Source organism: Acomys russatus, chromosome 10 (assembly GCF_903995435.1).
Source record: "Acomys russatus chromosome 10, mAcoRus1.1, whole genome shotgun sequence".
NCBI lineage: Eukaryota > Metazoa > Chordata > Mammalia > Rodentia > Muridae > Acomys > Acomys russatus.
Genome location: NC_067146.1, coordinates 27,499,174 through 27,643,352, shown reverse-complemented (window position 1 = coordinate 27,643,352; position 144,179 = coordinate 27,499,174). Strand labels below are relative to the sequence as shown.

At 38.0% G+C, this 144,179-nt stretch overlaps 2 protein-coding genes across 2 annotated transcripts; one reads left to right on the top strand and one right to left on the bottom strand.

Moving 5' to 3' along the window:
- Positions 1-393: 393 nt before the first annotated feature.
- Positions 394-16,448, top strand: Tmem106b (transmembrane protein 106B). Its single transcript, XM_051151922.1, has 9 exons — positions 394-505; positions 840-944; positions 2,475-2,696; positions 5,590-5,653; positions 9,840-9,999; positions 13,543-13,683; positions 13,931-13,980; positions 14,869-14,922; positions 15,324-16,448. Exons 3-9 carry the CDS (start codon positions 2,477-2,479, stop codon positions 15,460-15,462), a joined length of 828 nt encoding a protein of 275 aa, XP_051007879.1. The 5' UTR covers positions 394-505; positions 840-944; positions 2,475-2,476; the 3' UTR covers positions 15,463-16,448.
- A 55,933-nt stretch (positions 16,449-72,381) lies between these two features.
- Vwde (von Willebrand factor D and EGF domains) lies at positions 72,382-138,531 on the bottom strand. The gene is made up of 30 exons (XM_051151571.1): positions 138,462-138,531; positions 132,471-132,655; positions 128,816-129,047; positions 124,251-124,316; positions 121,075-121,340; positions 120,208-120,297; positions 119,313-119,457; positions 116,708-116,922; positions 116,182-116,255; positions 113,952-114,225; positions 111,342-111,550; positions 110,219-111,168; positions 108,556-108,692; positions 99,934-100,089; positions 99,720-99,824; positions 98,155-98,269; positions 92,613-92,863; positions 91,416-91,635; positions 89,349-89,486; positions 86,101-86,664; positions 85,525-85,620; positions 85,346-85,441; positions 83,649-83,744; positions 82,969-83,064; positions 81,670-81,765; positions 78,888-78,983; positions 78,710-78,805; positions 77,143-77,238; positions 74,201-74,304; positions 72,382-72,709 (listed from the first exon to the last, which is right to left on the bottom strand). Exons 1-30 carry the CDS (start codon positions 138,529-138,531, stop codon positions 72,695-72,697), a joined length of 5,349 nt encoding a protein of 1,782 aa, XP_051007528.1. The 3' UTR covers positions 72,382-72,694.
- Positions 138,532-144,179: the final 5,648 nt, after the last annotated feature.

Here is a 144,179-nt window from a genome sequence, read left to right as displayed (position 1 = left end):
GCCTGCGCCAGCACAGCCCAGCTCTTACCACCAGGCAAGAAGTTGGCTGCCAGTCGAGCATTGGGGACAAGGCCGCTGAAAACTGCGACGGTGCACATTTTCCTCCTTCACAAAAGGAATCAGCCTGCTGGCGGGGAAAAGGAAACCGATTATTCGTAAGCCGTGCGCAATTAGCACTCTTTCTAAACTTTCAAGAGCAGAGGGGCAGCAGGTGACAAAACCAGGAGAACCCACATCCGCAAGCACTTCTTTTCAGGGAGCCAAGCCTGGGGATGGGCGCATGCGTAATGCCTCCCTGCCGCCCGGCTCCGCCTTGCCAGGGCGGGCTGCGCATGCGCACGCGCAGGCTTCCGAAGGCCCTGGCTCAGCTGATGCGGTTGTCGTCCTGCCCCTCCCCCGCCGCGCGCTGCGCCCCGCCCCGGGACCCGGGAACTCCGTGACCCCGCGCTGCGGCCCGCCGGCGCCGGCCGCAGCATCCCGAGACCGCGCAGTGCTCCGGGTGCGGGTGAGCGACCCGGGCCGCGGGGACCGGGTGCGGGGCTGTCACCGCGGGCCCCGGCCTCCCGCCTGGTTCGGCTTGGGCGGCTCCAGGGGCCTTTGCACAGAGCGGCCGAGTGGCTCCGGGGTTGTCGGATTCTAGTTGCAAGGTGCCTCGGAGGCTAATTTCTTCTGGGGGTCGGGGGCACGGGGTGGGGTGCGATGGGTTGTTTGCTTGTGGTGGGATTTGAAAGGCGCTAGTTTCCGCCCCTCTCAAGCCCTTCGGAACTAACCCCGGGTCTGCACAAAAAGATGTGACACATCTCAGTTGGATCTAGTGCTGTATTTATCTTTTTCCCCAGTTTCCAGACCATCCGAGAACCGTGTTGAATTAACAAGGCCGCGGCATAAACATTGAGCCCAGGGAGGAGACAAAGGGGAGCTAGCACTCCTTTTAAAAACCTCAAGTAAGTCTCCAAAACGACAGTGGTCACACTTGTCAGTAGACTCAAGAAGAGCTAGGCAAGAAGGCCAGGATTCAAGTAACTGCTTAATCTGGTGCGGGCCTAAACTGGCCTTCATCAAGATGTGCCCAGGTTGCTGTGGATCTGAGTAAGACAGCCGGCTAAGACCAGAGCTACTTAGCTTTGTCTCCAGCCTAAGGGTTCCCATCGGTGGGACACAGTTTAAACCTGCGCTTTGACACCTTGTGTTGCCTGTCTAAGAAAGCTAAAAGGGTATCCCCATGCCTTCTGCCAAGGACAACACCCAGGATTTTGCATAGCTCTGAAGGTCACAGTGTGAGAGAACAGTGATGACTCAAATTCACCCCTGGGCACCTGTGGCTGGCATGTGTTGGTTTGGCTCTGAGTTGCTGTCATTGAGCCAAATTAAGGTACTGCGTGTTTGTAAGTCACAATCATTAACATTTTTGAGCTTAGGTAGGCAATGTGTACATAAAATTTTTTAAAGTATTTTTTATTCTTTTTTTTTTTTTTACCCTTTAACTTTGTTACCACTCGTTTTTTTTCCTTAAATAAAATAATTTAAAAGTATCTATGATTGCCTTGTTCATATTTATAAGCTGATAGAAATATATAATTAACCGTAGGAAGACTGGAATTGCACCATTTAAAATTCTTGTTTGCCGTTTCTATTGCTTTTTTCTTAGAATATCAGCATGTTGTATCATGTGACTTTTCATGTTCTTTTCAGTCATGAAATTGTAGGGTTTAATTGGCAATGTTACTTACTGCATGACCTACCTGAAGGGCTTATTTCTCTATGACTCCTAGCACTAACTATTCTTACTTGGTTTTTAAGTTTCTGTTATTTAAGTGGTTACCCTAAATTTTGACATTAATATACTAAATTGTGCCACATTGTCTGGTAAGTTTTGTTTAGTATTTTTGAATACTTGTTTCCTAATAAAGAAAAATGTGGATGGGTTTGAAAAAGCAAACTAACAAAAACTTCTGTTTCACTCTTTGCGGTAAATACTTGTTGCAAATGTTTGAAGCAGGAATTCTAAGGGTAGAACTCAAAGGAGTATCAATTTTAAATGAGGGAAATGTGTCCCTTTGAAATTAGCTGGTGATATGCATATCTGCTGTAATAAGCCAACGGTCAGTTTCACCTGTACTACCAACTGATTTATAGTTAAAATATGTTTTTCTACAAAAGACTGAGAGCATGTTTCTTTTCCGAGAACGCTAAGAAGGCCTAGAGTCTGTCTACACTGTGGACTCCTGCCAGATGTTACTTACCATTTTGAACCTTGTTCTCATTAAAAGTCTGACAGGATTTTATTTCATAATTTGTCAGAAAAGCACTTCTGGGTCCTAGCAAATGGCTCCCTAGTGTCAGACATTATTTTGATTGAATGTAATTTTAATCCTACAAGTATTTTGCACTTGCTTAACCCTGTAAATAGCCTATAGAGTCTGAGAGTATTTTGTTCCTGTGGTACTTACTGTCAGATTTTTCCTTTTCATTAGACATGGGAAAGTCTCTTTCTCATTTACCTTTGCTTTCAAATAAAGAAGATGGTTATGATGGGGTCACATCGTCAGACAATATGAGGAATGGATTGGTTAGCAGTGAAGTACATAATGAAGATGGAAGAAATGGAGATGTCTCTCAGTTTCCGTATGTGGAATTTACTGGAAGAGATAGCGTCACTTGCCCCACTTGCCAAGGAACGGGAAGAATTCCTAGGGGTATGTGTTACGCATCAATTGTCCTCTTGAAGAATTCCAGATATTTGCTCAAATAATGTAACAGCTATACTCTTAAAAATCCTATTTTCAAAGATCCAAAGTTCAAACTTACTAATTTTGTTTAGTCAAAAAGATTCAAAAGCAACCAATTAGTAAGGTTCATAAAGCAGTAATAGAAATGTCCTCGGTGCATCAGAAGCCACATCACAGTCATCTTGATATGTTGGATGATAGTAGGTACATAAACAATAAGTTGTTTATGCCCCAGTTAGATATTTCAAAAAGGAAATCCGTGGTGTATGAAGAAGAGCCAAGTAGGAAAAAATGAGCTTGTGATTTGTCATGGGAAAGACAGAAAAAAAAAAAAATAACCCTCTCCATGTTATTTATAGGGTGTTTGAGTTGCACTCATAGAAGGGAAAAACAGTAGGCATGGTGGTGCACGCCTTTAATCCCAGCACTCGGGAGGCAGAGGCAGCTGGATTTCTCTGAGTTCGAGGCCAGCCTGGTCTACCAAGTGAGTCTAGGACAGCCAAGGCTGTTAGACAGAGAAATCCTGTCTCAAAAAACAAAACCACGAAAACAACTAAAAAAGGAAAAAATAATAAATGTTTGTTGTACTGGTTCTCTACTTGGTAAAGTAAAAGTCAGTAGGTAGCCCCGGAGAGACCGAAAGAAGGAGAAAGTGATTGCATGAGGAATTCCAGCATCTCTGAAAAGCGCCTTGCATTAAGTGGGGTTATAGCATAGGCTACTTAATGGTGGCTTTATCTTTCTGGGGATTGTAGCTGCTTAAGGATAGAAGAAGTGTTATAGTTGAAGAAATTAATACACCAGTGTGGTAGGATAAGAGTTCTATTGTAGTACTAGAGTAGATGGTCAAAGATCAAAGATTTTTTTTTTCCTATCCAACAATTTAAAAAATGAAGTAACTACTAAAATAGGCATAACGCATTTTGAGTACATGTCAGAAGTAAGATACGGGACTCAGTTTCAGACATGTTTAAGGATGTTGGTTTGACATCAGAATGAGTTTTTAATAGGCAGTTACAAAGGTCTGAATTCAAGAGCATATTTTAGCCAACATCATTTATGTATGATGACACTTCAGGTGGAACTAGATAGGAACATTGTGCGTAGCAATTTCAATAGAATAAAAAGAAGTGACTTTGGCATGAACTCTGGGACAGTGCAGCATTTGAGAAACAGTAGCCAAAGAAGGGGCAGCTACATAGGGAGGAGGTCATCTCTATCTGGTGTCCTAAGTAGAGAAAATACACTGAGAAGGGAAGGGAGAGCCATTGTTAATGCCAACAACAGGTGAGGTTGTCTGGGGACTGAGGGCTGCCCGTTGGTTTGTAATGTGAAGCGCACTGAGACTCTTTAAATGAGTAGCTTGGGTAGTTGGAAGAGCCTGTGTAGACAGTGTCATAGTGAAACCAATATTTTCTTGATAAAAACATACTAAACGGTGTGGGGGTGGATAACGTAGCATCTTATGGGGAGAGATGGGTTCTGTGAGTTTTGGGCTAGGACAAGAGAGAGAGAGGAGATGTGATCTCTTAAGGTGGAGTAAATACCAGGTGTGTGCATGCTTATAAAAGTGATTCATAGCGAACATACAGGTAACACAGGAGATGGGATAGTTATTGGAGCAGTGTCCTTCAGTAGGAGCAGAGAAACGCTGGCTAGTACATAAATGTAGAAGGGTGACCCTGCAGCGGATACAGGGAGCTTCTCAAGTAGGAACATGGAAGCAGGTGGGTGAGTAGACACTGTTCAACGCTTGAGGCAGAAGAGTCTGTGAAATAGAAGGCCTACCGAGCTGTTACAGATATTAACCAAATGTAGAAGCACTGGACCTATGATAAGTGCTCTAGATCACTTGAATCATGGCCAAATAGCACTTGGAAAAGCATCCCCTGGTCCCAAAGGACGAAGATACTCCACAGTGAAACTCTGGGAGAAAAACTATAGATTATTTCCATGAACCTATTTTGGGTCTAAGAAAGATGACAAGATAACAGAAAAGCCCATGGGAAGCAGGCTGGTGAGTAAAGACAAGGATTTGGTTTTGCTTGATTCTTGGGTCCAAAAGCAGAATGCAGTGAGTGTGGCCCTGATTCACTTCCCCCTCACCATACAGGAAAGGAATGTGGAGCACTTGTTCATTTTCTGTTTGTTTGTTTGTTTGATGCTGTGAGTCACATGAACTTTTCTCTTTCTTCCCTCTGTTTTCTGTCCTTTAACTCAACTTAGAACACCTTAAAGTTTTATGAAGGTTCTTCTAGGGGTATTCTCTCCATGTGCCACATTATGAGCCAAGAATGAGGATAAAGGAGGCAACAGTGAGAGTCTGGAGAGAGTTGAGCTTTGAAATTGTGGTTTTAGAGAGTGTGGCTAAGGAGACATGGAGTGATTGCCTCTTGTGGAGTCACTTGACTTTAGTGCCTACAGCAGATGAGAACAGTGAGCCTTTGAAAGCTTGAGATTTAGAACAGTAGTTTTGGTTCAGCTGTTGAGGATCCAGGAATGGGAAGCAGGATTGTATTCTTCTTCCCCGAATCAAATCAGTCTTTATGGAAAACAGTGGGGTTGAGAGAAGCTGGGATAAGATCCCCTGAAAGCCAGGGATTTTCAGGTGTTTTGGTTTTTGGTTTTGTAATCAGTGGATCGAGGGATAGTAGAGCCCTCGTTATTTCCATTATTTTTGGTTAATATGAAAAATCAGTATATTCTCTACAACTGAATAATTTCGAAGACATAAGTTACAGTTTACTAAAGGACTAAGAGAAGTGTTCTGGTCTTTTGAAACCAGGTTTTGCTAGAGCAACACTATATTTTTTAATAATTCATGGTAATAAAATTTTAATCCTACAACTTTCACTTTTAGGGCAAGAAAACCAACTGGTGGCATTGATTCCATATAGTGATCAGCGGTTACGGCCAAGAAGAACGTAAGTGATTATAAGATTTCTTCTTTTGTTGTTGTTTGTATGTTTTTCCTTCCTGACTTTATATGAGTTATTACTCTAGTAAAAGCATTTAAGAAGAAAAGTGTCGCTAGTTCTTAAGTTATGCCATCATGTGCCTTCTGTGTTTAAACAATAACAACAACAAAAGATTCCTGATTGGCAGAAGGATTTGAATACGCCATGACCCCTATACCTTCAGAAGTGTGTAAAAAGAGTTGTAAAGTGGCATTAGCTCTCACATGTGCACAGGCCGTTCACCAGCGAGAGGGGATGCTCTGTAATCACTAACTCCACAATGGTAACGACTGTTCAAGGCTTAGGGACCACAGGGACCTGCGCATGCTTAGCAGATGCATGGACATGAAGGGAAACACAGGGAGGCGGGAGTGACCCTCCGAGTACTGATGTAGAAAGAAATGCCCCACCCCATAGAAGCCTACACTCAGCACGCCTAGCAAGTATTTTTGAGACTAACTCGTAATGACAAGAACAGAGACTGCAGAAAATTCAATGTGGCCTTGAGATAGGCCAAAGGGGGCTGAATACTCATGTGGGTCAAACCAACCCTGGATCATCCTGTTACTCAATGCAGAATCATTTTCTTTTTGAAAATACAAAGACCTCTTAATTAAACATTGGCACTAAGAATGTACAGGAAGGTTGAAGCGCATGAACTCAATAAAACACTAAAAAATGAAACAAGCAAACAAAAAGCAGAAACTTAAACGTATGTAAACTTTAAATGACAGAAGGTACAAACAGTGGCTTAAGTCAGACACTGAAAAGTTCAGAAATGAGACAACTAATGGGAAGATATGAAAAATGAGCTTACAGACACCTTCAAAAATCCAGAACAGTACTTTTCCTGTAGAATTGGAAGTGCAAAGTACAAGTAAGATACTGGAAAATGGAGAGAAATGGAATAACAAAAAGCATGTAAAACACAGACTGTCTTAGTCAGTGTTCTGTTGCTTTAAAGAGACACCATGGCCGTGGCAACTCTTATGAAAGGAAATATTGCCTTGTGCTGGCTTACCATTTCAGAGCTGTAGTCCATTATCATCATGCCAGGGAGCATGGCAGTACACAGGCAGGCACAGTGCTACAGAAGCAGCACATCTGGAACCGCAGACAACAGGCGGACACATTGGTCCTAGCTTGGGCTTTTTGAAACCTCAAAGCCCACTCTCAGTGACATGCTTCCCCAACAAGGCCACACCCACTCCCACAAAGCCACACCTCCTAATCCTTCTGAAGTAGTATCAGGCCCTGATGACTAAGTATTCAAATATATGAGCATATATTATTCAAGCCACCATAGATACATAATGAAAAGTTTTGAGTAAAATGACAGAAAATAAAGAAAACTGAATGTGTATATAATTGCAACCCCTGCAGAAGCAAATGTGAGGCATGGGATCAAGTCCTGAATGTTCAGTTGAGGGACACATGGCTAGAGCAAAGGTCTCGCTCTGTGTGCCAGAAAGAGACATACTCATCCTCAGAGACACTATGGTGAAAACCCTGGACTTTGGAGGTTTAAAGAAGAAAAGCCCTTTGAACATTAGGCAAAAGGTGCAGTCAATAAATAAGGGATAGAAGAGCAAATTGGCTAATTTCTTCTTGGCCACAGGGCTTCAAATAAACTGTTGAATAAAATATTTAGCAATCATGGAATAAAAATCAACCAACCAATGTGTAAACTTATTGTGGCCATTATTATTATTATTATTATTATTATTATTATTATTATTATTATTATTATTAGCCTTTTATTTTAAATGCATAGAGAGGTAAAATGGTGAAGAGTTGGGCCAGGTTTATAATCCCAGAGTAGGAAAACTTTTCAATAGCTGTGATTTTGAACCCCAGTGATAGAAAAACACATTTGATTCAGTGTAGAAATAAAATAAAAATGATAAATACAAAGTAATGTCTGCATGTCATATCATATGCAGAAGACTGAGCTCCTTCTGTTTAGAGCACCAAAGTTTGTTTGTTTTTTAAAAAATTTTATTAATTTATTCATATTACATCTCGATTGTTAGCCCTTCCCCTGTTTCCTCCCATTCTTACCTCCCTCCCACTTCCCCCCTTCTCCCCTCCCCTATGTCTGTGATTGAGGGAGACCTCCTCCCCCTATATATGCTCTTAGAATATCGAGTCTCTTCTTGGTAACTTGCTATCCTTCCTCTGAGTGCCGCCAGGTCTCCCCATCCAGGGGACGTGGTCAGAAAAGGGGCACCAGAGTTCCTGTGAGAGTCAGATCTCACTCTCCACTCAGCAGTGGAGAATATCCTGTTCGTCGGCTAGGTCCTGGTAGGGGTTCGAAGCTTCCTGCCTATATTCTCCTTGACTGGTGCCTTAGTTTGAGGAGGACCCCAGGACCCAGATCTGCCTGTTATAAAGTTCTTCTTGTAGGTTTCCAGGACCAAAAAGGCAGCTACCGAAAGGGAGGTAAAAACCGAAGCTGTGGAAAGTACCTCAAAAAACAACATGTAAATGACCTTTAAATGTAGGGAAATACACTCTGATCTTGTTCCTTAAAGAAATACAAATTCATTGTTTACAGAAGTATCATTGCTATCAGATTGGCAAAAGCTAAGAATTTTGGCAGCATGCTTTCTTGGCACTAGTGAGTGAAAATAAGCATTCTCATTTCTTACTTGAATGAGCATTTTATATTTTCTATCAAACCACTTTAGGATTCAGAAAGTTTGAAAAATTTATACTAAATTTTGACTAATTTATACTAAAGATGGTTGTCAAATATAGGAAGAGCAGGCAGGCAGGATGGCATCTTCCCAGCACCAGGAAGTGTAAGCGGGAAGATCAGAAGTTCAAGGCCATCCTCGGCGGTATATCAAGGACAGGGTCTCTGGGCTGTTTAAGATCCTGCCTCATGTAACACAAAGGAGGTGTGTGTGTGTGTGTGTGTGTGTGTGTGTGTGTGTGTGTGTGTGTGTACACATACATAGTGAGTAATTAAAACAACCCAATAAACTATAAGAGATCAAACAAAGTTAAGATGTTTGATCATTGTTGTTTTCTTTTGTGTCTATGGTGTTTTGTGCCTATGGATATGTTGTAGGCATGGAAAATATAAGCTTGTTTATTATTATTTGGGGATCATTACTATCGAGATTAAAGAAATTCCACAGTGAAGGAGTAAGAATTGGCTGGTTCGCTCCACCAAGCATCATGGACTCAGTGGTCGCACTTTGATAAAATTTTGTTCATTTGCTTGATTTCTTTTTAAAAAGCTGTTTTTCTTTTCTTAGGGAGCTAAAGTACCTAGAAAAGTTATTAGGAAGTTTTTAGCAGATGTTATGAGATGTATGTGGTTAACTTAATTGAGGCATAGGAAATTTGGGGGAGGAGAGACCAGGCAAAATGATGGATCACAAGGAAAGTGAAAGGAATACGAGACTTAAAATGAAGTTGGCTCCTAGTAGATGCTGTTTATTGAAGTGACCAAGAAATCTGAAACCATAGTTTTGAGTGTAACATTGAAGGAAACTACTCATTTCATAGACATTACATGGATAACAAAGACGTGTAGGTTATTTATTTATTTTTCCCTTATACATTCCTAACATTACCACTTTCCTCAGGAAAACACTGCACAGTAACTGACATCTTCAGCTCTAAGTTGATCAGTGCAACAGTATTCTTAGACCTGAGTACATGAGAGCTTTGGGAGGGAGGCTGGAAAGGACTGGCAAGAATGAGGCTAGGGAGCCATGCATTTATGTTAAGTGACGAGCTTCCGGTTCTGTCATGACAGGAAGTGAGACTACACTGCAAACCTGCTTCAGTGAATCCAGGTAGAGGCCTGAGTTCTGCAGGGGCCCTAAGCTTGGTTGTAATTATGAATCAGGATTGAAAAAGTCAGTTCAGTAAATAAACCATAATAAGTCTGAAATCTCATTTTCCAAACACGGCCATTCATTTTCTAAGGAGATTATTTTAACCCTTATAGGACCAATTTTACCTAATAGTTTTAGAATGAAAATTTGATAAAATTATATATGTTTTCTTGCTGGTATGATCTGTGCTTCCCCCCCACCCCCCCACCCCCAAAAAAATCAAATGAAAATCCTCCCTGAAGTGTTGCTCTGTGTAGTTTTGGATCACGCATATGTAAGCACTCTGTTTTCCTTTTCAGAAAGCTGTACGTGATGGCATCTGTGTTTGTCTGCCTGCTCCTCTCTGGATTGGCTGTGTTTTTTCTTTTCCCTCGAACTATTGATGTGAAGTATATTGGTGTAAAATCAGCCTATGTCAGTTACGATTTAGAGAAACGAACCATATATTTAAATATCACGGTAAGTGCTCACGTGTGCTGATGGCCCTGACTCCATCTTTGTGCTGTTCAGAGAATGCTTTCTCATGAACCCTGCTTCCATTCTGGTTCTGCCAAAAATGGTAAGTAACATCTCAGGGCAGTTGAGTATATTGAAAATCATTTAACATTTGGGTATGTCTTTTATAGGAAGAACAGCTTCTGGCAATGGGAAAAAAATATAGTCAATTTACTTTTGAATATTTAACTCTGAGCAGTTAACAAAGTATTAACAGTCGATTCAGTGGGTGTTAGGAATACAGTACTTTTTGCTCTCTCACCTTTTATGAAAGAAAAATTCTGTCAGTGTTAACAGACTTTTATTTATTCTGTGTAAAGTTGAAGTTGAAGTTTTAAGTTAAAACATGTGAAAATGAACTGTGGGTTTACCAAAAATGTACTTTTGAAAAAGGATTATATAGCCTTCCAACTTAAAAAACTTCACAAATCTTCTATCTACATTTACACATTAGATTTGCTTTAAAAGAGCTTGGTTTCCCAGCCACAGCATTGGAAGGGGGAAGTCTATAATCACTGTGCCATCCCAGTGACTCATGGCTGCAAGTCCAGGGTATGCTGCGGTCTGTTAGAAGAATTCTCATGAGTATTTCATTTCCTTTTAAATACCAGTGTATTTAAATGACTATGTTTTAAATGATTAAGCAAGGATCTTCACAGTTTTAAATATTTTCTCATAACCAAGGAATACAGAACTTTGGGTCATAAATAGGATTTCTGTTGAGTTGAACAGTAAGCTCACTAGAAGACACTGAAGTAAAAGGCTCATAGGGTCATAGGTCAAAAGCTGAAGGTACCAGGTTTGTATTACTCCTGCCCCTTCAAATAACTGGTGTGTGTTAGTACTTGCAAGTGCTAATACAGACTGTCAGTTTGACTGGATCTAGAACCATCTAGATCCCTCGGGTGTCACTGAGGGACTGTTGATCTTAGTTTGAGGAGGAATGACCCACCTCAACGGTTGTGGCTAATTTGCCAATGTGGCTTAATAATGTTTATTCATTGACCATAATTATTATTTCTAGAATATTTTGTAACCCGCTAGCAATCAATCAAGACACAGACACCTGTTATATTTTAAAATAGTCTTAATTAACCTGGGGCTGGGCAGATACTAATCCCCTAAACTACTTCCCATAGTGGGGCAGGTATGAACTACCTGTCCCAATCTCATGCCATCTGGTTTAATAAGTTCTATCAAGCTACCTCCCATCCATAATCCCATATACCTGCTAATTTTCATCATCTGGGCCAAGTCTCCATCCACACTGGCCATGTGCTTCTCCTCCACCTAACCCATGACCGAGCATCCTTCTTCTCCCTTCTCCTCTGGTATCTATCCCTCCCAAGATTCTGTCTCCCCCAGCCCTGGAACCTTGGCCACGCCTATCCCATTTGCCCTGCCCAGGTGTGATGGCCTTTTATTGGTCAAACAGGTTAGGCTCTTAGGCAAGGTGCAGGTGAGGCACAAAGACAACAAGCAGTAATTAGCATCAAAACACATCAGGCCAACCTCCAACACTCACCTGTGGGCAGTCCCATCTTATGGGTTAAAATCTCGAACTGAACCAAAAGGAGAAAGCAGGGTAAGCAGCAGCATTCGTTAGTCTGTGGTTATTAATTGAGGATATACAGCAGGACAGCTGCTGCCTCAAGCGTCTGCCATCATGCCTCTTCCTCCACTGTATTTCTTCAAACTATAAGCAGAAGCAAGCCCTTCTTCAGTTGCTTTTTATCAGATATTTGGTCATAGCAATGTACAAAATAACTAATACTTCCATTTATAATAGCTAAGGATGTATAGGGATTCCTTGGACCAACTCAAACCAAAAACAAACACAGTGTCTTCTGCCCCATGGCTTCTGTGATCCCAACTTGTAAAATCTCTCTCCAGCACCACACAGGCAATTGTGCAGAAGAAGTCAGCTGAGTGCCCTCTAAATTCATTCACTCCTGACACTGGCCAACTGCCAGAAGGCTTCAGACCTCATAAGTTAGAGGTTCAGCCCCAACAGCCTGATCCCCACGTCAGATGTCAGTTTTAGATTCAGACCCCCAAAACCTCTGGTAGACTATCATTTGAGGGGTCTCATAGCCTGCTCCTTACATTTGCTTAATTTCTCTGAACAACTCATAGGTCTCAAGGGCTACAGGCAGATGACAAGATGAATAAAAGGCAGTGGGCAGTGGCTTCTGCCCTCGTGGAATCGAGGTGTACCATACCCCCAGTACAAGTGTTATCTGTGTGGAAATTGCCTGATCTCTTTTTCAACTTTTAGGAAGCATTAGCTGCATCAGCATGATTGAAGGATAGCCAACTGTCCATGGCCAAAAACCATAACCTAATGTAAATGAGGTGGGAGTTGTCAGCCAGGAACCAACATGTATCTTATTTCAGCGTTCCACTCACTGGCACTGTGCTACTGAAATACCTACCTGTTTACTGCTAGACACCCAAAAACTCCTATAATACATAATGATTTTGACTCTACTGTGAAAACTTACAACAATATGTGCATGCAATTGCTAACAATGTATATACATCAGCCTACAAATAGACCTTGCTATGCGTAATCAAGCAATCTCACATGCTTATGTCTGATAGATACACACGCTCATGCACATTTCAGCTGAGATCATACTACATTTTGCTACATGAAACACTTTTTCATTGACTATTTTCCAAAGTAATTTGATATAATAGTTGTGAAGGTAAAACATATAAACCAAAGTTGGCCATCCTAGCATCTGCTTGTAATGCTGTGACCGGGGTGGTTAGAGCAAAAGCTTGAAACCAAACGACCAGGTTGAGCTGCAAACTTGGATCTAACCTTTTTTTCTCTGTGCCTCAGTCTGGTATAAACTTCTACAGGCCAGGTAAGATGCCAGTTTCTTTTAGTAGGCTCGTAATGCCACTCATTTGGTACTATTCTTGCCTGTTATGCACAAAGATCTGACTTAGTCCGCATTGCCACACGAAACCAGGCTTTGCGGTGCGTGCCTGTAATGGAGCCTGTAGAGCTGGAGGCAGGAAGAGAAATGCAAGCTCATCCTTAGTTACCTAGTAAATTCAAAGCCTGCGGGACTACATGAGATCCTGTCCAAAAAAAAAAAAAAAAAATGGTTTACCTCTAAAATTTTTTTAAAGTACTATGTTGTTGGTAGAGACATGTATATAATATATAAAAATTTAAATCAAAATTTAAAATTATGTATAGTCCAACTTTTGCTAAAACTATAAAATATATGTTCTAACATTTACCATTTACTTTTTTCTATTTTTATATAATATATTTTCTGGGTCTGGTTCTCAAAATTTTGAATTATATATTTATTATGCACATAGTTCTCTGTAAATGTTCTTTGACATTTTTGTTAATATTCTTCTTTTCCGAATAAATGAGGCATAGTCACAAGTAAAGTCATTTGATTTATAATTTTGAGTTCACATTTGTGTGCCCATTTTAGGCTAATGTATATTTCCTGCCTCCTTTTTTTTTTTTTACAGAACACACTAAATATAACAAACAATAACTATTATTCTGTTGAAGTTGAAAACATCACTGCTCAAGTTCAGTTTTCAAAGACAGTTATTGGGAAGGCACGCTTAAACAACATAACTAACATTGGCCCGCTTGACATGAAGCAGGTAAGGCCTCTCAGGAGGCAGTGGAGTGAGCTGCATGGCTCCTCACCCTGTGCGTTACACAATAGAACACGCTGGGGAATGCCCACAAGGACATGGCTTGGAAATGTGTCCCGTAAGAGTATGAGCCAAGTTCATCAAAGGAAAGATTTCTAACTTGAAAAGTTTGACATATAATTCTCATGTTTGGTATTTGGGTCCTAGCCTCTGTTGATACGTTTTCCTTGCTGTCTTTTGCTTTTGCTTTCAGATTGACTATACAGTACCCACAGTTATTGCAGAGGAAATGAGTTACATGTAGTAAGTTTTGACCTTCTGTGTTCTTAATTTTTATATCCTTATCAATTAAAATGACCACATTTTGCAATGTTTGTTCTGTTCGCTAAACTTGTTTTTCTTTTTCACACTCTACAGCATAGATAACAAATATATGTTATTCTATATATATTTATATACAATTTATTTTTATTTCCAGGATTTTGTATATGCATACATACATATTATATATACGTACATACATATATATGTAACTTTTAGTTTTAATTATCTTAGGTACTGTATATTCATGGTGCTTTAATATAGGAGTACTAAAATTTTTAATGTATAATAATACTCTCCTATGGACTTGTAGTTCTGATGAATTTTTAAGTGTGTGTATGTGTGTGTGTGTGTGCGCGCGCGCGTGTGTGCGTGCGTGCGTGCGCTGCATTTGTGAGGGTATGCACACCCATGCTGTGTTTGTGGAGGGCTGGGTTGAGGTTGAGTGTCTTCCTCTGTCAGTCTCTACCTTATTCTCTAACACAAGCTCTGAGACTAAAACTCAGGAGTTCATTTATTTGGTGAGGCTCGCTGGCAAGCAGGCCCCCACACTCTCAGTACTGGGTTAACAAGTACATCCTGTTGTGCCTGGCTTTCTGCCTGAGTGTGTGGTATCCAAACTCAAGCCCTCAGGCTTACATAGCAAGTGTTTTACCCACTAAGCCCTCTCCTCAGCTCTACTTACATGTTCCTAATAGTGTCTTATTACAGACTGAGATGAGGAAGATTATTGAGGCCAACATATGGGGAGTCTATCTCAAAGGAAAAAACAAAATAAAACAAAAATCAGTATGCATTGTTTATTAGGTTTAGCAGAGTTTTATGGACAGTGTAATAACATTGCTCTTTCTATTTTAATTTCTTCAATAGTGATTTCTGTACACTGACCTCCATCAAAGTGCACAACATAGTACTCATGATGCAGTAAGTATGGCCATGTTTGCAAAGAATCATGTGATTCTTTTTAAGCATGTAATAAACTATTTTAATTATATTTGATATATATTTTTATTTCTAAAATATGTATTTATAAATATATATTTCTTTTATTTATACATACTGTATAAACAGATAATTATTGGGTAGAGTTTGCCAGGTTAGCGTTTTTTGGGTCTGTTTGAGAAATATTTGCTAAAAATCCCATGTCTATAATGTTGTCATCTTAATGCTATGTTCAGTAAATGATAATTATAATTTACGGTAATTTTTGAACATTAATTTATGAGATGCAAGTTCATATTCAGTTGATATTATCCTCAAATAACCCTCTTGGGATAATTTTTACATATAACTTAGAAAATTCTTTCTATCTATTACATTTTTAGAGTCACTGTAACAACAACATACTTTGGACACTCTGAACAAATATCTCAGGAGAGATACCAGTATGTCGACTGTGGAAGGAACACGACTTACCAGTTGGCCCAGTCTGAGTATCTAAACGTCCTGCAGCCACAACAGTAAACTCTAAAGGAGATGTAATTAGAGCCGATGACACATCTGAGACATCTTCACAACTGTCAGTGAGGAGGTACTGCCTAGAAGGACGTCTTTAATTGAGCATATCTAAAGTTTACACTTGGACATTGAGGCTTCAGCTAACAGAATCTGGTCCTTATACAGTTACTGGACTTTCGTTCCACACTGACGATTTGCTCCTACCAAGAGCTTTTACTAGATCGTAAGTTAACTGATTGGCTTTCTTCTCACCTTTGTTCCCTGGGTAAAATATTGAGACTTCCTCTAAATACAATAAAGGATTATATAAAAGCGATAGATTTAATCTACATCTCTTGATAATATAGTTTAGACTTGAACATAATTTGAAAAATAACTTCTGAAGATTTTTATAAGAAATTATTGAAAACCTGTTGTTCATGGAGGACTTTTAAAAACTGATTTGTTTTATAAATTTCCCATTCTTATATGGTAGTCTTTTAACTATATGGTAGCATAGCTATTAGGTAAAAGTTTTTAGCCTTTAATTTGTTGAAATTCTACTCATTTGCATGTTTTTGTCTTACTTCTAGCTAATGGTTGCATAATATTTACCAACCATAACAGTCTGCCAAATTCTGTTCTTCACTTTGTAAGAACCTCTCAGTAAGTGTTTCATGTATAGCTTTTGAAAATTCTGTGTGATCTCCAAATATATTCCTTTAATGTACAATATTGTAAATAAACTGCATGGCTTTTACACATCTTTGATAAAGTGAAATGAGGTGGTACAGATTAAAGAGTAAAGTAAGTTGTTCACTAAAAAAACAAAGGAGGAAAGTGAAGTTCAGAAGCCTGTAAGCATCAGTAGGTCCCAGCTATATGTGGACTCTGGCATGTAGCAGATGCATAAGAAAACATTTTGATGTTTTTCATGTTGATTTTCACATTCAGAATTATATAGACACTTTTCACGGTGATTAGGTATCACCAAATTTATGAGTGTTTTAGGGGAAGAAAATTATTTCTAATAAAAATTATTCAATAAATCCTTTCACTGATCACTGGTGGCTACACCAAAATAAAAGATATAATTTGCTTTAAATTTATAAATTGTAATCATCATGTATCATAACTGATTTAATGATTCTAGCAGTTACGTTAAGTATTCCTTTTTTTATTAAATTTTTTCTGACATTGATTTCAAGTATTATGGATGCATTCACCTTGTTAGTTTAAATTTCCCGTGTCATTTTCCATAAAGTGCACTCAGCAAATTCTAAGAACCTCTTAAACTAACCATAGGAGCTAAGTATGACCCCAGCTAACTTCATTTTGTTTCATATATCAGAAATTGGGTTTTCCTTTTCCCATACCTTAGTTCTGAGGTGTTATTTATCAATCTGGTTCTCAAGTATAAAACATAAATTCTAATGGCTTAATTCTGTCTTTTAAGTATTTGCCTATCTTCCTTAGCACTTATCTCATATTCCCCATGTGGATGAACATTTTAAACATCCATTTTTTGTATCTAGCATTCCTCGGGCATTGCTACTCGCGCTGCTCGGGCATTAACTGCCCTTTCTGTCATACCCAGATCATCCTTCACAGTCATTCTCTTTCTGGTCAAGCTGGTCTTTGGTTGAATTTTTCTTTTTCTGTTCTTGCTGGTCATCTTCCCCCACACACAACAGCACCCTCCCCCTTGGTTAATAAAACTCAAAACAAAACAAAAAGAAAACCCATACTTTGGAAAAGCTGAACAGTAGGCATAAAAACATTTGAAAGCATGAATGAGCAATTAGTTTTTCTTAGGTCAGTGCCAAGTCTGGCCTATGGGATGGAGAAAGGATAGGTATTAATATATTTTTATGAGGACCTTCAAAGCTTAGCCAGGACATGATGAAGACATCACAGTGCTGCTCCACTCTCTCAGAAGTAAGTTCTATTCCATGCTAATCCAACACTGCCCCAGCCTCTGTTGCTCTTCTTTCTGCTTTGCTTACGTGATGTCTCAGCAGGACACTGAGAAAATTTGCTTTAAAATTACATATTAGTAAATACCTTAATTGTGACCAGAACTAGGTCCTCTGTCTCTCATATCTGTGCCCTATCATTTAAAATATCCATCAGAAAGCTAGGGTAACTCAGGTTAATATGATTAAAAGTTAGAAGTGGCCACTAACATGGTTCAGTGGCTAAGGGTGATTGCCACCAAGCCTGAGTTCAGTCTCTGCATCCCAAACTAGAAGGAGAAAACTGACATTGTTCTCTGACTTGCACAAATACACGCACACACACGTTCACACACACGTACATGTAAAAAATAGAATAAAAGTTCTTGAAGTTAATAGGGATGGAGTAAAATTTTGGTAACTTTGAACTGCCATCTGAAATATTTCTAAAGCTAAATTGAACAATGTTGAATACTATAGAGCCAAGTCCGGGGCTTAATTTTTTGTGTTCATGTTTAAAACTTATTGATCATTCCAATAAAAATAAAACTGACATTTTCAGTGTGAATTATTTATAAATGAAATTATTACATTTGAGATTTGAAGTACAGTGTGAAAATATTAAACATGAGATAAACTCCTTGAAGTTTCTTAAAAGACCATCTTGCCTGAGGTGACATTTAACAGACCATAATTTTATTTGTGCTCAGTTTTCTTTTGACTCCTGTTTACTTGGGCATAATGAAGTAGTTATTTTCTCTTAAAGTTTTTTACAAGAATAAAACATAACCCACTTTAGATCTTGTAATTGGCCCTTAGAAAATGGCAGTGCAGTGTAAAAGAAGGTAAAAGATAGCATCAAAAATATAAGTAACATATTAAGAGGCTTGAAACTTGGCCCTAATGGGTCTTTTTTGGGTTTTGGCCTACTGTGGGATATTTTTTGATATTGTGTTGGCAAGTCCATTGCTGGCTTTTTTCCATTTTTTTTTTTTTTTAAGTGTTTAAATCAACAAGGCTTTATACAATGCTTCTTATTGTAGAAGATAGTTTCGTTCATATATTTTAAAAAATAGGAACATTTTTAGATTTTCAAATAGACTATCTGTCCTCTTTGATAACTAATATAAGCTAAACTTAGAGTCATTGATTTATAGTCAAAGGTGAACCATGATGCCATCAGGCAAGAATTGGAGATCACTAACATGCAACAGTTGCTTGCCTCAAAATACATGTTAGAGTGGTCAGCTTTATTCCTCTCACTTTTTGTGAAATTAGATTTTAAATGATATATTTATCTTTTAACTTTTTAAAGAAAATTAGTACCAATCTGAGATAGTTGAATGAAAACATTATTTCTTAAAAGTTTTATTTTTGGATAAAACAAATATTATTTGTGATATCATTGGGTCAAAAATTTAACTTCTATATCCCAGACCTATTTACATCTGAATCTTCATTCACAGCTTCTGGTTGCTATTACATTGTCTGTTTTAGCTTGCTTAGAGAGCAGGTTTCCCGGAGGAGTTTTGAAGCTTGTCTTTACTTGTCCAACAGTAATGGAATTACTATGGGAACAGAAATGGAATTCCCATGTTTTAAGCTGTGAATGCAGTTCCTTTTGTAGTTCTTTTTACACGTTTAACACAGACTGTAAGTTGAAGACAGTGTCATTGGTGTTTGACCCTCAAACCAGTGCATAGGTGAGGAGCTATTCATAGTTAAGTCTAACTATTCTAGAAGGAAGTTGTTGCCTTCTGTTTAATTACATTAATTGAAATGTGTTTAAGAGAAATATTTTCAGGATATTTTGTATGCTTTGAAACACAAAAGAATAGTATTGTGCCAATGGCCAAAGGTAATATTACTACCATGTAGATGATAACAGTTCAAATTGCCCCACTTTACCCAGAGTTTTAGAAACTAGAAGTCTGGGTGGTACTGCATCAGCCGTATTGGGTGATCTCAAGTGCTGTACATGCTGTTCATCTTGTAATCGTCCAGCGTGAGGCTGTACCAGATGCAGAATTTTATCACACAGAGGCTGGCCTTAGACACAAAGTACTAGCCAGCCATGTCTTGTGTTTTATCTTATAATTTCCTTTAGAGCTAAACTAAGGCAAGTTGGGAAATGATTGAGATGCTCACTGATTCCGTGAATTAATTTGAATTGTGGAATAGAGAATGTAAAATATGTTCTGTGTCCTTGCTCTTTAGTGGCCTCCATTAATTTTACTATTCATACAGTTCTGAATTATAATTATTGTTGCTTATAATTATAACTTTGTTCGTGTAGGGAAACACAGTTGTGATAGGAACAACAGAATAGAAATACCCCCTACCCCAATGCTATTTTTAAAATTCACTTGTAACTGTTACACTTATACTTGTGTATGACAAAATAAAATTTGTAAAAACATTTTAGCATGAAAAATAAAATTTGTATCAACAAAGTATTTGGATTATGCCCTTGAAATTTAGAAAGTACAGATACTTTAGTCCCCTCTGCTCTGCAGTCCTAGATGAGCCTCATCTTTGGCTTCTCTTTCCTTGATCCACTGGAGCTTCCATTTGTCCTCAAGGTCTACCCATGCTACCCAGGCAGTATCTGCAGTCTTATGTGTGGAATCCCATTCCTGCTATCCCCTTATTTTTTACCGGGGGAAAAAAAATACCCTAGGTCCTTCTTCTGGTGCTGAAACCCTTACTATTTTGGCGGGGGGGGGGGGGCAAGGGGGTTGGTGTTGTTTGTTTGTTTACGTGGACAGTTTCTAAAGTGAGAAGAAGTAACAAAGTGATGAGGCTTTTTATTTGGGAAAATTTCAATTCCCTTGATCTAAGTTTTCATATTTTTGTTAGGATGTAAATTTTAGTTATCAATACAACATATTGCATAGAACCCTAACATGTGATAAGTCATGTCTGCCGTGATTCAGTGAGGATCAGAATGCCAACATCTGCAAACAGCTTTAATGATAAAGAGATGTTTTGATATACCATCATCAGCCAGATTTAAGCTTAAGTATATATTTCCAAATAGCTTTCAAAGTGACAGTGAAAATATTTAGTCTTGGAGGAAATTTTTCAGAAATTTGTACAGTACATTATATTTTTTGGTGATGTCATAATGAAGTCAATATTTGTCTTTTGAGTCTAGCGCTATTACCACTTACTCATCATAACCTTGGGAAAATTTATCTTTATTTCATAAGCCCAAGTACAAGGAATGCAACACATTATTTATAGAGTTTTTAAAAACTTACTCTGAGCACATCAAGTACAAAAAGAACCCTGACCCTAAATGTAAAAGGATGTTTCTCCCAACAAAACAAAATCAACTTTTGTGTTACAGTTATTTTACTCTTTAGAATAAACATAATTGAGCCATGAGTGGGACACTAACAGTCTAAAGTTGATTTTTTTAAAAGGTCACATATAGCCTTTTTCACTCAAAATGCTTATAGAATAAAAACCTTCAAGTATCTGAAATTGGGGCTTGAAATGTAGTGCAGTCATTAAGGAGTGTTTGTTGTGCAGCCGTAAGGACTGGACTCGGAGCTCAGCACAAGCCTGAAATCCTAGCTCTGAGGCACGTGCAAGATCACTTGTGCTTGCTACATTTCAACCGAGCCAAGAAGACATAAGTCAGAGGTTCAGAGAGACCCAGCCGCCAAAGGAACAGATGGAGAGTGTCCTATTGTGATCTCTGCATGTGTATGTAGGCATGCTCACCTGACATACATGTGCATATACTCAGGGACACACACAAAACTTTAAACATCTGAAAGTGTTTAATTGGACACTTACTGGATAATTTTGAGGGGTTTTGTTGTTTTGTGATGGAGATTTCCCGAACTCGAATTACTTGAATATTATTTGTCATAATTTAAAAACATAACCTCCAACCAATACCTCTCAAAATATTATAATAGTGTCTGTTGGGTAAGTTCATATCTAGTTTAAAAATAAGCCTGATCATAAAGGTGCACATCCATTATTCCAGCCCTTAGGAGTCCAAGTCCAGAGGGTCACTAAAGCAAGCTCGGGTGTTTGAAACCTGCCTGGACAACAAAGTGAGGAAACCGCCCTCCCACCCCACCCCCCATCCCCGCATCTCTAAATTTTCAGAAAATGTATGCTTTTAGAACCCTGAGATTGCCTATACTTTTGATGTTTGCTTTTTTTTTTTTAAATAGGACTCATCCCTACATAAAATGCTGTTGGTTTATTTGTCTTTGATTAACACTACCCAGTAATTGTCTCAGAGTTACTAGTGCTGTGTTGAAACATCATGACCAAGGCAACTCTTAGAAAAGAAAAGTAACCCTTGCTTACAATTCAAAGGGTTGGTTCACTACCATTATGGCAGGGAGCACTGGAGCATGAAGGCAGGCATGGTGCTGGAGAAGTGGGTGAGAGTTTTACATCCTGATCTGCACGGGGTAGGCAAAGGCAAGACACAGAGCCTGGAGTAGGCTTTTCAAACCTCGAAGACTTCACCAAAATTTTGAAAAAAATTCAAATGTGGTATCTGTAATGTGATCTGAAGACAGGAGGCCACATTAAAAACATGTGACTCACATTCCTGTGACATGAGTACTAGCCATCCACTCATTTTAATGTAAGAAGAAACCTGGCTGAAAGATTATATTGTGTTCGTATCCTGTAAATTGAGAGTATTTGAATTCTGAAGAAAAAGTTAATGGTTATCCTAAAACACTTGCACTACTTATATCAGGGAAAGTTTCTTCAGTTTACCTGCAAAGCCACACTTACACATTTTTTTTAATAGTGGCACTTTGTCACTTCATAACCTTTGCATTTGAGGTTATAATTTTAACCTATTAATGAAAATGACCCATTGCTTTTGGTGCAGACTAGCTGCATTTTGACTTAAGTCTGCTCCCACCACTGCAAGAGCTATTAAAAGCAAAGGTATTTTGTAAGCAATACTAGAACGTCCACTTTTATGACACAATGATACTCCCTACCACTGACACTTAGAATTGCAAGAACTTAAAAAGGTGTAAAAATCGGTACCAGAATTTTGATCCAATTAAATTTGAGAAACAACTAAACTACAAATCAAAGTATCATGCTACAATAAATAATACAGAAATAAAATATGTGTTCTGTTAAAGCAAGAGTAAAATGTAGATGGGATCTAAAAATACAACTGCCTTAACAAACCAAATTTACAGCATGTTAAAACTAGCCTCAGGGTTGGGAATAGAGCTTGGTGGTTCTGAATTCAAGCCCTCCCACCACAAAAGGTATGGGCTCTAACTTAAATTGAAAATATAAACAAAGTCTCCTGTGGTCATAATTGCAAATAAAGGCTTATTGTAGATAAATGTAAAACCTCAGCCATAGTAAGTAGGCAACTAAGATGATTATGTAACTGTGGACTTTCCAACTAGATAAAATTTTCATCTTGTTTATTGTTTTTGTAGAGCTGAAAATTAAACTTGTGGCTCTGCATGCTGGACAAGCATTCTACTGAGTTTCATCCTTAGCCCTGAATAATTTATTTCCTTTTCTCATTTTTCTACTAGACACCTCTGACCTTTTGTCTTTGGGCCTCTGTTCTGTGTCATATTTCCCAATTCATGAATTCCTTATTACTCAAACTTCAATGTTACTAGATTTTTTTTTTCTAAAAACAACCCAACCTTTTTTTAAAAAGAGGCTGGAGCAGTTTAGCATATAAAAATGAAGTGGCCCACCATGTTTTATCTGGCGGGGGGGGGGGGGGGGCAATGCTATCTGGGGGTGAGCAGTGCCTCACCTCCCCTATTATCCCTGCTTACATTAGTCTTGGGATACATGGAACTTGAGTAGAGACAATGTTTTAAAGGGATACGAGACAAAGAAGATGCCAAGGTATCCAAACACAGTTCTCTAAGCAGTGACTCTCTGTGGATAGGGATGAGTATGTCAGCATCCTGATGACCGTGTGCATTCCACAGTGGTCAGGTATCTCTGAGCATTCCCATTGGCCTGACTTGATATTTTCTGTGAAAACCATAGGTGACAGTATGTGCAGTTCTGTACATTAAGGGGCAGTGATGAAAATCAATTTTTGTATTTGTCTTACTAAAGTTTATATAAACTATGTAGTTATTTCTCATGTTTTATTAGACTAAGTTATACTATTTTTTCCCCTTCAGTCAACTCTGGGTCTTCTATCTCCCTTCTATCATTTCATAGCATCCTAAAGGCAAATATCTTAAAACATATATACCTCCATCAATATCAGTGGTACAGTAACAGATGTCTCTGACAACCATCTGTACGTCAATACGTGGTACACAGGAACACTGACAAGGAACCCAGAAAGACGGCCTCTCTGCAAGTGAACTACATTAAGATTTTTAAGTTCTAAGTTATAGAATCTTCAATATCCTCTACTTCCCAGTTGAAGAAGTGTTTACAGGCATTTTCTCCACAATAAGCGTTTTTATTTACTCTGCCTAGAACTATAGACAAAAATACTGGCATCAAGCTGGCACCCTGAGTTGCTTTACAAACTGCCTGTTTAAAGTTTTATACCATTTACTCTAATAGGATTCCAGTTGAGCTGCAGAAGCATTTAGCCAGGTCAGTTGGCTGTATCCAGAATTAATTGGAACTCAGACTAGAGCAAATAACAGATGTATTCAACTGTAATTACTTTGCAAGGCTAAGTTACTTTGTGGCTTAAAGGGTGGAACATGAAGGCAGCCTATTTCATCTCAGCAACAAGGAGAATAATAACAGAGAGTCCAAGAGAACCTCAGTGCAGTCATCCCTGGATAAACAGTGAATTGTTATGTGAAACCCAATTCTAAAATACAGAAAGCAAAATGATGTCACACATAGAGAAAGTGACCAGTAAGCGGTGTTCATGGACCTGTAGTGGAGAACATCTTTAACTTAACATTCAGAAAGTTATACCTAAACTGAGCATCTTTGTCAGCACTTTATACTAGGATGTTACTGTAATGTCTGTTACCAATACAAGCCTGTGTAACTCATACCACTGTGTCCTATTGCACGGTGACTTCTGCTCACCATAATGCATCACAACTAGAAGCCATCAAAAATTATAAAGTGGGAACTTGGAACAATGGATAACTCAAATAATGCAATTAAAATGGCGATCATCTATCCTAGGATGCCTCTGAAACCATTGCATTGTAAAAACCCCAGTGTCGTTGTTGGAGTTGCAGTATGAAATGTACCCAAGATCTATGTGGTCTCGGTTGTGGCGCTGCTTTGGAAGGTTCTGGAAATTGTGCAAACTGCTGTCTGACTGGAAGGAGTTGATTTTGGAGTTCTGGGGGTTTGATTGGTTGGTTTTGTCCCTGGCCCCTTTCTGCTTTCCTTCATAATTGACACCTACCAGGGTGATGCTCTGTCTAAGCCACGAGGCCAAGTGGCCACAGATCAAAATTCTGGAAATGAAGCCCAAGTAATTCATTCCTCCTCTTAGTTTCTTTTCTTGGGTATCTGGTCATATAGATACAAAGGTAACTAACACAATATACTTTAAAACCCCAAAAAGTAATTAGGAGAAATATAAGCAGTTCCACGTTAAAAAACAATTGTTATTTTTATCAGCAAAATTTTTATAGCGTTTAATGAAAACTGAAATCTCACTTTGACTCAAAGCTGGTCCTAATTTACCCCAGTTCAGACCACGTTTCCTCAACCAAATGATTGAGAGGGGAGGAGGGTTAACCACCCACTAACATTCTTGGTCCACTTCTCTTTCCATTTCCTGGATTGGGAGATGAGAGGATTCAAGACAGAGCAATTAGAGGGAAAGGAGCACATGATTTTATTTGTTTTGCTCTGCTTTGCTTCTTATGGAGGTGAGAGTATATGTAATTCTTCTGAAGCTGGTAGAAATTGGCCATTCATTTTACTTTGGCATCATTTCCTCTGTGAAGTCAGTTAGGGTCCTTGGGAATGCCCCTGGGGACCCATGAACTGTCCTCTTTTCAGTAATTCAATTCCAGAGCCTGTATCCTAGAGTCTCTTTACACCAGTAGGAATCTCACCTGAGAAACTGTACAACAGTAGCCATAACCGTGTGGCCCAGAGGAAGTCTATGGATACTAAAATTCCTAAGTATATATACCCATTAAACAGTGGATATCTTAAGTGAGAGGATGATGTGTACTTTAATCTTTATTGTCTTTCATTGTTTATATTTTCTATGCATATATGTAGTTTTCAAACTTATTATGTTCAAATAATACAAATAAAAAATGTTCCAGAGAAAGCTATTTGAATGTGTTTTGAAAACTGTTAAGAGGTAAGTGTATATCACTCAGTGTAGCATATCTGAGGCTCTGGATTGTGTCTTTAACACTGCGAGACACAAACACACTTGTATAAAATGTTAATTCATATACACATATATGATTTGTTTATGTGATCATGCATACATGTATAATGTATTTATATACATATATAAGATATATGATTTAAATATGTGTGTATAATCATTTAGCACTATCTAGTGTAAGCAACATAGTCACTAAAACTTAGTTTTATAATTGCTCATAATTACAATTGAAACTGCTCCAAATGGCTATGTTGGCAGACTTTATTTTTCATAGAAATATTTAATAAATCATTTAAACAGGCTTCACAGCAATTCAAAGCAATGTAGTACATAGCAGTGTAGTACATAAAACATTTCAGTCATAAAATCTATTTCCTAGTTGAAGATGGTATAATCTTTGCTCTCTATATTAGTACATGATTATCAAAGAGTAGGACCATCAGAGCCACTGGCTTGGCAGCTGATGATTATAGAAAAGCAATTTGATAATGCATGAAATATGCTTGTCAAAGTTAATATGTCATTTATGAATTATATACAAACAAGGTAATATAAGGGCATTATGCTGACACTGTAAAAGTGAGTACAGCTTTTGGATTAACATGAGCTCAAAGAACAGGAGTTAAGGACAAATAAATCACCTGCCCTTTGTGGGCCTGTTTTCTCAAGGCATCAGTCATTTATCTATAGGGACTGTCTTGTGATTCTAATGGCCATGAGTGCCTTGGTGTGGTGCAGATTCTCACCCTCAACAGGGAATGTGTATTAGCAAGGAGATTCTAGGGTTGAAGAATCCTCTAAGCTTTGCATCTCATCCTTAAACAAGCATTAGAATTCTCTTCAGCCTTTACAAAACTCAGACCCTCATAGACTTGAGATTCCACACAGTAACATAGCTCACTGGAAATGAGAAGGTTGAATGGGTCAGGAAGGAATGCGTGATTGCAAAATTTACTTGTTTCATTACCTAAAATTTAAACTAATTAACCTTTCCTGTCTTCTAGCCACATCCAGTGACCCTCTTCAATCACAATCATGAGCCCAATGTAATCAGAGAAAGGGGTTTAACTGTGGTTTCTCAGTGGAAAATGAGAAAAAGAGATACAAAAGTCAAGAAGACACTATAATCATTACACTCAAGCTGTTTTAAGAAAGAGATGATGGCAGAGACTGAGTGCTTGATGATCATTCATAAATAAGAAATGTTGGTACTAGAAATCCCTGTGGGTGGTGTTCAAATTTGATACTAAGATTGTATCACACCAGCAATTGATAATGACAAAATCTACTGTGTGACCCTGGCACTGAGTGGAATTAAGGTAGAAAACAAAATTTGTGAAGAGACAGTTTAAAGAAACATGGAAGTCTGCACTTCATTTGGACTATTCATGTTCTCAGCAGAGACTGGAGTAGGTGTGTGTGTGTGTGTGTGTGTGTGTGTGTGTGTGTGTGTGTTCTTTCACAGTGATAAGAATTAAATCCAAGGCCTTTCTTATGCTAATCAAGGAGTCTACCACTGAACTTCATTTCCAGACCCATGGTATAATATTCAATAAATCACAGCAAATACACCAATAATTTCCATTTCAAGCACCAAGTGCTTTCAATTCCTAAAGCATTTTGCCTCATCTCTGTAGCTTTGTGATGGGAAGAAATAGCATTTCCACTACAAGTTTCCTAAGAGCCAAGCAAGCACTATTTTTGCCATGCTACCTGAAGCAGATGAAGCCTGGTGTCTCACCAGAGACAATCCTAGGAAAAATGAGGTAATTTTAGCAACCAGAATTGTGACTCTCTGATGCAGGATGTTAAAAAAGCCAGTGCTTTCCGCAAGAGTTGTTCCAGACTCCAGGGGAAACTTGCTCTGTCAGAATAATAATAAGCAATAATGGCAAGAGCAAGTGAGGCTCACAGGGGCACTAAGCTTTAATGACTTAATATTTGTGGAACCTTTTGAGCACCTCTGAAGTTATGTAAGCATAAATGAATAAGTAGAGATGTCATATACCATGGTTATTTCTGCATTAAATCTTTCCTGACAATTTTTACTACCTTATAAGATGAGTACTATATGAAAAGTTTTGGGAGAAATAAAATATGAAATAATATGTAGTAGTAGTTTCAGGAGAAATAATTATACTATCATATTAGTGAATGAGAATGAGGTCATTAATTCCCCCTCTAAAAAGTAGTTTCTATGCTGTAAAAACTGATTCTGGAATGAAAAAATTTTTATATAAATATCTGTAAGACCTTGAAAAACCACTTGCTTTATTTTTCTTATGAATGAGACAAGAGGGCTGTCCCCTTTAAAGGCAGTTTTTGCCTTGAGGAAATTTTGTTTTCACTGTTTATTTGATTTCTTGATTTAAATTTTATTTATTTTCCTTATGTGCCCTCCACCGTGCTTCTTCATCCATCTTCCATCGTCAACACTGTCCATAACTGCACAGTCTTATGGTCTCAAGAAGTGCTAGAGTTTACAGAGGGTTGAGGGTTAACTGAAGTGGAGGACTCTTAATCCATATAGCTATGGGAGAAAGATTGTCCATGCTGGGGTGAGAGTTTTTGGTGGTGTTTTGAGCTTGCCAGTGCTCCTGTAGGTAACCCCTTATCCATTCCTTGTGTGTAAGCCTAATAAACTCATATGTTCAACAAGTCGGACTTGTGTGGAATTTTGCTTTAGTCTGCCCATTGGAATGTTATCAGCAGTGAGTAGGTGTTTGCTTGTATCTCTCCAGAAAAATGTCATACAACAGGAGAGGCAGGTGGGAGGACATTGATACAAAGTCTCCCTATAGTCCCAAGGTATGTACAGACCTCCACAGCTGTGTTCTGCCTTTTGAACCATACCATCAGTGCCTAGAATGACAATTATCTATTCCCCAACCCCCAAATTCAATTCCCTCCCCAGCCTCTTGGGGCTCATTCCTGGAGTCTCATGGCTAGCTTGCATGCAAGAGTGGTCTGCATACATAAATCCTAGCAATATTCAAAAAACAGTTATTAGCATAGGTGGCCTCTGATCTTGGCACTGATGATGCCCTGCAGGCACTAGACCGAGGTCTATCTAGGGTGTGGCTCTAAAGGGAAATGAAGAAAGATGAATAAATGTTGAGTGCAGAGATTAGAGGCTGGATGTTAGGAACAAGCAAAAGAAACTTATTCTAAGAACTGCCACTTCCTTTTCAGACTCCATTTACTCATAGGGAGGAACTAAGTTCTAGGTCCCAGGCCCTAGGGGAGCTGGGGACTTCCTGGTAGCTGAACAGCTTCTGTTGTAAGGAAACAGTTGTTGCAATCCAGTCATCTCAAGGACAACTCAGTCTTGCTGATAGGATCAACTAAATTCATGTTCCCAGGCCCAGGAACCTGCTCCTATCCTAACTGATGAAAACTCCCTTATTCAATCCCTTATGTCAAGATATGATCAAACAGTGCTACAGCCCATCCAGCTGCCCCTCGGTTTATGGTTTCATGCTTTAAATATGCTGGACAACATCCCTCCAGCATCTTAGTTCAGCACCCGAGTCTGTGCTGCAGCCATGATCAGTCAGTAACGGCTTGGTTACAATAAGTTTTGTCATCTTCATTGACCTGGTGTTTGAGTTATGTTTAGTTTTAGCCGACTCCTCAGTAGGTCCAGCTTCTGTCAGGACCACATTCAGTTGTAGAACAAAGGAATTGGCAATTGTGAAACAGAGCTTGATTCCCAGAGTCATGGTCATCCACGATGTTGAAGCACACGCCTGTGCTCCTGTTGGATAAAGGGTTCCACATGTGGACAATGTCAGAAGAGACGCACCACAAAGCCACAGGAAAACATTTCTCCTCGCCCCTACATGTAGCTTTGTCCCCACAGCCTTTTGGACAAACCGTGAAATTACTTTTGGTATTGTATTGATTGTTATTGATCCTGTGTTCTTATAAAACTGTATTTGTTCATATGACGATAAAAGGCAAATTATTTTACTTAGTGGTTTGATGGATTATTTGAATCAGACTCACATATAGCACTAAGCTGCTCCAAATCCTCCTGCCTCCATTTCCCAATGAACACCTCAATACCCAGCATGGTGCCTATTTTACATTCTCTTTGACTATTGTAGGCTTGTCTGTTTCTCTAGTAGTGACGATTGAAGCAACAGTCTCCCTCGTGCTACTTTACCACTGAACTGTATCTTAGCCCTCCTTTACCCTTTATTTTGAGACGCCTTCTTACTACATTGCCACGCTGGCTTTGGATTCAAGCGGGCCTTGAATTTGCGATCTTCTTGCATCGGCTCCAACCCCCACCCTCACCCCTGTAGCTCTGATGCCAGTCTGCACCACCAGGCCCAGGACATTGTTTTATGTTCTAAAGGGCTGAACCTGATTATGTAGCAGGCATTCTTAGCTTCTCTTGACGCAGGGTTTGGTAGCAGAGAGGGGAGATTATTCCACACTGTATGTGGAATAATCTGTATGTTATTCTAAAACACATGTTTTAAAGTGTGTCTCACTATCCACTGTGAGCAAAGCACTCATCTATCATAAAGGAAGAGTTATTAAATTTATAATAAGCCTGCCTAGATAACTGCTTATTATGTAGACACTTGTAATGCAGTAAATTAAAAAAATCATTTTGGAACTATATTTTAGGCAATAGTACTTTAGAAAGAACCCTTCATTTTGCATGCACAATGAGATTGTGAATCAGAGCTCCAAATCTTTCGAGTTAGTCTACATCCTTAATGCTTTGGGTTTTTTTCCAATTTAGTCGCTTTTACGCAAAAGCAGAATTTGACTTGTGTAGTGAGAATTTTGGAGTTTGGTTTCTTTTAAAAACCACAGAAAAATTATAAGAATATGTTTTCATTTTAATCTCAGGTGTAGAGATATAGGTCTGCTCTATAGCAGATGATGTTGACTTGCCTTGTGCTCTTGTGCGGTATGATTTTGCCAGCTGCAAATAGTTTCTGTGATTGGGTGACATTTGGTATTCTGGGCACTTTTCAGAGGATATATAAATGCTAGAGCCCCAAGAGATTGGGAGAGGGTATTGTTGGTTGGTCAGTGGTGGTTTGTTGTACATTGCTGCTTGGTTGTTGGTTGCTGTTGGTCATGGTTTCTTAAGTAGTCATGCACAAAGAATAAACAACAAGAAGAAAGTATATATCCTGACAGCAAAGATCAAACTTGTCCCACGGAGCTCAACACCCCTAGTAAAAAGGAAATAGTCTTAACAATAATGTTGCCCCTTTCCTCTGTATTTTTTCTCACATATCTCTTTCCTTTCCTCTTTATTTTTCTCATATATCTAGTGTTAGAGGTGGAAGAAAGAAGAATCCACAAAGTAGCACAATGCCAGCTACAGATGTGCGTGTTGCAAAATTATGCTGCTTCAAAGACTAAATGTATAGTATAATATAATATAGACCTATATACACTATAAATAATTAATTTAACAGATATGAGTGTGCTATTTTGCTGTTATCTCATGGGAAATAATGTTTAAATAATTTACTGATTTATAAGTGAGTTTTCTCTTATTATTTAATAGAAGGGTTTAAAAATATATTCTGACATAGATCTATTTTTGGTACGTGTGCAATGTAAATATTTCCTGTATTTTGACTTCCTACCTTTCCTTCTTTAAACACTTTAATGAGTAGAAATTCTTACTTTAATAAATTTCAACATTTCTATGGTTGCTGCATGCATATATTTTATTGTTTTCTAGAAAAAGCTTGGTGTTTCTTTTCATGATTACAACTCTGCCTAATCTTTAAATAATTTTGTATAGAAAATGAAGGATCTGGGTCTGTATTTTTCAAAAGTATGATTAGTCCAAGTGACTTAGCACCATGGCTGAGAAAGCTGTGATGCTCCCACTAAACTGTGAGCCATCATATATTTGCTATGCCTTTCCATTGCCTTTCCATTTGACTGGTCTCATAAAGATATTTTATGTAATTAACATAACATTTTGACATTAGAATCACATTCATCTGGTAATAACATAAAATCCAACCACTGGAGTTTAACAAATAAGATTAAATCTTAACCCCTAACATTTCCAGAGGCTGGGAGTTTAAGTGAGCTTCTGGGATGCCATGATGAAGCCCACAGTCTGCTCTTCCTTTCTTTACATGTGCCAGGTAAGCATCCATTTCCCAATCTCAGGCTTTCCAACTTCTGACCTGAATGTGGTTGCTCACAACCATGTGGCAGGAAAGATGAAAAATGAAGGAGAAGGAGATGGTATCTCCATGGGGAAAGCAAATATGGTCCAAGAGAACTCTATGGACATCCGGCAACAGCAGTGTAATATCCTATGCCTGGACACACTGCTACATGAATAAAACCAAGGATTTGTGAGAGGGCAACAAGGGTGGAAATTGGGTAGAAACTAACAATACATGTTCAAAAATATATTAACATAGATAGGGACTACTTTTAGCACAAAAAAACCTCAATTAGTTATCAAGAGTTTCATTGCAAAATAACAATGAATTACAATAAAATTAATCATGTATTTTACAAATATATAATGCAAAAGCATAAAGACAAAAAGAGTAAATCTATAAGTACTACTAACAATGATGTAAAATAAATCACTGTGTTATGCTATACAGGTCAAATTTAAATTGTCCTAATAACAGATTACACAAAACCAGCTATCACATGGGTAGGGAAAATACTCAATCTGCGGTGTGGCAAAGGTACACAAATTTGGGATTTGGGATACTGGATAAAACAGAAGTTCTTAAATACAACTGAAATTTAAAGGAACTTAATTGTTATCATTATTTTTCAATCTCCGTTATCATCCTGGAATATGATTTTTTAATTAGAAGTATATTCTGGGTAATGAACAATTAACAAGAGATAATGCCACATATACAAAATTGACTTTTCCTTAATACTACTATTTCCGTGGAAAGCTGTGGTGCAATAAGACAGTAACAGAAAATTGAGGTTAAGCTATTTGTCAGAGAACATCTATTTCTAATTTCAAAGGTTATTAAAATCATTTGAGAAGTTCTCTTTTGCCACGTCCTCTCATTCCACTTCATGGCACTCTCATTGAGCCCACAGGGCCTCGGAGCTTACGCCAAGCCTGTCCCTATGCAGGAACATTTTAGTCTTTTGGCTTATTGCGTAGTCATTAAGAAGACTGATAATTTTTTCTAAAGTAATTTTCACATTTCTGATTAAACCTTCCACTAACTTATTTAAAAAGTTGTGGGGCACATTGCAGATGTCTGATAAAGTAAATTAATTCTAAGTTGAAACCTCATTGCAACAACTATTTTATATTTAATTTCAATTCATTCAATTCATTAATTTAAAAATTCATTAGAATTTTCACTCTAAAGGTAATTTTTTTTTCGTGCGGGTCTCTCTCCAAGGCCAGCCTCAAACTCACAAACTTCCTTCCTGAGCCTCCTAATTGCTAGGAGTGCAGGTATAAACTATCATTTTCCGCAAGAGGTAACATGCACACGCACGCACACACACACACACACACACACACACACACACACTTTTGCTTTATTTCTGTTGTTATGATGGGTACCTTCTGGAGGCCTTGACGTACACCTTCTCTATCTTGCCACAGGTTTTTTGCTTCATTCAGAGAAAATAAAAAGCCTAAACTAGAGAGAAAAAGGAGAATATTGTTAATATGCCCATTCGCTCATTTACATGTTCAGTGCTTAATCTGGTCTTGTCTGTTGCTTGTCCTCAGTCCACCTTCTATATGTAGTTTTCTTCTTCCAGATCTTCAAGGTAGAGCTAGTAAGAATTCACTTTTATTTGGGGATGGGCAGTGTGCATTACTTCTTGATGCTTTTTCTCTAAACCATGTGTATGGATACAAATGCAGTAATTGTCCTCAGATTCACAGCCAGCTTGTAATACACACATGCTCTGTACAAGAACCCTGCATCATGTTCCTCTTCAAGGATGCTTGTTTTTCATGTCTACTCTAATGGCTAAAAACATTCAATTATGCACCAAAGATGCAAAGCTGAAGTTCTTAATTTACAGAAAAACACTTTTTGCCAGATTTTCTTTAATCACAACACACACACACACACAGACACACACACACACACACACACACACACACATAGTCATTATTATAACTACTATTATTACATTCTTTATTTTATGTTTCTTTGTCTGCATATGTGTGTGTGTGTATGGGTCAAAGGACAGCTGTCTGGAGTTGATTCTTTCCCTTTACCACGTGGACGTTAAGAATCAAACTCAGGTCTCAGGCTTGGTGCAAGTGCCTTTAAGATGATCCACCTCACTGACCCCTTTCAGCTATATATTAACACCCTTCTGTTGACAGCATCTTTACTAACAGATAATTTTTTTATAACATAGTCCATATTTTGTCATTTACAGGAAAAAATAGCTGGCTTAGCAAATTCACATAAAACCTTGAAAATTTATTGTTCTTTAATGACTTATAAAGACATTTGTTACTCTAATTTATACATTTATTGATGCCTACTTAAAAATAAAGCAAGCATTTCTCATGTGGTGAATTTTCATATTACTTTACTACTATGATAAATAACATTAAATTTTGTAGTCAACAGCCTGTTAACTTTTGTACTTGCCTATAAAATCTTAGCAGTAATGAAAATATGTAGTGATTACTTTGGAAAATAATCAAGTCGATTAAAATTTATTTAAGACCTTTTAAAATACAAAGTAATTAATATTTTGTTACTCTAAATAGCAATTCAGTTAAGACATGTGCTCCCAAACTTCAAAAAAGTTTTTTTAATGGATCAAAGAACCCTTATCAGTTAATCAAACATGAAAGACATTGTTTTAACACAATTTTAGCTTTCTAGAAAGATTGACTTAGTCTGTACTGCTATAAATTGTGTGGGGGGGGTTGTGTATTTGTGTGTGTATGTGTTATATGTATGCAGGCATGTGTGCCACAGCATCAATGTGAAAGTCAGGGAATGACCTCAGTTTTGGACTTCCTCTTTGTTTCAAACAGGGTCTATTCTGTTCACTGTTGTGTCTGCCATGCTAGCTGGCCTGCAAGATTCTGATGATTTTCCTCTCGCTGTTTTCCTTCTCCTGTTAGGGATGTGATGGGATCACAGGTGCATTTGAGCTACCAAATCTAGCTTGTCACATGGGATCTGGAGATCAAAAGTTAGACTGTCAGGTTTGCATGGTTTATCCACTCAATCATATCCTCAGCCCTGGCTCACTTATAAAGAACAAAATCTATGTTTTCTCGATCCTGGAGGATAAGAGGTAAACATGATGAAGTGAACAGCTTAAGTGTTTGTGGAGGAAACCCTCTACATTTCTAAGAAGCCACACTGAGTGGTGTTCTCATCAGGAGGGAAAAAGAAAATAGACACCATCTCCATTAATCCAGCATTTTAACAGGTGAGACTCCATTCATGGGGACAAATCACTCAGGACATCACATCTCATTCCCCCAAAGTCCTTATTTTTTTATATTTATACATTATTTATACTATATATTTATATTGAGTATTCAGATTCAACTTTAATTTTAGAAAGGAAAGGAACACTTAAATCACTTTAAAGACAGAATTTTAGAGATAAGCAATATACATTCTACATCAGGTAACGTTCAGCCACTTGGATCCAATTTAAAGAGCACTCTGTCTCTTGAAGCTTGAGGGAATCTTCAAAAGCTTTCATATTTCCTTCAATGATTTAAATTCCTGTTAAAAATTCTTCTTTTTTTTTTCATTTTTCGAGACGATATTTTTCTGTGTAGTTTTTAATGTTCTAGACTCACTTTGTAGACTAAGCTGACTTCAAACTCACAGAGCTCTGCCTGCCTCTGCCTCTCTGAGTGCTGGGACTACAGGTGTGTACCACCCAGTCCTGTTTCCTGTTAATAAATTTAACCAATTGGAAGGGGTTAGTTCACATCTTGCTTAGGGTAAACTCAGAAAAAGGATAAATGAGAATGATAGCAAAACAAATTGCAAAATCCTAGAGCTCCATATCCAGCATCTGGGGCTTTTAATGTAATGTCCTGGGGTCCAAAGGGTTTAGTAGAACCACCACTGCAGCTCTAGTGTCTGAAACACAAGTAGAATGTGGGAAGGTTTATTACCTGTAGTAGGGAGAAGTTTCCAAATGTTCTCAGCAAAGAAGAACATAGACATTTTTAAAAGGTTTGTATGCATGTATTGTGTTCATGTATGTGTGTGTGCCATGGATGACAAAGGCATCAGATCCTCAGGAGCTGGAGTAAACAGGTAGCTGTGTGCCCTCCAAGTTGTATGCTGGAAACCAAACTCAGAGTGTCTAACAGAGTAGTCAGTACTGTTAACCACTAAACTTTCTCTAGCGTTTCAAAAACATGGGGGTTTTATTTGAGGAGCCAATACATATTAATTCAGGAAAATATATAGAATCAGCAAACATTTTAACAATATCTGCAGTTTCAAAGTATAGCAAGAAGGAAACACACCACACATCAGTTTCTGGGCCTGTTCATTTTAAGTTTTCCAGACTTTCTCACAAATTTCTAGTTTAACTTCTGATGACCAGCTAGAGACAGATGTGTAGAAAAATTTTAATCCAGCAACCTGGTTGCTCTGGCCAGATATCACATCTAAAGAAAGGCCTTCTGTGGTCCAGTTGGAATGCAGACATGCCCTGGATTATAATATGATATGGCTGGAATACAGACATGTCCTTAGTACACACCTTTACTCTTAAACAATGAAAAAAAAAAAAGATTAGTTTATAGAAGAAAGCAGGCATGTTTGAGGGATATATCTAATTGAGGGGCAGACAAAGTGAGGAGTCAGAAAAAGAGTTGACAAAATACTCAGAGATAGGAGACACACAACTCTCATGAGAACAAGACAGAGAAGGGATTGGAGATTGGTACAGTTCACTTGAGTGCAGTTGCATTCAAATAGTCAGTGCAGTTCTGTTTATGGAGTTCAGAGGCTGTTTTTTGAAGCAGAGTAATTCAGTGAGAATCTAAGAGAAGACAGTTTACATCAGTCAGCTTGGAGAGAAGTTTTGAGCCAGAACAACTGAGTTGAACTAGCCAGTCAGAGTTCAGGAAGAACTGGAAAGGGTGAGCCTAATCAGCAATAAATCTCAGAGACTGAAATTATTCTAAGCCTAGGTTAGCACACTGGAAGGCTGGAAGGGGAAGCTGTCAAGGTCCAGGTTTGCAAGAGATTGGAAGGCTAGAAGCTTCCAGGCCTAGGCCGAGGGATAATTGGATAGAAATGCTCTGGGCTATTCATACAACTTTGGTATGGCTCTTATTCCATCCCTTCCTGTGAGGGGATATAAACAACATTCATATCTGGTGCCCAACGTGGTTGATGAAGGAGAACGCCCACCAGCTTTGCAGGAATCAGAGAACATCTGGAAGAAATGTCAGAAAGCAGGAGACATCTGATAGAAAGCTGCATAGAAGAAATTAAGCTCAGATTATCTCTAGAGGAAGCATCAGTTCTAGAAATCAGTTGGATGCCTAGAGAGACTCAGGAGCCTCAAGCCCGGAGCAAGGAATAGCCCAGGAGCCTCTGGAGGTGTGAGCGGGTGGTGGCATCAGATGTGCTGCTGTGGCAGGGTAGAAGAGCTTGCCCAGTGGTCTGGGTTCAGGAGAGCTGGGGCAGGATAGGAGAGCTTGCCCTAGTGGTCTGGGTGCAGGAAAGCTGGCAGGCTGACTGGCTCAGATACCTCTCACGCCCACATCCAGGACTTTGAATTGACCCACCCTAACATCTAGCCCATCAATGAACTGCTGGAGTGTGTAAAAAATTGGTCCTACAGATCCCAAACTAGAGGATCTCCATGACACAGGGCAACAACAGGATATCTGAGAGGAGTAGCAGTGAGGGTCCAGTATTCATAGTGTAGCAGAAGCCAGTGGCCTCATATTAGACCAATGACTCAGTGCAATGAACATTTGAAAGTAAAGAAACGTGGACAAAAGGTATACTGTGGGACACACTGTGACACACTACAGTTTCCACAACAAAAATTTTTCCTCTGTTGGGAGGGAAATTTCAAGGGTGGAGGATGGGTATAAGGGGAAAAGGTGATGAGTGGAATTGGGGCACATGATGTGAGATACACAAAGGGCCAATAAAAAGGTAAAATAAAAATAGAACACTAGCTTCTCTTCAGAGGAGTTAGAGTCCCAGCATGTACATGGTGACTTAGAACTGTCTGTAACTCGAGTTTTGGATAATCTGACACCCTCTTCTGTTCTCTCCAGGAACCAGGCATGCATATGGTTCATAAGCACACATTCAGGCTAAATATTCTCACATAAAATATAAAATAAAATGTCATACTAAATGGAAAAAATGAAGCATTTCCTCTAAAATTCAGAACAAGTCAAAAGTGTCCACTAATCTCTTACCTGATATTGGGCCAAATCTCTTAGCCAAAATAATAATATATGAAAAATATTTAAAAAGATAAAAATAGAAAATAAAGAAGTAAAATTACCCCCATTCAAAAACTAATGAATTATTTATTTAATAGATGCTAAATCTATAAGTATCTTAGATTTAATGAACACTTCATGTAAGGTTGTAGGGCCCAAAATTAGTACACTAAAATCAATATAATCCACTATACCAATAACAGACTTCCTAAGAATGATGTGGTCCCTAAGCTTTTGCTCCAGCTATCATCACTCTAACATTCTTCAATCATAAGTCCAAATAAATTCTCTTCTATAAGTTGCCTTGGTAATAGTGTTTTTTATCAATAGGAAAGTCAGACACAACACACACACACACACACACACACACACACAATCTCCATCATCATCCTTATCATCAGGGAAATTAAATTTAAAACCAGTTTGAGGTTTCATGTTGTCTAGTCAGAATGGCTAAAATCAAGAAAACAAAAATTAACAAATGCTAATGAGGATATATGCAAACTTGAACCTTCATCTACACCGGGTGAGAGTATAGCCACTATGAAATCATTATGGAGGTGCCTTAAAAAACCTGAAAGGGGATCTCATATGACCCAGCTATAACACTCCTGGATATATACCAAAAAGACTCCATATCCTGTCAGGCGTGCTGGCACATGCTTTTAATCTCAACACTCAAGGAGGCAGAGGCAGGAGCCTGGTCTACAATGTGAGTCCAGGACAGCCAAGGCTACACAGAGAAACCCTCTTTCAAACAAAACAAAACAAAAAAATCCAAAACAAGAAGAACAACAAAAGACCCCATATCCTACCACAGAGATGTTTGTTGTTGGACCAATCATAATAGGAAGAGGATTCATAATAGGAACCACCTAGGTGCACTTCAACAGAAAAATGGATAATGAAAGTTTGTCTTATACCCACAACAAATTTTTATCCAGCTCTAAAGCAAAAAAATGCAAGGAGGATGACGTATATAACTGGAAAGTATTGTATGGGATGACCTAGTCTTAGAAAGACAAAAGTTGCCTGTTTTCTCTCATATATAGAACTTTACTTTTAATGTTTTCATGTATATAAGGGGTTAAGTATAGACTGTGAAACAAGACAGGAGACCATGAAAGGGGGAAAGAAGAGTTGAGTATAGAGGAAATAAGGAAACACACACAAAACTCACAGGAGACATAAAATTGGAAAAAGGTAGAAAGTCAAAGGGGAGAGTCCGAGAAAGATGGACGAGAACAACAAAACAAATTTTGTTTGATACGTATCATAATGAAATCTAATAAGCAAAACAAAATTAATTTAAAAATACTTGAAATCTGGAAAAAACCAAGATTCCCTTTGAAAGCTGATTATATGAGTTCATGTTGTATTTATACTATGGACTACTACTCAATATTTTAAAAGATATGATCTCTCAAGTCAAGATAAGACTTGGAGAAACCTCAATGGATTTTGCTCAAGCAAAGAAGACAGTGAAAAAGCTTGCATTTCAAAAATCCCAGCTACATGATAGTTTTCAAAAGACAAACTAAAGACAGTGAAAACCTTGTGACTGTGGTGTGGGAGAAAGGATAAGTAAGTGAGTTTCAGGGATTTTGGAGAAACGAAACTACCTTATATTACAATGATCTTATGCATGCCATTTTTCACCTGTCAGACACCTGTGTAATACAAAGAAAGACCTTGCTGCAAACCAAAGTCTTTGGTTTGAAATAATGGATAATAATTGTATTAAATATGCCACACCAATAGAAGACATTAGTGATAAAGACATGGGCCAAGAGTGGGGAGTGAAAGTGGACTGTGTACTTGCAACTCCATCATGCACTCTCTACTTCCTTGTTCTGTAAATACTCAAGTACAAAAACAAAAACAAAAACAAAATGAAATTAAGCCTGAGGGCACATACCTATAGGCCCACCTACTAAGGAGACAGGAGTTTTTTGTTTTTTGTTTTTTTGGTTTTTTTTTTTTTTTTTTTTTTTTTCCTTTTCTTTTCTGGCCAACAAATACTTTTTATTCTGATAAAATACACATGACATCAAACTCATCATTTTGTTCATTGTAAAGTACACAGTTCAATGGCCTTACTGTTTTCAGTGCAACCGTCACTACCATTCATCTCCAGGATGTTTTGTGTTTTTTAGCCAAACCTCTCCTTGTTTACTCTGCTGTCCCTTAAAACTCACTACATGTTCTTCCTTTATGGATCTGACTATTTCAGTTACCTTAAATTACATAGATCCACACAGTATGTTTCCTGCCAGTTGAATCATTCCACTGGAATAATGTCCTCGGGCCTGTCCAGATTTTAACATATGCCAGGACTCACAGCTCTTTAAGGCAGGCATTACTTCATTGTGTACTTCAATGTGCATTTTGAACACATACATGCATATTCACATTTTATTTATCCAATCATCTCTCATCGAATTCTTGGCATCCATGTATATTTTGTGTATTTTAATAGTGTTCCTGTGTACATGAGTGCCCAACTACCTATTCTAGTGACTGACTTTTCTTAAAGCTAAACCCAGAAATGGAATTTCTAAGTGATGTCAATTTGTCTATTAATTTGTTGGAAAACCACCAAATTACTTCTCTTCAAGGCGGTGTCATGTCACGATCCTCCCATCAACGTACAGGTTTCCAATTTTTATACTTCTTCCAAAGTCTCATTACTTTTGGTTTTGTGTTGGCATTTTTTACTTTGCTCATTTGTTTGTTTGTTTGTTTATTCATTCATTCACTCACTTTACACCCTGGTCATAGCCCCATGCCTCCTCACCTCCTAGTCCCTTTCCATGGGCCTAATCCCATACATTCTAAGTTCTGAGGAAGTAACACCATCATTAAATTGATGGATTAAAATTACATATTACATCTCAGAGGATAAAGCACAACATTCGGTCACACTGTGATTTATTTCTAGGCTAACATTGTCACTTCTGAGGTCATTCCAAAGTTTTTCGTTTTATTTTTTTAGCCTACCAGCTTTGGACTCTGAGATATATAGTATGACAATTAGATACCTCGTATTGTACTTGCACCCATTAAATGAGCCCTCAATACCAGTTACAGCCCATCCTCTATATAACAGCTATTGGGAAAATCTCACTATTTCCTTTGCCTCAGTCTGGCAGTTACAAATGTATGGATGGCCGGAATTTTCCACTCAAACTCAGAGGAAATTCTCAGCTGAATATAACACACAGCATATGCTAGAGAACTCCCAACCCTCCTTTCATTTGTCTAAATTGAAACAGCTTTACAAGACAAGGTACTTTCCCTTCTACAGAACAAAGGTGAAATACTGAAGACAACATTAAAGTCTTCTAGATGCAACACAAGAGGAATTTACATTAGCAAGCTTTACTGGCTTGTTCTAGTTGTTATTTATCTGCCTTCTCACAAATTGCTTCCCAAGAGACTGTGTGACAGGGTAAGAGTGCAAAGATTCCTCCATCTTGTATTCTTGCTGAGGCTACTTCAGGCTTAACTAGAATCTAATATCCTTGATGGAGAATTCCCATGGAAAATTACCCAACTTTATTCTAAGAACCCACAGCAGGATGTCCTAGCTAACTTAGCTTAGCTTCTGTTAAGCTGCCCGTTTGTAGGGAACCCCTCCAACAGACCACCCTTATCTTGGTTTCTGTTCAAACTGTTTGCTTCTGAGAAGTGCCCCGTGGCTGCCATGCAAGATGCTAGGATATAGTTACTGTCTTTTAAATTTGATCCCAAACACTGTGCTGTGGTTCTAGACAGCTGGAGTAAAGACTTTCAATTGGCTAGGAACTGTGCCTGAGTGATCATCTTGGTTGGCGTCCTGTAACAACTGGTAATCCCTGTCCCTTGTCACTCTCCTGATCATGCCATTCTTTTAGAAAGGGTTACACAAACAGGAATCTAAAGCTACCTTAGGGAGCCACATATTTCCTGAATGTCACCTGCGTACATATGGGATATACGTATTAGTAGGCTGCTTCTGATTAAACTTTTGTTACAGGGTTTCTTTTCGACTAAGAATCTATAGAGGTTGGAGGGGGAAAATCACACTTATTAAACCCTCTGGTGATAACCTCCAAAATAGTTCCCATATCTTTTATTATCCTAGCCTTTTTTCCTTAAAGACATCAATTACTTCTTTCACATGAAATGAAAACTGATCTCTGTCTAGAAACTAAGTAAAGAGTCAGTAATGTATCCACAGTAGCAACTGGTATCAGGCTTTTACCCAGCTGCTCTTGATTTGGGCGTTACATAAATCAAGAGGAAACCTCAGGGACAGCTCCTGAATCTTGCTCCACGGACTCTCACAGGATGTAAGCAGATTTTTCGTTGTCAGCGTATGCGTTTTCTTGCTCAAGCAATTTTTTCTTGCTGCTCTACTTTGTCTATATAGACTGAAATGCTTGGGACTAAATGTTTTCTGTTTTCCAAAACATCCTTCAATGGTTAGTGAGAACTTATTGATAAATTCCACTGCTGTTTCCAGTTCTAAGTAACTTTAAGGTGAAAATACAGCACTGTGAGCCAAGGCTTCAGAAATTGAACAACAATCAATTTCTTGACCACTTTTTGGTTACCCAGAGGGTGCTTCTCAGAATCTCCTTATTATCATTTATCTGTTGTCAAATTTTTATTTTGGGGGACTACATAGAGTAGGAAGAAGTGAAATTTATATTATTGGCAGCCAAAGTAAGAGCCAAATATGGTAGTATATACTTTTAGTGCAGCAGCTAGATAGGAGAATGCAACCCGAAGACTACTTAAGCCTCAGAAATATAGACTTTGCATTTTCATGAGAAAAAATACTGACTATGGAAATTTAAAGTATCAGGTAACAGAATTGAATAGCTCACCAGCTTACTGCCATCTACGCCCCCTCACAATTGTCAAATAAGATAGCACACAGGTAAGAAGTGATGGATAGGTAATGTTGGAAATTGGAATAATATTTTAAAACAAATTTATTAGAATTAATTGCCTTAAGTTCTAAAAAAAAAAAATAGAAAAGATTGTCTTCGGCTGTTCAATTCTCCAGTCAGTTCATAATGGACACCACAAGATATTATAAAGATTTTTTTTTCTATAAATTCACTCTGAGCTATCTTTTTCCTGTCTTGAAGAAAAATACTAACAAACACCAAAGGATGCCCAACTAAGTATAAAAGTCAAGAGGATGCCCATGTACAAGACAAAATAATTAAAAAAAAATGACCATGCTGAAAATTTTGTCTCAAATAGTGTTCTTCATTTCACACTGTCTACCATAAGGAAACAGAATAATTGTTTTCTTTGAAATATAACTTTTGACCCATAAAATTTTGTATATAATCTCTTTGTAATTGTATACCTCTGAACAACTCAGAAACTTGAAATAAAGTTCCAATTTTTTAATGGCTAACATTTTAAATCACAGAGAGTACATGATTCTAGTAGGTTACTTCCATTCTGGTCTCAGAGCTTCTTTAGGACAAAAGTGCGCATACTCTTCAACTATTCAGTGGAACCAAGAGTGATGCCCTGAAAGTTGCTCCTCCTTGGGTAACTGAGAGTCCTACTACGTTGGAGGATCCAGAGGATCCTAGAAACCTACAAGAAGAAAATTATGATATGCAGATTTGGGCCCAGGGGGTCCGGCTCAAACTATGGCACCAGCCAAGGACAATACAGGCCGTAAACTTCAAACCCCTACGCAGATTTAGCCAATAGACAGGACATTCTCCACAGTTGAGTGGAGAGTGGGGTCTGACTTTCACACGTACTCTGGTGCCCCATATTTGACCAAGTCCCCTGAATGGGGAGACCTGGGTGGCACTCAGAGGAAGGATAGCAGGCTACCAAGAAGAGACTTGATACCCTATAAGCATATACAAGGGGAGGAAGTCCCCCTCAGTCACAGTCATAGGGGAGGGAAGTAAGGGGAAAATGGGAGGGAGGGAGGAATGGGAGGATACAAGGGATGGGATAACCATTGAGACGTAATATGAATAAATTAATAGAATAAAATTTAAAAAATAAATAAAATTTGAAAGATATAGTTAAAAAAATAAATAAATACATATACAAAGCAATATTTGAATCCATGAAAGCTAATAGTCATATCACATATTATTTCTTCACTATAAAGTTTACATCTAGATTTTATAGTGTAAGTTTTTTTTATTTTATTTTTTTTTTATTAATTTATTCTTGTTACATCTCAATGTTTATCCCATCCCTTGTATCCTCCCATTCCCCCCCCCCATTTTCCCATTATTCCCCTCCCCTATGACTGTTCCTGAGGGGGATTACGTCCCCCTATATATTCTCATAGGGTATCAAGTCTCTTCTTGGCTACTTGCTGTCCTTCCTCTGAGTGCCACCAGGTCTCCCCCTCCAGGGGACATGGTCAAATGTGAGGCACCAGAGTATGTGAGAAAGTCGTATCACACTCTCCACTCAACTGTGGAGAATATTCTGACCATTGGCTAGATCTGGGAAGGGGTTTAAAGTTTACCTCCTGTATTGTCCTTGGCTGGTGCCTTAGTTTGAGCGGGACCCCTGGGCCCAAATCTGCCTATCATATTGTTCTACTTGTAGATTTCTAGGACCCTCTGGATCCTTTTATTTTGCTGTTCTCCCATGCGTCTCTCATTTAGAGTCCCAATAGGATGCCTTCCCCTCTGTCCCAGTTTCCTGGTAAGTGAAGGCTTTCGTGGGACATGCCCCTTGGGCTAGTATGCAGATATAAGTGAGTATATACCATTTGATTCTTTCTGCTTCTGGGTTAACTCACTCATTATGATCATTTCTAGCTCAATCCATTTATCCACAAATTTCGGGAATTCCTTGTTTTTAATAGCTGAGTAGTATTCCATAGTGTATATGTACCACAGTTTCTTTATCCACTCTTCTACTGAGGGACACTTAGGCTGTTTCCATGTTCTGGCTATTATGAATAAGGCTGCTATGAACATGGTTGAGCAAATTTTCTTGTTGTGTGCTGGAGCATCTTCTGGGTATATTCCAAGGAGTGGGATAGCTGGGTCTTGAGGAAGCCCTATTCCCATTTTTCTGAGATAGCACCAGATAGATTTCCAAAGTGGCTGTACTAGTTTGCATTCCCACCAGCAATGAAGGAGTGTTCCTCTCTCCCCACATCCTCGCCAGCATGTGGTGTCGCTTGAATTTTTGATCTTAGCCATTCTGATGGGTGTAAGATGGAATCTCAGAGTTGTTTTGATTTGCATTTCCCTGATGACTAAGGAGGTTGAGCATTTCTTTAAGTGTTTCTCAGCCATTTGATACTCCTCTGTTGAGAATTCTCTGTTTAGTTCCAAGCCCCATTTCTCAATTGGGTTATTCGGTTTGGTGGTGTTTAATTTCTTGAGTTCTTTATATATTTTGGATATTAGACCTTTGTCAGATGTAGGGTTGGTGAAGATTTTTTCCCAGTCTGTAGGCTGTCGCTTTGTTCTCTTGACAGTGTCTCCTGCCTTACAGAAGCTTCTCAGCCTCATGAGGTCCCATTTATTAATGGTTGACATTAAGGCCTGGGCCGTTGGTGTTCTGTTCAGGAAGTTGTCTCCTGTGCCAATATGTTCCAGGCTCTTTCCCACTTTTTCTTCTAAGTGAGTTAGTGTCTCTGGTTTTATGTTGAGGTCTTTAATCCACTTGGATTTGAGTTTTGTGCAAGGTGACAAATATGGGTCCAGTTTCATTTTTTTACACATAGACCTCCAGTTAGACCAGCACCATTTGTTGAAGATGCTATCCTTTTTCCATTGAATGGATTTGGCTTCTTTGTCAAAAATCAAGTGACCATATGTGTGTGGATTCATATCTAGGTCTTCGATTCGATTCCACTGATCAACCAGCCTGTTGCTGTGCCAGTACCATGCTGTTTTAAGTACTATTGCTTTATAGTACAGTTTGAGATCAGGTATGGAGATTCCTCCGGAGCATCTTTTATTGTACAAGATTGTTTTAGCTATTCTGGGTTTTTTGTTTTTCCATATGAAGTTCAGAATTGAACTTTCAATGTCTTTAAAAAATTGTGTAGTTATTTTGATAGGGATTGCATTGAATCTGTAGATTGCTTTTGGTAGGATGGCCATTTTTACTATGTTAATTCTCCCGATCCATGAGCAAGGAAGATCACGCCATCTTCTCAGGTCATCTTCAATCTCTTTCTTCAGAGTTTTGAAATTTTTTTCATACAAGTCCTTCACTTGCTTAGTTAGGGTAACTCCTAGATATTTTATATTGCTTGTGGCTAATGTGAAGGGTGTGGTTTTCCTAATTTCTTCCTCTGCAAGCTTGTCATTTGTGTATAGGAAGGCTACAGACTTTTTTGAGTTAATTTTGTATCCAGCCAATTTGCTGAAGGTGTTTATCAGCTTTAGGAGTTCTCTGGTGGAGTTTTGAGGGTCACTTATGTACACTATCATATCATCTGCAAAGAGGGATAATTTGACTTCCTCCTTTCCCATTTGGATCCCCTTGATCTCCTTTTGTTGTCTTATTGCTCTGGCTAGAACTTCGAGTACTATATTGAAGAGATATGGAGAGAGTGGGCAGCCTTGCCTTGTTCCCGATTTGAGAGGAATTTCCTTGAGTATCTCACCATTTACTTTGATTTTGGCTATTGGCTTGCTGTATATAGCCTTTATTATGTTGAGGAAAGTGCCTTGTATCCCCGATCTCTCTAAAACTTTAAACATGAATGGGTGTTGAATTTTATCAAATGCTTTCTCTGCATCCAAGGAGATAATCATGTGGTTTTTTATTTTCAGTTTGTTTATATGATGGATTACATTGATGGATTTCCGTATATTAAACCATCCCTGCATGCCTGGAATGAAGCCTACTTGGTCATGATGAATGATATCTTTGATGTGCTCCTGTATTCGTTTTGCAAGTATTTTATTTAGTATTTTTGCATCTATGTTCATAAGAGAAATTGGTCTGAAATTCTCTTTCTTTGTTGAGTCTTTGTGAGGTTTAGGTATCAATGAGACTATGGCCTCATAGAATGAATTTGGTAATTTTCCATCCATTTCTATCTTTTGGAGTAGCTTGAAGAGTATCGGTATTAGCTCGCCCTTAAAGGTCTGGTAGAATTCTGCACTGAAACCATCTGGCCCTGGGCTTTTTTTGGTTGGGAGACCATCGATGATTGCTTCTATTTCTGTCGGGGAAATGGGACTATTTAACTTGTTTATCTGTTCTTCACTCAACTTTGGCAAGTGAACTTGATCAAGAAAATCGTCCATTTCCCTTAGATTTTCAAATTTTGTGGCGTATATGCCTTCAAAGTAGGATCTTATGATTCTTTGAATTTCATCAGTGTCTGTTGTTATGTCTCCCTTTTCATTTCTGATTTTGTTGATTTCAATACTGTCTCTCTGCCTTTTAGTTAGTTTGGCTAATGGTCTGTCTATCTTGTTGATTTTCTCAAAGAACCAGCTTTTGGTTTTGTTGATTCTTTGGACTGTTTTCTTAGTTTCTAATTTGTTAATTTCAGCCCTGAGTTTGATAATTTCCAGGCGTCTACTCCTCTTGGGTGTTTCTGCTTCTTTTTTTTCTAGGGCTTCCAGTTGTGTTGTTAAGATGCTTATGTGCGATGTTTCCAATTTCTTTTTAAAGGCACTTAGTGCTATGAATTTTCCTCTTAGCACTGCTTTCAATGTATCCCACAAATTTGGGTATGTTGTTTCTTCATTTTCATTGAATTTCAGAAACTCCTTGATTTCTTTCTTTATTTCTTCCCTGACCCAGGTGTCATTTAGCAGAGAGTTGTTTAGTTTCCACAAACGTGTAGGCTTTTTGTTATTTCTGTTGTTGTTGAATTGCAGCCTAAGAGCATGGTGATCTGATAGGATACAAGGTATTATTTCAATCCTCTTGTATCTGTTGAGGCTTGCTTTGTGACCTACGATGTGATCAATTTTGGAGAAGGTTCCATGGGGTGCAGAGAAGAAGGTGTATTCTTTCTTGTTTGGGTGAAAGGTTCTATAGATATCTGTTAGATCCATTTGACCCATGGCATTGGTTAATGATGTTATTTCTCGGCTTAGTTTCTGTTTCAATGACTTATCCTTCAGTGAGAGTGGGGTGTTGAAGTCTCCCACTATTATTGTGTGGGGATCGATGTGTGGTTTAAGCTTTTTTAGGAGATCTTTTACATATGTGGGTGCCCTTGTATTGGGAGCATAGATGTTCAGAATTGTGATGTCATCTTGGTTGACTTTACCTTTGATGAGTATGAAGTGTCCTTCCTCATCCCTTTTGATTAATTTTGGTTGAAAGTCTATTTTGTTCGATACTAAAATGGCTACACCTGCTTGCTTCTTGTGACCATTTGCTTGGAATATTTTTTTCCAACCTTTTACCCTGAGGTAATGCCTTTCATTATGTGTGAGATGTGTTTCTTGGATGCAGAAGAATGTTGGGTCTTGTTTATGTACCCATTCGGTTAGTCTGTGTCTTTTTATTGGAGAATTGAGGCCATTGATGTTGAGAGATATTAATGACCAGTGACTGTTAAGAGTCTTAATTTTGATGTTGTTTCCAGTCGAGCGTTTGTGTAGTTGTGTTTTTGCCATGGGATAGTTATCTATTTCCTGGGTAGTTTTGGTTGTAGCTTGACCCTTTGGGATGGAGTTTTCCTTCTAGTACCTTCTGTAAAGCTGGGTTTGTGGATAGGTACTGTTTGAATTTGTTTTTGTCATGGAATATTTTGTTTTCTCCATCAATGGTTATTGATAATTTTGCTGGGTAAAGTAGTCTGGCCTGGCATCTGTGTTCTCTTAGGGTTTGCAGGATCTCTGTCCAGGCCCTTCTGGCTTTTATGGTCTCTGCTGAGAAGTCAGGTGTAATTCTGATAGGTTTACCATTAAATGTTATTTGGCCCTTTTCCCTTGCAGCTTTTAATATTTTTTCTTTGTTCTGCATGTTTTGTGTTTTGATTATTATGTGGCGGGCAGTTTTTCTTTTCTGGTCAATTCTATTTGGTGTTCTGTAGGCCTCTTGTATGTTTATAGGCATCTCTTTCTTTAGATTGGGGAAATTTTCTTCTATGATTTTGTTGAGAATAGTTTCTGGGCCCTGGAGTCTGATGTCTTCTCTTTCTTCAATGCCTATTATCCGCAAATTTCTTCTTTTCATGGTGTCCTTAATTTCTTGGATGTTTTGTGTCAGGAGTTTTCCAGATTTGGCATTTTCTTTAATGGTTGATTCAATATCTGTGATTGTATCTTCTAGCCCTGAGATTCGTTCTTCCATCTCTTGGATTCTGTTAGAAAAGCTCACCTCTGTGTTGCTCGCCTTCTTCTCTGAGGTCTCACGTTCTCGTTTTTCTTCTGTCTGTGTGTTTATCATTGAATCCATTTTCATTTTCAGATCTTGAACTGATTTTTTGATTTCTTTCATCTGATTTTTTGTATATTCCTGAGTTTCTTCCATTGCCTCTTTATAGGTCTTCAGAGCTTGAACCGTTTTAGTTATTTCTTTCATCTGGTTGTTTGCATTTTCCTGCAATTTTTCCAGTTCCACTCTATGTGCTTCTTTTATGTCTCTCACCTGTTTGTCTGCGTCTTCCTGCATTTGATTACGAATTTTATTTGTTTCCTCCATTATCATCCTCATTACTAAGGATTTGAGGTCATTTTCTTGTATTTCCGTTGTATTTGAGTTCTCTGGGTGGTTTTCCTTGGGATAGCTGGAAACTGGAGACGCCATGTTGTTTTGGGGTTTTTTGCGTATGCTTTTTCGTTGTCCTTTAGACATCTTGCCGTCTTTGTTTTTGTTGGGTAGCTTCCAGAGTTGAATGGAGGGTGTCTGATGATAGATTCACTTGTTTTCTTACGATTTCCCTAGGCTGCGAGCTCAAAGCTTCACTGGTGTGGATGTTAGGAGGTTAGCCCTGTTGTTCTGGTCTCTCACAGCCAGTGATCCTCAGTCCCTCTCTGCTGTGGATCCTGCAATTGTTCTGGGTCTCTGAATGAGCGTTGGGTCAGGCCAAGGTATCCACAGCCTTCTGTGTTCCCTGCCAAGTCCAGCCAGGAGCACTGGGACCGAACCACGGGCAGAACTCAGCTAGATTCTCAGGGCCAGAACCGTCTGCCAAGCTCAGCTAGGGATTTTGGGCCCAAAATGCACACAGGGCCCAGCCAGAATTTTTGGGCTGGGACTACGCACCAAGCTCCACTAGGGCCTTTTGGCCCAAAGTGCGTGCTGTGGTCAGTTATTGACTCAGGGCCCGAACTGACCACCAATCTCAGCCAGGAATTCTGGATTCAAACTATACACTGTGTCCAACCAGAGTCTTAGAGCTGGTGGAACCGAGAGCTCTGTCCAGCCTGTGCCACAGCAGGAGAACTGCGGCTGCTCTGAGTTAGCACCAGTGGTGGAACAAGTGCTCCGCCCGGACTGTGTCCCCGCAGGGGAGCTGCCGCTGAGCTGAGGTGGTGCCTAGGATGGAACCGAGCACGTCACCAAGCCTGCGCCACAGCAGGAGAACTGCGGCTGCTCTGAGTTAGCGCCAGTGGTGGAACAAGTGCTCCGCCCGGACTGTGTCCCCGCAGGGGAGCTGCCGCTGAGCTGAGGTGGTGCCTAGGATGGAACCAAGCACGTCACCAAGCCTGCGCCACAGCAGGAGAACTGCGGCTGCTCTGAGTTAGCGCCAGTGGTGGAACAAGTGCTCCGCCCGGACTGTGTCCCCGCAGGGGAGCTGCCGCTGAGCTGAGGTGGTGCCTAGGATGGAACCAAGCACGTCACCAAGCCTGCGCCACAGCAGGAGAACTGCGGCTGCTCTGAGTTAGCGCCAGTGGTGGGACAAGTGCTCCGCCCAGACTGTGTCCCCGCAGGGGAGCTGCCGCTGAGCTGAGGTGGTGCCTAGTGTGGAGCAGCGTGCTCAACTAAGCCTGTGCCACAGCAGGGGAGCTATGGCCACGCTGAGTTAGTGCCTCAGGCAGAAGTGTTTGCTGGGCCGGGCCAATACCCGGGACTCTGGGGCCGAACTGTCCGCCGAGTCCAATCTGGGTCCAAAGGCTCCACGCGACCCAAATCCTGCCCCGAGTCCCCTCTCCCGCAGCAATTCCCACCAGCCACCACACCAATCGCCTCCACCGGAAGGCTATGAGCTGCAAACCTCAGCCGCCTCTACCGCTGCCGCTCCGATCAGAGAAAAACCACGCTCCTCCCGTGTGCAGGGGCACGCAGGTCCTCCGCACCCTGGTCCCTCCGAACCGTGGAGCACTCCCGCTGCCGTGATGTTCGGACCTCGGTGTTCCTGGCTCAGAAATCTGTGCAATTCCCTGAATTGTTCACTGGAGCCTCCAAACGCGGTCCACACTGCTCGCCGCCATCTTGGATCCTCTAGTGTAAGTTTTTATAGTGTGGTTTATAGTATGCTTTAAAACTATATGAGGGTGATGATCACCTTTAATGTCAAGAGATACCTTAGCTCACATATCAATTTATTTTTTAAACCTTATGTAAGTGTAGAATTTCGATAGAATGAAGTGATCTTTGACCCTTTCGTGAATCCACCAGACATTTCTGATGACCATTTAAATGCAAGGTATGAAAGTTTCTGGCAGTTTATGACACATTATAACAACAACAGCAGCTAAAATATGCTTAAGTTCAAGGATGTTAATACTTAAACTGATTCTTGGAGTCAACAAGTTCCAATAAACAAATACACTTGGGCTAGGACTGAAGGCATTCACGGTGGCTTCAGCTACTTCAGTAACTCAGGAAGCATTAAGCTGAGGGGTGGTCTCCAAAGGAAGGACGTTGCCCCTCAGGACATAATCTTGGAGCAGTACAGATTATGGATGCTGGCTGGCTGCCTGGAGAGTCGATGATCCTTTTGCTCTTGCAGAGCTCCTGTATCATCATCCTGCAATAACAGGAATTTGAACATCCTCCTTCTAGCAGCTTCTTGGGCTTACTAGAAGGAGTTTGCTTAAGATGTATTGAGACCTAAATAAAAAAGTTCCAGATGTTGATACCACAGATATTCCTATCATAACTATTCTGAGAAATGTTTTCTACTGTCTTCTAATACATACATTTCACTTGACGATACATTCTGATTTTTTTTTTTTTTTTTTTGCTTATGTCTTGCTTTATTAACATGATTTTCCCACCAAGGGGACAATATATTTGCAATTTTGTGTAATGTACTCACTAATGTATACTCCATAAGAAAAACAATCTCCATATCCTTACTGACAAGAAATTGCCACTATTAAAGGTGATATCATAGTGAGGTACAAGGGTAGGAGGTCTTCTGTGGAAATCAAAATAGAAATGAGGAAGTTCAGCTATTCTGAAGGGGAGAAAGGAGAAGAAAAAAGAAGTAAGAACATTTGCTCTGTTTTTGCAAACAGAGAGAGAGAGAGAGACAGAGAGAGACAGAGAGAGAGAGAGAGAGAGAGAGAGAGAGAGAGAGAGAGAGAGAGAGAGAGAGAGAGAGAGAGAAGAAAGGACAGAAAGCAATGAGAAAGTTGTAGGGACGAGATTTGTGTGTAGTGAAATGTAGACTCAGAGCCTTCAGTGGTAGAGGCTCTAGACATGGTTAAGAGCATGCATAGCTAAGTGAAGCTTAATATTAATTAAGAGTAACATAACTAAATAACAAAAGTTTTGTCCTTTGCAAATCTTATATTATTAGTTTAGTTTTAAAAAAAGAAGAGATAAGGCAATGCAATGTTGGCCTAATGTCATGAGGAAATAAAGGAATGATAACAGAGAAACAATAGCAGCAGCAACTACTATCCCTTCTACCCAGTAACTTGTAGCGAGTGTTTGGTATTGATTTAGACTGTTTATGTGCGTACTCCAAAGACTGAGACAATAATTGACACAAAGACTACTAGCAAGAGTTATGATGAAAAGTCTGAAACTATTCTCTATTTGTTCTGTAAGTCAGAAGATATTTTATGTCAATTAATAGTGTCTATCATAAATTATTAACTTTCCTGATATAATTATAATAATATTCTCATATTTTCAGAAGTAAAAATAAATAAATGGTCAGCCAAGGTAGCTTATGCGTATAATCCAGCCCTTGACTGAGGCAGGAGGATTGCCATGGGTTTTACAGAAAAACCTTCAGTGTTCAATGAAACAAAAGCTAGCCAGTATCTGACTTATATGTCCTATTTACATCAGCAATAGTACAGATCTGCTAGTGAAATGTCCCTTGAAGAAGCCACACTTGTTTGGAAGATTCTGCAAATTTTTTTGGCTAATTAGAACTCCCTTATTGTGTAGATTGGGGTGTTGCAGACTGAGAACCCAGGTTATTTTGGACTATTGGTTAGCTTGTCATTTTAGTTTTTGAAATGGGGGCTCACTTTCTAGCTCAGTACAGCCAAGAACTCACTACATGGGCCAGGCTGGCCAGGAAACTGAGTCGGTCCTTCCACCTCAGCCTTCTGCTTTAAGTGTTGGGATTGCAAGTATGAACAACCACATCTGGTTGGATTATAGTGATATACATTTGTAAGCCATCACTGTATCCGACCCCATGTTCCCTTTGAGCATTAGGTAAAACATTTGCAATGTGTTCATAAATGACCACTAGCTTCCACTAAGCAGAAGTCCAAGGATGTCATCAGATAGCATCTGAAACCTGCGGGAGCTTTCCCTGATTTGCTGTACCATACCAGCACTCCTTTGTGAATGCATTCCTGCTTGAGTGTCTTTTGTTGTGATACAGCAAACATTCATGCAGCCCGTTCCATGGTGGAACGTGTCATTCTGGTTACCTGAATCCAGTCCATGTCATGTTTGATCATGTATGACTCAGAACAAGCTAACTATGTCTTTCTTATTCTTTTCTGTGTGAGAGCCGTGTTTGGTGTTGACACATTCACAATTTTCTAAGAAGTTTCTAAAAAACTTTTTAAGGCTTTAAAACCTAATGGCACAGATGGGGCTGATGCACAAAGAGCTTTGTATGGGAAGTAGAAATTTACCCTGTCAATGTCGGGAACATCTGGGGAGACTCAGTTGGAGACAGAATGCCACCGTCAGCTTATAACACAAGCCAGTGCAAATGGATAGAGGCAAGTCTCAAAAAGGAAACCCATTTTGAGAATAAAAGCATACTAAAAACCTGCAATTTATTCCTAATGGTGCTTCATTTCTCATTTTCTTCATGGCTGTATTCCAGCCGGGGGCAAATACTGACAGAATACTCCTTACTCCCTTCATTTTAGCTGTCCCCTTAACTATGACTCTGGGGCTGGAAAGCACAAACAGAACAATAAATCATACTGAATATAGAGAGGATATGCTGAAAAAGTCCCTTTCCATGCCTCCTTAATAATTAATAAAATGTATCTTGTTTGCTGAACCCAGTAACACATTTTTCAAAGGGTATGCATTTGTCCATGGTTTTCCATGCTTCTCTTTCAGAAAAGCCAACAGTATTATTTCATAAGGTCACACTGATGTTATTTTCCAGTTCATTTGTTTAGAATGAGAATGAGCTGGATTTGGTTTTAGAAGTATTGCTGCTTGCTGTTTGCTTTGCACTCAGGAAACAATGCATGACTCGGTAGACTTGAAGCAAGTCCTACACTATTGGATTAGTCAATAAGGGCTTGAATTTAGGGTTGCTTCCCGGACAAATCAATAACTTTGAAGATAGTTTTCACTCAACTCTGACATGTAGGTCTAGGCATTCTGTAGGTTCTTGGATTTCTTTGGGTCAGATGTTACTTGATTTTCCTATATCTAAAGGCAAAATTGTAACCTACTTAGTTTGAAGATCTTGATTAATTTGTATTCATAATTCTAGAATAGATAATTCTTTAGCACTTGCACAGATCCAAACAGTGCTAAGAAAAAGAGGTCACATTTAGAGAGTAAATGTAAGCAAGGTGTAGTCAGCTTAATCGTCCACACATGAGTGGGTGTTTATTCGGTTGACATCAATCTAAGATTGGCCAAAGTTCATCTCCTATGACTAAAACTCAACTATTTGTACCAGAATTTGCAGTCTGGTGTGTGTCCAAGTAGTCTGTGTACATAGGTACATGGGGCACTTCAATAATACCTACCTTAGGAGACACTGTCAAGAGAACAAAGCAACAGCCTACAGACTAGGAAAAGATCTTCATCAAGCCTACATCTGACAAACGTCTGATATCCAAAATATATAAAGAACTCAAACCAAATAACCCAATTGAGAAATAGGGCTCAGAACTAAATAGAGAATTCTCAACAGAGGAATATTGAATGGCTGAGAAACACTTAAAGAAATGCTCAACCTCCTTAGTCATCAGGGAAATGCAAATCAAAACGACACTGAGATTCCATCTTACACCCATCAGAATGGCTAAGATTAAAAATTCAAGTGACACCACATGCTGGCGAGGATGTGGAGAGAGAGGAACACTCCTTCATTGCAAACTAGTACAGCCACTTTGGAAATCTATCTGACGCTATGTCAGAAAACTGGGACTAGGGCTTCCTCAAGACCCAGCTATTCCACTCCTTGGAATATACCCAGAAGATGCTCCATCACACAAGAACATTTGCTCAACCATGTTCATAGTAGCCTTATTCATAATAGCCAAAACCTGGAAACAGCCTAACTGTCCCTCAGTAGAAGAATGGATAAAGAAACTGTGGTACATTTACACTATGGAATACTACTTAGCTATTAAAAACAAGGAATTCCAGAAACTTGTGGACAAATGGATTGAACTAGAAATGATCATAATGAATGAGTTAACCCAGAAGCAGAAAGAGTCAAATGGTATATACTCACTTATATTGGACACTAGCCCAAGGGGCATGTCCCATGAAAGTCTTCACTTACCAGGAAACTGGGACAGAGGGGAGGATATCCTATTGGGACTCTAGGTGAGAGAAGCATGGGAGAATGGGGAAATAGAAGAATCCAGAGGGTCCTAGAAACCTACAAGAAGAAAATTATGATGAGCAGAGCTGGGCCTAGTGGTTCTGCTCAAACTATGGCACCAGCCAAGGACAATACATGGAGTAAACTTCAAACCCATACCCAGATGTAGCCAATGGACAGGACATTCTCCATAATTGAGTGGGATCTGACTTTCATACGAACTTTGGTGCCCCATATTTGGCCATGTCCCCTGGATGGGGAGGCCTGATGGCACTCAGAGGAAGGATAGCAGGCTACCAAGAAAAGACTTGATACCCTATGAGCATATACAGGGAGAGGAGGTTCCCCCTGAGTCACAGTTATAGGGGAGGGGAGTAAGGAGAAAATGGGAGGGAGGGAGGAATGGGAGGATAGCAGGAATGGCATAAAAATTTAGATGTAATATGAATAAATTAATAAAATATAAAAAATAATACCTGCCTTAACTGCTAGAATCAAGTCTTGCATTTGTTGAAAAATGTAGACAATGTCTTTTATATAAGCCATAAGTGACCTTTAACCTAGCACTAGAACTCTGTATGTAAAAGGTAGATTCTAGGCATAAGGGCATCATTTACTATTTTTTGAATTAATTAATTAATTCTGTTTTTATATTAATTTTTACATATACATTTATATTATTACACATATATACAATAGCATACCTATTGCAAAAAGAACCATGAAACAATCAGGAATTATATTAATGTTACATTCTTAGTGTTTTGGCTATTTGTATTTGACAGCCTTGAAGAAAACATCTTTGCTATCTTGGTGCATCTAAAATTCTGAATGTAAATCAATCTCCATTACATCTTGTCATTATCAACTTAAAACATCTATCTAGACCTAAAATCATCTTAACCCCTGAACAGCTAAGCTTCATTGTAAAACTAAGATATTGCCTCAGGGTGCGGCGGACAGGCAGAGCCAAATCCCATCACCGGGCATAATCCACATTAGCTGCCTCCTGAGAAAGAGTGCAGAGCACCCAAACACATTTACTATTTTATTTCTAGTCTTATGTATTTAAAAGTACAGTCAAGTCAGAAAGAAAGCACCAGTGGGGGCTATCTTACCAAGTTTGGTGTCACAAATTTGCCTGGTACTCTCTTTTCTCTTGTATCAGTAACATTTATAGACCTTTGGTTTGGATTAAGCTTCTGTCCAACAGACAGAAGCAGAGTGGAGCTCCCTGCTGAAGGCCTCTCTACACAGTGATAGCCATTTGTTTGAGTTTCTGAAACTCAAGGTACATGTAAGCATGCGTTTCCATGTGGTCATTCAAAAATTGTGAGATTTCATCTCACCTCAGTGAGAATAGCCAAGATCAACAAAACAACTGAAAACAAGTGCTGGCAAGTGTGGAGGATTTTTAATTCAGAACATAGCTGCTCTGGCAATAGATCAAATCCAAAGATATTCTGGGACTATGTGATCTGGCTGGAATATAGACATGCCTTTAATCCCAGGAGACTGAGGCAAGCAGATTTCTGAGTTCAAGGCCAGCCTGTTATTGAGCAAATTTTAGGTAAAGAAAAGTTTAGGTCATGCCTTTAATCTCAGCACTCAGGAAACAAAGGCCTGCAAATCTCTGAGTATTAGTGATTGCTGTTCAGGCAGTTCAGCTGAGTGAGGGAGTTGAGAGGCAGCGCAGTGGAGTTGAGTTCATGGCAGTTCAGTTCATAGAATTCAGAGGCAGTTTTTACCAGGAGAGTTTTACAGAGACAAGTTGAAGAGAGGACAAGCTAGAGACAGTTAAAGACAGAACAATCCAGAGAATGAAAAGGAACCATAGGATTAGAGCAGATTGCTAGAGTTAGTTTGAGGTCAAGCAGAGCAATTCAATGAGAAGCTGAGAGAAGTGAGATTGAATCAGTCAGCTTGGAGAGGAGTTTGAACCACATCACTAGACTTGAACCAGCCAACCAGAGTTCAGAAAGAACTAGAAAGGGTGAGCTTATTCAGCAGTAAATCTCAGAGTCTGAAAGCATTCTAGGCCTAGTTTAGATTGTGTGGAGGCTAGACACTTCCCAGACTAGGCCTAAGGTAGCAGGCGAATAAAATCTACCTGAACAGGCAAGGTTGTAGAAAAAGAGGTTCCTTCACTCACTACTTGGAGGATGGGTATTGGTATAGATGCTCTGGAAAGCCCACAAAAAAACTAAAAATAAATCTACCATATGACCCAGCTATATCACTCCTTGTCTTATGCCCAAAAGACTCAACATCCTACCCTTACAGAAACTTGTTTAGCCATGTTCATTGCTGTCTTATTAACTATAGCTAGGATGTGGAAACACTTTAAATGCCCTTCAACTGCTGAATGGGATACTATTCAGCTATAAAGAAAATGAAGTCATAAAAATTTCAGGTGACTGGATGGAACTAGAAAAGATTATATTGAGTGAAGTAGCCTAAACCCAGCAAAATAAACATAGTATGCTGTCATCTGTTGTTTCTAGGTCCAAATCCTGAGATATGAACATATAACATTGAGTAACTTCTGCTTCTTTATTCAACTTTACTTATATCTCTATTAATATTGTAGCAGATGCATCTAAAGTAATACAAGATTTGAGAAGGGAGGAATGCATTTTTATTATCATCATCTGTTTTATTTGAGCCAAGTGAACAAAAAAGTTATTTAAAAATTTTTTCCGTCGTCTGTCTACATTATTTCCTTTCTGTAAGCTTTTGATCATATTCTGCAGTTGCTAAACACTTTTCTTTTTCTGTAATCAGTTTCCCCATCTCCACTCAACAATGGTTATTCTGTTTCCAGATGTGGTGCTTCTAAAGAGAATTGCTCTGACTCTCGTTTCAAGTGAAAGGGTTTATTTTTCTTTAACATTTTTGAGGCAATTTCATATGAAATAGTGATGATGGGTATGGTAATAGTCAAGTGAAGCAAAAATGTTTCCTGTTTTCTCATTTATTTAGGAAGTGGTCATGATTCTGCAGAATTTAACCTGGCCTTATTTGAGTTAATGTATGGGCATTGCATTGTGTCTTTCACATGTTAAAAAAATGGACCAAATTTCACAATGAAGTGTGTGTTAACTCTTAAAGCACAAATGCTCTACTATCACAGGTGAAGGATAGGACTTAAGAGCCTGACACTTCTTTTCCTGACCTTGTCTTTGGGGCCTCTGACACCTGCTCTTCCCATCCTAGGGAAGCACAGCTGAGGCACTCTTGGAAATCAGTCTGTAGGGCCCAGGACCAGTATGCACACACGACTGACCTCCCACACAGATGGGCTAAGCAGCACACAACAGGCACAGCCTAAAAAACAGTGAGGAATCTGAAAAATATATGTAAAGAGATTGTCTAGCCAATGTACAGAGTGAGGGATTATGGTGTACTCAGATTCAAGTGGAATGTCTTTATTATACACACACACATACACACACATGCACACGCACGCACACACACACACATACACACACACACACACACACAGAGAGAGAGAGAGAGAGAGAGAGAGAGAGAGAGAGAGAGAGAGAGAGACCTTCCCATGCCTCAGCTAAGGGATCTATGCAGAAGAATAGACTGAAGGTATGAAAGACCTAGAATACTGATACACATGAATTCACAGAGGCTGTGCCAGTCCAAGTTCACACCAGACAAAAATCCCAGTACTGTGAAGTCAGTGAACATAAAGTCCCACCTCTAACCAAGAATATATTTGGAATTGATACCCCTTGGGAAAGGAAAACTCTGTTTTCTCCAATGGAGTGTCACTGGGTATATAAACTCCACTTCAGGTTAAGACTATAACCAGAAGTAGTTGGCCAACACAAAATGGATGCCATGAGGTTTTTACGTGTGTGGTTTTTGTTCATTGGTACTTTATTCATAATAGCCAGAAATGGGAAACAATCTAGATGTCCCTCCACAGAAGAATGGATGAAGAAAATGTGGCAAATTTACAAAAAAGAGCATTACTGAGCTGCTAATACAATGACACAATAAAATTTGCAGGCAAATGGATGGAAGTAGGGAAAAAATCATCCTGAGAGATGTAACCCAGACACAGAAAGACAAATATGGTATGTAATCACATATTTTTGGATATTAGCCATTAAATAAATGATAACCAGGCTGTAATCTATTAATACAGAGAGGTTAGGCATAGATAAGATACTGGGGGAGACACATGTGCCTCCCTGGGAGGGGGAAGTAGAATAGATTTTATGGATGGACTAGAACTGGGGCCAGGGCCAGGAATGAGATTAGGATGACCTGGTGGGAAAGGAAAGCGGAGATTTGGTTGATGGAAGGAATGAATGGAAAGACAGTTAGATTTGAAGAACATTTGAGGGCCAGTGTGGAAACCTTATGCTGGAAAAACTTCCTATTAATATATGGAAGTAATCCTAATAAAGTTTCCAAATAATGAGGGAGATGGAACTGCGATTGGCCAGAACAGGGTTTTATCCAATTGAGTTGTCAGCTGAAAGGATCTCATGGGAATCCCCTAAACACCCAGGCTGTTGCCAAAGATAATAGGTTGTTCTCCACAAACTGACAGCAAGACCCCATTGCTGAAAACAATACACATACAACTCACTAAACAAGGAGAGGTAAAGCTGGTGCCTACATCGAACTTTCACCCCATGTTCTAAGTGCCTATGGTATGGAAAAGTGTGCTACAGGCTACTAAAAGAGGAAAGTAAATACTAATCCAACCACAAAGGCGTTTGATCTACAATCTGTCCTGACACAAAATATGCTAGGGCTATGGATGCACAAATCTTGTTGGAGTAACCCATTCGTGTGTGATTTGACTTCAGTTCCACTCCATGATATTGAATCTATATCTTACACTACTTGGCTTACCAAGAGCCAGAGACTAGATAAGCCAGAAACCTAGGGTAAAACCAAATACCACTGGTCAAAAAACAAAAGTATCAATAAAATGACTCCCAATTGTATTCTGCTACACTCAAAGATCAGTGCCTTATTCAAATTCTAAATAAGATGTATAAATCAGTTTCCTCCCCGTAGATCTCAGAGAACCCATGAAAGAGGAGGCAGAAGAGTAGGATAGACAGAAGGAATGGAGGCCACCAGGCAAATAAGACCCTCTTAAAACATTTGCTCAAAGTCACAGAGACTGAAGCAGCAAGCACAGGGCCTACACAGGTCTGCAACATGCCCTCTGCATATGTACTATAGTTTTCAGTTTAGGACTTTTACGGGCCTTCTGAATGTAAAAATAAGTGGATCTCTGATTTTTTCTCCTTCTCTTGGGTCTCCTTTACTTTTATTTTTATTTTATTTTTATTTTTTGTTGTTATTGCCTTGTATTGTCCAACCTCAATATGATGTGTTTTTTATAGATATTTTTTATTTTAAATTTTTTTTCTTCTTTTACATATACATTTATGTTATTACACATATATACAATAAAGTACCTGCAACAAGAAGAACCACAAAACCATCAGGAATTATATAAATGTTACATTCATAGTGTTTGGCTATTTGTATCTGTCAGCTTTGAAGAAAACATCTTTCCTATCTTGGTACATCTAAAATTTGGAATGTAAATCAATATATATCATATCTTATCAGGTCTCTGATAGGGTTGAAGACCAGACAGTTTAGTGTTACAATTAAACTTCATTGTTTTGCAGTTAAGATGCTTTTAGGTCTAGATAGATGTTTTAAGTCGGTATGATGGTTTTTGTTTTATCTTATTATACTTTTGTTTTGTCCTGTTGTTATCTTGTAGAAGCCTGTTTTAAAGAGATACAGAAAGAAAATGGATACAGATGGGAAAGGAAGTGAGGAACAATTGGGAAGATAGAGGGAGGGAAACTTTTCAGAATACACTGTATGAGAAAAGAACCTATGTTTAAAGGGAGAAGAAAAGGATTGAGTTCCGCTGACCTGCTCCTACTGTGAGCTGATGATTGATCACATGTCATATGATTTGCTGGCCTCTGGGAAGGTCGTTTTATTCCTGCATATTGCACATAGTCAAAATAAACATAATAGTGCATTTTGAGTCTCCTTTTCAAATACAAATGTTTGTCAATTCATATTGACACATTAATGGATCAGTCCTTTTTAAAGCCTTAGAATTTTCAGTGAAAGATGCTCTTCATGCTTAATAGAAAACAGTGGTTATGGTTTTACTTGTGCCCATAAGTTTACTTAAGTATAATCTTTCTTCTTGAAATGTTCAGCTATCACTTTCATTATTTGCTATAAATGGAGCCTTCAAACACTAAAACTAACGCAAACAAAACCTTCATTTTGATACTGAAGCCTGTATATTTTCTAACAATTCTCTGCTCTGATATCAGAAACATAGCTCAGTGATGCCAGTTATGATAGAAATGATAATTTATAATTGATGCCTGTCAGGTTAGCCTCACAGGAAAACCAAGTAACCAACCGATGGGTTTGTAAGGAACTTCTCCTCATTTAAATTGCATAGTTTTCAATTTTAAGACTTTTAGAAATAATGTCTAAAATTTTGAGCATAATTGTAATGGAAGTTTTGGTTTCTTTAAAAACTCAGATATGCTATGAAAACGTGTTTTTGTTTTAAGCCCTCATGTAGGATTTTAGTTTTGGCTTTCGTCTGTCCAATAGCTGATAATTGCTTTTTCACAACCCATTTTATGAGCAGGATAGGGAAGAGTTTGCTTTCTCAGTACCTAGTTTTAACAATAGTGATCCAATAAGGAGATGCCGTTAGAGGGTGCTTCCACAGGGAATGTTAAATAGTCTAACTTTAAGTCAATATTCTGTGCAACAATCACTAAAAATAATTCATAGGAAATTTCCTCAATCTTTTATTTATCATTACATAGATGATATTTTGTTGGCTGATTCTGATTCAGATATTTTAGAAAAAAATGTTTAAAGGAAGACAAAGAATTCTGCCATGCTCCAGGTTACAGATTGCATCAGAAAAGATGCAGAGAGGAGATTCTATTAACTCTTTGGACCACAAAATAAGTAAAAAAAAAAAAAAAAATCACAGAAGGTACAGTCCTTAGAGATCAGTTGCAAACTCTTAATGATTTTCAAAATTAATAGAATATATTAACTAGCTGAGGCCTACAATTGGATTAAGTACTTGTGAGTCAAGTAACTTGTTTCAGACATTACAAGGATACTCAGATTTAAACAGCCCAATATGTCTAACAGCTGAAGGAGAAAAAGAGTTAATTCTGGTAGAACAAAGACTGTAAGATGCATATGTGGATGGAATTGATCCTAAACGTGACTGTGATTTGGTTATTTTGCCTTCAGCCCATTCTCCTACGGGGCTAATTACACAAAGGAAAGACAGCGCTACGGAATTGATTCCTTTAGCACATAAACAAAGTAAAAATTGAAGACATAAATAGAAAAGGTTTCTGAATTAATTATAAAATATAGAGTAAGATTATGCCAATTGTCAGGAACAGACCTGGCTAAAATTGTAGTTCCTCAAACTAATGCTGAGATTATGCCATTATGGGTAATCAATGAAAATTGGCAAAGAGCTTGTAGTAACTACTAGGGAGAAATTAATAACAAATATCCTAAAAGCAAACATATACAGTTTATAAAAACAACTAATTGGATTCGTCCACATATTGCAAAGCAAGCGCCATTTCTTGTGGCATCTACATCCTATACTTATACAAACAAGATGGGAATGGTAGGTTATAAATAAGACAAAATAAGCAAGGTGATCCAAAGTCTATAGACTTCAGTTCAAAAATCAGAGTTGTATGTAATCCTTATGGTATTATTAGATTTTCCTGAATTTCTTAATATATTTACTGAATCTCAATATGCTGAAAGAGTTCCATATAGAAACTGATGAATTTTCTCCCGATAACTCTGTTATTTATGCAGTTGCAACAGGCCATCTGAAATAGAAAACTATCCATCATATATTATTCATATTCTGTCTCATACTGGTTTACCAGGTCCATTGGCACAAGGAAATAAGGAAATTGACCTGTTTACTGATAGAAAATGTGTTAGAAGCCTCAGAACTTCATGAAAAGCATCATGTTAACAGTAAAGGTTTAAAGAAACAAATCTCTATCACTTGGCAACAAGCCAAAGAAATGATTTTTTTTTTTTTAACTCCACTGGACAGAAAAAGATCTAGCTAGCTTTTCTAGCACTTGGCCAATATCCTAATTTCCTAAGGACACTCAAATAATTTTTTACCCCTGAATGCAAGAAATAATTTTAAGAACACCATGTCCCCTTTCCCAAGGGGTGTGGTGGGTGTTGTGGGTCATTTGGTGGGTTATGCCTTGGTTGTGGTAAGGGAGGAAACAAAATAAAGGTTAAAATCAGGGATCGCTTTCTTTCTCCCCTCTATGCTTCTTTTTCTCTTATTTTTCTCTCCTACCTAGTGTTAGGGGAAAAGATGGAAAAATGGGTATAGTAAAAGAATAAAGAGGGGGAATATAGGATTCTATGACAAAAGGTAGATTATTGAATCTATTAGTCTCAAATATTTTGCATTGGTATGGATTATTTGTCTTTTGATAGAAATTTAAGAATGTCTTGTTCAACTGGAGATATAGCTCAGTGGTATCTCTCCTGCCAGGAAACACGGAGCTCAGAATTCAATCCCCTCTCCTTCCTTCTCTATATCAATATGATATAAAAATGTAAGCAAACAAGTTTGGAGAGAGATTGTTGTGTAACTCCCGTTCCATTAGATTGGTTGGATTATTCTGACCTCCTTTTTCATCAGGCATCAAGGTATACATGCTTACACACACGCAAAGCACCAATACCCATAAAATGAAAAAAAAAATTAGGACACAATATACTGTATATAAAGTAGCAAGTGAAGTCTCCTCCAGTTTTTCATTGTCTCACAGACCTATTCTCTTGAGATAAGCAGTTTTAAAAGTTAGCCATCTGTCCTTTTAGATGTTGACTATGATTTTAAAAGGTTGTATGTGCTTCCATTTCCATATATGTGTTTACTTTCATTTTGTGACAGGTTCTCATGTAGCCTAGGCTGATATCAAACTTGTTATGAAGCTAGGAAAACATGGAATTGCCAATCCTCCTGTCTAACTCCACAGGAGCTGGGATTGTGGGATTGTAGATGTGTGCCTTCCCAACTGATTAGACAACATGTTTAAAATTAAAGCTTATTTTCACTATGTCTGGAAACTTTCCCTTTATGGTTAGACATCAACTTAGCTGGCTCTGGGGGCAACTAAGTGATACACCTCTGGGTGGACATGAGAGGGTGTGTCCTGGATAAACTGAGAGGGGAAGACCCTTCCCCAACAAACACAACATCTGATAGCTGTTGGCCAGATAGAAAGGGGCCTGGGAGGAAATTAGTGTTGCCTTTGCTTACTGGCCTTCCTCCTTGCTGACTAGTGTATCTGCTCTGCCACCACTGCTGCTGTTCTCTTTTTGTTTTATATATACATACATACATACATACATACATACATATATATATATATAATTTATTATAATTTATTCACACATTACATCCTAAGTGTTATTCCTTTGCTCTTATCTTCCAGTTCCCCCCTCTTCTGTCCTATTTCCCTCCCCTAGGCCTCCTACCCTACTGTCTGGCCATAGCCTATCAGGTCTCATCAGGATAACCTGCATCCCCTTCATCTGTGTGCCCTCACGGACATCCTGCCAAGGGGCAGTGATCAAATCGTGGACATCAGAGTGCATGTCAGAGGTTCAGTGGCAGTCCACAACAACCTGCCTTGGAGAATCAATTGTCCATTGGCTACATCTGAACTGGGGGGGTGTCTATGTTGTCTCCATGCGTTGTCCTTGGTTGGTGCATCAGTTTGTGAGCGCTCCCCTGTGTCTATATCCACTGGCCTTGATGATCTCCGTGTGGAGCTTCTGAACTCTCCTGGATCTTCCATCCCCTCATTCTTCCCTACAACTCTCAGCACTCTGCCCAGAGTCTGGCTTCAAGTCCAAGCATCTGTCCTGATCCCCCACTGGGTGGAGTCTCATAGAAGACATCTATGTTGGGTTAATATTATGTATAAGTGAGTATAGACCATCCAAGTCTTTCTGGTTCTGGGTTACCTCACTTAGGATAATGGTTTCTAGTTCCATCCATTTGCCTGCAAAGTGCAGGGTTTCCTTGTTTATAATAGCTGAATAGTGTTCCATTGTGTAAATGCACCAGTTTCTTTATCCACTCTTCAGTTGAGGGACATCTGGATTGTTTCCTTTTGGCTGCTAGGAGTAAATCTGGTATGAACATAGTTAAGCAAATGTTCTTGTTGTATGGTGGAGGTCTTTTGGGTATATGCCCAGGAGTGGTATACTGGGTCTTGAGGCTGTACTATTCCCAATTTTCCAAGAAAGTGCCAGACTGATTTCCAATTGGTTGTACAAGTCTCCACTCACACAAGCAATGGAGAAGTGTTCCTACTTCTCCATATCCTCACCAGCAGGTGCTGTCACTTGTGTTTTTTATCTTAGCCATTCTGACAAGTGTAAGATGGAATCTCAGATTTGTTTTGGTTTGCATTTCCCTGATGACTAAGGTCATTGAGCATTTCTTTAAGTGTTTCTCAGCCATTCGATAGCTCAGAAGCTGTACTATAGAGCAACAGTAATGAAACCGGCATGGTACTGGCATAGAAATAGGCTGGTTGATCAATGGAATTAACCAGAGATAAATCCACACATGTATGGACACTTGATTTTTGACAAAGAAGCCAAAACCATACAATATAAAAAAGACAGTATCTTCAACAAATGGTGCTAGTGTAACTGGATGTCTACATGTAGAAAAATGCAAATAGATCCATATTTATTACTCTGCACAAAACTCAAGTCCAAGTGGATCAAAGACCTCAACATAAAAACAGGAACACAAAATCTGTTAGAAGAAAAAGTGAGGAAGAACCTTGAACTCATTGGCACAGGAAAGAACTTTCTGAACAGAACATCAACAGCCCAGGCTCTAAGGTCAGCAATTAATAAATGGGACCTCATGAAACTGAGAAGCTTCTGTAAGGCAAACGGTACTGTCAACAGAACAAAAAGATGGCTTACAGAGTAGGAAAAGATCTTCACCAACCCTACATCTGACAAAGGGCTAGTATCCAAAATATATAAAGAACTCAAGAAATTAAACACCACGAAACCAAATAACTCAATTTAAAAATGGGGTACAGAGCAAAACTGCTGCTGTTCTTTACTGACATTGAAACCCAACTTTTTTTCACTTCCTATATAGGCAAAATTCTCTCCACAAGCCTTCCCAACCTCATGTCAGACGGACGCTCCCAAGCCATGCAGCCTTGTGGCCAGTTTTCCCAGCCTCTCCAGCATGTTAGCCTACCTAGATCATATTGTGTAAACCAGTCTGATAATGAATGCAACATTTATTCATTCTCTTAATTCTGCTAATCTGAAGAAACTCAGATTGATACCAAATCCTTTTCACCTAAAGTAACACAGACCTCTTTGTGTGATCAATGTAGTTTTATGCTAGTCATTATTGTATTAGATGCATTGAAATTCTATTACTGGATATATAATTAGTTAACTATTTTTCCATTTGATGATTATTTAAAATCTTTGACTATTTGCTTGTCTATTTTCACTTTGTGCTATTTTATATTGCATTATTCTGTGTTATTTATAATAATTTATTTTTAAGTTTTATTTTATAATAAAATGGTACAATAAAGGCTGTTGGCAATAAGATTGTCATTATTATAAGAATAATAATTCAGAGAGTATTTGAATAAACATATGTAGAGAGAGTTATATCCCCAACATTTTTTTTAAATTTGTGGTACTGGAGATTGAAGTTGGTGCTTCACACTTTATTAAAGTTTTATTTATTCTGTAAGTGGTAAAGTTTCCCACTGACAGGCCCTTTTTCATAGCACTGAACCTAAAATGGATGTGATCCTAAATTTGTCTGCAATAAAAGATTACAAATCTTGAATTTAATTTTCAGTTGTCAATTCAAGTACTGGTAAATATTAGCCAAAGGCTTTATAATATTATGACAATTTCAACTCAAAAGACAGCTGAATAATGACACAAAATCGATCTCATTAATAGACCAGCACAGAAATTGTGATATGGCAGCCTAACTATCCACACAATAAACATTTCCTCATTTTTCTTTTTAAAGTAATGAGTGGCAGTCACTTTAATTAATCGCAATGTGACTTTTAAGAAGAACTTGGGGCCTAATTAGCTAGAAGTGTACGTGTACATTTTCAGCATGGGGTTTCTGTGGGAAGTTACAAACTGGTTATTCATTTTTGCTTCAAGCATGTTTGTCTTGTTAGCAGTCCCTGAAGGAAGAAACAGAACATCTTCCTAGCAAGTTCTCCCCGTGCTGCTTATAGAGCCTGCCAGAGCTGTGTCTGCACTCACAGGTTTGCAAAGGAGTTCCACAGCGGAGAGGAAAGCCAACGCTTATTCATGTGGAAAGCATGGTGATGTAGAAAACATTTAGAAGCAACTGCAAGACTGGCTCAGTTGAGTAGGACCAAAAATTATTGAAAGATTGCTTGGTATCATTTTCCCTTCGGACCTACATGTGGAAGCTTCTGCAACCTTACTGAGCATCAACATTTACTGCGGCCCATCTTCTGTCTCCTCTGGCCCTGTGATCATGATGCAACCTCATGGCTTTAGAAAACCCCACCCTCCGTGGCCAGAGCCAAGCACACAGAAGATGGACATCCTCCAAACGACCAGTTTAGGCTTCATGTTTGGGTAGTGCAAACTCTCATCTCTTACAGTTATTTTTGTTCTTTTCAGTGAGGAGCTGAAAATGAAACTGTTTCAAAACGTTTGCCTCTGAGCCAGAGCGTTCTCAAAAAGCTGCCTCACATTTGTCTCCTCACTTCAGAGCCTCAGCCTTGAATCCTCCAAGCACACTGTTTACTACCATAAACTGCTCAGACGGCAAAACCATCTATAATAGCCATCTCATCTGTAATGGCAATATTTTGGTTCTATATTGATGCTTCAATATCATGAGATGGGTATCAGATGCAATCCAAAGAAAGAATTAGCCTAGCTCAAGAAAGGTTTTAAGATTTCTCCTCTTGAATGCCTTAGTCGTCAGAAAATTTCAGGCATCAGAGGATCAGCAGGAACACTGACAAGGCACAAGGCAGTTCAAAAATGGAATGCGACATGAGTTACCCCCTCCATTAACTCAGTCAACACAAAGCCAGCTATATGAATTCATCCACATTTCTCAGTCCCCAAGGACCCAACCTTAGTGCATGAAATATGAGGTAACGCGAGAATCTGCTGTTAGCATCCATCAGAGCTGTTGTCCAGGAAACGACCTCAGTTTGAATAACATGAGTGCAGACAGTGAAGGAGCAGTACCTGTATGATCTGAGCTCCCACAAGAACAGAGTAAACTAGACAGTTAGAACAGCTTTGGACCACAAGAGGCAACAGGTATCTCACTGATGGTTTGGTGAGGAGAATTCAATTTGACATCATCACTTTTCATATATTTCACCTATATTTTTTTAACAGTCCATTATTTGTTTTATTTTATTAATGGGAATTGCACTTATTTCTAACATAAATGAAGTGATGAAAGGTAGGTACATGTCTTTGACACCAGCACACGGGAAGATGAAGCAGGAGGCTCGCCTTGAGTTCAACGTCAGCTTGCGGGCTACACTGCAAAAACACTGTCCCAAAAATAAATAAAAGAAGCACAGTGGTGAGAAGGACCTTCAGGCAAACGCTCTGCCTTGTAGGTCTTTTATGGATGTTATACATAGGGCTTGATTATAGTCTTATTTCTCAACGGCATCAGAAAATATACTCTCAGCTACCTAGACCACTGTCTCTTTTAATTGATCAACATTTCCATGTTCACAGAATAAAGGAGAAAATGTATTCTTTCTAACCAAAAAACTGCTCAAGACAAAGTAAACCTCGCATGAAGTGTATCTTTACTTGGTTGCAATATCCTTTTATTGGCACAATGGGAAACTCCCAAGGCAAGTGCCTACAATTAGCAGCCAATCACCTGATGTAATGGAGACTTCCAGGCTTCTAAATGTTTTTCTTATTGAAAGATGTCATGTTTGCATTAAATGTTTCCTATGCTTTAATCAAAGTCCTCTTGCACCAAAGGTGCATAATATGAATTGAGGCTTTAGCACCATCTGCAGGTCAAGTCTGTTAATTTCACCTCCCTGTTGAAACTAAAGAGATTCACCTGAGGAATGACAGACTTGTGTGACTCTCTCTCTCTCTCTCTCTCTCTCTCTCTCTCTCTCTCTCTCTCTCTCTCTCTCTCTCTCTCTCTCTCTCTTTTTCTCCCTCCTTCCCTCCCTCCTACCCTCCCTCTTCCTCTCCCTCTCTTCCTCTCTCTCTCTCTCTCTCTCTTGCTCTCTTTCTCTCTCGCTGTTGCTCTCTTGCCCCATGGGCAAGCTTAGGGTTTAGGTTTTAATATTTTTAAATTAAATAAAGCACATGACGACAAATGGGCTTAAGGCCCGCTAAATCTGCACAAGTCTTACTTGCAGTTCAATTTCACTAAATGCTACCCAGGGAGCTACACAGGAAGCCTCAGGGAATCATCAACTGAACACTTGTCAGCTATGTGGACCAGCTCAGGTCGCACTCAGCACCCAGTTTTCCTCTTTACGTGCCAGCCCTAGTTAGCTTTTGTCCCCTAGTTACCGAGAATTGACTTAAGGATTTGTGCTTACAGGTTCTATCTTGTTTAAGTCAAACATTACTGACTTGGTGCTTTTTAAGAATAAATACTTAAACTTGGCAGAAAACTACCTACAAATAGTAGGTAAAATATAAACCAAATATAGACATCTATGTGCCACTGATGCCCCAGTTTGTTTAGCGTGTATTTTTGCAGTCACATTGTTTGTAACAAGAATAACATGCATATGTCTGGCTTTCTTTTTCTTTCTTAAGTGCTGAGGTTTGAAGCCAGAGCTTCACGAACATAGACCAGTGTTCCCCTCTGAGCCACACTCTTGCACCATGCTTGACCTTCATTTGATGTACAATAACCTCATTTTAACTTTAAAATTACCCAGTATCTCTGTGAAATAAGCAGGTTCACCATTATTTTGCACATGGGTGGATTTGAGAGTATAGGTAGGTGAAGTTCCCTGCACAAAGGGAGGAGTTGGAGCAGGGATCTGAAGCTGAATTGCAACTAAGGTGTGCTTGTCACAGGTCTCAGCTGGGAGTGGCCTCTAAGTGGCCTTCCTGTCAGCTCTGTACCTGTACTGTGCTCTTAGCAATACCTCTTCAGGTGTGAAAAAGTATTCTGCATTTACCGTTGTGTCCCCTTTCCAACTGCTAAGGTTCTTCCCAACAAGGTCCCCTATGAACTTTACATCTTCTTGTTTGTTTGGGATAGTCTCGCCAGGACTGCCAATGAGACCTGGGGTCTGAAGCATCCAGTGGAGCATGAGAAGGCGACCAGTGTTCATGTCCTCAGAAAAGAATGAGTCCCTAGCAGCTGTCTACTGCCATTAGCTAGTCAGGGCTGGAACTCCGGCTGACGTGAACTTGTGTAGCTCGTGTGCAGTTAACTCCAGTTGCTTTGAGTTTATGGTTGTGATGTCAATGTTGTGTCCAGAAGTCAGCATTTCAGAATAGTCCTCCACATCCTACCACCTATGCGTTTGCTCGACAACCTCTGCCTTGCTATTCCCTGGGGCAACTTTTTTTTCCCCATTGGTTTCTATAACTATGATCCAGCACAGTCCAAAGACTCACAGCAGTTTTGTAATACCTGATTCAGAGTAAGCTACTGTGTCTGGGAGTTAGAGCTAGAGTTTGAAGATTCTCAAAGACTGCAACAGCAAGAACAAAGCTTCCAGAGCTTTGGTTCTCAGTCTTTCTGATGCTGCAACCGTTTAATATAGTTCTTTATGTTGTGGTAAACCACCCCCCGCCCCTCACAAACATAAAATTATTTCACTATTTTGTAATTGTAATTTAATGATTGGCTACTTTAATGATTCATAACTTTAAAGTATTGTGATGTAAGCATCTGATATGCAAGATATCTGATGTGCACGTACTGTGAGAAAGTCATTAAGCAAAGGGGTGACCACCCACAGGTTGAGAACCACTTTCTGGGCAGTTCTGAGTTAGTGCTCTAGGCTGAAATGTTCAGTATCAACCTTTCGAGTCTTTCAGAAGCTGCTTTCCTAACCTCTAGATCCCTATCTTCATGCCCAGTTCTTATAGGAGGCCTGACAGTCTCTAATTATGCATTACATGTTGTGTACCTGCAAGACATCAAGTGGCATGTCATTTTGAGTGACCTCTGATACTGGCATAGTCACAGCTGGAACTGAGAAAAACACAAATTTTCAAATACAGTGAACTATCAGGAATATCAGCTTCATACATAAATATCAAACAACAGTTCAAAGTCAAATTCCAATTACTTAGAGTTTTTGCTTTTCTCTAAAACCGACAATGTAGATCATTCCATATTTTACTAGTTTCTTTGGTCTTTATAAAATTTTTATGAAATGTTGAAATAAACTTCAAAATTTATCTTCAATTCTTTCTGAATAAAGTTTCATTTCTAATGATAGAGACTTTTAAATAGTCCATGTTTCTTAATGGCGTTTCATCTGTAATAGAAAGAGACAATCAAGTTTCAATAAGCAGTAGAAACTCTTTGACCTTTATTAGTGATTTTTTTCTTTCTCTCACATGACATACACATATCCCTGTCAGTTCTGTCAGCTGCTACATTCAGCACTGTTTTCATAAAATAGATCTAAACAAGAGCTAATAGGGCCACTTGGGGCTGGAGCTTGTATATGATGTGAACATTACATTAAAATTCTCACTGTCCAATAAAACTGACTTTTATTGCATTTGAGAAGGGCTACATATTTCTCTCAAGCCTCGTTTTCTTTCTTTACCATTCCTTACTTCTCTATTCAATGCAACACACAGTAGCAGACTTACATAGGGCTTGCTCATTAACCAGCTAAACATTGGACAATTTGCTTTCTGAATTTCAAACCATGAATCTATTATGTTCTTGCTAATTCCAGGGTGAGATCACATCTTTTCAAGATAAAAAAAAAAAATGGTACAGGGAGTAAAACATACAGAAATTGACTTTTCACTCAACACAGACTAGTCCAGTTTCAAGCTTCAAGAAGAAAATTTCTTAACATTTTAAGCATTATAATATTTCAGTATATTTAGATCTTCATGACCTCTGGGATGTTTTGTTTTATTTTGACATAGTGTCTCAACTACTACACAGCTAAAGATGAACTTGAACCCCGGCTCTTCCCACCCTCACATCAAGTGTTTACCCCTCAGGCCCTTTGAAGTATTAGGTAGTATATGAGGATGGTTTTTATATTAAAACATAGAATAAGACATGTCTGACGGGCCTGCTTCATGTGCACACATATGTGTATTGTGTGCCATCACTACACGCCTCCAGTATGTATACGAGTCAGAATTTGACTATCGACTGGGAAGGTATAGTGCAAACTTTTTTTTATGAAGCTTTGGAATAAACTCATTACAGCAGCTGCCTTATCATCAGTCAGGACAAGGCCATGTCTCATACAGCACAAAAACCTTGATTCTTTGGCTTCTGAAATACAAAGCATCCCTAATCCTAGTGATAGGCATATTTCTTTTCCTAGGAAGGGATTTTAATAGACATCAAATAAAGAAAACATTTTTTATTCCAGGAAAAAAAAATTATGAGAACAGACTTGACTTTGTGGGACATGGCTATGAAAGATGGATAGGGCTGGACTTGAGTCACTGAGGCAGCGGCTCATTAACTTAAAGTGGTGGGTATGTTGAGAGATGTAAGGATTGCATTTGACCAAAGCATAAAGTAACTGTGTCCTATGTCATACTGTAGAGTAGCTCCCCTCTGATGTCTTGTAATCCTGCATGCCACTGCACAGTGGGGCTACACATAAGACACTTGGGTGAGTGTAGAATAACATTAGGCTTTGGCGTTGGAGGCAAACATTAATTCCATGTATGCTCTATTTTGGAAATAATATATTAAGAGCAGTTAGTTACCAAGTAGAAGACACACAGAGATGCCTATATCTATTATTTGTGCTTTCAGGTACCTGTATCTTCTTTTCACATTTGACTCCGGAGTATCCAGTGCGGCAAGAACATACACCAGGAGATGCACATCTTCCTCCGTAAAGACATTTCTGAGTACAAATGGCTGCAACATGCAAGTTATGATAGTCATCACGTCTCAGAACAGAATCCTGTAATGCACTGCATTCCACTGTCCTGAAGCCATTTTGTGATTGGAGCCTTTCTCATTAGCCATTACTCCATATGATACATACATGGATTGTAACGTCACAGAGAGACATGTACAGTTTCTGTGCCACTTTAAAATAAGTGAAATAAGCTATAATTAACCATAGGAAAGAAGTGCATGTGAACCAAATATGTGATCTAAATTTCTCTGTAGTTACAGTAGAGTAGATAGGAAGCAGGTGAAGTTAAGAATGTGGCAGTGCAGGAGCTCCACAAGAAGACCAGCAGAGCCCACTAACCAGGGCCCAGAGGAGCTGGTGGAGACTGAAGCACCAACCAAGGCCCATGTATGGACTGGACCATGGCCCACTACACAGCCACACAGATGAAGTTAATGGGTAGTTCAGGCTTGATGTGGGTCTCCTAGTAAAAGGAGTTGGGACTGTATGTAATATGGACTTGGTTGCCTGGGTTTTTATCACTCTCCCCAGGTGGGGCTGCCTCAGCCTCATCAGTCTACCAGGCAAGAGAATGTGTTCAGTCCTGATGTGACTTGAAGAGCTGGGGTGGGTGGAGGGACTCCACTCTTCTGAAGAATAGGGGACAGGGAAAGGGGAGAGGGAAAGAAGGAGGAAGGGAAGGTGGAACTGGGAAGAGAGGAGGGAGGAGCTATGATTGGGATGTAAAGTGACTAAACAAACAAACAAATAAATAAATAGAAAGACTCTGTCAGTGATCCATATAGGAAGACCTAATCTATGTGCTCTCTCATCTCCAGAACCCACACTCCCAATTCAAGTAATACTTTATTAAATTAAACTAAAAGTGTATTGGTTATGCTTTAAGTTGTTTGAAATTTATCTGTTTTTTTCCAAAGAAATTCCAAAGAGATAATTTGGTACTGGCATGTATATGAAGCAATTTATATCCTGGTTGCTGGAAACTCCCTTACTTCTTTCCTCCCTTTCTTTTCTTTTCTTTTCTTTCTTTCTTTCTTTCTTTTTTTTTTTTTTTTTCCTGGAGGCAGGATCTTGCTATGAGCCTTTGCTAGCTTTGTGCTCCCCATGTAGCCTAATTTGCTCACACCCATTGCTGTTCCCTGGCCCAACCTTTCAAGTTCTTGGGCTACAGGTGTGCATCACCACGCCCAGCTCACCCAGTCACTTTTAAAGCATGATTTCACTGTCCATACTAGAGAGATCACTGTGGAATGCTCTCTCAAGATGATTCTAAAATTATCTATATGTATCCAGTATCATCATCTAAAATGCTTTGAATAAAATAATCATGTGGAAGTATGTGAAATGGTCACAATAAGGGCAAAGGTTATTGCATTTATAGATACCATGCAGTGGCATCACAGAATTTAACATAATAATTAAAATAATGTTTTAAAGACAAGTAATAGGTTTTTAAATAATACTGAGTAAAAATAAGCATAACATAAAATTTTATATATGTAGTTACTTTTCATGGGAGTCACACTGTTGCAGTTTGTAAACTTTGAAAGTTTATGTAATTCAAGCATTGGCAAGCTGTTTTCATCATGGCTGCAGTATGTGGTTGGGTGGCAAAGTAACACTCAAGGATTCCACACTGAGAAAAATCTCATTATCTTAGGTATCATGTATTTGAATGGCATTGCCACGGTTCCCCAGAAGATGGCACAGCACTTACGTTCTGTTAGCACTGTCAGCACATTAGACTATTTCTGGACAACTGGAAAGAACGCATTTTGAGGAAGGCAGTTTGTTTTTAGATTTACATAAAGGCCCTGCAATGTGCAGAAACCATATTCCCAGCTTCAGGCTGTGCTTTGAGAATATCAGTCTACAACTATGGGAGAAACTTCCACATTCATGGAGGACTGTGAAGAGGCGAGAGGACAAGAGAGGGCAGTGGAAGTGAATATGGCCAGACGTTATAGACATGTATGAAAACATCACAATGAAACCCATCATTTGTATGATTGGTATGCCATTTTAAAACGGAAATAAGAGAAATGAGAAAATAACGATCAAATAAACTCTCATTTCTTTCAAATGAATACAGAATTGACCAACATTTATTTTTACTTCTAGATTTTCAGTTATATTTATTTTTATTTTGTATTTGTATATTTTGTATGACAGGTAGCTTTAAATGTCAAATTGGACACAACCCAGAACTCTCTGGCAATAAAGTTGAGATGAATGTTTGCTTGGATCACATTGGTGCATGAACATTTCCATGGGGCACTGTATTGGTTATGTCTTAATTGATGTGGAAACACCCAGCCTGAGAGTGGATGGCGCCATTCCCAGTCATAGGGCCCCAGAGTGTGTAAGAGTAAAGAAGCTAGCCAAACACTGGAGTATTGCTCTCTCTTCTCTTCATTGTGTATATGATGTGGCTAGTTGCTTTGAGCTCTGGCCACTGTGACTTGCCTGAAGAGATAAAATGAATCCTGCAATTGTAAGCTAAAGTAAATGATTTCTTCCTTAAGCTGCTTTTGGTCAGGAGATTTTTATCGGAGTGACACAAGAAAATTAGGGTAGTGTGTGTAATGGTGGGGAATACACATGCCATGGTTCCTATGAGGAAGTCAGAAAACTTCTATGGACATCTGTGGACATCTCACCAGACTTGGTGAGAGAACACCTTTCCTCACTGAGCCATCTTGAGGGTCAGTCCTTATTTACCAAGGGGCCAGTAATCTGAAATTTTGTCTCTCCTGTGGATTTCTTCATAAGCTACAGATTAATTGTAGCAATAGGTTTATACTCAGAAGATGAAGTAGAGAAAGACTCCTTACGTTTCTCACACTGCACCCCTTCCCAGGTGGAAGGGCAGTGACACGTGCTTGGAGCTATGCATTCACCACCATTTTTACACTTCTGAAGGCAGATTGCTGCAAATACAAAGGTAAACAAGTTACAAATTTAAACCACTAGTCAATTTTTAACGTAACCCACAAAAAGATGTTTTTTTTAAAAAAGGGAAAAATTTACAAGTCAAGAATTAAAACATCTTTCCTCAACCAGGAGTAATCTCACCACTTTAGCGTCTAAGGCAGTGGGATCAGTAGTTCAAGTCCAGTCTCAGCTAAGTAGCTAGTTGAAGGCCAGTCTAAGTGATATGAGAACCTGTCCCACAAGTAAAATAAAATAAAATCAAAGAAACTAAAAAAATATTTTATCAACACTGTTTCCTAATATCATGCATAGTCTTGAAAACATCTCCCCAACATGTCTACCCAAGGAGGAGCTGAACAAGGGCAAGAATAGACATGTCAAAGTGGATGGGGGAAAGGCCAGGGGCCTTAACTCTACACAAGGAACCCCAGGCACCTAAGGAATACTGAGAGCAGGACACAGTTTTCCCCAGAGAAGAGCATGCCAATTAGTCTCCAATACCAAATGTCAGCCCTGGGAGCATGCATGAAAGACACATGATATGATATAGACTGAGTAGGTTATATTTAGAAGTCTACCAACTATCTATCTACACACACACACACACACACACACACACACACACACACACACACACACACACACACTCATCTAAGGATAATAAATGGGAAAAGAGGCCATGAGTTTCAAAGAGGGCAAAGAGGAGCCTATGGGAGGTGTTGAAGAGGGGAATGGGAAGAGAAAGATGACACAATTATATTTTAGTCTCAAAAACAGAAGGAAAGGAGGAAGGATGTTATTTTATTGATCTTCCGAGCACAAGGTGCATCGTGCTTCTTCCCAATTGTTGGAGTTTTACACTGATCTTCATTTTAAGAAATATATCATAACTGCTGTTAGTTTAAAATAATTTTTTAGCTTCCTTGGAGACAGAGTCTCATTATATAACCCTGGCTGGACTTGAAGTCACAATGTAGACCAAGTTGGCCTTGGATTCACAGATACCTGCCTACCTTGGTTCCGAATTCTAGCATTAAAGGCATGGACGATCACAAGCAGATTAAATAACAAGTTAGTACAAAGAATAAGGGAAACACTTGAATAAAGGGAATCATCACCATCTCTGCAGCTAATCTGCTGGGATGGGTAGAACCTGCCCTGGAAAGACGAGAATGGATAAACTCAGGTGGAGCCAGGGACTTAGTGAGTTATTTCAAACCTTCCTCACAAGGCAACCTCAGGTTAGAAGTCCAGACCTGTGGCTTATTCTGGCATAGGTGGTTAGGAAACTAGAAAACACTGTACACTGTCTTCAGAGGACTCTCTGCCTTTCACTATTTCAAAATGAAATCTCCTAGAGCAAAAATAAATGAACAAAAGTAAAGACAAATGAACACAAAAAGACTCTGCTGCGCGCCCTCATGAAGGCAGGCGTTCATACTCTGAGAGTCACCTTGTTTTACTTACGTGTGTTACACCGTTTCCCACTCCAACCAGAAGCACAGGAGCAAATATTCGGACCCACACATTTTCCTCCATTCACGCAGGTAGGCTCACAGATGCCTTAAGGGGCGGGAGGGAAAGATGGGTCAAACAACAGATTCGGTTTTACCTGTAATGCACAAATACCTTTGTAGTATCTTACTTGTTTGGCATCTCTTTCCGGTGTACCCACCACGACAGGTGCACACATTATTTCTCATGCAGAGGCCACCATTCTTACAGGGAGGGTGACAGAGAGCTAAAAGAACACATGGCAGCAATGTGTGAACAGAACATATTCAATTATTATCTATTGCACATCGCCTCATGAGCTTGCTATCTATGGTGCCATAAGATAGAAGAATGCGCTATAAAAATAATAGATCACAACTGCAAGCCATCACAGCTGTCTTTCCTAAATAATAAAATGCACTACGCAGAGCTGTTGGCTGCTAGGAGGTTAATATCATTAAAATGCCTTAGCTTTCGAGCCATCATTATTGTCCTGCGTGCATTGTGAAATTTAAGTTATATTTCATCCATGTGGAAAGCAAATTGTGAAGTGATCTGGACAGAACCAAGAAAGTTAAATCAATGCTTAGCTCAAGTTAGAATAGATTTCCTCCCATGAAAATTAGATTTATAAATGAAAATAGCATTTTTAATACAAAATATACAGTGACATGACATGACATAATTTAATGAGTGGATAGTTTGTACTGATAATTTGCATTGATTTTAAGATTTATAAATGAAAATATCATCTTTAATACAAAATATACAAGTGGATATTTTATTGCATAGATAGTTTGTACTGATAGCCTGTATTGATTTTAAGATTTTTAAATGAATATATCATTTTCAATGCAAAATATACAACTGGGTATTTTAATGAGTAGATAGTTTATGCTGCTTTAGATTAAAGCTCTTCTGGTTCGTGCTGAGTCTACTTTTTGGGGTGTGTGTGTGTGTCTGTCTGTCTGTCTGTCTGTGTCTGTGTGTGTGTGTGTGTGTGTGCCTGTGTGCCTAGAGGCATGCAGATCAGAGAAGACACTTTCAGTAGTCAGTTCTCTCCTTCCCCTGTATAGATCTGCAGATAGAACTCTACTTTGAAAATTGATATTAAGCATTTGTACCTTGTGAACCATCTCATCAGCCCTGCTAATAGATTTTTTTTCTAAATACATAGCACACAGTTTGTTAATCACAGAAAAGAAGATTACAAGGTGTGTAACACGTCTGTGGTGTGTGAATGAGAATGGCCCCCATAGGCTCATATACTTGGATGCTTAGTTACCAGAGAGCAAAACTCTGATAGGATTGGAAGGATTAGAAAGCATGGCCTTGTGGGAGGAAATGAGTCACTGGGAGTGGACTTCAAGGTTTCAAAAGCCCATGCATGCCAGGCCTAGTCTCTGTCTCTCTCTGTCTGTCCTCTCCCTCACTCAATATGCCCCCCCCCTCTCTCTCTCTCTCTGTGTGTGTGTGTGTGTGTGTGTGTGTGTGTGTGTGTGTGTGTGTGTCTCTGTCTCTCTCTTAGATAGGGTTTCTCTGGGTAACCTTGCCTGTCCCTATGAAGACCAGGCTGGCTTTTAACACACTCTCTCTCTCTCTTCCTCTCTCTCTCTCTCTCTCTCTCTCTCTCTCTCTCTCTCTCTCTCTCTCACACACACACACACACACACACACACACACACACACACACATGAACAACTCTCTCTTTTTAACTTTACAGGTATTTGGCATCTATGTTATGGTGTCCATTTTGTTTTTGTTGTTGTTTGTAATTGGATTTCTGTGCATGTATGTATGTGTATGTCTCTGCATTTATATATTTCTTGTGCTTTTTCTTTAGAACTTTTCCTTCCGTTTCCTTGTTTGCTTTGTCCTGTTCAGGTTTGTTTTTATTTTATTATATTATAATTTTTAGATGTCTGCATGTTTTCTAATTGGAGAGAGAAAGAAAGGGTAAGGACTTAGGTGAAAGAGAAAGGGGAGATATCATGGAGAAATTAGGGGGAGGAAACTATAACCAGTTTCCAGTTTATATATTGTATATAAAAAATAATGTATGAAAATGTATATTGTATGAAAAATATTTTCAATTAAAAATTCAAAATGTATTACATAAGAGTGGTAATTTTAGCAATTTAATTATGAAGTTGTTCAAACATATTCTAAAACTATGTTTGGTATAAATCTAAGAAGAAACATGCAGAATATATTTCATGCATTTAATTATTGACAGTAGTTCGTAGTTTCTACCAATATGCTCATGCCTGAGATGTTATGTTAATATTAATTGGAAGAAAAAGAGTTCTAACTCCATGAGCACTCGGGAGGCAGAGGCAGGCGGATTGCTGTGAGTTCGAGGCCAGCCTGGTCTACAAAGTGAGTCCAGGATGGCCAAGGCTACACAGAGAAACCCTGTCTCGAAAAACAAAAAACAAAAAACAAACAAACAAACAAAAACCATGGTGCTGAAAAAGAAAAATGATTCTTATGTCTCTACGTCATCTTGCATAGAGTAGTACATAGATGCACTTCACAAACATTTAATGAATGCAAAGTCGGGAGAGATCACAGGCAAGCGTTAGTTACTAGATAGATCATGTGTATAAATTATTGGGTTGGAAGCAACGGAAACACCACCATACGTTATGAACATCAGTAAAAGGATGTACACTTGTTTCTCATCTTGGCTTGACAGCACTTCACAGACCATGCCCAGGTTGTTAACCTAACATATGCTGAATAATTAGCAAATCTGGTACAGTTGTGAGAGCTAGTGTTTATGGCCATATCTACACAACGTGAGGAAACGGGGAGGGAACAGAGTCTCTGTCCATCTGAAACTCAACATCTGTTTCTGCAAAACTCACTTTCCTGAATTGTATTGCGAGTTTTCCAGTTGCCTTTTTTGCTTATGCAGAAGGAATGCTTACCATTCTGACAATGTGTACCGAAGAATCCATCAGGGCAGAGGCAAGAGTTTGGCTTATAGCAGGAACCGCCGTTGAAGCAAATGGGATCACATAGAGCTAATGAACAACAGGAGAGAAAGAAGTCACAAATTGCTGTTATTTTACAACTGACCATGACACTAATGTACACAAGGAAACACTATAGCATATTTTAACTTGCACTGAAAATATAAAAATGGCCTACAATATTTTAGACTTTACCAAACAAAAGGAAGCGAAACAGTTTTCTAATTACTTGAACGTATGTTTATTGGTGTATTAATAATGTTAATAATAAAGCTAAGAATGTAAAGTAAGTGCAATTGAAGTTCAGAATGCTTTTGATTGCAGGCTAAGAAAGGCCAATTCGACTAAACAAGACTGACAAACTGACAAACGAATGTGGCTATGCAAATGTCTTTATCGCTTTGCAAATAAAACAGCGACACTTCACTCATACCCTTTTATGCCCAAATGGCTGATGTTTCTTAGCCTTTGTTTTGCTTTGAAAGCACCTCTAATTCTACTCTCATCTTAGATTTTATCCAGCCTCTAAGGTGTGCTACAGATACAGTTTTCTTCCAAACTCCACTTGCTGGAATTAATGTCCTTGTTTGTAATCTGTGATTTGTTTTTATTTATCATAAACCAACTTGCTTCACAGTCATATTTTAAAAAATGCATCCCTTGTTTCTTTCACTAATGATATGAGACTGGAAATAAGGGCAAGAATCAACTTGATTTTTGTTTTCCTTTGCAATGGGCTCCACATATAGCCAGCACATTATAAATGGTGGGTTACATTTGTCTTGAGAAAAGTCATTAGAAGACAGTAAATTAGATTAAAGAGATGAACTGCAACCATTTCTGCTAAAAAAAATTAGATGTGATCCTGACAAATAAATGGATTGGCATGACAGCTATGCCTAACATCTAGAATTGAACAAATATTTAATAAACTAGGATGTCTATGTCCTGGTTAGAAAGAGAAAGAAACTTAAATGGAGAAGTTGCAACTAACGTAGGTGTTCTGAGTCCATCTCATGTAAGTGAATGATGGAAACACGAAGACAAGAAGGTGTCGATTAGATGACACAACACGTAAGGCAGCATAAGGTTCAAGATAACAGAAGAACATGGAAGGTAAGAATTTTATAAATGTGCTATACACAACCACCTCATATCTATCCTGTCGCCTCAGTTTTGTTTCTTAGGTGCGACTCTTTGGGACATTCGGAGTTTCTTTTTGTTGATACGTTTATTGTACATAGCTGTTTTTACCTGTACTGCAGGTGGGTCCGTACCAGCCAGGCTTGCACTGGCAGATATCTGGTTCAACACATTCACCTCCATTTTCACAGTGCCTGTTACAGACCACTAAGATCACAGAACAAAAACAAACAAAAGGCAAGCTGAGCTCATAACTGTTAAATACATCTGGTAATGAACCTGGTCCCAGAGAAAGACCAGGATGTTCATGCTCAGGCTCAGATGTCCCTCCAGTTCATATGTTCAGTTAAGTTCTTGCTGATAAAGATGGAGAAAGTAGAAAATTCTTAGCACTGAACACGCATTAGTTACTTGGGGGGAATTACTAGTAACTGGTGAACATAATCAGAGATAAATTAAATTAAAGCAAACTTATAAGCAAATTAATAAGTCTGATTTCCACTTATTTCTAAGAATGAAATGTAACTACTCAGGAGTAAACGTCTTTATCTATTTTTCCCTTGAGATAGGGTTTCACTATATATAACTCAAACTATTCAACTCCCAATTTTCCTCTCTCAGCCTCCCGAATATTCGGATTACAGTCACACCTACCTTAACTCCTTACCTCAATTCTGGGGCCCCCTGGTTTCTTAAGTGCAACGATGTGATTTAGGGATGGGTTTGTTTTACTTAGCATGAACCACCAAGGAGATGTTTATCATAGCAGATTGCAAGAGAGCTTTACTTACTTGTTTCACACCTTGGTCCTACAAAACCATAAGCACAAGTGCAGAAATTGCCTGGCAAGCATGTGCCTCCATGTTGGCAAGGGGGGCTACAGTGCTCTGAAAACACAGATATTAAGTCAGGTTTCAATAATCAGTATACATGCGTATGCACATCTATATGTACATGGATGCAATAAAGTCCTATTGTAAGAACAATTTAGGGTAAAACTCAGCTCCCTTTACTGTGTTTCCCATTCTTTTTTTTTTTTTTTTTTTTTTTTTCCCAAAATAGTTTTATTTATTTATTTATTTTTTAACAATACGTAACTTGATATTTAATTTTTTTCTTTTTTTTTTTTATTAATTTATTCTTGTTACATCTCAATGTTTATCCCATCCCATTTATCCTCCCATTCCTCCCCCCCCCCATTTTCCCATTATTCCCCTCCCCTATGACTGTTTCTCATTCTTTGTGGATCCACTACATGAAGTCTCAGTTCCAAAGCACTCAGCAGTTAGCACCATGTTCTGCCTTAGACGTGTAAACTACAAAACACAGTGTAGGTGTATGAAAGGTTTTTAAAAATGTTGGTTAATTGGATGAAAATATTTGACCAGCCGGGTCTTCTAAATAAGCACTTAGACGTATGAATTCCTGTCCAAAAAATAGATTTTTATATTTCCATAGCTATTTTCATTTGCTATTAGGGTTAAGGATTTCTTTTAGTTTCAAATTTATTTTGTTACTTTGTAGCTTTCTTTGTCCAAATTAAAGCATCTAACAGTACTCTAAGATCATTCAAAGTTATATGCATTATCTGAAATTCAGACTTAAAAACTGTCTTAAAAATAGCAAATTCAGCCAGGCAGTGGTGGTGCACGCCTTTAACCCCAGCACTAAGGAGGCAGAGGCAAGCAGATCGCTATGAGTTCAAGGCCAGCCAGGTCTACAACGAGAATCCAGGACAGCCAAGCCTACACAGAGAAACCCTGTCTCAAAAAAAAAAAAAAAAAAAATAGCAAATTCATTTCTAAAAATATCTTATTTTTCTCACTTCTATCCTGTAGATTCCTCACTTAACCCTAAACCATGCAACATGTCTGTGGCTGCAGGTGTATTTTATGGTCACCTTTTAGCTTTTTTCTACTTTAAACCCTTGAGGTTTTCATTTAACACAAAAGTCATTTTAAATAATTATCTTTCCCCCAGGACCTAAATCTCAAAAACTAAGCAAAACAAAACCCAGAACAAAGAATTTGTAAGACAAATAATTATTCTTTGGACCTATGATTTCTGAAGTTTTAGTGTTTAAAATTCCAAAGCTAGGGGCTGGAGAGATGGCTCAATGGTTAAGAGCTGCTTTGCAAATGACCCTGGGTCCAGATATTCCAGTATACCCACTTAGAAGCAGCTTACAATCTTCTGTAAATCTAGTTCCAAGGCATATGACATTCTCTTCTGGCCTCTGCAGGCACTGCAAGCATGTAAGCAGACATGCATCCCAGCAAAACACATGCACAATTAATATTTTTTAAAATTAAAAACAAAAGCCCTCTAAGAATTATTATGACTATTTTAAAAACGTGTGAGCTTTAATCCCAGCACTGATGAGTACTCATTATCACAGACACAGCAAGACAATTATCTTTTCAAAATATTTTCAAGGCAATGGTACTGCATTTAGTTCTATATTTGAGATTGGCATCGGAATTTTCACCTTCACTGCAGGTTGCTCCACCATGCCCGGGAGGACATTCACAGATGTTGGGCTTAATGCATTTTCCATGGTTTTTGCAAACAGGGTGACAGATGGCTACATAAAAATAAAGCCCATGGCTTAGAAATATTGATTATCAAATAAAATTTATTATACAAACTAATGAATCATGTACCTACCAGTTTGGCAGCTGGAACCAGAGTAACCAGGTTTACATTTGCATATGTTTGGGCCAACACATTCCCTGTTTCTTCCACATGAGTGTCTGCAAAATGCTGTAAAAGTCAAAGAGGAAAGTATGAATTATAGCTACATTATATTTATATATATGTATATATAAAACATATACGTATAATGTGTATATATATAGTCAGACTACTCAACCAAAATTCTCTTCTCTTAACCTCCCAAATACTCAGATTACAGCCACACATATTTTAACTTCTTTACCTCAGTATATATTGATACAAAGTGGAAAATACCTCTCAAGATGTGAGATTGTTTTATATTATATGATGGTTAAGACAGAATGTTGCTGTTGAACTTAGAATAGGGTAGCCATAACTATATTATTAATGCTTATATAATCATGATACTTTGTAATCATAACAGTGTTTTGAAACATCATTCAGAAAACTCACTTTTTCCAAAATGTACTAAACAGAAGGAATAGAGGTGAGCAAGCAGGGAAGAATAGCTTCTTAGTTACTTAAGTGAGTTTTCATTATATATGCTGAAAAAATTTTTCACAGTACCTCTGCAATTGATACCGTCTCCATAATACCCAAAGGGGCAGCGTCCACACTTGAAGTGACCACCTGTGGCTGGCACACAGGAAACACCCAGGAAACAAGACGATTCTGTGCAATTTGATTTTTTTGTTGATCCAAGCTTTTCTGGTGGTACAGTGGTTGCTGTAGTAGTCAATGATGCAAATTCATGTCCAGCAAAATTTTGGATCGGTTTGCTAATGTGAGCACTGTGTCCACCCATCTCAGTTTGAACAGTGCTCTGCACAGCATCTCTTACATGACCAAAAGGACTATTAGGATTGATCTTTAAATATCTACCATTGTGTGCAGAAGTTTCTAGCTCATCAACAGTAAGATTTGTATTGAGAACATGATCTACAAACTCATAAGCTGGTGTCTCATGAGAAACACCTTTTCTTGTATAATCCATTTGAGTTGTAACTGATTTTACTGACAAGTGAGGGGTGCCTATTGATTTTAAGAACTCTTTGAAAGTTGTTGTAGGACTCTGGGTGAAGCTTGGACTCATTAGTAAACGCTCCTTTGATGATGGTTGAAAGCTCAAATCTAAACAACAAAAATGATAAATAGAAATGTATATAGAATGCATATCATTAATGCTCTACTCTATCCACATTTTTATGCTGTTATTTATACTTTTATGTGGGGTTTATAACATGTAAGACTAGGAATCATAAAGTAACAAAAAGTCATCATAGTGTTCCATCCTTCTAGGACAAAGGGAGAACATAGAAAGCTTGAAAGCTATGGAATATTCACTAATGAGCTTCCCTAAAATTCCCTTTGCTCATTTTTACTATAATATATACCCAAAGATTCTGTAGATTAGCAAAGAAAAGAATATATTTCACATTGCTTCATATAGCCCCTAGGTTATGTTTTTAAAGTAAAAATAATTGCGGTACAACTTTTTACTCTTAAAGAAAAGAATTAGGAAGTACCCTTATATGACATGATCCAAGATTGTGACTTATTGTGGACATTTTCATCTATTGGTATAACATGATTATTATGTGTTTGGAAGTTTTACAATCCTCTTCTTCAATAACACTTTTGTCAGACCTCATGAGAACCATAGTTTTTGGTAAAATTATTTTAAAACTCTGTTTCAATTGTAAATTAAAACATTAAACATACCAAAGTTAAACTATTGCAAACCAAGCCCATTAAGTCATAATCTAGATTTCATGAGTCACTTGGACTTAACTCTTTGGAAATAAGATTAAAGACACAATAATGATTTTTTTTTCACAAATCCTCAGATGTAGAGTGAATTATGTGCCAGAAAATTCATCTGTAAAAAATGTGTTTGAAGAGGGGGCCTTGTAAAATGAATTCCAGTTATACAAGGTGAGAAAAAGTAGATATCTGATCTAAGATTAGAAGGAGGTACCAGGAAAGCACACACAGAAGAAAGGCCTAGTGAGGACACTGCTGTCTGGCAGCCAAGACAGTTCTCCTGAAGCCAACAAAACTATGCCCTTGCTCTTGAATTTGCACAGTCGAGAATTAGAAGAAAATTAATTTCCAGTGACTGAGCCATTCCATCCTCAGTGTTCTGTCATAGCTCTTTTCTTTGTGGTTGTTCACATAATCAAGTTATTTTTGTCTACCAGAGTTCTCTCACAAAATATTCTCTTTCAATAGATTCAGATATGATCCTTTACCCTACTAGTTACCAATAACCTCAACAGAGATAAATGTGCTATGTGTCATTGCATGTTCTTCAACATGTTTGCCCATATGAACTTAAATAGCTGTTGACAACTAAGTTATTTTATACTAACAAGACTCTTCCCTAACATACACAAATGGCTGGCAACCTTCAGAAATGTTCTGTTTACTCACTCCTGGGCAGCATGATTTTGTTCAAATTTACTTTCCTCATAAATTTACTCGATAAACTTAATGGCTCTCTTCCACAGGAAAGAAAGCTATTAGTCATAAAGAGGAAAGTGTATGAGGAATCACACACTGTGAGCAAATGTAGAGCGCTGAAGCACAGGCAGTCTCCGTGTGCTAGTGTAAAAGCTGATAACCACCAAGCCTCTCTGAAGTATCTGCTTTGCTTGTTCTGCTGGCTAGTTTTACATTAACTCGATACAACCTAGGGTCGTTGTAATAGTGAGAATCTCAAATGAGAAAAAAACTTCTACAAGATCAAGCTGTAGACTAGCCTGTAAGGCATTTTCTTAATTAATGATGTAGGAGGTCCCAGCCCATAATGAGTGGTGCCATCCCTGGAATGGTGGTTCTGGGTTCTTGGAACAAACGAATAAGTAGCACCCCTCCATAACCTCTGCATCAGCTCTTGCCCCCAAGTTCCTACTATGTTTGGGTTCCTGTCCTGACTTCCTTCTATGATTAACAGTGATGTGGTAGTGTATGGCAAGGAAACCCTTTCCTTCTCAAGTTACTACGGCCATGGTGTTTCATCACAGCAACAGTAACGCCAAATAAGACATTTCCTTTTCTGTAATATAAGCCTGAAGATAGAATAAATTATCAAAGAAAAGAACATATTTTGTGGTGTTTATGCAATCCTTGTCTTTCTGCAAAACAAAAACACCCTAAGGATAATTATTAGTCTTATGGAAAACAAATGGGAATGCGGCACAGGCTTTTCCACTTGTTGCCTTGACGTATAGGCCTACCATGATATAAACATTGGGTGATCAATATCCCATCAAAAGATGGTCTTTATTCACTTAATTGTAGTACATATATACTTCTTTAATGCTGTCTCCTAGAACTCACTTTTAAAATATTGATGCCCCTCCATTTTTTGTGTGCCCCTTCATCTAAAATCCCTGTCTCCTTGGAGAATAACCATAAGAGTTTGTCTCTAACTCTGCCCTCTTTCTTAACCTTCATGTGGATATTTCATAGCCTCCTCAGTCTCTCTCTATTCATGCCTCTTTTAAGGTTATCCTTCCTGGAAGGAGTGACGCCCTGTGTGTTACTCTTGTGTTCCAGTCAGGCACCTCTATCAAAATATACAAAACATCTTTTTGGCACCATAGGTCTACTAACCACATTTCTTGATAGCACATGCTGATCTATTATGTGGGAGGACACGTGTGATATATGTATGTGTCCTATGCATCTAGATCTACATGTAATACAAAGCAGATATACTGAGATAACATATGAATAGAAGAAACACAATTGAGTGATGTGAATTAGATAAATGAAGCACAAAACACAGCAGCAGCAAGCGGTGTACTTACCATGACATATTTTTCCATCACCATGAAATCCTTTTGGACATGAGCCACAGTGATAGGAGCCAAAGATATTGAGGCACTCCACACCAGGGAAACAAGGCCAAGATTCACACTCATCAACGTCTTTCTCACAGTTCTTGCCTACAGAAAGCATAGACCAATAGTTCAAGTCATTTAATTTGAAATACATTATATGTCTAACATCCAATTGCTTGGCTACTCATATTCTTGTTCTATTCTGCTGAATTTTTAGAAAGAGCTTAGTACATAGACAAGGTTGGCCTGGTACTACCTATGTAGCTCAGATTGAACTAAAATATATGATACTTCTGACCTTGAGCTCCAGAATTGCAAGCGTGTAGATCCTCCTACTCGTTACTTAGCACTTCCGAACCTCTACTGAAGAAATATGACTGCTATTTATTTTTAAATAACTATAAAGTCAAGTATAAAATTATTAAACTTCTTTTAATAGTAAAAACTCAAGTCCTCACACACGTCAATTTGTTTTTTTCTATAAATGAACAATCTCATCACCAGGGAGGGTAAGGCAGGAGGACCTTGAGTTGGTCTGTAAGTAACAGAAACAGATGTGTCTCAAGAAACAGTCTATAAATATTTGAGGTAAGAATTACAGTATATAATATATATATATGTAATTTTCAAAATTTGTACTTTTAAAACTAATTTTTGGAAAGGTTTTTTAGGATGCTGTTTGCTTACATTAAGGATGACTTATTTAGTGAGATTAGTGAACTCTGAAAATTTTAATTTTACAAGTTAAAAAGCCAATTTTTCCTCAGTAAGCTATTTTGAGATGAGAGTGCCCTTTCATATGCTTGGCATCTCATTTAAATAAATAAATTAATATTATGATTAGAAATTGTTCTTGTTATGCACACATCTTTTGAGACAATAATATTTGAATACTTTCATATATAGTCTGTAACACAACACAAACCAGATATCTAAATTTGTGTCTTAGTGATAATTTTAAAATAATAATATGATGGAAGGACAAGTAATTTTTCTACTTTGTTCATCTATGTTAAAAGAGATTTATTTCAGAAATGTCAGCTCAGTGACTATAGATTTATCTAATAATCACATCTGTATAACTAGAGAACTGTTCATATAAGACTTTCAAATCTTTGATAAATTAAAGGCTTATTATTCTCATATGTTTATTTCTGAAATCCGACATTTTAGGACAAGTAATGAGTTAGTGAATATGCAAGCATGTTATTTGTTTCCAACTTTGATTTAACCTATGGTATCTCAAAGTTAGTAAATTATTAGTAAAGCATTTCTTATGTGATAATATTTTTATTCTTCTGAAATATCTTTATTATTCTACATTATATTTCCTCTAAAATATTTTAGGTAAATGTTTCTCTTTTTAACAAAATAAAATACGAAAAGATAACACAAAAACAATTATATGGAAGTTGGAGAAGGAAAAATAACAAAAGTAAATGAGCCTCAAGAAGAGGCACAGGAATCAGAGATCCACTCATTCACACATTCAGGGATCCCATAAAAATACTACACTGAAGGCTGTAATACATATACACAGAGGACTGGCACGGGCCCAAGTAGGCACTGTGCTTGCTGCTTCAGCCTTTGTAAGTTTATACAAGCTTTGCTTAGTTGATGTAGAGGACCCTGGTCTCTTGGTCTCCTCCATCCTCCCTGGCTCCCACACTCCTTCTGCCTCATCTTTCATTGGGTTCCCTGATTTATATTTCAACATCAGTACACTTATATGTATTTTTATTTGCCAAATAAATGTAGAAATGCCTCTAAACATGCAATTGTGTTTTCTTGATTGCTGTCAGAATTACAAAATGGACAAGATTGCAAGAATATTTGAAAGTAAGTCGCAATTAAAAATAATCAGAGGATATAAACAGTACATAAACAGCCTGTGATACTTTTGCCAGACTTTTAAAATATGCATGAAAATCTTAAGAATATAGATTTGTATAGCTCCACAAAAGAATATTCCCAGGAATTTTTCTTTCTAACTTATTACCATTCTCATTCAGTTCATAAGGAGCCCAAACTGACCTGTGAGCTCTGGAGGGCAGTCACAGGAGTAACTGTGTAAGCTGCTAATGCATTTGCCAAGGCCACAAGGGTTTGACTGGCACCCACTGGCATCAACTTCACAAAGACCACCATGGAAACCAGGCAAGCAGAGACACCGGTATGCCCCACTTCCTGCAGGGAATTTTCTATCAGATACACATGATCCACCATTCAAGCAGTCACAAGACTTCACAGTCACCTACAAAAATAAAATAATAGATGCTTTAATTAGAATAAAATTATGTTTGGCTATTGCCCTATGAAATTGTGACAGGCAGGGGGTGGATATGTACATGTTTAATCAAATTATGTATCTTGTCAAAATGTTTGTTTAAAGAACTATGTCCATTTTAAGAGCAAAACTAAAATCCAGGTGCTATGGAGAATAGATTTAGAAATGTTCTGAGTAGAACAATTTATTTTTGTTTTCTAGTTTTTAAAATAGGGTTTATTTAATTTAAAGTGGCCTTGGACTTATATTTCTCCTTCCTCATCTTCCCAGGGACATATTTTAAAGCAAGTAATACCATACCCATGGACAGAATCACTAGTTTCTATAATGCAAACAGAACACCTGGAAACAAAACCACAAATGTGGAAGCCACACATGTTATGTCCAACTTAAGAGCAAAGTTACTTCAATTACCAGGCTAGCATGACCAAACACAATCACCTTTCATCGCAGTGTATGTGTGAAAGTGTACATACTAAACTTTAAGCACACATGCATATCACAAATAGTTTATAAATAATTCAAGCCTCATGACTTACACACTATGTATATCAATAAAGGAAAAGTGTCAGTTAGTTCTTTCATGTCTTCTTTTTGAATCTGTGGTTTCTAATTCAGCATGGAAAATGCTCTTCCATTTGAATTTTTAAAAAAAGGTATAATTATCAATTTTATTTTAGCCAGGACTTACATGAAGTGCAAATGAGTGAGAACCTTATCTGTGTATGTCAAGTACTGAGTATACTGTCAGCTATCAATTTAAACCCATGCTTCAGACTTAAGAGTGTCTCTAAGGTGCTATGCTTACAAGCAACCGTCAAATATGAAACATTTACTGACTTCATTGCTCTTTGATATTAAGACTATGTCTTGTGCTGGGATTTAAAGTAAAGTAGTTGTATTTATAAAAGGTCCAGTGACATTCATGTAATTATATCTATGACCTGCATTGTGACTCTGCTTTCAGCCTCACAGTCATCCATAAGACGGAGAGTGAAATTCTGAGGAGTCTTTGACTTGGTTTTCCATGTAAGAAGTCCTTCAGAAGAAACGCTTGCTCCATCAGGACCAGAATCCAGTGTAAAATGTATCTCAGAGCCCTCCAGATCCCAGGCCATGAACTGATATTCAAAGTCTTCCCCATAAAATGCCTGTAAGTTGTCTTGAAGTGTTTGAATCACGGGAGGCTGGTTATCTGTAACAGAGAAAGTGTTTAACCTTGTACTGTGTAGGAAGATGTATAATTCTGAGAGTTTCCATGGGCAGGAGTAGCTAATAAGGACTTAACTCTGCCTAAAGCTTTATTAATTGTTGTGTGTGTGGTAAAAGTAACTGGCAGGTTCAGGGCAAGTTTTGCCAGACTAGAATGTAAACACTTTGGATACTGCACAAAGTATCCAGGCAGCGTTGCCTACTTCCTAAAGAAGGCTGTTTTACATAACCTTGTGTTGACCTTTTCACTGCTTGGGTGTCCTAAGATCTCCAGGCCTCTCTCATCTCTGTGTACTCTCTCTTTCATCCTCACTTTCTCCTGCACTTCCCATGACTTGCTGTGATTATGCCCCTCATCCAAACCCTAAGCCTTCTTCAGTGCATTCATTTCCCCAGTCATAACAATTGGGAGTGAACCCGTCAGACCAAACTCCTGCTCCTCTGAGCTGCTTCCAGGGACCAACCTCACACACACCCTAGTGCAGGTGCATCCGGAATAGGGAACGCTCTCTTTCTACTCAGAAAACATTCTAAAATATATTTTATATGCTCTTACACTATACTATGTGTACATCCCTTGCCCGATGGCTAAACACAAGGAAGAGGACTATCTGGGTTACAAGTACACGAATGTACACATGAGGCATCAGTGGCCAGAGAGCCCAAGTTCAGCCCTCCATCTGTCCCTGCATACCTTTGAAAGAAGCCTCGCTAATGATCTTGTTTCCCTCGTCCTCCTCCACAGGAGGTTCGTTTTAAGACTCTTTATATCATTGAACACTGTAGCTTATTCACAAATCTCTCATCCTATGGCCATTAAAAGAAAGACTCCAGCTTGGAAGTTAGTCTCCATTTTCTTTATCACTTTCACTATTTTCTCTCAGATTTTTTTAAATGGCTTTGGATATATTTTGTTAAACTTGTTCCTAAGCAGTGCATATTACAAATCATCTAACAAAATAATAGAATTTACATTCACAATAACATTTAATATAAAGTTTTATTATTTATAGATAAAGTCATATAGGCTCATGTTACATGTTGCATGCTAACCCATATAGCCAATAACACTTGATCACCAAATGAGGAAAGAACTCAGACACACATATGAAATTACCATACTACTTAGGAAAGTGAACGAGTTATGTCATGCATCCACAATTTGTGGTACCACTTAGATGGAATGGTGGATCCTGAATTTATCTGTATACCAGACTGTATTCACACAATCACAGAAAAAAAGAGTATTGAAAGTCACTTTAAAGAGTATTGGGTCTAAATATCTTCAATAAAAATGGGAAATTCATGCCCATTGGAGCTGAAATAGCTGAATTCTTTACCATAAACCTGAGCAAACTAAAGCTAGATATAAGAAATAGTGTGTACATGAATTAAGAATTTCCATTTCTTTCTCCCATGAACAATTCAAATATTCCATTATTAAATATTAAAATATATATTCTTATATCCTATTATAGTACAAAGATATAAATTATATATAGTCATATAATACTTAACATTAGAATAAGTTCTAAGAATTGCATAATTGATCAGTTTTATTATAGTATCATCCTGGAGGGTATGGTCACAAATTATGACAGCTATGAAATCACTTGATGATATAAACACATGTGATGCTTTTTTTATTTTTTACATATACAGTTATATTATTACATATATATACAATAAACTACCTATATCAAGAAGAACCATGGCACAATCAGGAATTATATAAATGTTACATTCTTAGTGTATTGGCTATTTGTATTTGGTAGCCTTGAAGAAAACATCTTTCCTATCTTGGTGCATTTAAAATTCTGAATGTAAATCAATATCATATCTCATCATTATCCACTTAAAACATCTATCTTGACCTAAAAACATCTTAACCCCTAAACAATTAAAGTCAATTGTAAAACTAAACTATCTGGTCTTCAACCCCATCAGAGACATGAGAAGGAATAAAATTGATTACCTGAGTATACCGGGAGTGCAGGTTAATAGCTTTCTAAATGAGAAGATGACAGAACCATATTTGTAAGGCAGGAACTATTGAGGACATACTTACCTTGTCTTGCAAGAATTTGGACATCGACTCTGCCTTCATCCAAGCTTTTCCTTTTTTGGGCAGAATTCTGTTTATGGTAGAAACGAGTACATTTTGCCCAGTGTCTTGTTTGCCACATTTGAAGCCATCTACGTAAGGAGGTTCTTTGATGCTCATCATTCTCTTTGAGGTAGGCTGGGTGTTGCCAGGAGTTAACCTGTCTCATTGTCAATGAATCTTTAAAATAATAACAACATTTCTAAATACTAGATTCTGTATGTTTCTGAGGTTTTTGAAGACCTTATCTATTTTACCTTATCTTTCTATAGAATCATATCTATCTGATACACCTAAGATATATATTCTTATGATAAAAATAGACTAGTAGTTGATATGACTATGATTTGATCAATTAACTTGTATAACTTATTTATCCTAAACTGCTTTCACTAGCACTTTCAAAGTATTGGAGGTAAACCTCACATTATAATTGAGTTGTATGGGTATAATATTTCATATTAGAGTAGAAATATGTATAATGTGTGTGAAGAATAATCTTACACTTGAATTCTATACCACTGTATCTACAATTAAACTTATTTTGCATCTATATACAGAATTCTATACCAGTGAATTAAAAATAATCTTGTGAGTGACAATTGAGGCATTAAGTTGAGGAGTAGATTCATTAATCTACTTTTTGTTCTATCTTCCCTATTTGTTTTATTTCTATATTCCCCCTTCTTTCTTTTCAACCCCTATCTCCAGACCTAAGAATGGAAGATAAATGAAAAGAGAGGCATCCCTGAGTCCAACCTTGTTTTCTCTCTAAATAAGACCAATAATAACTTGTAACCAACTCCTATTGAAAATAACCATCTATAGGCCAAAAAAGCAAATAAAAACCTATGTGACCCCATTATAGGAAATGGGGCATTGTTCTCTTAAGGTTTCTTCCAGCTGATTTGGCACAAATATTACCTTTGTAGGGGTCCAAACAAAATTGGAGAAATGGTTGAACAAGCTAGGACAAGCATTTGCAGCCCAGTATCTAAAGGTTGAGAAATTCCAGGCTTAATTAGAGTCTTCTGTAGGACAATCTCAAATGGTGGACCAGTTGGGATTGGAAGTTTTCTGTGAACATCTCCTGGGAGCTGTCTTGTTCTGATGAGAAACAGCAATTGAAGCACTTGGTGCTGGAACATGAAGGATGTAGGATGTCAGTGTCCAGCATGCTGAGAGGAATGAATCCTGTCAGGTCTGCTCCAGTGATCTATTATAAGAAATAGTTGAGCACACCTCATACATTTATAATTTTAAGACTGTATAATGCTTGTGAGAAAGTATATGTTTTGAGAACAAAAGAACCCAACACTGATGCTGGATCAGACCTGACAGGATTCATTCCACTCACCATGCTGGACACTGACATGCTGTATCTTTCATGGTCCAGCCCCAGGCTCTTCCGTTGTTGTTTCCCATCAGAACAGGACAGCTTCGAAGAAAGCTTCCCATTCCAGCTGGTCCAGCATTTCAGACTGTCCCACACAGGACTCCTATTAATCCTGGAATTTCTCAACATTTAAAAACTGGACCACAAATGCTATTCCTGGTATGTTTAACCATTTCCCCCAATTTTATTTGCGCCCCTACAAAGGTATTATTTGCCCCAAATCAGCAGGAAGAAACCTTAAGAGAAAAATACCCCATTTCCCCTAAGGAGGCTTCGGTAGGTTTTTGGTTGCTTTCTTGGGCTATAGAAGTGTATTTTCATTGGGAGTTGTTTATAAGTTACTATTTGTCTTATTTAGAAGGAAAATGAGGTTGGACTCAGGGATGTCTCTCTTTCCTTTTTTCTTCCTTTTGTAGATATAGAGATTGGGGTTGAAAAGAAAGAAAGAGAAATATAGACATATATATGGATGATAGGACAAAAATAGATTATTGAATCTACTCCTCATCTTAAGGTATTAATTGTTACTCACAAATAAAATTATTTTTAACTCATTGGTATAGAATTTTGTATATTGATACAAAAATAAGTGTTAATTTTGATACATTGTTATAGAATTCAAATTTAAGATTATTATTTATATACATTATATATATTTCTACTCTAATATGAGGTATTGTACCCATAATACTCAATTATAATATAAGGTTTACTTCCAATACCTTGAAAGTGGTATTGTAGGCTGCTTAGGATGATTAAGTAATATACGCTAATTGTTAATTGATCAAGTCATGGTCATATCAATTACCAGTCTACTTTTATCACAAGAATATCCATCCTAGGTTTAACAGATAGATATGATTCTACAGATATATAAGGTAAAATAATTAGATAAGGTGTTCAAAAGCCCCAGAGATCTACAGAATATGGCATTTAAAGATGTTTTTATTATTTTAAAGAATCCTTGACAACAAGACAGATTAACTCCTGGCAACACCCACCATACCTCAAAGAAGATTATGAGCATCAATGAAGCTCCTTACGGAGATGGCTTCAAATGTGGCTAACAAGTCACTGGGCGAAATGTCCTTGTTTCTGCCACAGACAGATTTCTGCATAAAAAAGGGCAAGCTTGGATGCAGACAGAGTCAAAGGCCAAACTGCAAGACAGAGTAAGAAAGTCATCAATAGTTCTTGCCTCACAAATATGTCAGATACATTGGGTGAGAAGGCTAAATATGATGCTCCAACATTATAGAGAATTTTGGGTGAATGTTCAGGCAGTAAACTGTCTCCGTCATTTTGAAAGCTGCTAACTTGATCTTCCAGTTTACTCAGGTAATTAAGTTTAATTCCTTCTCAAGTCTCTGATGGGGTTGAAGACCAGATGGTTTAGTTATACAGTTAAGCTTAATTGTTTAGGGGTTAAGACGTTTTTAGGTCTAGATAGATGTTTTAAGTTGATAGAGATGAGATATGATAAATATTTATTTACGTTCAGAAATTTTGAAGTACCCAGATAGGAAAGATGTTTTCTTCAAGGCTGCCAAATACAAATAGTCAAAATACCATGAATATAACATATATATATATATATATATATATATGTATGTATGTATATATATATATATATATATATTTCTTTATTGTTTTGTGGCTCTTCTTGCTGTATGTAGTTTATTTTATTTATGTGTAATAATATTAAATGTATGTGTAAAAAAGAAATATAATAAAAAATTTAAAAACAAAAATAGTTGAATAAGGAAGAACTTACTGTCTAAAGATGACCATGTAGAATTTGAAACTTGAGGTCTACAAATCAAACAAGAACTGGTAGGATTTTTATCGCCTTCAGTGTAGCAGAGACCATCAATGACACAAACATTATCCTAGTGGAATTTGAAAAAAATATCAAAATTACATCCTATGTCTAAAATAGAAACTATAATCAGGAGGACATCATCATATATATTTGGATTTAGAGAGAGTTTCCATAAATTCACCATGAATACATCTTTAAAAACAAACTTTTCATTGTATATAAAAAGCAATAAAACTCATTAATTTGGAAAAATAAGAAAATGCAGGAAAGCCATGAAATACTATAGCATAGCTTTTGAGTAAAAGGAAGTGTGCCCATCATTTTTGTCTGTCAGGTCATCCTGGAAGTGTTTGAGTAATAAAAATGTCATTTCTCTGTACATGTGAAAGGATGACATTAATTTGTAGATCTCTTCTGTTTGCCTTTGTAACCTACTCTGTCCTTTAAATTCTACCAGTTGGCCAATTCCATGGCACAGTCACCTTCATTTCATAATAGACAGTTACAAGACATCCTTGAAAAGGATAAGTGATGAGAGATAAGTGGGGTGCAACAGTCCCTTAACCTCCTCACAAGATTCAAATTTCTTAATCGTTGTTGCTCATTTTGAAACCACTCCTTTGATGCCACTTACAGTGCTCTACAAAACAGACCAAATAGCCTGAAAGGACAAGACAACCTTGAAAGACATCATTGAAAATATTTTTAAACAAGCAGAAATAAAATATTTCAGATAAAGTAAAAACCAGATTATTTTTGAACAACAAAACTTTCTTGTTTTTATTCTGACATTCTGAATGCTTCAGAAAAAAGAAGTATACAAATTGTTTCATTTTCCTATGTGTGAGTACTAGTTTTATGTTCTTTGGTTTTGAAGAGTCAAATAATATTAGGTGTATGGTATCTATCAAGTCATCAATTTCCATGTGAGGAAGCCCTTTAGATAACCATACATAAACAAATAAATAAAACCAGAAACCAACTAAAAATGATAAAAACATTAGATAATCTCATAAACTTCTTTCAAAGTCAAAGCATTTGCCACAAAAAGAACTAGTTGATCACAAAGACAAATATTACTAAAAATTATATATGTAGGACCACATGAGTGAATTATTTAATATGAAATTCTTTCTATGACTCTTTGTGAAAGGTACAGAGAAGAGGGGCAGGGCCTCATGTAGCCCAGGCTGTCCTCCAGGATGGAACAACCTTAAACTTCTGATTCTCCTGTCTCCATCTTTGAAGAGCTAGAATTATAGATGTATGGTACTTTAACATAGCTCTTGCAGTTTCAGGGAGAGACATTTCTGCTACTTTAATATGTTAAAAGAATAAATAACTTCCTTATTACATAAATGAGAGTTACAAGAAATTAATTAATTTCAACTAGACTAATACAAATATGAACTTGTCTATGTCATTCTAGCATAAGGTTGGGAAAAGTACAATAATATGCCAAAGTCATATGAAAAGCATATATGTATTATATGCTATGAAAAAGTAAAAATACATACCTTCACAGTGCATGAGTCATTTTCGTAGGGACCACAGATTTGACAAGCACCATCATATATGGTCATTATCTTGGGATTACTGAATACATAGCCATCATTAGATACCTGTGATATATAGTTCTATCATAAGATTATTTCTTCTAAACATTGCTTCATCAATTCACTATGAAACATTACTTATGCATAAAATGATATCTTTTATGTATTTGATTACCTTTAATTGTAACTTTGCCAAAGGTTTCTCCGCCATCAGATCCATGGCATCATAATGCTGGCCATCTATGAGCAGCTGACAGTCAACCACTCTGCTGTTTTGAAAGACTGTCTGTGTGTAGACACTTGCTCCAAGCACCCATTGACTGTCACTATACTGAAGGAGTAATGAAAAGTCAATTAACTGCTTCTAAATTTTGGATATACCTTTGTTACTAAATTGTATATAGTCAACAAAGAAAATTTAAAATATATACCTCATATGATATATAATTAGATTACATTAAAAGTTAGTTTTGTTTAGTACAATAGAAAAGTATACACAGTAATTTTGATAATTAAGAAAATAAAAGCAACCCCTCTCTCAAAGTGTGCATTGCTGACAGGTTCAATTTTTAAAAGGTTGCCAAGATTAGTCTTGTAGAGTTATTCAGCACACAATGGATTTCAGAGCAAGAGGGAAAGCAACAGAGTGCATGGTTGGCACATGGTAAACAGATTGTTATATGTCAAAATTCCCACTTTCATCCCTGGTACCCACAGGGCTTTGATTCTTGACTACTCTAGAGAAATAACTAAGATGGGTTAGTGCTTCAACTATTTGAAAATTTTTACCCCTGTGCCAGAGGACTTGGGGCCAGACGACCCACAATGGGTTACATTTCAAGATATAAAACTATGGGATGGTGGCCACGTTTTTCAATAAAGTAAAGTATAACAATAAAGCCTGCAAAGACCAGTAGGACTAAAACCAGATGTGCACAGATATAATTGTGCCCATACTAATATTTCATGGCGCCGAAGTCTCAACTAAGTTGGAGATTTTCCACGAAGAATATACCATCCTCAGTAAACATATGTCACTTTGATTAAGCTAGTTTACGTCATCTGAGTAGAATATTCTAGCCTGTATATCCTACTTAATACTAGTGAAATGTCATGCTTAAGCTACACTTTAGGCATTACTCTATAGTGTTGTAAAATATCATGGTGTGTCAAGAAAAAACGGCAGAATAATTTTCTAAGTACTGATAAACATATTAATTTCTAGAAGGCTGTATTTTGTTGACAGCATTATAATTCATATTTATAAAAATACATTTTGATTGCACAGTGATTTTCAAATGTGTAGCATTGGTCATACAACTTGATAGTGCTGCAGCATTGTAGGTGTTCAGAAAAGGCAAGGGCAGTGACATCGCCCCGATTTGTGTGGAATAAAGTTAACCAAGTTGTAAAGTCATGGCGATTGACAGCATGCAGTTATGCGGATCTCTACAGTTATGAAGGGGCAGTCTGTTATAGCAGATCTGTCAATAGGATCCTCTACCAGAGGAGGAATGAAAAGAATGCATCGAGGTTGTCATGATAGCTACACTTATGTAGAATCTCATGTTTTCCTGTGTGAAATCAGGCTGCAGCCAATGATTGGTCCTTAATGTGGAGTTCTATGCCTCTATGAAAATGTTGACCCAAAGTTATGAATAAATATGATTCTACATGAATAAATGTTATCATCCTTTATATTCAATGTTGTGTCTATTATGTGTATATTCTTTTTAATTTAACTATTTTAATTTTGAGAATTGTATACATGTGCATTATATTTTTTTTCATTTGGAATCATTTATTGTTGATTAATTTTAATATTTACTATTTCATACTACAGTTTTTTCTCTTTTTTTATTAATTTATTCTTGTTACATCTCAATGTTTATCCCATCCCTTGTATCCTCCCATTCCTCCCCCCCCCCCGCCATTTTCCCATTATTCCCCTCCCCTATGACTGTTCCTGAGGGGGATTACCTCCCCCTATATATTCTCATAGGGTATCAAGTCTCTTCTTGGCTACCTGCTGTCCTTCCTCTGAGTGCCACCAGGTCTCCCCCTCCAGGGGACATGGTCAAATGTGAGGCACCTTAGTACGTGAGAAAGTCATATCACACTCTCCACTCAACTGTGGAGAATATTCTGACCATTGGCTAGATCTGGGAAGGGGTTTAAAGTTTACCTCCTGTATTGTCCTTGGCTGGTGCCTTAGTTTGAGCGGGACCCCTGGGCCCAAATCTGCCTATCATATTGTTCTACTTGTAGATTTCTAGGACCCTCTGTATCCTTTTATTTTGCTATTCTCCCATGCGTCTCTCATTTAGAGTCCCAATAGGATGCCTTCCCCTCTGTCCCAGTTTCCTGGTAAGTGAAGGCTTTCGTGGGACATGCCCCTTGGGCTAGTATGCAGATATAAGTGAGTATATACCATTTGATTCTTTCTGCTTCTGGGTTAACTCACTCATTATGATCATTTCTAGCTCAATCCATTTATCCACAAATTTCGGGAATTCCTTGTTTTTAATAGCTGAGTAGTATTCCATAGTGTATATGTACCACAGTTTCTTTATCCACTCTTCTACTGAGGGACACTTGGGCTGTTTCCATGTTTTGACTATTATGAATAAGGCTGCTATGAACATGGTTGAGCAAATTTTCTTGTTGTGTGCTGGAGCATCTTCTGGGTATATTCCAAGGAGTGGAATAGCTGGGTCTTGAGGAAGCCCTATTCCCATTTTTCTGAGATAGCACCAGATAGATTTCCAAAGTGGCTGTACTAGTTTGCATTCCCACCAGCAATGAAGGAGTGTTCCTCTCTCCCCACATCCTCGCCAGCATGTGGTGTTGCTTGAGTTTTTGATCATAGCCATTCTGATGGGTGTAAGATGGAATCTCAGAGTTGTTTTGATTTGCATTTCCATGTGCACTATATTTAAAACATGTCCATCCAATTCCAAATGGTCAGTTCTATACACATATACATACCAGCCACTGGTATTTTGATGAGGGATTAAATGACAGAAAAGGCGTAGGATATATAACTTAGCTGTGATGACTGAGGTTGAAATAAGGTATAATACAAAAGAATCCGCAAGTCTAATGTAGTCGAGGAAGGTTTCAGAGGAGAGGGTCGTATTTCCCTTCTTGGAGGATAAAGGGTGCTTCTGTTAGGATATTGAAAACTGACACAGAAAGAAGCAATCCAGCCTGGCCAGAGAAATCAGCATCTAAACAGCAAGACGGAACTAGGTGAGGAGACATGCGCCTTTTAGCCAGCACTGGGAGTTCAAGGCCAGCCTGGTCTAGAAAGTGAGTCCAGGGCAGCCAAGGCTATACAGAGATAACCTGCCTCAAAAACAAAAAACAGACCAAAACAAAATAAAACAAAACAAAGGAAAAGCAAAATGGCACAGAATTTCGTGGCCTGTTTTAGCGCATGAAGATGACAGGGATGTTCAAGCTGCCGACAAAAGGAAAAAAGAGCTAGGTGAGAAAGAGTCCATGGCTTGCACAGAGGACCACGGCTTGGCCTTAGTACTGTGGATCAGCAGCTTAACAGCTGTACTTGTCTTTTAGAGGAAAGAATTAAAGAAATAATTGAGTAGCTGGATTTCTAGATTAAGAATTGCTTAATATTATTACTTTAACAGTAAGAAAGAGCTATGAGCTGTGGTATGTTTCTATATAACATAGGAAATATGTATGTATGGCTCGGTACAAATGAAATATAGGGAGGATTAACTAGACAATGATGACACAGATGTCAGGGTATGGAAAGAATACTATAAAATATGAGGTAATGGGAAGGCGTTACTCAGGTCAGTAAAAGAGATAATAGAAAATGTGGGTGATAGGAAAGAGAAGAAATGAACAACTCTCTGTAAATACCTTTCATATGGATCAAAATTTTAGAATTGCAAGAATATTTCAGAGGCTCTCTAAGTAATTTTAATGCAACTCAACCAGAATGTGAAGGAAGCTCAAAAAGAAATAAAAAACATTTAAACTAATTGTATTACAATGAAATACATAAGCCAAAGAAAACAGTATCTATCATATTGGAAATGTCATTTGCTGTGTCATTTTTGTTATAACATTTTATGTTATGTCATTTCATAAATTTGCTTTTCTTTTTTGGCCATTCATTTATTCCTTTTTTTTAAATTTAAATAATTTGTTGAGATTACATCTCACTTGTTATCCCTTCACTTGTATCTTCCCTTTCCCTGCTCCCTCTGACTTTCATCCTATTCCCTTCCCCTGGGTCTGTGACAGAAGGGGACCTCCTCCCCCACCATATTATCACAGCCTATCACGTCTCATCCTGGTAGCCTGCTTAACCTTCCTCTGAGTGCCACCAGGCCTCCCCACCAAGGGGAAGTGGTCAAATAGGGGGCACCAGAGTTCATGTCAGAGTCAGTCTCTGATCTCCACACAACTGTGGAGAATGTGCTGTCCATTGGCTAGATCTGGATAGGGGTTCTAGGCTTACTACATTCATTGTCCTTGGTTGGTAGTGTGTGTGAGCAGATCCTCCTGGGTCCAGATCCACCAGCCTTGATGGTCTTCTTGTAGGTTTCTAGGACCCTCTAGATCCTTCTACTTTCCCTTTGCTTTTGAAAGGTAGAGAGTGAAAAATCTGAAAACATAGGCATATTCAAAGAATGACAAAATAGATTTATATATTGTGAATGAGGAGGATTGGTTTTTTTTTTTTTTAACTTTTGAAAAAAGGAGAAACAAATAAGGAAAGGAGACTAGAGCAAAGCCTGTGCCAATCCTTTAGCATCAGAGACATTGCTGTCAGCTCCTGAGGATGGTACATTAGATAGAGGCTAAATATGTAGATAAAGATGAAGAAGGCAGATGATAGAAACATAGATGGTAGACAGAATGATGGATAGATGACAGAGTTGTATGTTCATGCTCTACCCACTGAGAAGTCTTAAAAGCAATAACTAAATTGTAATAAATAATGAAACCAGGACAAGATATTCACTTAGTGGGAACTTAGTACCATTAACCCAAGTGAAGCCTGAGGCTTCCCGCAAATCCTATATGACTAGAGTGCATGATTTTAAAATTGTGTCAAATTGCGCTCGATTAAAAAGGGAGTCGAGAAAGCTTTCAAAATCCACTTTAGACAGGTTTTCGGTTTAGATTTAAGATTAGGCCTAGCTAAGTGTTCTTTTCAATGCCAAAGTGGACAGCCTTATAAATGTATACAATACTAAATGAATGCTTATGTGGTTATACATATGTAATAATCATATTTTTAAAATGAGGGACATGTGTAGTGACAATTTTGATTTCTTTAAAAACACAGAAATGTTATGTGAATATGTTTTCATTCTAATTCCAGGTGTGGGGTATGGGGCTGCTTCCTAGCAATTCTGTGCTTTGGCAGGGGTGTGATTTTGCCAGCTGAAGATAATTTATGTTTGGAATTCTGGGGACAATTCAGAGGATATATACATTCCAGAGCCCCAAGAGAGGCAGCAATTTCTACTCCTCCTGCTGCTGTTGCTGATTGCTGTTGGCAGCTGTTTCTGTATAGAGGAATTTTATTTCAGAAAATGGCTGCACTGGCAGGAGATCACATCCAAAGACCTTCTAGGTCTGTGTGATCTGGCTGGAATACAGACACACCTTTAATTCAGGAGGAAGAGGCAAGCAGATCTGAGTTGAAGGCCAGCCTAATATAGAACAAGTTTCAGGTATAGAAAAGCTAGAATGGGGAGATTGGATCCAGAGGGTCCTAAAAACCTACAAGAAGACCATCAAGGCTGGTGTATCTGGACCCAGGGGGCCTTCTCAAACTACTGTACCAACCAAGGACAATGCACGCAATAAACCTAGACCCGCCTATGTAGATCTAACCAATGGACAGCACATTCTCCAGAGCTGTGTGGAGATCAGGGACTGACTCTGACATGAACTCTGGTACCCCCATTTAACCACTTCCCCTTGGTGGTGAGGCCTGGTGGCACTCAGAGGAAGGTTAAGCAGGCTACCAGGATGAGACCTGATAGACTGTAATCATATGGTGGAGGAGGAGGTCCCCTTCTGTCACAGACCCAGGGGAGGGGAATAGGGTGCAAGTGGGGCGGAGGGAGAATGGGAAGATACAAGTGAGGGGATAACAATTGAGATGTAATCTGAATAAGTTACTTAAATTAAAAAGAAAGAAAGAAAAGATTAGATCCGTGGCAGCACATGTCTTTAATCTCAAACAAGGAAGACAAAGTTAGTTTGTAGAAGGAAGCACCTATGTTTGAAAGTCATGTTTATTTGTGTGGCAGAAAAAGTAACAAATCAGAGAGAAAGATCTGACAGGATAAGATAAGTCCAACTCTCACAAGAAGAGAGAGCAAAAGAAAGCTGCTTACGGGGCAATGCAGAGAGAGGAGGCAGTTTTACCAGGACAGGGTTAGAGGCAGACTGAATGAGGAAACAAGCTAGACACAAGCTTGTGAAGACAGAATGGGCCAGAGAAGGAGAAGGAGCTGGAAGATTAGAGCAGATTGCTGGAGTTAGTTCGAGGCCAAGTAGAGCAATTTGGGTATAGAGAGAGAAGCCAGATTGAAAAAGTCAACTGGGAGAGGCATTTAGAGCCAGAGCAGCTGAGTTTAAGTAGCCAGGCCAGAGCTCAGTAAGATCAAGAAAGAATGAGCTTATTAAGCAGTAAGTCTCAAAGGCTGAAAGCGTTCTATGCCTAGGTTAGATTGTTTGGAAGCTAGAAGCCCCCAGGACTAGGCTACACTAGCAGATGGAGGCAGTAAGCCTCTCAGACAACAGGTGAGTGAAAGATCCTTTTCCATTGCTGTTCTGCTTGCTGGTTGCCTTTCTCTGGTTGCTGATGGGAGATATCCTGATGACGAAAATCGAATTTGTCCCAAGGAACTCAGTGGCCCTAATCAGCATGAAATAGTCTAAGCATGTTGATGCCCCCTTTCCCCACAAACCTGCTTTCTCTTTTACCTATTGTTGGGGAGTTTGAATGGATAGGGGTGCTGTAGGGAGGTAGGAAAAGAACCCAATAATGTAGCCAAAAGTCTAGCTAAAACCATGAATTTGAGAAGGAACAGAGAGGGGCACACTGGACAGGAGGATAGAGAAGAAGGAAAGAAGGTTTTTTTTTAATTAAATAAAACATGGACTGATTCAACTTCAATATAACATAAATATTTGCTACTTAAGCCAATTTTGGGTTTGACAACTAGATTTCTTTGTTTCTTTTTCCTACTATTAAGTATAATATTAGGGAATTCCAAAGTTCCCTGTCAGATGCTTGGAAGGGAAAAAAGTAAATCATAACACACAAAATACATCTAAAGTACACAAGATCTCGATTGTTAGCCCTTCCCCTGTTTCCTCCCATTCTTCCCTCCCTCCCACTTCCCCCCTTCTCCCCTCCCCTATGTCTGTGATTGAGGAAGACCTTCTCCCCCTATATATGCTCTTAGAATATCGAGTCTCTTCTTGGTAACTTGCTATCCTTCCTCTGACTGCCACCAGGCCTCCCCGTCCAGGGGACATGGTCAGAAAAGGGGCACCAGAGTTTGTGTCAGAGTCAGATCTCACTCTCCACTCAACAGTGGAGAATATCCTGTTCATCTGCTAGGTCCTGGTAGGGGTTCGAAGCTTCCTGCCTATATTCTCCTGGCTGGTGCCTTAGTTTGAGGAGGACCCCAGGACCCAGATCTGCCTGTCATAAAGTTCTTCTTGTAGGTTTCCAGGACCCTGTGGATCCTACTATTTCCCCATTCTTCCATGCTACTCTCGCCTAAAGTCTCAATAGGATGTCCTCTCCTCTGACCCACTTTCTTGGTAAGTAAAGTTTTTCATGGCACATATCCCTTGGACTGGTGTTTTGATATAAGTGAGTATATACCGTTTGTCTCTTTTTGCTTCTGGGTAAACTCGCTCATTATGATAATTTCTGCTGATGGGAATGCAAACTAGTACAACCACTTTGGAAAGCTATCTGGCACTTTCTCAGAAAAATGGGAATAGGGCTTCCTCAAGACCCAGCTATCCTACTCCTTGGAATATACCCAGAAGATGCCCTACTACACAACAGGGACATATGCTCAATCACGTTCATAGCTGCTTTATACATAATAGCCAGAACATGGAAACAGCCTAAGTGTCCCTCAGTAGAAGAATGGACTAAGAAACTGTGGTACATTTACACGATGGAATACTACTAAGCTATTAAAAACAAGGAATTCCCGCTTCTGCTTTCTAAGGGCTTATTCAGGCATCTCAGTTGCCCGCACTCCATGCCAGCTACCTTAGCTAATTATTGTACTTCATAGCTCAAGGAAGGTACACGCTTCTATACAGCAAGCTTGAAGTTCTTTTAGTTTGTTTTTTTTAATCATGACTGAGTACCAGGACCCAATGTCTCAATGAAAATTATGTAAAATACTTAGTAATGTGTAAAAGGTAGTTTTTTTCTGGAAAAGCAGCTTGACTATTTTCCTGTAACTCTCAGTGGGTTGAACACTCTGAGATCATGTTGTCTGAAAGACAAAATTAACCTAAACAACTCATAAGCTTGCACACCTTTAATCCCAGCACTTGGGAGACAGGATCAGGCTGGTCTCTGTGAGTTCAAGGCCAGTCTGGTCTACAGAGTGAGTTCCAGGACAGCCAGGGCTACACAGAGAAACCCCGTCTCAAAAGCAAACAAACAAAAAAGCAAAACAACGATAAAAGAGATTAAAATTAAAAAAAGAAAAGGCAGTCGTCTTAAACACTGCACCGGAAGCCTTAGCGCCTATCATACCTCCAGTTTAGTGATTTCACACTTGATGGACGATGAATCTTTGAAGCCTTGACCAAAAACTCTCACTGTGACACAATTTTGCCTCTGAATATCGCAGAATCCAGCATTCTCAAGCTCTGTAATTTCAGGAGCTATATCTTTAGAAAAAAATGATAAACAACACATGCTTTGTGAATTACAAAAATAAAAATAAAAAAACACTCCATAATTATTTTGAAGGTCTAAATTAAAATCATAGTTCAAATAGCATTTCAAAATATTATTTATAGTAATTAATAAATTAAACATTGAATAATCTTGTTTTAAAAGAAGTATTGTTAACCATCAAAAGAAAAGCAATGTCATAATAGATAAGGCCTAAACACACAGCTCACTGATGTTTCAGTAATATATGTTATCAATTCAGGGCCAATATTGATAACTTACTATTAGCCTAAAATACATTTTGGTTTTGCCACATCAGTTTGTGCCAAATAGGTGGATTACAAGTAAAATATGTTTTTGTAATATAATAGTTTAATTCACATGCAATATTCACATTTCAATTTTATTTTAGCATTAGAAAAAATTGTTAAAGTTTATATGCACTCCTATTCCAGTATTGCCCATATTTTTATTGTCCAATGAACATAGCTGTGAGTTTATTAATTACTGGCAGGAAAGATCTCTTTTAGAACTCACAGTTAACTTTCATATGGCCCTCTTTCTGGCAGTGGTCTTAGTGAGCACATCTTACCCACATTGGTGAGATCTGCTTGTTAAAATGGATGTGTTCATGTGAATGGGCAGGCCTCTGCCTGGCAAAGACTAAACAATCCTAACATAGCCTAAGAACCGAGCCTTAGGGGACAAATCATAAGCCTTTGATATCAGCATTCTCAAAATCCTCATGAAAAAAATCATATTAGTTTATCCTCTCACATTTGTATCAAGCCTCTATTTACCAATGTATTTGTACACAGTGTCATTACATGAGGCATAGGGTTAAACAAGATGAAGCCTCCATGTAACTTAAATTTAATCATGGGAGGACAAAGACTGTTTAAAAAGTGAAAAAACAACATAAATGTAATAGTATGTTTGGAGTAATGTACAGAATTTTTATATTAACTGTCTCATTGGAGATAAAAAAATAAATATGGATTATGTGAGGGAAAAAGGAGTACTACAAAAGATCTAAGTTAATACTGAGACCAAAGAGCTCCCAAATTTGATTTAAAGAAAAATGATTTTAAGCAAATTAGTGTACTTAGTAAACCAACATAAAATAGTGCCTAAAATAGTTACTAAATATGAGGTCTAGGCAAAAAAAAAAAAAAAAAAAAAAAAAAAAAAGCTATTCTCAGTAGATAGGAGCACCAACTGTGTGCAAAGGCCCCATGGCTGGGTCGGCCTGACACTTTCAAGGAGCAGCAACAGAGATGAAACCAATTGGATCGGAGCAACAGCTGCCACAAAGAGGCCATCAAATGATAGGGTTACAGATGGGCAGTTACAGGGACTTCAACTTAGAGTTTGAATAAGATGAAACATCCGGAGAAGGAAATCATTAAAACATTAACTAATATAGTTTTTCACTACAGACTTAATAAACACTAAGGCCAAAGACATGTCCATAATCAAATACCATGCTGAATATAAAATCCTCAAGGAATGTGCATACCATATGAATCACTGCAGTCATAGAAACGGTAGCCTGGGAAACATACACAGCCCCAGTCCATACACTGCCCATGTCCGCTGCATAAATTGGGGCATCTTAACACTTGGAGAATGCCCTCTATTGACTTCCTGTATTCTTCGACATTGTGTTTTCCTTCCTCTAAAACCCGCCTCTCACACTCATTTTCTAACAGGGCCACTCCTGCTTCTGCCCAGCTCACGTCGTCCTTTAACAGAACATCCTTCACACACATGTCCACCACGTGGCTTAGTGTCCTGCCAAGAAAGGGAAGACAGAGCCTTCCAATGCTGGAGTTAGCTACAGTCTGCTCACAGAGAGCCAAGGTACTGAGTTCAGTGAGGCCAGATGCTGTGGGCCACGATGGATAAAACTCCTGCTGCCTGTCCTCAGTGTGGTCCTCAGGGAAAAAGTAAGAAAACTCTTCCAGGTTGGCTTGTCCGAGACTCTGCACAGTAACTACGGGAAGAAAGCCCTTTACGTTTTGTCCTTTCCATCTGTTTGGTAGATTCCTCCTCATTTCCTGGTCCTGTGCGTGCCTCTCGTTGCTCAAACGTTTAGATGGATTTTGTGTCTCATGCCCAAAGTGCTGTAAATTTAACTCCAGTTTTGTTAGGTTTATGTGGGCATTTTCTTGTAGTAAGATATTCAAATTATTTTCTTCCTCGGGTACATGAGTGCTTGTTTCTCCAACGAGAGCTTCTGAATGGATGTATTCAGAGGTGATATCTAGGTATGGTATCAAGGAAGAGAACTGCGTGTGCTTGATGTCTTTGCAGCTAGAAGCCATGTCTAAGTGAGATCCGCTGTCCAGATGGTTAGAAAGCAGATGCTGCAAGGCGGTACCCAACCAGCAGCCACAGTAGGATGGTTTCGATGGAAACTGTGGGGAACCTGGTGTTTTGTCAAACATACTGCTTCCTGGCAAAAGCCTTCCAGATGAAAAACAGGATAGTTATTTAAACAACAACATTTACCCACAGATAGACTCTGAAAAGGCAGAATATTCAGTGAACACTGCTTAAGCTTTATAGTAACACATACACACACACATACTCACACACACACAAACACACACAAATTTGAATAATACCGTAAGTCTCACCTCCATTCGTTGATAAAAGCAAGATGGTTGTTGATATTGTGATCAATTTTGATGCCATTCTTGTCATGGAAATCATTTTCTGGGTTTTCATCGAAGGTACCACAAAGCCCCAATGTGCTTCTGTAGTCTAAACTAGGGACTCTCAGCGTTATGCTCACTCCCCGCTCACTGAGGTCAGCCCGGATGAATGCTCCAGAGGAAAACCAAATCTGAAAGCACACGAACCCACTATGAGCTAGAAGACACTAACTTCAGTGGGTTACAAAAAGAGCGCCATCTAAAATATAAGAAAGGTCCTTTTCTATACATACAATGCATGAAACTTTTTACATGAAAACTTTTATTTAATATTATATGTAAAAGAAATCAATTTTTATATTATGGTGCTTTGAAATTTGGTCACAATTTCAATTCTTTTCATTTTTCTTTTTGTGGGCATGGATGTTTTGCCAGCATGTATGTCTGTGCACCATGTGTGTGCTTGGTACCTGCAGAGGTTAAAATAGGGTGTCAGATCCTACCATGTGGCTGTTGGGAATTGAATCTGGGTCCTCTGGAATAACAGCCAATGCTCTTAACTGTGGAGCTATCCCTGCAGACCCCAGTATTTCAACTATTTATTGAAATAAATGGTTTGTGACATCTTTAATGAATAAAATCTGTTATTTTATATGATTGAAGCAGTTAAAACTAGTAGAGCTAATGGTAACAAAGCCACATTTCTGATAGTAGTAATGCCATATAGAACTGTACTCGTAAGTCATTAGTTTACACTAATAAACATAATTCAAGAGGCGTATAAGTCAGTATTTTCTTATTGCTCATAGGCAAATAGAAGCAATAGCCAAGTTATATAGGTTGCCTGGAAAAGTGGCAGACATAACAAGTGGAGACTCAGTGGCCCTAAAGGCCTGTGCCATCTGACAATGAGCCACTGTTCCTTGTCCCAGTGATGTCCTGAGGCCAACCATCTGGAAGTATAACTAAAAATAAAAATAATTTTTAAAAAGACTTTTACTAAAAGCACTAAAGACACATTACCAGTGTTTGTTTGTTTGTTTTGTCTTTTCAGTTTAAACATAAGCTTTCTTGTCTCCTTATTGAAAACAAAATAATGTGCACTAATTACAGGAATTTCTTTTCAAGTGTAAAAAAGCTTACATTTCTACTCATTAAGGTAGTTAAAATTATTCCAAAGCCTGCATTTTTTTGAGTATTTTTGCCTAGCAATCAACAAATATCCACCCTCCAAAAAATTTTTTGACTATAATGTCTTCTACTCTGTGTCACTCCTGTGGTGACTTGTAACTTCCTCCTTAGAGGGAGAGATGCAGTGAGCATCACTGGTGTTACCTATAGCCTTAATTATTTCATTAGAACACATTCCCAGTTAAAACTTCTGATGAAATGACATATAAATAGAGTCCCTTAGAAAGACTAACTTTTCCTATGCTCTTCACTCTTGGCAAGATGATAGGAAAGGCAGTGCTCTTTCTTTATTTGATCTCTGATGTGGTATTTCAACATTTTGCTGAGTACTTGTACATTTAGACATATTTTAAGTGTTATTCCTTTGCAAATTGTCTTTTCCTCTGTATTTCTTTATTTTTTGACAGAGCCTGTTATGGAACCCAGGCTCACCCTGAGCTCACAATTCTCTTGCATTGAGTTCCAGAGTGATGGGATAGCAGGCATGGGCCACAACACCCTGTGCCTTTTGATGTTGTTCAGGTTTATAATTGTCTATTGCTTATATATATATATATATGTATATATATATATATGCATATATATATATAATCAGATATACAAATGTTTTATATATTTACTGTGTTATACATTTAGCAAACATTTTTCTAATTCCAGATTCACATTTTGGCTTTGGATGACAGATATCAGATAAATAATGGTTTGTTAGTGAATTATTATTCAGTGATTATTATAAAATCATAATGCATTGAAATTTCTAATTTAAATTTCAATATATTTACCAAGAATTTACTTATTGAAAGATGAAAAGTGAACATGACCTTAAGATATAAATATTTTGCTCACTGATATGAAATACTATATTTTAAAAGATTAATTATAAAAAATATCAAAATTTGAAATTTGTGGCCTTTTGCCTGATTTTTTAAAAATCTCTTTCTTATATCTACCAGGTTCTTCCTAAAGTAATGACAGACTGTATTCATTTAAAAACTGTTTAGCTATTCCTAAATATCTATTTTTAATTGTCATTTTGCCTAATATACATTTATTAGCATTGTCAAATAATGTAAGTAATCAGCAAAACGGTAACTTTAAAATGTTTTAAAGGAACAACTTAGGTATGTTAAGGATTTGTTTCACTTTAAATAGTAGGTCAAAATCTAAGCTTCCTTTCAATATCTGGGTGAATCTAATGCTATATCTTTCCCTTTTACGTTCTCATACACGTATATAATGTATTTTGACCATAATCATCCATTACCTTCTGAATGCTATTTTCTTTGCCAAACTAATATCAAAACATAATAATGTCTAGTTTGTAAGGATGAATAGAAGTTCATCAAAAATTACAGGAGAAAAATTATTTCTAACATTATATTTTTACCTCTGTTCACATACCGTGATTTTTCTTCCTAAATAAGATTCAGTTACTCTGACATTGCTTGATGATGAATCTTGGCTTTTTACAGATAAATATGGTGGTGATTTATGTAACTGGCCACTGCACATATCAAAGGTAGCAATGTCACCTTCTTCTTGTGCAACAAAACCACAGTTACATGACACAGGATGGTGAAGGCTCCCACAATCCCACTGGCGTACATGAATTTCAAAATCACGTGACATACTTTTGTAAAGCACAAATGTTCCAGTCTTGAAGTTATCATATACCCTATTATGAGCAAAGGTCAACCACATTAAGAATTGGGATAAAATATTATAACAATATAACTGTGATATAAAGATGTTCTTTTTAATTAATTAAATACTTTTATTTTTTACATATACATTCATATTATTATACAGATATACAATAGATTACCTAAAGCAAGAAGAACCATGATATAATCGGGGATTATGTAAATGTTACATTCTTGTTTTGGCTATTTTTATTCGACAGCCTTGAAGAAAACATCTTTCCTGTCTTGGTGCGTCTAAAATTCTGAGTGTAAATCAATCTCCATCACATCTTGTCATTATCAACTTAAAACATCCATCTAGACCTAAAAACATCCTTACCCCTAAACAACTAAGCTTCAAAGATGTTCTTAAATGTATGTATAAACAATATGTTTCTGAGAACAAGAAATTTATATTTTCATCATCTTTATTGGTCTGAAGATTGATTTGTGTCTGAAAATGGCTCAAAGTGACCATAAACACTTTACCTTTTCTCCACAATTCTATTTTTATTGTTGACCACCCAGTAGGCTTAATTCTTAAAGGAAAGCATGTTTGCTGAGGATGCATGTGGTTGGCTGTCTTCCTTACCAGAAAGAATTTGTCCTATATGACCATTATTTAATGTCTTTCAATAATCAATCTCTTGTAGTAAAGTCACGAACTCTACTTCACCCCTTATTTTATACCCGTTTTAATTCCTGGCATATATTTATTTCTAACGGTCTTTTATTGGTACTACTATTGTTGTTAACTGTGCTTCTGTATCTTCTCCTATCCAAAGTTCAGCACCAGGGCACAGAGTTCTTGACTTCATTCAGTGCCTTACCCTCCACACTGAGAATAGGGCTTGTCATCTAACATTTTACAACTGATCTCACTGAAAGAAGACAGATTAGGTACATCACTACTATGCTTTCTTGAGGACTCCTCATCAGGGCTTTTAAATCTCCAAATGCAGCCATAAAAGACTTCTGCATAAGTGATCAGTCCTGACAACTTTTCAATACTCATTAAAGTGTGTGGGGTGCTATTTATAGTGTAGGATTCTACAACTATTCACTCAAAATAGTCTTACTGACAGTTATCACATTATGTTTAAAACACCTGTCAGGCACCATGAAGAAAAATTTACTAGGCAAATTCTTTTAAGTGTCTTAACATCACAAGGCCCTCAGAATAGTATCACTAAGCTTAAATCTTCCTATGAAGATCTTAAAAGCAGTATCATTTTGATTCCCTTTTCATTATGTTGAACATTTTAACTTAAATTTCAGAAACAATCATAAAAGCTTTTGTAGTAGAGAAAAAGTCAATCCTAAAAATGAACATTCTAGCCTGGAATGGTAGTGCACATCTTTAATTGCAGCACTTGGGAGGCAGAGGCAGGTGGATCTCTGTGAGTTAGGCCAGTTTGGCCTACAAAGTGAGTCCAGGATAGGAAAGGCTGTTAAACAGAGAAACCCTGTCTCAAAAAACTAAAACAAAACAAACCAAAACAACAACAAAAGCTAAATTTAAAAGGAACATTCTTAGCATCAACTAAAGGTAATTAGTGTTAAAAATGTTTAACAAATTAGTTTAGTCATTTTGCACAAATCTCAAAGATTATTTTGTAGTCCTATAAATATACAACACACTAAATACTCTTAGTGAAAATAAATTACGTATTATCAAAAGTAAGCAGATAGTCAAGCAAAATTGATTATGTTCATTTGTAATAATCTTCATTACATCTTCACTTGTAATAATCCAAAAATTCAGGCTCACTAGTTGTCTGCATTATTTAGCAAGGACTGGAATTCATGCAAAAATATTCAACACAAATACACTAATGTCTAGAAATAAACCAGCAAAAGTACAGATCATTGGAGTGTGGCATTTAAAACAAAACAATGGTAAAAACCAAAGGAAAAAAGCCAGAAGGAAGTAAGGTTCAGTACATTACCTGCCATCAAAAGTAATTATGTGGGGGTCGGTAAATGAATAGCAGTAAGCAGATGGGACATCCTTGACTTTGATCTGCAGAAGAAGGATATATTCAAAGATTTAGCATTGGTTATTGGTTAGCAATATGCAATAAATTATTTAGCAACTGCAATTAATATTCAATAAATTCTTATTTTATAGTTACTGAGAATGGAATTTTAAAAATAAAAAAATGAAATAATCTAAAAAAATTATTTATTTATGTAATGCATCTGTCATATGTGTATATATGCCAAGTGTGAGCAGGTGACCAAAAAGACCAGAAGAGGGCATCAAGTCTCCTAGAGCAGACATTACAGAAAGTTGTTAGCTGTCCCCCACGGCACTAGGAACCAAACTTGGGTCCTCTAGAAGACAAGAAAGTAAACTTAGCCCTTAAGCTATCTTTTCAGCCTCATCAAATAATTTTTAAATGAAAAAAATTGACACAAATGTATTTTTTTATAAATCTTAAGTAATAAAGGTTATTTTTCTGGTTAGTCAACCTGGATGCTGTCTGGAGTGTATCTGTCCCACAGGTAAACATCATTAACTATAGGCTCCACAATGATGTCTGTGATTCTCTCTCCATCCCGGGAAAAGTCTGTCACAGCAGTGTAGTACACTACAGCATGGCTACATATTCCGTTGGCGCAAGAACTCTGGTGAAGGTCCACATGGCAGGAAGACAATGCCAAATTTAAACCTAGGTGTTCTTCACCTATTTAGGGGGAAATCTTTTTAAGTTTTTGCAGATAAATAAATTTCAAATGTAGTTGCTTGATCAATATTTAACATTAGACTAAAATATTGTTATTAATATTTCTCTTTAAAAATTACTGTAATGTTTTTCCAAATCAAGATAAAGCTGCTGAATCTACTTTGTCTTTATAGATATTTATTTTAAACATATATATATACATACTAATATTTTCAATAAAATTATAAACACATGGGCATTTAGATAAAAGTTAAAAGCAGAAACATAGATAGAATAAAGTAATAAACATTTTAATACCATGATTTCATTAAAATAAATGTACACATGTTATGAAGTATAAATATAGACATTTAGTAAGAAAACAATGTGGGTCTCTTGAAGGCGATCATAAGTAAAAAACTTATTTCTCATCATAAGTGCCTGAATATAATCAGAACCTCAAAGTGATCTTCTGCGTAACTAACAAAGAAAATAAGAAAGAATTTTGAGAGGAAGTAGTTATAGAAGATGAAAATAGAACTTTAAAAAGACTTTAAAAGTCATTTGTGTGTTTTCTATTCTTCCCATAAATAGGAGACCATGCCCCAAAATGGCTAAAAAGGAGGAGGTTTTCAAATTCAACTCTAGTCCAAAAAGCCCTCCTGAGATAACATTGTGTTCTTTTTACTCCCATGGATTTACAGTGGTCATGTAAAGGTGCTGTACTGGGTTCGAGATCCTGGGGGACAGGTTTGTTTTCCCACTTTTTGCTGTCTTCAAGACAGAGTTTCTCTGGAGCCTGCTCTGTAAACCAGACTGGCCTCAAACTCAGATATCCACTCTGCCTCCAGAGCACTGGGATTAAAGGTGTCATTACTGCCCCTTTATGTTTTCATTTTTATCTTCCTAGAGACACACTTTCCTCATACACATGAAAAATAATGGAAACATCCACATTCCTCAGCCAGCTCCCTAAGGGGAACGTGGAGCAGTCTGGCTCAGGTACAGTCTGTGACTTCATTTCCCAAGTTTACTGTATGAGGGTCAAGGTTGCTCTCCTGGAGCCTGGGCAAGAGCTGCACAGCCTCTGGACAAGCACATGAACATCGTGTTCTTAGTGTGGACACTGGGTAGAAGAGAAGTGAAAGAATGCCCAGAAGGAAACCAGAAATTTCTCTCTGGAAATAAAGACAGGACTTTTAATTGACAAAGCATAGAAACACACAGACTCCTAAGATTTAAGAGCCTATTTAGGCTGTTTTTTTCTTATTATAGCAATACTTGCCTGACTTAAAGAAACTGGGTGGTTGCAAGCATACTTGAAAGTATACTTCTAATCAAGAGAAATTTTTTGCTGAACAAAATTGAACAGTGTCAGTAGCATGTGTCTCTGTGCTTCCCAGAGGTAGCTTAATGTGGAATTGTCTCAAAGGGTTTGAGTTGAAAATTCACTGATGTCACAGGCCCCCAGAAGTCTAAGTGCCCAGTTAGGCATCTTCTAAGCATATGTAACTGTCAAGTACCTTAGCGTGACATCTTTGAGTTCCATTTTATGCCTTTTGATTCATCAAGCAGAGACTAACCTGAACCTGTTAATCTTTCACCTCTGATTCAATTAGGTGATAGAAGGCCGTTTACACCTAGATACACTGTGTTTGAAGTTCTACTGAAAATGTTCTATTCTATAAAGAATATATGATATGAAAAAAGAACTATAGCCTCTCTTTACAGATGCTGTTTTAATAAGAAAATATCTTGCTTTGGTCAGATGTATAATTGGGGAAAAAACTCAACCAACCCAGCCACAGCTCTACATAATTTGCTCTCTTGGCTGCTCTCTTGCTCTAGAGAGAGATTTCCCTCTCTCTGTTGCCTTACTAGTGGTTTACAAATGGTCATGCATCATGATTCCCATGAATCAGTCATTTATATTAAGACAAAAGATCCCACATGAAGCATACATTGGGGAAAGTACTGTGAAAATGCATTATGAGACCTGTGTTCCATAAGCTTCAACTCTGAGCGCGTCATACATCCCTCAGGGAAGATGATTTGGAAAACTGTAAAGACTTGTTATCCCCCATCTTTAAAAACAAGGCAAAGAGAAGAATAAATATGAAACAGAGAAGGGGAATGATCAATTAGGAAGAAGTAGAAAAGAATGATGACAAATGACAGCAAAGAGAATACAGTTCACTAGTATGCCTGAGCCCAGAAAAAAAAAAAAACATGAGTCACTTTGCTAATTGATAGTTCAACCTTATATCACATCATTAATACAACGAAGCTATTGTTTGATGTAAGCATGAAACATATTTTGTTTGTGAGTCCAGCTTAGGGACTTACTATGGAAGGGAAGAGGGATCAGTTTTCATCTGAAATGTAAGAAACGAAAATGGGCTTAGTGCTACCTTGTTCGATGGTTTTCAGTTTCAATGAGATTTTGCATCCTTGATCGAGCTCAGTAAATTCAGAGCAAATGACAGGAACTGTGCTCTCTATCCTCAGCTCGTATTCCTTTCCGTCTTCTAATATAGGGCTCAGTTCAGGTTGTAACTGGTATGAGAAAATGCAGCAGTTAAGTTCAGACAGAATATATTTCTAAGGATTAATTTTGAAAACACGCTTTTCTCAACAAATTCTCTTTTGCTTATTGAGCCATTATAAATGTAACCACTCAGTTATTTTTAGCTAAACAAGGCCAATTAACATCAAACCAGTAAAAAATAGAAGCTACAGACATGCATTCTGGCAAAACATCCATTCTCACAAACAGAAAAATGAAAAGAATTGAAATTGTGACCAAATTTCAAAGCACCATAATATAAAAATGGATTTCTTTTAAATATAATATTAAATGAAATTTTTGTGTAAAAATGTTTCATTCTTTGTATGTATAGAAAAGTACCTTTCTTTTATATTAAATGGTGCTCTTTTCATAACCCACTGAAGTCAGCATCTTCTTTCTCATGGTGCGTTTGTCTGCTTTCAGATTTGGTTTTCCTCTGGAGCATTCATCTGGGATGACCTCAGTGAGGTCAGGGGAGTAAGTATAACGCTGAGAGCCCCTAGTTCACACTACAGAACTGGGATGCAGTGTCATTACAAGCCAAAGAGCATCCCAAATCCTGCTCATTCCCACCTGTCTTCAAACTTTGTTGTACATGAAAATTATTCAGGTTATTCTTCAACAATGCAGATTATTTAGTCTAGGCTTTCTGATCCAGTCTGCGATGAGGCCCAGGGACCATCATAGGCAAATCACAATAAATCACTTTTCTAGCTCATACTCACTGCTACACACACCTTAATTCCTGCAAAAAATTCCTGGCTTTCAACAGCTATACTTTGGACATCCGGTTTCTCCAAGAAAAAGATGGAAGCACTGCAGAATACCTATAAATAGAATTAAGAAATAATCACCTAGTTATGACGTTATGAAGAAACATGAAAATTATCTTTAAATCTTTAAGTATTAGTAAATGATAAAATTAAGAACCAGGGGCTAAAGAGATGGCCAGCGGTTTAGAGCACTTGTTGCTCTTGCAGACGCCTCAGGTCTCATCCTCAGCTCCCACATTCTGTTATATCATAACTCCAGATTCAGGGGATCCAATATCCTTCCTGAACTCCATGAACATCAAACACATACATGGTACACACACTTGCAGGCACACAAGATAAAACAAATAAAATGAAATTTAAAGATAATAAAGTACCAAACATTCACATACTTGCTTAAGATTTGAGAAAAATTCTATCATAAAATATTAGTTATTTGAGCCTCATTATAAAGTACAGTGTGCTTTTTTCTTAAAAAGTAGGCAAAATGGTATTAGCATTGAAAAATGAAAACATTGCTTTCCAGTATATAAGAATAAGATCTTAAAGTCTGAGACATATAATCTTAAAGATTCATTGAAAATCAGCAGATTGCTTAAAGAAGATCCTGAAACATAGTCACTGTTAACTATGTGTTAACATAGTTACTACTTGTTAACATTTCTAGCTGTTACCAGAATTAGCACAATTACCAAGTAAAAGAAATGAAAAGCCCAGACCCTACTGCTTTATATTCTGAGAACAATAGCAGCTTTCATTATTTGGTTTAAAATCCATTTTTAAAAAATCAATATATTCATGAAAAAAAAAATACAAGATTTGTTTACATACCCGATCTCCAAGTCTAAGATTTATGCCATCAAGTTCTAAAAGCGAGAATGCCTGGACAGTGCTCTCTTGTTTCAGCTCTTCTCTGATTCCTTGGAAGGAAAGCCTAGCCCAAGCTATAAGAAATCCTACTGAGGTGTTTGTTGGGAAAACATCAAAAGCACACCTACAAAACACTCTGGAGCCAAAACTCTCTACTGTGACCTTTGGCCTGCCAGGAGGTGGCAGAAGCAGAGGGGGCGGAGGAGGTGGTACCATGGAAAGCTGGCCTGGAGGGAGAAAGTGCAATGGGTCAGTCAAACATCTTGAAGAAAGAAAATAATCTTTTAAAAAAGAGGCCCAAAGACTATCAGTCTGGGACTTACTTTAAGAAGATGGGGAAGCAAGTTTTTTGGGGGGCGGGGGAGAGATTATTTTCCAGCAGGCAACAAAGGGAAACACTCCTGTTTAAACTATGATGAATATTGATTGACATCAGAGTAACAGCTCAAGCTTGCATTACTCATGCGAAACCTCTGCAAAGCCTGGATTGTGAAAAGAAAAGTGATTGATATTCCTCAGGCAATCACCATTTCTAAAATACAGAATAAACATAATTTAGTCACTAGACTCTGTGATGTCTTGATTTAAACATAACTATTTACCATAGCATCAAATCAAGTATATATTTTATAATTTACTTTAAACTCAACTCATAAGTTTGGGGTGAAAGAGTTGTTCACTGTGTGATTAGGGTGTCAGTGCTTGGCAACTGCCTTATTCTTTTCATTTTTTCCTGAGGCTGAAGATACGGCTGAAGTTTCTTCTAAGATCTGTATGAAGATTCATAGCTTTGTTGTTGTTTATTTCGTTGGGTTTTTGTTTTGGCTTGGTTTGGTTTGGGGTTTTGGTTTTTCGAGACAGGGTTTCTCTGTGTAGCCCTGGCTGTCCTGGACTCACTGTGTAGACCAGACTGATCTCAAACTCACAGAGATCCACCTGTCTCTGTGTCTCTGAGTGCTGGCATTGTGCCACCATGCCTGGCCACAGTTTGGTTTTTTTAATTTCAAGTGTTTGTAAGGTTAAATATAAGGATCTGTAAAGATTGTTCTGTTTTAGAAATAGAAAAGAAAATCTGACTAATAAAATTTAAGAAGATGCTTTACTATATTCTGAAATATACATCTTGCTATTACATACATTATTATTTTGTGACAATCACAAAGTTAACTTTCTGGCTCTGTGGCGAAGACAATGGAAAGTTCTAAGAAAACTTGGGCCTTTTTTGTAAGGAAACTTACTTTCAGATTAATTAAAGTATCATTTTGTTAGACACAATATCCCCAAAACCAGAGACAAATGGACTGCTTTGCAATTAACATAATAACAACAACCATGTTGGGGGTCTCTTGAGGAAGGGTCTTGTTTTGTAGCTCATGCTGACCTCAATCTCTGGATCCTCCTACCTCAGTCTCCCAAGTGCTGAAATGAAGGTGTGCCTAGCTACAAATAGGTTAGTAACCCTTAAACCAAGTGACCATACTCATAGTGAGGTTTTCACTCAAGTTACTTCAAATTGTGTACCATTTTGTGTGTGTGTGTGTGTGTATATATATATCTTAAATTCTAAATAATCACAGATAGCTAAAATAAGTAAGTAAAGAAGCTAAGTAAATTCATGTGTCTTGATACAGAATAGGCAAGCTCTGCATCCCTTAGCATACCTCAGTAACAACTGAAATGAGTTATTTATTTAAGAAGAAAAATAGGGTTTTTTTCTTTAAAACAGATCCCTAGTTAGGAAAATCCATGCCTAGTATGCATAGCAGACAAATAATCATATTATGTGCTTACTGTTACAATGAAGAAGGAATATTGTTTTATTCTTTTATATCATAATCTAAAAATATTAAAGAAATAATAAAAGTTTAAATGACAGGTTCTAATGAAGGGGAGACATAGCAACAACATGGTGTTTTGATAGCAGATATAGTGGGAAAGTGCCTGCAAAATCAATCTGCAAGGGGAGGAGAGCAGAGAAGTAACTCAGAACCGTTCATTACAGTAACCAGATGAAAACGCCACCTCCTAATTTTAGGGAATCATATTTGCTATAGACATGATAAAAGGTGTAATTTCTTGTCTATTTGTTTTGAAAGACTTCATCATATGAAGCCAAAATCTTATAAAAATCCTCCAACGATGATTGATGATGCATACCACTCTGCCTGGCTTATTTGTAGTTTTAAAACACATCCCTATTGTATTAAAAACGGGGTTATATTTCAGGAAGTCCTTGATTTCTTTCTTTATTTCTTCCCTGACCCAGGTGTCATTAAGCAGAGTTGTTTAGTTTCCATGTATGTGTAGGCTTTTTGTTATTTCTGTTGTTGTTGAATTGCAACTTAAGACCATGGTGATCTGATAGGATACAAGGTATTATTTCAATCCTCTTGTATCTGTTGAGGCTTGCAATGACAATACAGGTAGTAAACTTCAAACCCCTACCCAGATCTAGCCAATGGACAGGACATTCTCCACAGTTGAGTGGAGAGGGAGGTCTGACTTTCACAGGTACTCTGGTGCCTCATATTTGACCACGTCTCCTGGATGGGGAGACCTGGTGGAACTCAGAGGAAGGATAGCAGGCTACCAAGAAGAGACTTGATACCCTATGAGCATATACAGGGGGAGGAAGTCTCCCTCAGTCACAGTCATAGGGGAGGGGAGTAAGGGGAAAATGGGAGGGAGGGAGGAATGGGAGGATACAAGGAATGGGATAACCATTGAGATGTGATATGAATAAATTAATAAAATAAAAATTTTAAAAATGTGGTTATAGCTACAATGCTTCACACTTCCTGGAACTGTTCTAAAAGGTAGAGTTTTGGGACTTAAAGTACACGTACAAGTAAATGTAAATGTTTATGAAAATTAAGATCAATTGCCAAATTTTATTGTCAATGATTCTGCCAATGTTTACAGTTAAAAAAAAAAACAAAACAAAACTCTGTTCTGTACTTCTACCAACCACAGGGATGTGTTCTCCACACACAATAAAGAAGTTATTGCTATTGATTATTTCTATCAGACTGGTGATGCTTGCTTGTGTAATTCAACATTTAAAGCCACAGGAAAAAAATATTCGCAGAAGTCACTATCATATAACTAGATCATATAAAAATCAATGTCATACACACCTATACAGCCACTTCCAGTTTCTATTTCTCCAGGGCCACAAGAGTCTAACTTCATATCAGAAATAGCTGCAAAAGATTAAAGTTTGCATTTTTATATAAATGACCATAAATTTGTAAATCCACATGTATCTAAGAGCGATTCTTTGGGAAAGTACGTTTTAACATGAACTTAGGATTTCCTAGTTGTTCTTTCTGGGATAATTTCATAAGAGTGCCCCCCCCTTCAGTAAAGAGCAAATGGAGATTGTGGATGATCAGGGATTGCATTTTGAAGCACTTATAGCTTCCATCTCTCCTTTGGGGTCTGTATTATTAAATATCAGAACACACTGATAATTTCAGATGTTTTGGCTACAGGAGTTTTTATTTTTTTATAGAAATGCAAAGTGGTACAGTCACTTTGAAGGTAATTTGGCATTTTTGTATGATACTAAATACACTTACAATCAATTCTGCCACTTTTCCTCTGATATTTACCCAAAAAAACTTTCTGACACACTTCCTCAAGAAAAATGAACAGAGATATTTATAAGAGCTTTATTCATAATTGTCCAATTTATAGGGATTTTGTGCAGACAATAATTTTGGTTTATTGCTTAGAAGATTTTTGTGACTGGGTCCTAATATTTTCACCCTCGAGATAGGGTTTCACCTATTAGCCCAGGCTGGCTGGGAGCTTGCTATGTAACCCAAACTGACCTCAAAATCATAAACTTCACATCAGCTCAGCCTCCCAATGATGCTGAGACCATCACTGAGTATTTTCACCCTAAAGCTTCTAAAATACCCTTTTCTGGGGCGTCTGTGTTTGGCTGTTTTGAGTACTACTGGCCTCTCAGAAGCTTAGCTCTAGTCTTCCAGGTCTCGTCCTTCTTCTTTATCTTTCCATGAGATTTTGCATAAAATTGCTATTATTTCCACTTAATATCTTAGGAAAGTTCCCAGTCAATACGGTCTGCTTAGTGGGTGCTCCTTTTGAAACAGTATTGAACTACAAATCTAACTTCCTGAATAGAAATAGAGGCATCGATTTTAAGTGATTGTGATTGGGTGCATATTTTAAGTAACTTGTCAAGTTCCTCTAGAATGTCAAAGTATTAATAGAATTGTTCATAATTATACCTTGTTCTTGTTCTTATATTATCTGTGGAATAATTTTTCTGGACTTCTTTCCCCTTACTTTTATTTTCCCCTTTTTTGTTTTATTGAAAATAGATTTTTTTCTCATACAATATATCCTGATTATAATTTGCCCTCTCTCTATTTCTTCCAGTTCTGTCGCACATTTCCTCTTTTCCAGACCCACTCCCCTTCTGTCTCTCATTTAAAAAGAACAGTCTTCTAAGACATAACAACCAAACATAAAATAAAATATAATAAAATGAAGCAAAAAAAGTATTGTATTGAAATTAGACAGAGCAATCCAACAAGAGGAAAAGACTCCCAAGAGTAGGAACCGAGACAGAGAACCACTCATTCTCAATCAGAAGTCTCCTACAAATACTCAACTAAAAGCTATAACATATACTCAGAGGACCTCATGCGGAGCCACCTAGGCCCTGCGAATGCTGCTTCATGCTCTGTGAGGTCATAGGTGCCTTGTTTAGTCTATTCAGAAGGCCTTGCTTTAGTTGTATCCCTAACACTCTTTCCCTCCCCCACTCTCTTCCTACCCACCCCCTTTCTTCATGAGTGTTCCTAGATATAGGACCTATGCCTTTCAGCATCCTAAGCACACTGTCTATCACTGGCCCTACACAGCTAGACCCAATGTTCTAACCCATAGTTATGGATAGAGAATTGTAGCTTTCATTGAGTTACCCAAATAAATATATTTTGATTCAATAATCTGTCTGTTGTTTATATGAATTATACCTTACTGATTTCTATTCTGTTCATCTTTTCATCTTATTGTTTTGAATCTCATCTATATTTCTTTTAGCCTCAAAATGTGTAAATTGAGTTACTTAATTGGTAATTTTTATTTTATAAAATAAACGTTCTGTGAATACTTATTTTAATTAGCTTAATTTTTAGTTTTCCATTAACTAATTAACAATTTAATTTACATCTTGATCAGAGCTTTGCCTCCCTCCTCTCCTCCCAGTCCCTCCATACCCCTCCCCTTCCCCTATGCTCCATCTTTTTTTCCTCAGAAAAAGGGAGACCTCCCATGGATACCAACCCTCCTTATCATATAAAGTTGTAGTAGGACTGAGTGCATCTTTTTCCATTGAGACTAGACAATCCATCTAGCTGGGGACAGGAATCCAAAGGCAGGCAACAGAATCAGAGACAGCTCCTGTTTCTATTGTTAGAGGTCCCATATAAGAACCATGGCTTCATTTTTAAAACATCTAGGTTCATCAATTTAGGGATCAGCATGATGTGTATCATGGTAAATATTGCCCATCCTCTTACAAAGAGCATTTATTCTGGTTCCCTTGTGTGGCTTTGCCTTGAATGTCATTTAGATCAAGTTGGTTTACAAAGTTCCTCTAGTCCCCTTTGCTTCTGCTGCCTTCATCTTGTTGCTCAGAGTGGTTGGTGATGTGCAGTCTAAAGAGCCACACATTTTGCACCACACAGAGTACATTTGGTTCTATCTCAGTTCATAGAACTGTTATGTCTTACTATGAAACTGGTATTTTACCAAAAGAAAAATGCTTGTTTTTCCTGCAATGGCCTTCACCCTCTACTTCCTACAGTCATGCTGTCACCACTCTCAATGTCTTTTAATTGGTGTTACATAGTTATAATTGCTATATGCCTTGTCCCATGGAACTCATTATTTTTTATGTGAGGTGTGTGTGTTTTCCAAGGTTTTCACCAGTAGTTGTAGCTGCCTTTTTCAATCTATCCAGATGATAGATCCATACCCTAGAAATCTTCCTGTGCTCTCCATTGCTCATGTGCACCCAATACTTCTTCTCTACTTTCACTCTAAACATGCCGTGCTCATTCCCTGAGGGTCTACTATTTACTGTGGCAATTAGCTGATACTGGCCCACTGCTCTGACTATGGACTGTGCACCCTCTGCCTCTCAGTGTCACTGCCATGTGATCTGAAGATGCTTTCTCTATGGTCTCCTGATTGCAAACTACAGCCTTCCCTTGGCTGCAGCATTTTTTACAATAACAATTTTCAGTCTTTCCACTAATATGATTAATTGCGATTAGTAAATGCATGATTACCCTGTGGCATGATGGAAGACTTTAGATTTATTTTATCATCTGAACTATACTAAGACATGTGTTATTGCTTAGGTTAATATGATTCCAACAATATTAACACTTTAAGTAACTTTTGCATGTTTTGTCTGAAAATTACATCTAAGCTCAATACTCTCTTTGCTTTGATGTTAGTACAAGCCATTGTACCTTTTTCATGTGAGCCACTCATGCTTCTCTATGGAACTAATGCAAGAGTGTATAGGAACTATTCTCCAGGAATAATGCCTTTAGCATGCAATCCTCAGAGTGCCCTATCAACCTACTGAAAACTCCCCTAAGACTATACCTCTGATCCTCTGAACTCATCTTCTATCCCTTTATTCTGTTCCCATCATATTTTTTTCATGTCTGCCTAATTCTCCTCATTCAGATGTCAGTTAAGACTCACCAGCTGTTCAGAGACAGCATCTGTGATCCAGTCTATGCCTGTTGTTCTGCCTGGTTTTCTCTAATTAATAAGGCAATTGACTTCAAAATAGTTTTGTTTTGTCCCTTTATAAACATTTTAGTTTAAAATAGTTTTAGATTTACACACACAGAAAAATTTAACACACAACATCCCTATATATACCTCTGAACCATCTTCTGCAAATGTTAGCACATTATAATGCTAGAATTAATTTGTCAAACTTAGAAAGACTATCATAGGACTGCATTAGAAAAAACAAAACACAGCAAAAAACAAAATTTCCCCCCACTGCTGTCCTCTTCTGTTCCAATATCCATTCCAGAAAAATCACATGTTTTTCTTCAGTCTATGACAGTTTCTCCTTCTTTTCTGGGTTTTTCTTGCTCTTGTTATTTCTGAAACATATTATTCTCATATGTTCTCTAGACTATTTCTTAACATGGGTTGATAAAAACTCTTTTCATAGTTAAGCTAAGAAACTGGCTTCTGGGGAAGGTTAACACATCTAGGTTCCTCCCTGCAAGCTCATGGAGGATGCATGGTGTCCTCTGGTCCATCTTCAGGGACGTTAGCATTGATCAAGCATAGCACATGCCAGTCTTTTTTCCCATGGACCCACTGTTGTTTTGGATTTTTTTTTTCTACACACTATTACTTACTATTCAGAATACAAATGCCCTCACAGTCTGGCAGTGGTGGTGCGTGCCTTTATCCCAGCATTCAGGATGTAGAGGTAGGCAGATCTCTGTGAGTTTGGGGCCAGCCTGGCCTACGGAGTAAGTTCTAGGACAGAGACCTGGCACAGAGAAACTCTGTCTCAAAAAGCAAAGCAAAACAAAACAAAACCCAAAACAAACAATAAAAAAAAGCACTCGTACGTTTCTAGGATTAGCAGTTCAACGTGCTGCTGCTGGCTTCTTACCTTCAGCACAGTAACCCATACATCCCTGAGTAGGCTGTAGCAAGTACACAAAAAAGTCCCCACAGTTTCTTACGGACACGGGGAATTGAAAGAGGCAGCAATCTTCTTCAGTGCTAAGCAAAAACTGCCACGTGGCACAGGCTGTCAGTTTCTTCATTTCTCCAGGAAGAGGCAGTGTTTCTGAACCACTCAGAGACAGCCAGATGGGGGCCTGAGTTCCACAGTGGTTCATCTTTTATGTCAGAGAAAGCAAAATTTAAAAAACCCAATTAAGATCATACAAAGGAAAAAACTGCATTTTCTTTTACTAATCTTCAAAATAGTAAGTTATCAATTAGATTACAAATAAAATAATGTGGGGCTGGAAGGTGTGGCTTAGCAGTTAAGAGCACTTACTGTTCTCCCCGAAGACCTGAATTTGAATCCCAATATCCCTATAGTGGGTCATAGGCATTCCTTAACTCCAAATCCATGGGATCCAACTCCCTCTTCTGACATCTGTGGGAACCAGTCATGCCTGTGGCATAACTACATACATACAGGCAAAAGACTCATACACATAAGTAAACCTTTAAAAAAAAACTTTAGTTTCTGCATGAGAAACTAAGTTTAAAGAACACCAAATTAATTTAATATTAACCAATACTAACATTACCTCTTCAATGTAAATACCCTAATTTTACATATGTACTATAAGTGAGAAATTCAACTTCAGATAATATACTAAAATAGTTGACCCATTATTTTTAAAAAGTCATTAAACTGAAAGTAAATTAATATGTAGCCTAAATACCAACTGATCTTGGGAATTTTTGCATAATTGCTGGAGATAATGTATATTTAATATTAATTCAGAAACAAGATGAGAAAAAACCAGGTGAGAAGAAAGGTTTATTTATAATCTAATATAATTGCCTTTGGTAAGATGGCCATTTTTACTATGTGAATTCAAGCTGTACTATAGAGCAACAGTAATTAAAACAGCATGGTACTGGCATAGCCATAGGATGGTTGATTGATGGGATTGAACCAAAGACCCAGAAATAAATCCATACACATATAATCTAATATAAAAAAAGCACTTAGCAACTTGGGAAAATGGAGTTAAAGCATTGTTTGGATCCTACTATCAACATTTTTTTCTAGGTAGAAAAGTATAATTCAATGACAAACTAAGCTGGGAAAAGACAAAATTTTGAGAAGAGCCAAAGGACACATGACTTTGGACAAGGTGTCCAGAATCAATCTCTGGTACAAAGTAGACAGTAGTATGTGCTTAAAGAGCTACTTTAAGTGTATAAGTGTAAACTTTGCAATATATAGCCAGAAATAAGCAATAGTCACCAACCAGGCTACAGTCATTAGTTATTTTATCTCCATATTTAAATACAAAGGAAAATCATAAAGGAGAAGTTGCTAGATGTGATTAGTTAATAATCATAAAATAGATAATAAATAAGAATTAAATGAGAAAACTATTTGCATGTAATCTTTTTAGTATGCCATTATTTATTGCTACATTATTGCATTTATTATATTTTACTCAGGTCATTTTATTATTTACAAACTCTAAAACCACAAATTCATAATTCTCTGAATACAAATGTCTAATGGATGTGTGAGAATATGTACTACCAAGAGATGTATTTTTACCTATTACTATGTTATATTTTAAATAACTTAAGTATATATTCCAACACTTTAAAAGATACATCTTCATGAATATTACTTATAAAAATTCTATTAATCATACTTAAATTACAATGATTATACATATCATTTCTAAAAATCACATGAAATCATTCATAAAATAGGAACATTCTAATGATGTAATTACCTACAAAAACATGTTTAAAAATTAAATAAGAGGAAATGGAGGGAACATGTTAATGATAGCTACAACTGAGGCAGATTGTGAAAAATTCTTTCTATGTTCCCTGTCCTTTCTTTGCTGTTTCTTATGATTCATATATATTACTCTAAGCCAAACAAGCAGAAACTTATCCTAACAAGCTTGTATCATCCTGTGGACAAAAGAAAATTCTATTGACTGTCCACCTGAATGTTAAGGCTGAGTAGACAGTGGACACTTCCTCACCATGGACAATGTGAGGACATGTGACCATTGCTGAGTGTCAGGAAAACACAAAAGAAGCCATTTCAGATTCACATTTCTGTAAGTGTCCAGAATCAACTAACTTAGGCAAAGGAAGAGAGCACAAACACTTAAGAATCTTGTGATCTGTCCTCCAATTTTTTCTCAAGCTTTACTCTTAAATTCTGATAGCTGTGTTTCCTTTAAAAAAAAAATGTCTCAAAAATGATAAAAATAAAAGTAGGTAAACTAAAAAGAGGAAATAGGACAGCCATGAGACATAAGTTAACATTAAATAATGTTTAAAATTGAATACTTTTTATGAGGTTGTTTTGATTTTACATTAGTGCTGGGAAAGGAAAAGTCTACACCTATATAACCCTCAGAATATGAATGATAATAAGATAAACAAATGTTTTGATAAGACATAATTCTACATGCTGCTTTCTCACTCCAGGCTTTAATTAGTAGCTCTGTATCTTCTAGGTTAAACGATAAGAATAGCACAGTGCAGAAGGATGGGGTGCCAAACCGGTAGTGATGATCACAGACTTGGACATAGTTCTAGAATATTACGATCTTTATCCAAAGCTTTATATTTTAGCCAAAAACCACTTCTGTGTGCCTCACCAGTCCTTGAAAGCCATCCACTGAGCTATGTGTAGGCTTGTGACAGGCCAAAGGACTCATACTGTGGCCACATTGCATGTTATTCTGCCTCTAATGGAAATGACTTTGGTTACATGATTCAAACCCTGTCTGCTTCCACATTTTTATAATGAGGTTTATTGGCTACCGCAAAATCTTACTGTAAAATCAAGTGAGACTATATACCTACAATACAGACAACACAGGAACATATTAGTTGCAAGGTAAATGCCATGTCTAAATACTTGGTTACTATTTCGATACAACAAACAGAGATTCTGAAGTAATGGATTTTTACAATATATAAACTTAGTCTTAATTTTTATATTATGTGGTCAAGATTATAGAACAGTAATCAGGAGGGATGAAACACCAACTGGTCACAAATAACGTAAATAGAGACATTTATATCATGTCAGCATGATTAGCTGGATTACTGGTGACTTTTCATTTGAAAATTACAATTCAGACAACTAGAGTTCTCAATGAAATTCATGGTGAGGAATATTCAAGAAATAGTATTTTGCATTAATTTTCTTATGCTTACTCTTTGAGGCAATCTGGAAGAAAATGTTCTTCTCAAAGTTTCTTATGGGAACAAATCCATCAGGGCAAACTAACTAGGCAAGGCTCTGCCAGGATGAAAATCACCACAAACTGTGTGGGAGAAGTGAGCTCAGTGAAAAGTTGACTTGCAGAAAACCAGACCTAGTGTGATTTTATGTACAGAAGATCTTAACCTTGGTTAGAGACGTATTTCAGTGGTGGTGTGCTTGCCTGGTGTGCGTGTTATCCTGGGTTCAATCCCCAGGACAGCAAAGTGAAAATGTCAAAAGTAGGTATTATGGAAATATTAGAAATTAAGTTAATCTACTAAAATTGAAGATAACATTTCAGTGAGAGAAAAAGTACCTCAACACATTTGGTAGGCATCTCAGCACGTCTGTCAAAGAGGAGAAACCGATACCATCCAGGGGTGAGAGAATGGTCACAGATCAGGTCTTGAGCAGCTGACTGTTGGAGGTACACTGAGTCAAAGTGGACACTTCTGTAAGGACTCTGAAGAAACTGGTGGCCCCCAGGAAAACACTCCTGAGCTAGACAGAAAGATGAGAAGTTTTATGCCATCTGTTTTGTTCACCAGCATAGTTAAGTCTATGCTTAAAATTTTACTCTCCTTCCCATGCTTGAATCTCTCTGAGAAGAAGAAGTAAAATAGGCATCTCAAGTAGATGGAGGGAGGAAATTGGGTGGGGAAAGAGGTGGGGAAGGTAACCAGGGTGAGGATATGAGTGAGGGGGAGGAAAGGTACTGGGAGAGAGAACATAGCTGGTTGGGAGGCAACTCTGGGACAGGTGAGGCTCTCAGGAGTCTATATGGGTGACCCTAGCTGAGACTTCTAGCAGCAAGGGATATGGAGCCTGAAATCACCACCTCCTGTATCCACATGGGACTTCCAGTGAAGGGAGAAGGACACCAAACTACACATTAATGCTTTGACCCAAAATTTGTCCTGCCTACAAGAAATGTAAGGATTATGTTGCAGCAGAGATTGAGAAAATGTCAGAGCAATGACTGGGCCAACTACAGACCCACCCCATGGGAGAGAGTCAACCTCTGTCACTATTAATAATACTGTGCTAAGCTTGCGGACAGAAGCATAGCATAACTGTCTTCTGAGAGGCTTCACCCAGCACCTGGTGGAAACAGATGCAAAGGCCCACAGACAAATAAGAGGCTGAGCTCGGGGAGTTTTGTGGAAGAGTGAAAGGAAGGATAGAGGGATCTAGAGGGGTCAAGGACACCACAAGAAGACCTACCAAGTAAACTAACCTAGGCCCATGGTGGCATACAGAGATTGAAACACCAATGAAAGAGCATGCCTGGGCTGGACCTTGACCCCCTACACATATGTAGCAGATGTGCAACTTGGTCATCATGTACATCCCCTAACAATGGGATTAGAGTCTGTCTCTGGTTCTGTTGCCTGCCTCTGGATCCCTTTCCCCTAGCTGGGCTGCCTTATCAGGCCTCAGTAGGAAAGGATGCCCTTAGCCCTACTGGGACTTGAGGTGCTTGGGTGAGTTGGTACCCCTTGGGGGCATCCCCTTCTCTGAGAAGGAGAGGGAGAATGGGGAGAAGGGTGTGTGGGACTGAGAGGAGAGGAGGGAGGGGCTGGGATCAGGCTCTAAAATGATTAAATAATTTTTGTAAGTATTCTCCCTTCCAATGAAAACAAATATAGTCACTATTGAACACACACAAAAAGGTCATCAAAATATCAGGGATTCCCAGCAAGTCAAAGATGACTTATCTTGTACTTCCTAGAGATTCAATAAGCAACTCACATCCTGTTACACTGTGATTTTGACATGATGAAGCACTGAGGTTTTTATTTTCATTTGACTTGGGTGCTCTTGAGTTAAGATTTCTTTATTGTGACTACAAGTCAACAATCCTGAAAGAATTCCTCTTGGGTCTAGTCCTCTAGATTTAAATGTCATTAGTGGCTTTCCTTGAGCAAAGTTTCCCTAAAGTAGGCACTGAAATCCTATCTGTGCCAGATAGCAGAATGCAATATGCTCAACTAATTTTAATGCCCTTCTTATTTTTGTAACTGTGCAGTGCCTTCCATTTAAGTTTCCTACCATATTTTAGAGCTAGTACAAGAGCCTTGTGACTCCTTAGATATGCATTTCTAGGAAGAATTTCACCTCCATAATTCAAACAACTTTGATAATTATAAACTTTAAGCACAAGATAAATATCTTATTCAATATATATATATATATATATATATATATACTATCATTTAATTTCATTTAAAAAGAATTCTAATATCATTTGATGTAAGAGCACTGTGCATGGTTAAAAATTAAAGAAGTTACAGGATGTGATGGTGCATGCTTCTAATCCCAGCACTCAGGGAGGCAGAGGCAGGTGGATCGCTATGAGGTCCAGTCCACCCTGGTCTATAGAGTGAGTCCCAGAATAGCCAAGGCTACACAGAGAAACTCTGTCTCAAAACAAACAAGCCACAAAAAAATAAAGATGCTATGTTAAAAGGGTACTAGAAATGGGATTTACATGAATTACTGAAATATTTTTGGTGCTCTATTATCTCCAATAAAATTATCATTAGGGGAAAGTCAGTAAATTCATTTTCTTTCTCATGTGCATATGAGGTATGTTCACGCATGTTAGCATGTTGTACAGACATGCTTATAGGGTATTTACATGAGTTCTAGGCATCTGAATTCAGGTCTTCACACTGGCACAGCAAGTGTTCTAACCACTGAGAAACTTCCCCAATGCATAAGTCTATTCTAATTTTATGTATTACTTCTCCTTTGGTGCCTTTATACTCCACACATTTATTCCTATTTTTTTGGCTTTAAAAATATTCACTAATCCAAAACAGCATAAGGAATAATCATAGGGGACACTATTGTGTGGCATTAACAATATCGAAGGAGTGTGTAATATTTCAATGAGAATTTTATTTCACTTATTTTATTTTATTGAGAAAAATTCTAAGTAAATAAAATTAATAATAGTTCCTAATTTTTATTTCATTATTTCTTTCCTAAAAAATATGCTTGTCACTTATGGGATGTTAAGAGTAGAAAGTTTAAAAAATATGAGTAAGGGAAAATACACCCTTTTAAAAGTTGTGGGGGTTTTTTTGTTTTTTCTTCTCTCATCTATTAGTTACATGCAGACTACAGTTTCCCCTCCCTCCCTCCAACTCTCACTGTCTCTTCTCCCTACCACACCTTGGCCCCACCCCATCCACTTCTCCTCCTTTCTTTTCAGAAAAGTGCAGCCCTCCCAGAGATGCCAACCAAACATGGCATATCAAGTTGCAATACGATAGGCACCTCCTCTCATATTAAGGCTGGATGAGTCAACCCAGTAGGAGGAAAAGGGTCTCAAAAGTAGGCAAAAGACTAACATTGGCTCTAAAATATAGTATACCGTTAAGTAAACATTGTGATGATGTTTAGGTGTTCATGTAAAGACAAGCTTATCTTTGTCAAGAACTGAATGAACAGCTCTGCAGTCCGTTATAGTCATCAATGCCATGACTTGACATGCTTTCTAGAAAAGCCTCAGCGTGTTGGAAATCCCCCCAAATGAAAACTCATATAAACTTACACCAGTTTGTTCATCCACTTTCTGGTGTGATTTCTGTAAACTAAACAACATATAATAAGATCTGTAGTGCTTGGATTTCAAATACTTTGAGAGAATGTGTCAGGTTATAGATGTAGGTCTATAGTGGCAGAATATGTAAATGGGCTTTCAGTGTTTGTTACTTATAATACATTGCTTCCTGGTTTACTGCAATAGGCAAGAGCATAATTCTCTAAAGCTAGGAATTAGTTGAGAAGTTATGTTAAGACAGAAATTAAATAGAAATCAAACTTCATTGAAAGTTAAAGACATAAACTCAGTATAGTGGTGCATGCCTGTAACCCCAACATGCTGAAGAGGAGGAGTAAATGTTTCAAGCAAGCATGGGCTATACAGTAAAACCATGTCTCCAAAAATACCAAGAATTTTGTACTGCAAAGCGTAGGGAAGACAAAGGATAATTCATTGAATAGAATGGGGAAATAATTGCATAATATATAGGCGGTAAGAAAATGAAGCATAACATAGGCAAGCAACTCATATAAATCAACAAAAAGGCCAAGAACTTATTTGGTTTTTTTGAGGGGAGGGGCAGTGAGCAAAGATTTAAGTAGGGTTCTTTCCCAAGAATATATGGAAATGTCAATAAGAAATGAACAAGACATGCTCAAGACTATTAATCATCAGGGAAATACAAATCAAGTCATAATGAAATATGCCGGCTGACATCCACTAGGTTGGCGAAGATGAAAATGTCAGGTAACTCTAAATGTTAGCAGGTATATGAATAAACTGACCCCTTCGTGTGCTTCAGGAACATACAACAATGCAACCACTCTGAGGAGACACTAGCTATTCTGCAAATGGCCATCATAGCCAACCTCTGACTCAGTAAATCTCTTCCTGGGTAAAAATAAAAACATGTCAGCACACAAACATTTATACAGAGATGCTCATGGCAGTATTATCTATAAAAACAGAAAGACAGAAGCATTCACAGACAGAAAAATGCATGCACAAAATGTACTGTCTCATTACAGTCAAATGCTTTTCAACCTTACAGTATCATGGTAGATCTTTAAAAGATTACATTATATGAGAAATAATTCCTTTAATATGATCTCATTTATATAAAATACACAGACTAGGCAAATACCTAAAACAAAAGGCAGGATAGCAGATACCTGTGGCTGTGGGACAGAGACAGGGTAGAAATAATAGCACTAACATCAAAAGGCATAATTTTTGGTTTGGACTGTAAACTTGACTACAAAGTAGCTGCACATACCTGTGGATATACTAAAACCACAGCACACTTTAGGTGAGTGATGTGTATGGTCTACATATCATCCTAATAGAGTTGTTAATGCAATTTACAGTAAACTTAGAAGAATCTTTCTAAATATTTGAATATATTAATAAATATGTTTAGAAGCATCTTCTGGAAACACAACAGTTGCATATTTAGTACTTATTGTACGTGAGTTTTAAAAGTTCTTAATGGCATTCCTACTGTGGGTTAGGGGGAGAGGGAAAAATTGATAGAACACTGACAATACCTACAAAGAATAAGCTGTAATGTTCTACACCACGTGATGACTACATTTGGCTAATATATTTTCTATTCTTTATAAAGGACAAGAAAGAGAAGAACTCAGAGAGTCTCTTTAATAATGACAAACCAGCTTTAAGAAGACAGATATAATAATGGCTGCCTGCTCTTTAGACCCTGGATACTGGGATACAATCACACTGTTCTTTACCTATTAATGTGTGCAAGCATCACGGTAGCTTAAGAAAACCTTTTCTGGAAAAAAGAAAGAAAGAAAGAAGGAAGGAAGGAAAACCATTTCTGAATGCCTGGTAAATCTAAAAAAAAAAAAAAAAAAAAAAAAAAAAAAAAAAAAAAAAAAAAAAAAACCCTAAGAAATCACAGACGAATGACACCTGGTTAAGGAAATTCATTTCCAGAAATGAACTGAGTGTTGATGATCTTTTTTAAAAAATTTACGTGGGAAATGCCTGCTTCTCCCTCACCTCTGCTTTTTAAGGCCAAACTTATGCTAATAAAACAGTTCAAGATTGACATGATGGTTGGTACAAAGACAATTATATCTTCAACCTTTAAAAATGTTGCATGTGACTTCTTCAAGCTGCAGATAGCTGTACGCGTCATTTACGTTTAAGAAAAACTGGTAACTTACAAGACTAAGTGACCTTTTGTTTAATATTCCTATCATCGGTAGGAATACAAAGACGTTCAGAAAGGCTAAGGGACGTGGCTTTGTTTTGTGTCATTAACTTCTTTCTCTCATGTTTTGATCAAGTGAGAAAGGGTAGTCCGTGCATCAAGTTAGCTTTCTCAGAAAACTGACTGTACCAAATGTTGGGGAAGCTATCACACACAAACTAACCCAGTGGTGTACTTGGAGATGCAACTTTCACCAATTGTTTCCAGAGGTGGCCTGGGAGTGATGGTCATTAGTTTCTAATTCGAATCCACTTGCCTGTAGAGTGCCCGGCAGATTCGGCAAAGGCTCTTGTAAAAATTAAAGGAGTTTAAGGAATAGGAGGTCTGCGGGGAACAAAAGAAACCAAAACAGGGCTAAGGGGTTCCGAGAAGAAGAAGAGGCTCGGGCAGCCTGAGCTATAAAGTAAATTACAGGAGCAGCTGTGCTAGGTCAGGGGCTCGCCGCTCAGAAGCAAAGCCGGTCCTCACTCCCAGCGCTAGGCAGCGCCTCTTTGCTGCCCTCTTTAGTCACCTACCTTGCTGGCCTTCTCCCAGGACCAGGAGCATCAGCGCGGTCACCAGCCTTGCCCAGGCTCCGCCCGGCATCACTGGGGCTGTGCCTGCGTCCCAACGCGTCACGCAAATAGGAAAAACCTGGCCTCAGCCCTCTGCTCGCTGGAATTTTCTCAAAGTCTGTTCCTGTCCAGTCTTCAGGGGGAGCTGAAGGGAGTGCTGTCTGCAGCAAGCCAGTCCTTCTAAGGGAGACTTCTGGTCCCTAGGACGAGCCCCAGACTCCTCCTCCCAACCCTGGCTACCCAGCTCTCTGAAAGCCACGCCCAAACTGTCCCTGGGGACCAGGAGCACCCAGCAGGTCTTGACTCTCTCACCACCTAGGATGCCATCTGCATTAGCATAGCCTGCCAGGAGCTCTGGGATATAGCTCTGACACATAATAGTGAGAAACTGCTCCAATGCACTCTCTCCAGGTAGTCCAGACTGCTCTGCTGGGATTTGGAGTGGGGTTTTTTTGTTGTTGCTTTTTGGCCACAGGATGCTGGATCTTACTTCAGGCTGCTTTTGAACTTACAATTCTCCTGCTTTTACCCCTTAAATTCTGGGGTTACAGGAAAGAGATCAGTGACTGGTTATAAACGCACTCCTGTGTGGAGACCAGAGGCCAACCTAGGGTGTCTTTCCTCTGGCACTGTTTACCTGATTTTAAGGTAGTCTCTCCCCATCCTAGAGCATACAAAATAGGCTAGGATGGTTAGCCATCAAGGTCCAGGGATCCCTGCCAGTGCTACAGTTACAAGAAGGTTTACTTGAGTGAGTTCTGAGGATTGAATTCAAAATGGCAGCTACTTTACTACCTAAAGCATCTCCTTTGACAGGGTAGATATGTTCTTAATGTCCCAACTGTTTTCTGTTGCTTTACTTTGCTCCGTTGGGTAAGCCCATTCCCTAGAAGATACCCTTGCCACCTTGGGACTCACTGATGAGTTGTGCAGGAAGGAGAGAGTAACGTGGGGATAGTGTGGGGCTACCTGCTTGTGAGCAGAGGGACTGAGTGTGTTTGTAGGTAAATCCTAGAGCTGACTCAGTTATCTAGTGCTGACCTAGGATTCTTCAGCAAATGACCACAGGGCCGTCCCAGTTGCTAGCAAACCTGAGAGTGCCTTTCCATCCTTTGAGTCTTCAAAGATGTAGCTGCCTCTGCAAAGAAAGAACATTTTTTTTTAACAAAAATATTTTTTTTTCTTTCACTGGAAGACTTAAACCCAAAGTCCCCTGATCTATCATCTAGGGCTTTACCCTGACAGGTTTTTACCTAAGGGGGAAAAAAGCCATTGGTGAACAAAGGGTTTCCTAGAGGAACCTGCTGGAACCTGGATTCAGATCACAATTCTCCCCAGGGAACTGCATAGACAATGTGGGACTTAATGGTGAAGACAGAAGATACCACAGTCATTCAGAAATTCTGTTTTAAATTGCATACACCTTTAAAAAAAAACTTGAAAGGGAAATTGTCGCTTAATAGTTTAAACCATCAGAAAAACATGCGAATGATCAGCCTGCTAGGAGAACTGCCTCATTGCCTGGACTCAGTTCCAAAGACCCACTCCACTACCCACTCCTACCTCACTGCTTGCCCCATGGTGGGGTCCTGCCCCCAATTCTGGTGGATTTCCCCTGCTCAAGTGCTGGTCAGAAGAAAAAGTGAGTGACGTGCTTGCCAGCTGAACTGCCCCAATCTTTAGATTCAATCCCAAAGACCCATTCCCACTGCCCTCCCCACACCTTGACAACCCCCACCATCACTGCTGGGCCTTTGCCCCCAACTCTGGAATATGTCAGCTATTCAGGCACCACACCAGACCAAAGAACAGAGACCTGTGCTGCACCACGAGTCAAGCTGGCCTCCAGAAGTCCAATGCCAGCCTGGCCAAAGACTCCTTTCTGGATTAGAGGTCATGCAAGCCACCAGAAATCCAGACCCAAAGGAACAAAAGACCAAAGAGGAAACAGAAACCAAGGAACGAAACAGCCATCCAGCAAAGACAAACTCAGAAATCAGCACTTAGACCTGTAATTATCCCAAGCCCAGATGCCTAAATGGCAGTGTAAGAATACAACAGCCAGGACAATATGTCATGACCTGAGCACAGCTATTCTATGAGAAAAAGACCTGAATATTTCAATGCAACTGAAACACACAAAAAGGAAACAGCTTTATTTTTTATTTTTATTTTTTCAAGGCAGGGTTTCTCTGTTTAGCCTTGGCTTTCCTGGATTCTCTGTGTAGACCAGGCTGGCCTCGAACTCACAGCAATCTACCTGCCTCTGCCTCCCAAGTGCTGGGATTAAAGGTGTGCACCACCATGCATGGCAAAAGAAACAACTTTAAACCGAACTTTTTAAAAGATGATTGAGGTCCTTAAATAGGAAAATAAAAAGCAAAATCTCTTAAAGAAATTAAAGAAAAGACAAATAAAAAATTGTAAAAACTTAGTGCACCCATTAGAGAATGTCAAGAAAGCCAAGAACAAACAAACAGGGGAAGGCATGAAAATGGAAATAGAAGAAATAAAGAAAACACAAAGGAGCTGGGCACGGTGGTGCCCACCTTTATTTCCAGCATTCAGGAAGGCAGAGGCAGGTGGTTCAATGTGAGTTCCAGGCCAGCCTTGTCTATAAATTGAGTCCAGGACATCCAAGGCTACGTAGAGAAACCCTGTCTCAAAACAAAGAAACAAACAAACAAGAAAGAAAGAAAACATAAAGGGTGGGAATTCTGGAAATGGAAAATCTGAATGAGTAAACAGGAACTACAAAGTCAAGAATCTCTTGCAGAATACAGGAGATAGAAAAGAGAATCTCAAGGTTTGAAGAAATAGTTGAAGAAACAGATTCAGTTCATCAGTCAAAGAAAATGTTAAATTTAAAATATTTCTAACACAAAACATCCAGAAAAATTGAGACACTATGAAAAGGCTAAGCCTAAGAATAATAGGAACAAAAGAAGGAGAACAATCCCTACTCAAAAACCCAGGAAAGGGCTGGAGAGATGGCTCAGAGGTTAAGAGCACCGGCTGCTCTTCCAAAGGTCCTGAGTTCAATTCTCAGCAACCACATGATGGCTTATGCCCACCTATGATGAAATCTGCTGCCCTCTTCTGGCCTGCAGATGTACATGCAGGCATGAACATTGTATACATAATAAATAAATAAATCTTAAACAAAAACAAAAAACCCAGGAAAATATATTTAACAATATTATAGAAGAAAATTTCTTAACCTAAAGAAATATGTACCTATACAGGTACAGGAAGCTTACAGAACACCAAATAGATTGGACAAGAAAAAAAAGTTCCCATGCCCCATAATAATCCATCACTAAACAGACAGAACAAAGAAAGAATATTAAAAGCTGCAAGAAAAAAGATGAAGTAATATATAAAGGCATACCTATTAGAATTACACCTGACTTCCTGACTTCTCTGTGGGGACCCTATAAATCAGAAGGACCTGCACAGATGTCTTCCAAACTCTTAGACTACTATACAAAACAAAACAAAACAAACAAACAAAAAAAAAACCTTCAATCACCATAATTGGAGAAGGAAGATATTTCTTGACAAAGTCAGATTTAAACAATATCCACAAATCCAGAAAGTATCAGAATGAACTTTCTAACCCATGGATAACTACACCCACTAAAACACAGGAAATAAACAATATCAGACCAGCAAAACCAAAAAAGGGGAAGCATGTGCACACATACAATCTTCACCACCAACAACAAAATAACAGGAATTAACATTCATTGGTCATTAGTATCTCTAAATGTCAACAGGCTCAATCCTCATCCTCCCTACACATCCTGCTATCATACAAGAAGTACCCTCAAACAGCAAAGAAAGACATTACCTCAGGATGAAGGGTTGGAAAAAGATTTTCTAAGCAAATGGACCCAAGAAGCAAGTTGGTGTATCTAACAAAATAGATTTCCAATCAAAATTAATGAAAAAAGATGGAGGACATTTCATATTCAGCAAAGGAAAAACTCACCAAATTGAAGTCTCAATTCTGTTTTTTTGTTTGTTTTTGTTTTTTGTTTTTTGTGTTAGTCTCAATTCTTAACATCTTTGTCTCAAGGACAAAGGCACCCACATTTGTAAAGGAAACATTACTTAAATCATACATCAAACTTCACACATTAATAGTGGCAGACTTGAGTACCCCACTCTCACCAATGGACAGGTCACCCAGATAAAGACTAAACAGAGAAATAATAGAGCTAACAGATTTTATGACTCAAAGGGACCTAACAGATATCTGCAGAACATGTCACCCAAATACAAAAGAATATGCTTTTTTCTCCCACCTCACAGAACATTCTCAAAAACTAAACACATACTCAGCCATAAAGCAAGCCTCAACAGATATTAAAAAAAAAAAACTGAAACAATTGTCTGTACTCTATCCAACTACCACAGATTAAAGCTTGATATCAACAACAGCAGAAACAGCAGAAAACCTACACACTCATGGAAACTGAACAACGTTCTAGTAAATAACTTCAGGGTCGAGGCAGAAATAAAGAAAGGAATTAAAGACTTCCTAGAATTCAAAGAAAATGAAAATGAACACACAACATACTCAAACTTATGGGACATAATAAAATCAGTGCTAAGAGGACAGTTTATAGCCCTAAGTGCCTTCATAAAGAAACTGGAGGGATCTCACACTACAACCTGAAAAGAGCTGAAACAAAAAGAAGCAGACACACCCAAGAGTAGAAGACAGGAAGTAATCAAGCTGAGAGCTGAAATTAATAAAATAGAAAGAGAGGAAAATACAAAGAATCAATGAAACAAAGAGTTGATTTTTTTGAGAAAGTTAACAAGATAGACAGACCTTTATCCAAAATAACTAAAAAACAGAGAGAGAATATACAAATTAACAAAATTAGAAAGGAAAAGAAGGACATAACCATGGACACCCAAGAAATTCGAAGGATCATTAGATCATATTTTGAAAATCTGTACTCCTTAAAATTGGAAAATCTAAGGAAATGGACTATATCCTCAATAGATACCACTTAACAAAGTTAAATCATATAAAGGGAGAAAAAACTACATGCTCATCTAATTCGATGCAGAAAAAGCCTTCAACAAAATCCAACATCCCCCATTATAAAAATCTTGGGGAGATAAGAGATACCTAAATGTAATAAAGGCAATTTACAGCAAGCCTATAACCAACATCAAATCAAATGGAGATAAACTTAGAGCAATTCTACTAAAATCAGGAATAGACAAGGTTGTTCATTTTCTTCATATCTACTCAATATAGTACTTAAAGTTCTAGCTAGATCAATAAGAAAACTAAAAGAGATAAGGGGGATACAAATTGGAGTCAAAGAAGCACTATATCTCTATTTGCAGATTATATAATAATACACACAAGTGACCCCAAATATTCTACCAGAAAACACCAACAGATGGTAAATACCTTAATTGAATTGATTGGATACAAGATTAACTCAGAAAAAGTCAGTAGCCCTTCCATATAAAAATTAAAGAAATCAGGGAAACAACACCATTTGAAATAGCCACAAATAATATAAAGTATCTTCGGAAAACTAACCAAACGAGTGAAAGACCTATATAATAAAAACTCCAAGTCGAGCTGAAGAGATGGCTCAGAGGTTAAGAGCACTGTCTACTCTTCCAGAGATCCTGAGTTCAATT

Excerpts from the sequence above, each read along its gene's own strand:
- Tmem106b (XM_051151922.1), top strand. The coding sequence starts at position 2,477 with ATGGGAAAGTCTCTTTCTCATTTACCTTTGCTTTCAAATAAAGAAGAT. Across the intron at positions 5,654-9,839 it reads CGGTTACGGCCAAGAAGAAC|AAAGCTGTACGTGATGGCAT; the intron begins GTAAGTGATTAT and ends TTTCCTTTTCAG. Across the intron at positions 13,684-13,930 it reads GCCCGCTTGACATGAAGCAG|ATTGACTATACAGTACCCAC; the intron begins GTAAGGCCTCTC and ends TTTTGCTTTCAG.
- Vwde (XM_051151571.1), bottom strand. The coding sequence starts at position 138,531 with ATGCCGGGCGGAGCCTGGGCAAGGCTGGTGACCGCGCTGATGCTCCTG. Across the intron at positions 119,458-120,207 it reads AATTTTTTGCAGGAATTAAG|TTACAACCTGAACTGAGCCC; the intron begins GTGTGTGTAGCA and ends TTCTCATACCAG. Across the intron at positions 85,442-85,524 it reads TGGTTCCAGCTGCCAAACTG|CCATCTGTCACCCTGTTTGC; the intron begins GTAGGTACATGA and ends ATTTTTATGTAG.